A 143589-nucleotide genomic window follows, 5' to 3' on the forward strand; every position below is an offset into this window, starting at 1 on the left:
TTCAAATGGCTCTGAGCACTATGGGACCCAACTGCTGTGGTCATCAGTCCCCTAGAACTTAGAACTACTTAAACCTAACTAACCTAAGGACATCACATACACCCATGCCCGAGGCAAGATTCGAACCTGCGACCGTAGCAACAGCGCGGCTCCGGACTGGAGCGCCTAGAACCGCACGGCCACCGCGGCTGGCGAGTAAGGAGCATAATTGGTGAAAGATCCAAGCATGTAATTTACTGTGTGAAAGAGAGAAAGTGGCCCTCTGCGTTAATTTTTTAGCGAAAAGTTATGAGGCTGAGAAATGTAAGTGCTTCGGCATTTTCTTAAACACAGCAAAGCATTGTTTTATGTATGGGCACAGCTAGGATAGTATGTAAGTGGCATCTTCTGTTCAGGTTATGAGCAGGTGACAAGGAGTTGATATGTTATGCGAGATGTGCACTGAGATATTTGTAAGCAGACCAAGCGCAAGGTATCCTGCGGAATTAACTGAGCCTAGAAGCAGTGGTATGGTCAAACAGCTGAATGTTACAGATATACGTGGGTCACTGCAAAGGAAATGCACACTACTTTTGTTAAAATACAGTTTTCATTCTGCATGTGTGAAAGTTTTACAGTGTGTAGATACATCCTTCCGTGGTGAGAGGTAAATACCTGTAGTATTCTCAGCACACTCTCGAGACAGTGGATCTCGGAGTATTGAATTTCCTAACGATTGAAACTTCCTGACAGATTAAAACTGTGTGCCAGACCGAGACTCGAACTCGGTACCTTCGCCTTTTGTGGGCAAGTGCTCTACCACTGAGCTACCCAAGCACGACTCACGCCCCTTCTCACAGCTTTACTTCTGCTAGTATCTCGTCTCCTACCTTCTAAACTTTACAGAAACTCTCCTGCGAAACTTCTTTCAGGAGTGCTAGTTGTGCAAGTTTCGCAAGAGAGCTTCTATACAGTTTGGAAGGTAGGAGACGTGATACTAGCAGAAGTAAAGCAGTGAGGAGGGGGCGTGAGTCGTGCTTGGGTAGCTCAGTGGTAGAGCACTTGCCCGGGAAAGGCAAAGGTCCCCAGTTCGAGTCTCGGTCCGGCACACAGTTTTAAGCTGCCAGGAAGTTTCACTAAGTAAATTGTTTATTACCTCAAAAAATAGGTAAACTGTTGATACATTTATCTTAATATGACAGTCAGACTGTCAAAGCCTTAATGGAAAAGGTTTTGGGGTTGCCAACAATACCATGACTGTACTAAAGGCTTTACCTGAAGCCAATCGACGACCACGAATGTCCTTCTTCAGAGCTCCAAAATTATGGAAATCGCATGGGTAGAGATCGGGACTGTATGGAGGATGTGGAAGGGATTCCCAGAGTAACAACGTAGTCGATAAAGTTTTGGCAACAACTGGGCAGCCATTATCCTGCATCAGAATGATCCCGTCCGTCAGTATTGCTGGACATTTAGACTCGATTGCGCATTTTATTTTTTACCAAATATCGACTTTTCGCTGGGCGTTAATTGTGGCGTCGTGTTCCAAAACTTCAATAAGCAGCAGGTTGTCGGCCGTGAGTCATGCTCGGATAGCCAAATGGTAAGGTGACCGACCGCTATAAGCAGAAAATCCGGGTTCGAATGCCGATCCGGTATATATTTTCCACTGTCGTCATTCCATTCTACAGTTGATGGTTGTCCATATTCAAAATTGATTCAAATGGCTCTGAGCACTATGGGTCATAACATCTGAGGTCGTCAGCCCCCCCCCCCCCCTCCAAAAAAATCTTAGAACTACTTAAACCTAACTAACCTAAGGGCATCACACACATCCGTGTCCGAGGCAGGATGTCCATATTCATTCCGAATACATTAAGTGTGTTTCATAAGAGCTGTAGTCGCCGCAGTGCCTTGTACCGTAATTCAGAGTAACACAGACACTGCAGTATCGGATATACGGACGAACATGAAGCAGTCAGTCAGGGAACGATGCGACTGTCAACTGATCATCCTGTTCAGCGAGTGAATCAAGTGGGTCAAGAAAACTGTCTACGAAGAGCACTTCAAAACAAGCGAAGAGGAATGTTGTCATCAGGCTCTGTCCTTCTTCATGATAATGCTCGGTCGCACACTAAAGCTTCGGAAAAGGTGCTCCTGCAGAGTTACACATAGGAAGTTTTTCATCATCCACAGACCTGAACTGGATTCCCCTGACTTTCATCTCTTTGCTCACATGAACCGCTGGCTATGAAGACAGAATTTTGGCACAGACAACGGGTTACAGACCAGTGTGCAGAACTGGCGGAAGGTAGAGGCGGCTGCCTTATAAGGGTACCGGAACATTGGTACATGCTTTCACATATGTCTAAAGTTGGAGCGGCGACAATGTGGGGAAGTCACTGTAGGATTTAGCTAAATGTTAAAAAAAAGATCGTTCTTGATGTTCACCGTGGTTTTCATTTCGTAACCGATCCGACCTTCTGAACAGCACGTTGCAAGGCAACCCAGATATGCTCAATAGTGTTCATGTTTGGGTAGTTTGGTGGCCAGCGGAAGTGATTAAACTCTAGTCGCGTGTTTGAACAGTGACCCAATACTGTCAAATGTTTTTCATTCCAGTCTTTGATCACAATATCAGTTCTTTTGACGATGTCCGGTTTCAGTCAGTCAGTCAGATCTGAGGACAGTCATTACTGACTGAAACCGGTCATCGTCAAAAGAATTGATATTGTGATCAAAGACTGAAATAAAAAACATTTGTCAGAACAGTATTCCTGGAGCCACTTTGTAGGAATTCTAGAATTCTAGCCGTGTGGGGCGTCGCATTGTCCTAATACAATTGCCCAAGTCTTTCGGAATGCACGATGAACATGAATGTATGCAGGTGATCAGACAGGATGCTTACGTAGGTGTCCCCTGTCACAACCATATCTAGATGCGTCAGGGGTCCCATATCACTCCAACTGCACACGTCCCATACCATTTCAGATCCTCCTCCAGCTTGTACAGACCCCTGCTGACATCCAGAGTCCATGGATTTATGAAGTTGTCTCCATACCCGTACGTGTCCATCCCAGCAACATGTCTCCAGTCATCAACAGTCCAATGTCACTGTTGACGGGCTCAGATGAGGCGTAAAACTTTGTGTCATGCAGTCAGCAAGGGTACATGAGTGGGCTTCTGCTCAGAAAGCCCATATCGATGATGTTTCGTTGAATGGTTCGCACGCTGACACTTGTTGGTGGCCCAGCGTTGAAATCTGCAGCCATTTGCCGAAGGGTCGCACTTCTGTCACGTTGGACGATTCTCTTCAGTCGTCGTTGGTCCCCTTCTTGCAGGATCTTTTCCCGTCCGCAGCAATGCTGGAGATTTGAAACTTTACCGGATTCACGATGAAAAATGAAAATGATCGTAGGGCATTGTTGGTCGGGAGGCCCCATGCGGGGGAGTTCGGCCGCCGTATTGCAAGTCCTTTTTAGGTGACGCCACATCGGCGACTTGCTAGTCAATGACGATGAAAATGATGACGAAGGACACACAACACCCAGTCCCCTGCCGGGAATCCAACCCGGGCCCCCTGCGTGGTAACGTTAACGCTACGCTACGGAGGTGGACACCGGATTCCCGATATTCACTATACACTCGTGAAAATTATCGTACGGGAAAATCCCCACTTCATCGCTACCTCGGAAATGCTGTGTCCTGTCGCTCGTGCGCCGACTATGACACCACGTTCAAACTCACTTAAATCTTGATACACTGCCATTGTAACAGCAATAACCAAACTAACAACTGCGCCAGATACTTGTTATCTTACATAGGCGTTGCCGACCGCAGCGCCGTATTCTACAAAATTGGTTCAAATGGCTCTGAGCACTATGGGACTTAACAGCTGAGGTCATCAGTCCCCTAGAACTTAGAACTACTTAAAGCTAACTAACCTAAGGACATCACACACATCCATGCCCGAAGTAGGATTCGAACCTGCGTCCGTAGCGGTTGCGCGGTTACAGACTGAACCGCCTAGAACCGCTCGGCCACAGCGCGCTGTATTCTGCCTGTTTATATATCTCTGTATTTGAATACACATGCCTATATCAGTTCCTTTTCTATAAACATTACACACATGGTGAGTATAGGAACTTCAAAATGAGCTACAGATGGTGATTATGCTGGTGAATCTGATAACTAATGATGCACTGTATCAGACTGTGGAGAGAATGATTGTAGAAGAGACTAACGGTTGACCACAGCTGGCAGGCCCAAAATTAAGCTAAACAGAAGAGTCCCTTGAAGAACTGTTTCTAAATAGTCTTAAGATTGACGATTACAACAACAGCATGCCGTTTTACCACATAACAGTGCCATTCCGAACCTACTTCCGATTGGGCTACATCACTGGCTGAGGTAACTCTGTGAGAATAAAGCTGTAAGGTGTCAGGCAAATCCAACACCTTCCATGAAAACCCTGACATGATAAGTAAATCCGGCAGTATGTCACATAGCTCCGAATAAATTCTAACATTAAATTAACCAGAGTAATACGATCAACGAGTGAGCAAATGGAACAGCACAGACTAACATAAGAACGCCTAAATGCACGTCATACCTTCCCACCGTGAAACAGACGCAGTTCCGAGGGAAGAAACGAGAACAGAAGCTGAGAGCAAAACCGTGTTAAGCTAGAAGGCCCTACGATAAGGGACGGACACCCACGTCGCCAGCCGACTGCCAAGATCACCCCCAGCCCATGTTAAAAGGTAGAGCCCTCCAGAAGAACAGTATAGATCTTACGATAACACTAAAAGGGCCACACCAGCTGCAAGACTTTTTCGCGTCTCTGTTACGTTGCAAACTTTAAAAACATTGCCCCACCACGAAAAGTATAACGTTTCTCATTGGATAGAAAGAATTTTTGTAAGCAGAGCTTAAGGTTAACATTGAGACCCTGATTGGTCAGTTGGAAACACAGCCAGATACCTTTCTTTTTAACACCAACTTCGGTAAATTGTAGTAAGGAGAAGCTAGGAGAGAGTTGCTTCCGAGACGGCGAGGTGCGTGGAGCTGTGCCGCCCGCCGCCCCCTGACGCTGCCTAACCACCGACAAGGTAATGAACGCGCGCGATACCGCATTTTTGAGCGCATAAGGCTTCACTCAGAACTGCAGAAGTCTCATCTGTTACATCCCCTTCTTACTTAATACTAGTGTCGATCGTCAATTAAATCTCATGGTGTTCACATTTGCTACTTGAAGTAAAAATCTGAAACCCGATGATTTTTCTGTTATATAATTATTGAGAAGCCACATCAGCCACTGTAATTCGTGACAAGTTAGATAGGTAATTAAAGATAATTGAGGGTCACTGTAGACCATTTTGATAGTTTTCTCTTTTATGAAACTTAAATCTAGATTATAGATTTGATATGGCATAGGTCATCCTTCGATCCATTGTAGAACTTGGAAACCCATTCAGGGAATATTCGTTCACATTTTTGTTGAACGCAATTGGTTTTTATCATCCTGTATTAAAATATTTCCTTTTATCAATAGTGCAATTTATAAACAATGTTTTGTGAGTAGAATAAAATTTCCAATGGTAAACTTAACTGCTTTTTCGACGTTATTTTACCAGCTAACTAAAAATAGGAAAGCCTTGAATCCCTTCCACTAAATTTAGTTAGTATTAAGATTCTTTTACAGGGAGTGCAGTGGAGCTGACGCTGAATTCATTAAGTATTTGGTTATATCATCGCTAGTCTCACTGAACTCTTCTGAACTCTACATGTCATGTGTGGTCTGGCGTCTCCTTACCAGCAACAGGTCCCAGGTTCAAACTAGTCAATTTCCTAAATGCCACGCTCAGAGTGTCGTTGCGCGAAAGTGGTAGGGAGAAACGATATAGAACAAACAGACACCACGCAGAATGTTAGAAAGCGAGCTGCCGAGTGACGGAATAGATAAAAAAATTAAAAAGACCTGTGTTATTTCTCAAATAGTGGATTGTATTCAGAGAAGAAGAGAAAATTGTTAAGGCTTTCGTGGCCACTTGACAAAATGCCTTGCCTTATATCTCGGGTTCTTCGACCAACGTTGGCTTGATGATTTTTTCTCACGCTTTACCAGCACGAGTGGCTGGCATTGTCAACGTTTCACCTTCCATTGCTGATGGTGCACTGTCCGGTCCACGCCGGCCGCTGTGGCCGAGAGGTTGTAGGCGCTTCAGTCCAGAACCGCGCCACTGCTACGGTCGCAGGTTCGTATCCTGCCTCTGGCATGGATGTGTGTGATGTCCCTAGGTTAGTTAGGTTTAAGAAGTTCTAAGTCTAGGGGACTGATGACCTCAGATGTTATGTCCCATAGTGCTCAGAGCCATTTGAACCATTTGACTGTCCGGTCAGCCACCAGCAATGGAGGGTGACGAACGTCGGGCGAGAAACCCGAGACAGAAACCAACATGCAGTTTTTCAAGAAGGAAAACGTTTGTATCTGAATCAGAGCCGAAGCGGTCGTCTGCCGGAAGGTTGTTGTGGTCCTCAAGGCACGCACTGAAGTAATTTAGTCGGCTTGTAGCCTCACACACGATCACAGTGACACAACTTACCGACTGCGCATCTTGAGCTGATTCGGCGTTCCCCATTCTGGATGCGGCCGTTCTCGTCTGCTACTGACGTGAAACGTTCAAAGCGATGGCTACCGGTGATCGCCTACGTACGAGGAATAGGACAAACGTTATCAGCTGACCGCTGATAAGACAACAGGTACCGTCGCGTATCACTCGAGTCTTTTGCTACGCTGTTTGTGTTACATGTCTTTGGATCTGAGCAGCTGCTGTCTGTGAATTCTGGGAGCACTAGAATCCGTTCGATCGCCATAATGCGAAGTAGGGACATTATGAATGAAGAACACACGACACTTGTGTAATGTCCTAAAGTATTTATAAAGTAACTAACAGGCTTTGGTTCAAATGGCTCTGAGCACTACGTGACTTAACATCTGACGTCATCAGTCCCCTAGAACTTAGAACTACTTAAACCTAACTAACCTAAGGAGATCACACACATCCATGCCCGAGGCAGGATTCGAACCTGCGACCGTAGTGGTCGCGCGGTTCTCGACTGAGGCGCCTAGAACCGCTCGGCCACGACGGCCGGCTAACAGGCTTTGAGTTATGTAAATATAAATACGTGTGACAGCATATTTTCTGGAAAGAAAGATTTTAAACTAGGATCATCCAAAGAAACTCTCAATTGGCTGTCGAAAATGATACTTATTAATTTTCGTTACAAGTCTGTAACGAGAAGAACTGTATCGATAAAAATGTGAAGTAAAATCCGTTCAACTTAGATCAAATACATATTCTTTATTCATGGCTACCTTATTAGTCCCATATTGTTTTATGAAAATAACTGTTACAGTGCCTACTTTCATGTAATGAGAAAATCGTGCTCTAGGTTTTCCAAAGAACTCTATTTCCCTTCTGTTTGTTTTGATTCCTCTTTTTATTTCCCCAAATTCTAATTGTAATTTAACGTTGATTATATGGATGTTCGTGACTGTAAAGAACTATGTTCACAGAATCTTTTAAATTTTGACTACCTATGGGTTTGGTTTTATAGTTATGACTCCATTGTGGGTCCATGATGTAACCTATATTTCCGTAGACCGGACGTTTTGTACGCCTGTTTTATGGAATACTCAACAATGGAATACTCGACAAACAAGTGTTTTTGTTGTTGTTGTGGTCTTCAGTCCTGAGACTGGTTTGATGCAGCTCTCCATGCTACTCTATCCTGTGCAAGCTTCTTCATCTCCCAGTATCTACTGCAACCTACATCCTTCCGAATCCGTTTAGTGTCTTCATCTCTTGGTCTCCCTCTACGATTTTTACCCTCTTCGCTGCCCTCCAATACTAAATTGGTGATCCCTTGATACCTCAGAACATGTCCTACCAACCGATTTCTTCTCGCAGTCAAGTTGTGCCACAAACTCCTCTTCTCCCCAATTCTATTCAAGACCTCCTCATTAATAATGTGATCTACCCATCTCATCTTCAGCATTCTACTGTAGCACCACATTTCGAAATCTTCTATTCTCTTCATGTCCAAACTATTTATCTTCCATGTTTCACTTTCGTACATGCCAACACTTCATTCAAATACTTTCAGAAACGAATTCCTGGCACTTGAATCCATACTCGATGTTAACAAATTTCTCTTCTTCAGAAACGCTTTCCTTGCCATTGCCAGTCTACATTTTATATTCATTCTACTTCGACCATCATCAGTTATTTTGCTCCCCAAATAGCAAAACGCCTTTACTACTTTACGTGTCCCATTTCCTAATCTAACTCCATCAGCATCACCCGACTCAATACGACTACATTCCGTTATCCTCGTCTTGCTTTTGTTGATGTTCAACTTATATTCTCCTTTAAAGACACTGTCCATTCCGTTCAACTGCTCTTCCAAGTCATTTGCTGTCTCTGACAGAATTACAATGTCATCGGCGAACCTGTAAGTTTTTATTTCTTCTCCATGGATTTTAATACCTACTCCGAATCTTTCTTTTGTTTCCTTTAGTGCTTTCTCAATATGCAGATTGAATAACATCGTGGATAGGCTACAACCCTGTCTCACTCCCTTCCCAACCACTGTTTCCCTCTTATGTCACTCGACTCTTATAAACAACTAAGTTCTTTAAATTTTGATTCTGTGTGGTTTTGGTTTTTTTTTCAGTACCTTCGTGGGTCCACGATATTTTGTGTCGTAATGGTCCTTTCATGTTACCTAAATTTCCATCGGATATTAGGTACGCTAGTTTTAATTGTTATCAGTTGGTTACTCGTTTGCTACCGTCTAGGGGATCTGAAATACATTGCTGCAACTGTCATCCTTGCATGCCAGTATTCTGTAATAGCTAGACACTGTCGTATATTGAAATCGTCTTCCGTTGTAACGTGCAAGTCGACACCTCCGCGCCACTTCCAGGGTAAATAACAAAGTCACTCAAGCAGTATTTTCACTGGTATTACGATATAGGAGCAGTCCGCAATACCTCACATGCATTTCTAGATACCAGTCTACTTTGCTAGTTGCGTCACATCTCGGGATAGCCGCGCGGTCTCAGGTGCCTTGTCACGGTCCGTGCGGCTGCCCCCATCGGAGGTTCGAGTCCTCCCTCTGGCACGGGTGTGTGTGTGTGTGTGTGGTCCTTAGTGTAAGTTAGTTTAAGTTAGATTAAGTAGCGCGTAAGCTTGGGGACCGATGACCTCAGCAGTTTGGTCCCATGAGACCTTACCACAAATTTTTGCGTCGCATCTCGTAAGTCCTCTTGAGATGGATGGCGCATATCAATACGTCAACGTCGTCGTCAAGGGAACCATTGGAATACAATCTACGAATTTTCGACAAATCCCCACAGATGGCTATCGGTGTACTCACAACCGATTATTATTGGTTATCTCTCTTGTATGCCAACGGCCTTGCCGCAGTGCTAACGTCGGTTCCCGTGGATCACCGAAGTTAATCACAGTCAGGCTTCGCTACCATTTCGATGGACTGTGCTCATATACAGGGTGGTCCATTGATCGTGACCGGGCCAAATATCGCATTAAATAAGCGTCAAACCAAAAAACTACAAAAAACTAAACTTGTCTAGCTTCAAGGGGGAAGGCAGATGGCGCTATGGTTGGCCCGCTAGATGGTGCTGCCATAGGTCAAACGGATATCAACTGCGTTTCTTTAAATAGGAACCCCAATTTTTATTACATATTCGTGTAGTACGTAAACAAATATGAATGTTTTAGTTGGACCACTTTTTTCGCTTTCTGATACATGGCGCTGTAATAGTCACAAACATATGGCTCACAATTTTAGACGAACAGTTGGTAACAGGTAGGTTTTTTAAATTAAAGTACAGAGAGTAGGTACGTTCGAGCATTTTATTTCGGTTGTTCCTATGTGATACATGCACCTTTGTGAACTTATCATTTCTGAGAACGCATGCTTTTACAGCGTGATTACCTGTAAATACCACATTAAAGCAATAAATGCTCAAAATGATGTCCGTCAACCTCAATGCATTTGGCAATACGTGTAACGACATTCCTCTCAACAGCGAGTAGTTCCTCTTCCGTAATGTTCGCACATGCATTGACAACGCGCTGCCGCATGTCGTCAGGAGATGTCGGTGGATCACGATAGCAAATATCCTTCAACTTTCCCCACAGAAAGAAATCCGGGGACGTCAGATCCGGTGAACGTGCGGGCCATGGTATCGTGCTTTGACGACCAATCCACCTGTCATGAAATATGCTATTCAATATCGCTTCAACCGCACGCGAGCTATGTGCCGGACATCCATCATGTTGGAAGTACACCGCCATTCTGTCATGCAGTGAAACAACTTGTAGTATCATCGGTAGAACTTTACGTAGGAAATCATCATACATTGGACCATTTAGATTGCCATCGATACAATGAGGGCCAATTATCCTTCCTCCCATAACGCCGCACCATACATTAGCCCGCCAAGATCGCTGATGTTCCACTTGTCGCAGGCATCGTGGATTTTCCGTTGCCCAACAGTGCGTTTACGCCGGTTTATGTTACCGCAGTTGGTGAATGACCCTTCGTCGCTAAATAGAACGCGTGCAAAAAATCTGTCATCGTCCCGTAATTTCTCTTGTGCCCAGTGGCAGAACTGTACACGGCGTTCAAAGTCGTTGCCATACAATTCCTGGTGCACAGAAATATGGTACGGGTGCAATCGATGTTGATGTAGCATTCTCAACTCCGACGTGTTTGAGATTCACGATTCTCGCGCAATTTGCCTGCTACTGATTTGCGGATTAGCCACGACAGCAGCTAAAACACCTACTTGGGCATCATCATTTGTTGCTGGTCGTGGTTGACGTTTCACATGTGGCTGAACACTTCCTGTTTCCTTAAATAACGTAACAACCGGCGAACGGTCCGGACACTTGATGTCGTCCAGGATACCGAGCAGCATACATAGCACACGCCCGTTGGGCATTTTGATCATAATAGCCATATATCAACACGATATCGACCTTTCCAGCAATTGATGAACGGTCCATTTTAACACAGGTAAAGCAAATACCGTCCGCACTGGCGGAATGTTACGTGATACCACGTACTTATACGTTTGTGACTATTACAGCACCATCTATCACAAAGCGAAAAAAGTGGTCCAACTAAAACATTCATATTTCTTTACGTACTACACGAATATGTAATAAAAAAATGGGGGTTCCTATTTTTAAAAAAGCAATTGATATCCGTTTGACCTATGGCAGAGGGGCAACCATAGCGCCATCTGGTTTCCCGCTTCAAGCTAGACGAGTTTCGTTCTTTGTAGCTTTTTCGTTTGATGCTTATTTCGTGAGATATTTGGCCAGGACCACCCTGTGTATTTCGATGGCTCACCTATATTGTAGTGGATAACAGTCCGTCGTAGTAGATAAATTTTTAGTTTCGGAAAACTTCATTTCATGATTTCCTGACTGAAGAGCATGCTCTACTACAAAAGATTTTTCTGTTTTCCCTGTTCGGCAGAGACTTTTAGTTTTTTTTTTTTTTCAGTCTTACTCGCGTCTTCACGCTTCTCCTGGCAGTTCCCATGTAGACGTTTCCACAAGTACACGAAATCTTAAAAGGCGCGTGTCCACTTGCAAGTAACTTCTGCAAGTACTTGCTGAGGGGCTTACACTACTGGCCATTAAAATTAATACACCACCAAGGTGACGTGCTACAGACGCGAAATTTAACCGACAGGAAGAAGATGCTGTGATATGCACATGATTAGCCATTCAGAGCATTCATGCAAGGTTGGCCCCGGTAGCGACACCTACTACTTGCTGACATGAGGAAAGTTTCCAACCGATTTCTCATACACAAACACCAGTTCACCGGCGTTGCCTGGTGAAACGTTGCTGTGATGCCTCGCGTAAGGAGAAGAAATTCGTACCATCACGTTTCCGACTTCGACAAAGGCCGGATTGTAGCTTACTGCCATTGCGGTTTATCGTATCGCGACACTGCTGCTGGCGTTGGTCGAGATCCAATGACTGTTAGCAGAATATGGAATCGATGCTTCCAGGAGGGTAATACGGAAGGCCGTGCTGGATCCCAACGGCCTCTTATCACTAGCAGTCGAGATGGCAGGCATCTTATCCGCATGGCTATAACGGATCATGCAGCCACGTCTCGATCCCTGAGTCAACAGATGGGGACGTTTGCAAGACAACAACCATCTGCACGAACAGTTCGACGACGTTTGCAGCAGCATGGACTATCAGCTCGGAGACTATGGCTGCGGTTACCCTTGACGCTGCATCACGACGGAAGCGCCTATGATGGTGTACTCAACGACGAACCTGGGTGCACGAATGGCAGAGCGTCATTTTTGCGGATGACTCCAGGTTCTGTTTACAGCACCATGATGGTCGCATACGTGTTTGGCGACATCGCAGTGAACGCACATTGGAAGCGTGTATTCGTCGTCGCCATACTGGCGTATCACCCGGCGTGATGGTATGTGGTGCCATTGGTTACACGTCTCGGTCACTTATTGTTCGCATTGACGGCACTATGAACAGTGGACGTTACATTTCAGGTGTGTTACGACCCGTGGCTCTACCCTTCATTCGATCCCTGCGAAACCCTACATTTCAGCAGGATCATGCACGACCGCATGTTGCAGGTCCTGTACGGGCCTTTCTGGACACAGAAAATGTTCGACTGCTGCCCTGGGCAGCACATTCTCCAGATCTCTCACCAATTGAAAACGTCTGGTCAATGGTGGCCGAGCAACTGGCTCGTCACAATAGGCCAGTCACTACTCTTGATGAACTGTGGTATCGCGTTGAAGCTGCATGGGCAGCTGTACCTGTAAACGCCATCCAAGCTCTGACTCAATGCCCAGGCGTATCAAGGCCGTTATTACGTCCAGAGTTGGTTGTTCTGGGTACTGATTTCTCAGGATCTGTGCACCCGAATTGCGTGAAAATGTAATGACATGCCAGTTCTAGTATAATATATTTGTCCAATGAATACCCGTTTATCATCTGCATTTCTTCTTGGTGTAGGAATTTTAATGGCCAGTAGTGTAACTAACTCCGTCCGAACAGGCCTTGGAAGACCCAACGGTACCGACCGCTCGCTTCTGTTCCTGAGCCCACAGGCGTGACTGGGTGTGGAGGGGCACATGGTCAGCACACCTCTCTCCCGGCCGTCGTCTGTTTCCGTGACCGGAGCCGCTACTTCTGAGTCAGAGCTGCTCCCCAATTGGCATCACCGATAACTATTGCAAATAAATACTTTACTGCAGTCCAGCCATTTCTAAAGTATTTTAGCCAGACTGATGTTCTTCTCTGTGAGAAAGATCCTCAAAAATTATAAATGTATGACGCACTGAGTTACCATTAATGACGTGCTTGACAAGTTATACCACTGGGTCAGAGAAGACACGTTTCAAGTTATGACTGAGCGAGGTAAAGTTGTCTTAAACAAGTACTTGAGAGACACATGATGAGACGAAATAGGGAAGTGCAAACAGTCTAATTTTGCTGCGCTACTTCCACCCCTTCTCTGCCTTTTGCGGCCTGGCGCCCTCCTGTCCGATCCCATCAAGGCAGAGGAGAGTGCTACCGCCAGAAGTCCCTGTACAGGTGCGATCCACCGAGTGCTGTTTCCCAGAATCACTTCACACAGCCAGGTCGCTGCACTCAGGATTTATAGCCCCCAAACCATCTCTCTCTCCCTGTCCTTTGCAGCCTCCACTACGGGCTCTGGGGTAGAAGTTCCCTACAGGTTACACATGCAGTTAAAAGAACATTCTGCCTACAATTTCCTCATGTAAAAAAGTCATAAACTAGACATACCACACCGTGATCATGACCTAAAATAAGAATTGATTGGCGACTCCATAGTGTCCTGTGCACTACGACCAGATAATGGGTATACTTGAAAAGAGCGACAGCATTGGTCGTATGTGATTGCCGTAAGCTTATTGACACCAGTGCTTACAAATTTAAGTTATATAATACAGCACTGAAGATGGTCACTCAGTGACAGAAAATCGATTTTGCGATAATAAAAATATACGACCAATGCTGTCTCTCTTTTCAAGTATAAAATAAGAATGTTAATCTGACTGATAACTTTGTTATAAAAATATAGGGCATATAAGAAGCAGGGGTTATTGAAGACATTGGCTGTGAATGGTGATAAGGAACAAGTTGGTCGTTTTGAGAAATTCTGCAGTAAAGTTTCAATTAATTCTCATAAATATGATATTTCAAGTAGGTGCATTGTGATTTTATATACAGGTAAGATGTCATTTTAAAATATCCCTAGAGTAACGACATATTTTTAAAATCACAAATTCTATCCAAAATATTGTTCTTAAAAGTGTCATTGAGTACTTTACATTGTTTACATGCAAACAGAGTTCAGTTAACATCGCTTAGCATTGACTTGCCATCGTTTACCTGCTGGACGAGTTAACGAACCCTTACTGAGAAAAGAAACTATTCTGTTCGTGACATTTCCTTCACAGCTGCGCTGGACGTCTTCAGAGGCGCTCATGGCGATTCTGAATCTTGCTGACTGACGAGTCGGACGTGGCAGAGCGACATAAATACTGTGTAGGTGGGCGTGGTCAAGTTTACTCGTGATCAGCAGAGATGTTTTGGTTATGAGACAGGATGATGGACGATTGGAACATAAGGTTTATCGGAAAGTCACACATACATATTTGCATAAGAACTCTATCATCCGCAACAACACACAGGTCTTGTTGACAGAGCCAAATCGAATATACATGCTGGAACACATGGACGCTACTCTCTATGCGCCATAGGGTGATTGAGTTTCTTGTTCCGCTGAATAGGTTAGGAGTTTACTATACGCAGGAGGCGGCTACACGGGTAGCAGGGGCTGTGTGGCGTGGACTGGGCGGTTTTTTTTAGGTTAGAGGGTCTCAGGGAAACGCAAGAAGGGCATCAGTCTAAAATGGTGCAGGCTGAACGCAGGAAGAACGTAGATCCAGGAACCATCGGTATAACAGTTGTAAACTGTAGCCACTCTGTTGGAACAGTACCAGAGCTCCAAGCGCTAAGAGAAAGCACTGATCCTCAAATCATTATAGGCACTGAAAGCCGGCTAAAGCCGGAGATAAATTCAGCCGAGATTTTTTGCCAAGAACATAACGGTGTTCAATAAGGACAGGCTAAACACAGTTGGCGGTAGCGTGCTTGTTGCTGTTAGAAGTAGCTTATTTTGTAGCAGATATGAAGTAGATAGTTCCTTTGAGCCAGTATAGGCATAGGTCATTTGTGGCAACCGAATAAAATAATAATTGCATCCTTGAACCGATCTCCCAACTCAGATGATACAATAGCTGAAAGAATCACAGAAAATTTGAGTTTAATTTCAAACACCGGACTCACACAATTATAGTTAGTTGCTGGTGACTTTAATTTGCCCTCAATTTGTTGGGGGAAATACATGATTAAATCCAGAGGTACGCATAAAACATCATCCGAAATAGCGCTAAACGTATTCTCTGAAAATTATTTAGAGTTGTTAGTTCATGAGCGCAAGCGAATAGTAAACGATTGTGAAAACACGCTTGATCTCTTAGCAACAAATAATACTGAGCTAATAACGAACATCAAAACGTGTACAGGGATTAGTGAACGCAGGGTTGTGGTAGCGAGACTGAATATTGTAATCCCAAAATCCTCCAAAAATAAACAAAAAATATATCTGTTCAGAAAAGCAGACAAAAATTCACTTGACGCCTTCCTGAGAGACAATCTCCATTCCTTGCAAATTAACAATGTACACGTAGACCAGACGTGGCTTGAACTCAAAGAAATAATATCGACAGCAATTGAGAGAATTATAGCAAATAATTTAACGAACGACGGAGCTGATTCCTCTTGGTACACCAAACGGGTCAGAACACTGATGCAGAAACAACGAAAAACCATTGCAAATATAAACGAACGCAAGATTTTCTAGAATGGCGATTTATTACAGAAGCTCGAAATTTAGCGCAGACTTCAATGCGAGATACTTATAATAGATACTTATAATAGTTTCCACAACGAAACTTTGTTTCGAAATCTGACAGAAAACCCAAAGAGATTGTGGCCGTATGAAAAGTATGCTAGCGACTAGAGTCTTGCCACGAGACACAACCAGTGCCTTCTCTGTGCAATAGCAGCGTAAATACTGTCGACGACAGTGCTGCCAAAGCAGAGTTACTAAACACAGCCTTTTGAAATTTCTTTACGAAAGAAGACGAAGTAAATTTTCCAGAATTCGAATCAAGAACAGTTGCCAACATGAGTAATTTAGAAGTAGATATCCTCGGAGTAGTGAACTTAAATTACTTAATAATTCAAGTCTTCCGGTCCAGATTGTTACCAATTAAGTTCCTTTCAGAGCATGCTGATGCAATAGCTCTGTACTTAACAATCATACACAATTGCTCGCTCGATGAAAGATCCTTGCCCAAAGAGTGGAAAGTTGCACAGGCCACACCAATATCCACGAAAGGTAGTATGAGTAATCCACGAAATTACACGCCCATATCATTAACGTCGATATGCAGCAGGATTTTGGCACATGTATCGTGTTCGAACATCATGAATCACCTCGAAGAGAGCGGTCTATTGACACACACTCGACACAGATTTAGAAAACGTCGTTCTTGTGAAACACAACTGGTTCTTTACTCAAACGAAGTTTTGAGTGTTGTTCATAAGGGATTTCAAATTGATTTAGTATTCCTGGATTACCGGATGGCTTTTGGCACTGTACCACACAAGCGGATTGTAGTGAAATTATGTGTTTATGGAATGTCGTCTCACTTATGTGACTGGATTCTTGATTTTCTGCCAGAGAGAGCACTGTTCGTAGTCACTGACGGAAAGTCATCGAGTGAAACAGAAGTGATTTCTGGCGCTCCCCAATGTCGTGTTATAGACCCTTTGCTGTCCCTTATGCATATAAACGACTTACGGCACAATCTGAGCAGCCGTCTTAAGTCGTTTGCAGACGATGCTGTCGTTTATCGCCTAGCAAAATCATCAGAAGATAAAGACCAATTGCAAAACGTTTTAGAAAAGATATCTGTATGGTGCGAAAACTGGCAATTGACACTAAATAATGAAAAGTGTGAAGTCATCCACATGAGTGGTAAAAGGAAACCGTTACTTAGGTTACCAATAAATCAGTCAAATCTAATTCAACTAAATTCCTAAGAATCACAATTACGAACAACTTAAAATGGAGTGAACACATAGAAAACGTTGTGGGGAATGCAAACCAAAGACTGCGTTTTATTGGCAGAACACTCAGAAAATGTACTAAAGAGATGAACTAAGGACACTAGGTACGAGGCGAGTGTTACTATGTTTCTCATGATCTTCCTATCCAAAATGTATGTGTGTAGATCATCAGGAAGAGGGATAATCTTAGGGTTTTTTTAGTAGACTGGTGTATAGGACACGCAAATATCCTCGTATAAAATCAAACTACGCATGGGTATGCCAGCAGTATGACTATACACATACGGAAAACTATCGAAGAAATATGAAAAATACATAAAATCGGTAGAAATTGAGAATAACTGGTTTAATTACACAAATTGATGGGAAATTCGTAAAGCTGAGGCAAATACGACGAAATGTGTAAAATGGCGTAAAAAAACTTGCAAAATTACGTAAACTGACTGAGAATACATAAAATTAGGGAAAAATTACCATGAAATGTGGGTAACTGAGGTGAGTTCGGGGTACCCAGACACTCAAGACCGAGAAAAGCTTAAAAGTTATGCTCTGTCTGCAGTCAGTTTTAACCCTCCCCCTCCATCTGTAAACTAAGTGCGTTTTCGTAATACGTACTTCAACAGAGGCGATATAAGTATTACACAGATGCACGATATTAAAGAAAGCAAAACATATGTATCCCAATCCAAAATTGTGTTCTCACACACGCAATCGGATACAGCTATTACCGAATTATAATTGGTTCTCACAAGCAGTGTTATTCCTTACGTATTAAGGAGAAGAATCAATGTCTTTCCAGAATGAGATTTTCACTCTGCAGCGGAGTGTGCGCTGATATGAAACTTCCTGGTACATTAAAACTGTGTGCCCGACCGAGACTCGAACTCGGGACCTTTGCCTTTCGCGGGCAAGTGCTCTACCATCTGAGCTACCGAAGCACGACTCACGCCCAGTCCTCACAGCTTTACTTCTGCCAGTATCCCGTCTCCTACCTTCCAAACTTTACAGAAGCTCTCCTGCGAACCTTGCAGAACTAGCACTCTTGAAAGAAAGGATACTGCGGAGACATGGCTTAGCCACAGCCTGGGGGATGTTTCCAGAATGAGATTTTCACTCTGCAGCGGAGTGTACGCTGATATGAAACTTCCTGGCAGATTAAAACTGTGTGCCCGACCGAGACTCGAACTCGGGACCTTTGCTTCGGTAGCTCAGATGGTAGAGCACTTGCCCGCGAAAGGCAAAGGTCCCGAGTTCGAGTCTCGGTCGGGCACACAGTTTTAATCTGCCAGGAAGTTTCAATCAATGTCTTTATCAAGCCATTCTGTAGGAGAGTGAACTGATTCCACATATATACTTCAGAGATGTGGTGTTGGGAATTGTTTATTACCCTGCTCATGAGCAGAACTACCTAACATCAGACCAGGACTTCTGTTTGCTAGAGGAATGTTACCAGAGCTGTGGTGATGCTACTGTAAACAGCAATAAGACTGGTAAATCTCCTTTGGCTACTAATTGTGTTGCTTACTCCCTCGTAAGAAGTTGCTGCTTTTCGTGTGCGTTTTCGAGTAGCACGGCGTGGGTGGTATCTCAATGTATCAGCTATCGAAAATATTCACGTCGTGTTTTCCTCGCCCTGTTTTCTAGTGAGACATAGCCGCATCTGTCAAAACCGTTACTACTACTAATACTAAACATGACTGACGCGTGAAGTATGATGAGCGTACGTACTTCCCAACTCAAAAAGACCCATAAAATCCATTAATTTTCTAAGACACAGAACATCAGTCACCTGACTTCATTCTAATTGATTTATAAGCAGCTCTAGTGGTGGATATAAACTAAAGATGCCTTAGTAGGACACCAGAATAGTGTATCACTGTAATGATTTGGATAGGAAACTTGCAGAGTGGTTGTATGTCTGGTGTTGTATAAATATATCCTGTATTAGCGTATTAAGAGCGTCACATTCCACATGACTAATGCTGAAGAAACCATGTAACTTTAATGATATAACATTTTTAAGTGCAGAACCATGTAGCAATAGGAATGTGTGTTTATTGTCTACAATCATTTCTCTCGTGCTGGTGCCTTCTTGGTACTGACTCCAGACACTTGAATAATAATTCAGAAATGATAGCACAGATGACTTACGTGAAATGTTCAGACTACATCTACATCTACATCTACATCCATACTCCGCAAGCTACCTGACGGTGTGTGGCGGAGGGTACCCTGAGTATCTCTATCGGTTCTCCCTTCTATTCCAGTCTCGTATTGTTCGTGGAAAGATGGATTGTCTGTATGCTTCTGTGTGGGCTCTAATCTCTCTGATAGCAATATACTGCTTGACTCTTCGGTGAAGGTATGTTCTCGAAACTTCAACAAAAGCCAGTACCGAGCTACTGAGCGTCTCTCCTGAAGAGTCTTCCACTGGAGTTTAGCTATCATCTTCGTAACGCTTTCGCGATTACTAAATGATCCTGTAACGAAGCGCGCTGCTCTCCGTTGGATCTTCTCTATCTCTTCTATCAACCCTATCTGGTACGGATTCCACACCGCTGAGCAGTATTCAAGCAGTGGGCGAACAAGCGTACTGTAACCTACTTCCTTTGTTTTCGGATTGCATTTCCTTAGGATTCCTCCAATGAATCTCAGTCTGGCATCTGCTTTACCGACGATCAACTTTATATGATCATTTCACTCCTAATGCGTACTCCCAGATAATTTATGGAATTAACTGCTTCTAGTTGCTGACCTGCTATTTTGTAGCTAAATGATAAAGGATCTAGCTTTCTATGTATTCGTAGCACATTACACTTGTCTACATTGAGATTCAATTGCCATTCCCTCCACCATGCGTCAATTCGCTGCAGATCCTCCTGCATTTCAGTACAATTTTCCACTGTTACAACCTCTCGATACACCACAGCATCATCTGCAAAAAGCCTCAGTGAACTTCCGACGTCATCTACGAGGTCATTTACGTATATTGTGAACAGCAACGGTCCCATGACACTCCCCTGTGGCACACCTGAAATCACTCTTACTTCGGAAGACTTCTCTCCATTGAGAATGACATGCTGCGTTCTGTTATCTAGGAACTCCTCAATCCAATCACACAATTGGTCTGATAGTCCATATGCTCTTACTTTGTTCATTAAACGACTGTGGGGAACTGTATCGAACGCCTTGCGGAAGTCAAGAAACACGGCATCTACCTGTGAACCCGTGTCTATGGCCCTCTGAGTCTCGTGGACGAATAGCGCGAGCTGGGTTTCACACGACCGTCTTTTTCGAAACCCATGCTGATTCCCACAGAGTAGATTTCTAGTCTCCAGGAAAGTCATTATACTCGAACATAATACGTGTTCCAAAATTCGACAACCAGTAGACGTTAGAGATATAGGTCTATAGTTCTGCACATCTGTTCGACGTCCCTTCTTGAAAACGGGGATGACCTGTGCCCTTTTCCAATCCTTTGGAACGCTACGCTCTTCTAGAGACCTACGGTACACCGCTGCAAGAAGGGGGGCAAGTTCCTTCGCGTACTCTGTGTAAAATAGAACTGGTATCCCATCAGGTCCAGCGGCCTTTCCTCTTTTGAGAGATTTTAATTGTTTCTCTATCCATCTGTCGTCTATTTCAATATCTACCATTTTGTCACCTGTGCGACAATCTAGAGAAGAAACTACAGTGCAGTCTTCCTCTGTGAAACAGCTTTGGAAAAAGACATTTAGTATTTTGGTCTTTAGTCTGTCATCCTCTGTTTCAGTACCATTTTGGTCCACATCCATGTGGAGCTCCATCATGTATAAATCACACATTTCCTGTTAACCATCTGTTATATCATCGCAACACTCTACTGTACACTGATAAGGGGTCCTACCCTCATAGACATGCACGCATCGGGAGAAGTCTTGTGCACTTGGATGGGTGTCGTGGGTAAGACTGGTGCAGAACAGTCTTCGCGGAACAGTAGATACAGATACAGATCGCCCTGTTCCTTCACAAGATACGGAATGTAGTGGGTGTAGGACCCTCATACTTCTGGTCAGTTGAATATTAAACTGGCGACCGTGTTGCAGATAGGACTGGTCAAGGATAATGTGGGAGGGATCTGTCAATCTCCAACTTCATCCTATGAATGCAAGAATACTCTGTGACCATCATCCTCACAGAGAAAAATGACTAGCGATAGTCTTAAATTCTGCACTATGGTCGATGTGATAGAAATACGTAGATATCCCTACTGCTTTGGTATAGAGGCAAGGGCCTTGCCACAGTGGATACACCGGTTCCAGTGAGATCACCGAAGTTAAGAGCTGTCGGGCGTGGTCAGCACTTGGATGGGTGACCATCCAGGTTGCCATGCGCTGTTGACATTTTTCGGGATGCACTCAGCCTTGTGATGCCAATTGAGGAGCTACTCGACCGAACAGTAGCGGCTTCGGTCAAGAATACCATCATAACGACCGGAAGAGCGGTGTGCTGACCCCACGCCCCTGCTATCCGCAACCTCCACTGAGGATGACACGGCGGTCGGATTGTCCAGATGGGTCACTTGTGGCCTGTACACGGAGTGGTGGGGTGGCTTCGGCATAGGACGGTGTCTGGTATACTTTGGTGTATATGACTAAATGGACGTACTGCACGGTCATCTCTCTGCATTCGCAGTCTAGTGTATGGTACTTGCAAAGTAGTGGAGCGGTGATTTAGCGGTGATACAGAAACTGCAACGCATTCTGCTGTGTCATTGGCTGGTGTTGATATTACAGAACAACTGGTAAAATTGCTAAGAATTAATTGCACTGTCTACTGCAGTGGGTATTACAGTGCATTATCCCATATTGACGGAGTCTTTCCCATCCCATCCATCCACAGGTACACTCTTGATTACAACACAATGATTTACTTCAACACTTGCTGATGGAAAGAGCCTTGGTGGGATGCTGAATATATGCCGCTTGTCACTGTGGAGCACAGGTGTAAATGTAGAGATCATCAGCTTCAGACAGTTCTTTGAAAGTGTTCCTCATTGTTGCAAACTCGTCTTATTTCCGTATGCTGCGATGCCGTCCACATTCACTTTTTTCGCCAATAAGATAACAGTACCTCTTTTACCTCTACCACCTTGTGAACAGCACCTTCCAGTTATGGTCAACACCGGGGCATAACTGTAAAATGAGGAAACAATGCTCTTTGAAACGGAACACTGATACATCTGCTACCCCGTCACTGTGGAAGATGAGGTTAACTGTAGAGATCATCACTTTGGATAGCTGTTTGGGAATGCTCTACAATGCCACAAACTCTTCCAGTTCCTGCATGTTGCGATGTCTTCAACATTTTTGTCATTGAGAATCATCACCTCTATGTTTTATTTCAACCGTCCTATGTGTTGTGGGAGCTGCATAGTTTACATCACGCGATGTTCAGCTTTCTGTAAGAGCCAGTGCATCGAAATGTGTGTGACACAGACCTCTAAGTCATGGTAGAAAAACAAATTGTATGGCGTTGTACAAAGCTGTAGTCATGTACTGCTTGCATGTGTTACAGCTGAAAAACGTTGTATTAAATTCCAGAATGACATTTTCACTCTGCAGCGGAGTCTGCACTGACATGAAACTTCCTAGCAGATTAAACTTGTGTGCCGCACCGAGGCTGAAACTCTGGACCTTTGCCATTCACGGGCAAGTGCTCTACGAACTGAGCTACCGAAGCACGACTCACGACCCGTCCTCACAGTTTCAGTTCTGCCAGTACCTATTCTCCTACATTCCAAACTTCACAGAAGCTCTTCTGCGAACCTTGCAGAACTAGCACTCCTGGAAGAAAGGATATTGCGGAGACATGGCTTAGCCACAACCTGGAGGATGTTCCCAGAATGAGATTTTCACTCTGCAGTGGAGTGTGCGCTGCTGCGAAACTTCCTGGCAGATTAATACTGTGTGCCCGACCGAGACTCGAACTCGGAACCTTTGCCTTTCGCGGGCAAGTGCTCTACCGTCTGAGCTACCCAAGCACGACTCACGACTCGTCCTCAAAGCTTCAGTTCTGCCAGTACCTCGTCTCCTACCTACTGGTAGAGCACTTGCCCGCGAAAGGCGAAGGTCCCGAGTTCGAGTCTTGGTGTGGCACACAGTTTTCATCTGCCAGGAAGTTGTATTAAACTGCTAATGAAAGAACAACGCAGGAACCCTCTCTTGTGGTTGATAGGCTGTTGGATATGGTCTTCCACCAGTACAGGCGACAAACCTTTACACAGACCTGTGAAAGTGACTGACCACTGGCCACATGCTCCAATGAGGCGATACGTGTCTATGTAATGTACTCAATGTTAACACACAGATGGTGTTTATTTTTCATGTATATATAGGAGGTTCTTGAGCCGCGACTTCCTGCAATGCTCTAAGCAGGATAGTTTCTCTGTCGAAGATACGCACTTTGCGGCATTCTGGTTGGCTAGCACCCTCTATTTCGGATGGCCACAGTTTGCGAGGAGAGACTCGGTCAGGGCAGTGACGGAGACTCGGTTGGGGCAGTGACGGTGACTTGGTCAGAGCAGTGACAGGGGCTCGGTCAGGGCAGTGACGGGGACTCGGTCAGGGCAGTGATGGAGATTCGGTTCCGGCAGTGTCGGAGACTTGGTTGGGGCAGTGACAGACTCAGTGGGTTCAGTGACAGAGACTCGGGTGGGTCAGTGATGGAGACTCGGTCGGGTCAGTGATTGAGATTCGGTCATGGCAGTGACGGAGACTCGGTTGGGTCAGTGACGGAGACTCGGTTGGGTCAGTGACGGAGACTCGGTTGGGTCAGTGACAGAGACTCGGTTGGGTCAGTGACGGAGAGTCGGTTGGGTCAGTGACGGAGACTCGGTTGGGTCAGTGATGGAGACCCGGTTGGGTCAGTGATGGAGACTCGGTTGGGTCAGTGATGGAGACTCGGTCAGGTCAGTGATGGAGACTCGGTCAGGGCAGTGATGAAGATTTGGTCGGGGAAGTGATAGAGACTTGGTTGGGGCAGTGACAGAGACTTGGTCGGGGCAGTGACAGAGACTTGGTCGGGGCAGTGACAGAGACTCGGTCGGGGCAGTGACAGAGACTCGGTCGGGGCAGTGACGGAGATTCAGTTGGGGCAGTGATGAAGACTCGGTGGGGTCAGTGATGGAGACTTGGTTGGAGCAGTGATGGAGACCTAGTTGGGGCAGTGACAGAGACTCGATTGGGTCAGTGATGGAGACTTGGTTGGGTCAGTGACGGGGACTCAGTTGGGTCAGTGACAGAGACTCGGTCAGGGCAGTGATGGAGACTCAGTCAGGGCAGTGATGGAGACTTAGTCGGGGCAGTGACAGAGACTAGGTCGGCGGCAGTGACAGAGACTCAGTCGGCGGCAGTGACAGAGGGAAGACAGCGCACAGAGCATCGCGAGTTATCAGTCAGCGCTTGCTGTACTGCGAGGATGCACAGTGCTGACATTCCGGCGCCTGGATCTGACAGTGAGGGGAACTGTTAGTATGTTAAGTGGTCAGTTTTATTAATCAAAGTTTATTCTCTTTATAAAACTTCAGCCGCCAATTTAAATTGGAATTGCCAACTTCCTTTTTGTTGGCAACTACAATAGCAACAATTCTGCGCCATCAAACTGTGCTTTGCTATTTATGGTTGTGTGCGGATTGTCTGATCATTATCACCTTAAACTAGTTGTGGTCTATAAATTTATCAAGTGAAATTTCACGTCATTGGAGATTGTGCAATGACCTATTGCTTTAATAGTAACTCGGTTGTCACACTATGATGTTTAACATCTCTTCCTGCAATTGATGCTACCCAGTATTTGGCTGTTGGTTTTAGTGTTTTGGTGAACTGTGTATTAAACTGGGTGTGTGTGTTCTAGAAGCCGTTACTGGTGTGCGCAGGCTCTCCTGCCTATTGTTGTCACTTGAGCTCTAGAGCACGGAATTTCTGAAGCGTGATTGATGTGAACACCAAACGTCGAGAATGTGTTGACTGCTGTGTAGATCCTTCAGGTTATCATAACATCATATTGCCGAATGTTTTCCATAATAGCAATTCAAGTATTTATGAGATCTTGCTATCTGTTTTTTTTTTAGTCTAATAGGTTTCACAATTTGTTATTTTTCATATTCACAAGGTCTGATAATTAACTAGTGAGTTCAGAGCTGTAGTCATGTTAAGATTATATTTGTGTAAAATATTTTTTTTATGAATTTGAAGTTGGGGCCATAAGGCAGTTTTTTTTTAAAAAAATTTAAATTATTTTCGTTGCTTTTATACAATTGAATAATCGGCGTATATCACCTCAATTTGCGATTACTAATTAATCAATGTGTTTTAACCAGTGCTCTGTTTTAATTAACATGTTGAAAATAAATTTTTTGGGATCAGCATTCCACTCCAACAGCCCATGTGCCTTGCTTACCAATCCTGTACGTTACCAGTTTTGTTACAAGGAGTGGTATGACTGGTTAAAGTTTGGATGCAGATACTTTTTACCTACTCTGGATGTTACAAAATAACGATGAACAGAGCTCTCGAACATGGCTGTATAGATGCTGATGTGTATCTGTATTTCATACATCTGAAATGAATTTAAGCTTAGTGCATGACAATTTATAATTTGAACATGCGTAATGCTCTCAAACTACACCGATTTTGCTTATAAAATTATTAGAAGTCGACTGTATCTGTTCTCCTGGACTCATGGCGGTTTTTATTATTATCACCACTATTCCATGTGTTATTTCATAACCTACCACTTGAATTACAGCTCGTTGTGGGACCTAGAAATGATAGTGCTGTTCCCGACATGTGAGGATGTTGCATGAAACAGGCTGTTCTGTTATGATCAAATTGCTTATGAAAGTAGAACACAAGATCTGCTGTTAATGCAAATGATTGTCTGCTGGATGGTAGGAACTTTTCACGTATGTCGCTACAGGGGAGTTATAGAGCAAAAATGTCAAATGTAAGCATGGATACGGTACTTGTTTTCGATTATTGGAGAGATCTTACAGGGTTCTCTACTAGGTGACTTTAGGAGGTTCTGTTACAAGAGATGCTATCACGTTTTGTTTCATAAACGCCAGTGCAATATAGCACCACACTGGTAAAACAGGACCTACCATAGTGTACAAAACAACGTCTTCTTGAATTATGGCTTGATGCTGACGAATATAAAATGATTGTGTTTTATCCGACATGAAGGGTTATATTCTGTTTGTAATACAAACGTGCATGACAGTTTATTTACAGACACTGATTTGAATATCAGAGAGCTCCCACGAGCTGTGTAGTTTTACCATCAAACTGAAAGAAGTCACTCTGATCTCTGCAGTTTGGCCATCTGTAATTGGAAGTAGTGCTCTAGTTTTTTTTTCACTTCGTTTATCGTCACAAAATAACGGCGGGGGGGGGGGGGGGCATACGATATGTATAAAAACTGTATCGAATTTGTTCATAAAACTAAAAGAAAATGGACTGCGCCCAGATGGCATTTGTTATCGTCGTCATTGTGTGTACTTTTTTTTTATATAGCTGCTCGGTTATAGGATATGCGTTGACATTAAATACAGGTGTTTTCCATCACAGAAAGGCTTTTGGTTGTGGGCAGGGGGTGGGTCCATTGTGTGTGTGTGCTCACCATGATCAGCCGTGCTCCAGCCAGGGCGCAGTTACATTTTACACTACTGACCATTAAAATTGCTACACCACGAAGATGACGTGCTACAGACGCGAAATTTAACCGACAGGAATAATATGCTGTGATATGCAAAAGATTAGCTTTTCAGAGCATTCACACAAGGTTGGCGCCGATGGCGACACCTACAACGTGCTGACATGAGGAAAGTTTCTACTGTGTCCAGACTAAGCGCCTGCAACTCTCGCTTCCCGCGAAGCAGACCGGTACAGCGGGCCCCGGAACGAGCAGGGGTCAGCCTGGCCGGTCGTCCCGGAAACACAGACGCTTCCCAGAGACCACCAGGAGGCGTCCACGGCGCCGCAAAAGGTCGCTACAGCCGCGGACCTCTTTCCTTCCGCTCGACACGTGACTGCAAATAGAGCCAGCCATATACATGTGCCAAGCAGTATTTAGGCTGGCGCAGGAGCCTGGAGAGGCTCCCCACCCCCAGACAATCCAAGCCAAGGCACACTCCCGACTCCGTCTCCTCAAGCTCCTTTCCCGCCGTACGCGGGATCTGGACCCCTCCACCATCCTCCACACCTATAAATCCCTCATCCGCCCTATCCTTTGTTACGCCCATCTGGCTTGGATCTCCGCCCCCCCCCCCCCTACCTTTTATAACTCCCTCCAAATCCTTGAACGCCATGCTCTCCGCATCGCCTATCGCATTCGTCTCCCCTCCCCCACGCGGATCCTGTACGATCTCATCCTCTTCCCCTACCTCCTCCTCTTCCTTGAAAGGATACGGATCCTGTACACCTCCCGCAAACTCGATCCTCCTCACCTGCTAGTCTCCCCGATCGTCTCCCACCCCCGCCCGCTGCCGCGCCTGTATACCCACGTCCACCCGGTCTTCATCTCTCCACCCTCCTTACCCTCTCCCAAGGTGGCTTCCGCCAGCTCCCTCTCCCTGATGATGCCCTTTTCCCCTCCATTTACCCCTTCTACCAACTTTGATCCTCCCACCCTCCTCCTGTGTTTGCTCCTCTGGGCATCCTCCCTCCCTTCTCTCCCTCTTCCCTCCCTCCTCCATTTCTCCCCACTCCTCCCCCGGGCTTCCCCTCCCCTGTCCCTCTCCTCCTGCCCCCATCTCCTCAGCCATTGGCATCCTTGTTCTCCCCTCTCCCCCACCTCACCCTTGTTCTCCTCTTGGCAGGTCCCCGGACTCGCACACGCTCAGTGGACATTCGCGCGCCGGAGATCATCGCCATCAGTGTCTCGTGTGTGCCGTCGTGTTTAGTGTTGAGTGTTCACCGTCACACTCCATCGTTCACCAGTGCCATCGTCATCTTCAGTGTTTGTGCTTCGTGTCAACGGTTTGTAGTGTGGATTCTCATCGAGTGTGAACGGCTTCATGTTTTTTTATGTTCATGTGTCTCCTGTTTTTTCCCGCCGTTTTTCCAAGTGATGTATCTTCTCTGTTTATATCTTTGTACTATCTTCGGCTGAAGAGCGGCGTATTGTGCTGTTGCCAGCCTACCTGTTCCACAGGTTTTAAAATCACAATAAAGAAAAGAAAAAAAACCTGGAGAGGCAGTTCACGCCGAGCGAGCCCACTGGTGTCATCGTAGCCGCCGCGTCATCGTCCACCGTAGCCAGCGTACCGAAGCCATCCCCGCAGGGCCTCTACTCGTCCTCGGACTCCGGTGACGGCAACGTGGACTCCGCACCGCTCTCCACGAGACGCCCGGGCTTGGTTTGGTGAAGTTGTATGGTTACTACAGACAGTTTATGTTTGGAAGAATCTCTGATTTAGTTATTGGTAGGCTTGGAGGATCAGCCCTACCTCAAGAATATTGTTTTGTAAATTTTTAAGAAAGACTTTAGTTTAAATAAAAACGCTATAACTCACACTCTGAGATTTTCCTATCCGTGGACGGCGGATATATTAGTTTCCAACCAATTTCTCATACACAAACAGTAGTTGACTGACGTTGCCTGGTGAAACGTTGTTGTGATGCCTGGTGTAAGGAGGAGAAATGCCTACCATCACGTTTCCGACTTTGATAAAGGTCGGATTATAGCCTATCGCGATTTCGGTTTATCGTATCGCGACATTGCTGCTCGCGTTGGTCGAGATCCAATGACTGTTAGGAAAATATGGAATCGGTGGGTTCACGAGGGTAATACGGAACGCTGTGCTGAATCCCAACGGACTCGTATCACTAGCAGTCGAGATGACACGCATCTTATCCGCACGGCTGTAACGGATCGAGCAGCCACGTCTCGATCCCTTAGTCAACAGATGGGGACGATTGCAAGAGAAAAACCATCTGCACGAACAGTTCGACGAATTTTGCAGCAGCATGGACTATCAGCTCGGAGGCCATAGCTGCGGTTACCCTTGACGCTGCATCACAGACAGGAGCGGCTGCGATGGTGTACTCAACGACGAACCTCGGTGCACGAATGGCAAAACGTCATTTTTTCGGATGAATCCAGGTTCTGTTTACAGCATCATGATATCGCATCCGTGTTTGGCGACATCGCGGTGAACACACATTGGAAGCGTGTATTCGTCATCGCCATACTGGCGTATCACCCAGCGTGATGGTATGGCGTGCCATTGGTTACACGTCTCGGTCACCTCTTGTTCGCATTGACGGTACCTTGAACAGTGGACGTTACATTTCAGATGTGTTACGACCCGTGGCTCTAAACTTCATTCGACCCCTACGAAACCCTACATTTCAGCAGGATAATGCACGGCCGCGTGTTGCAGGTCCTGTACGGGCCTTTCTGGAAACAGAAAATGTTCGACTGCTGCCCTGGTCAGCACATTCTCCAGATCTCTCACCAATTGACAACATCTGGTCAATGGTAGCCGAGCAACTGGCTCGTCATAATAAGCCAGTCACTACTCTTGATTAACTGTGGTATCGTGTTGAAGCTGCATGGGCAGCTGTACCTGTACGCGCCATCCAAGCTCTGTTTGACTCAATGCCCAGGCGTATCGAGGTCGCTATTACGGCCAGAGGTGGTTGTTCTGGGTACTGATTTCTCAGAATCTATGCACCCAAATTGCGTGAAAAAGTAATCACATGTCAGATCTAGTATAATACATTTGTCCAATGAATACCCATTTATCATCTGCATTTCTTCTTGGTGTATCAATTTTAATGGCCAGTAGTGTAGATGAACAAGCTACTTGTACTCAAGTTGCCGGTAGTTTATCTCACTTTGTGTAGGAGGTGTTACAACCTTTTGTGTTAGTGTAAGAGCCACTGCATAGACGATGCAACCCCGTAGCCCCAAGGCAAGTCACAGTGGGTGGCAGGGCAAGGTGCAGCCTGTGAGCGGCTGCTCGTCTGCCGGCAGGAGGCTGTCGTCAGCACAGGCGCTGTGTAGAAGCGGTAGGACCTGGCTGTTTGAAAAAGCCTCTAGCGCTTCTATGGTGAGGAGAGGGAGGTAACAGCGGCTTTAATTTCCTAGTTCATGATTATACATCGAGGAGAATGCATATTCAACTGGTGCCCCTCCCTCCTGTTACAATCTTCGGGAATGATGATTTTTCCTAGTCCCCAGTGCATGTGTTGTGTTACAAGTACTGTTTTTTTCTCAACAATTTCAATATGTAATTAGATTACACATCAATTAATCAATTTAATTAATTTGCATATCAATTTGGTATCAAAATTGCGCCAACACCGCCCTTATCCCACTACTTGTGTTTATAGCCAATGTCTTCAGACTTGTGAGATAGTAGGAAAGCAGCTCAGCACACTAAAGGAAGAACATAATGTCCAAGTGGGCAGTACGAGCGAGCAGATTATCAAAGTGAAGGCATCTGAGTTTAAAGAATGGAGTGAACCTGTGGTACAAGAAACCACCACAGTCAAACACGATACAAATAAAATAACACGTTAAGTGAATCTGATAGTTCATCTGAAAATAATGACAGAAACGATACATCCATTCTAAATGACGCACTGGAGTCAACATATAACCAAAACGCCATCTTAATGGCCAACAATAAAATACTGTATCTAATAGGAACTACCCCGTTGAATTCGAATACTGTCATGGAAGAAATTATTATATGGTACCATCATGTTGGTGTACTTACACTAAACAAAAAGATTTTCCTTTTGATGGTATTATACGAGGAATTGGAAAGCTAGTTCCTGGCAACAATCCGGTCTACAGGAGCGACAGGTCTAGGAAGGGATTGAAATCTTTTCATTCATTGGTATCTTTCTATCACCTACTCATTGCAAATCGGTTGATAAACAGTGAAGTTTTGTCACAGCTGCTACGAATCATGCACATTGGCACTGATCCACGGAATGGCAACAAGCTTTTGAGAAGATCAGGCAAGTGCTTTGAAATGAAAAATTACTGTACCATCCAGACATGAATCACCATTGTCGCTTCTCAGCAGATGCATCAGCTAATTGTGTCAGGGTGTGTCTCATTCAGGTGTGTCCAGTGAATGACAAACGAACAGTTTGCATGATCGCGTTCTCAAGAAGGATTCTCACACTACCTCACTTCTGAATTTGAAGCTTTAGCTGTAATATGGGCCTTAAAATGTTCCCGCTATTCCTATATGGCCACCATACAATGTGAGAACCAGGTTCTTAATTTTCCTTTAAATTGCAAATTATTGTATGCAAGACTAACAAGGTGGTTGCTAGTCTCGTGCGAATATGTCAGCATCACAGATGCCAATGGGTGAGATAACATAGCGGCAGATGCCTTGTTGAGGCTGCGTGAAGGATTAGAGAACATACCATTTCGAACGATCAGAAATGTGACATTAATGGGTATCTAATAAAAGACGAGGCTAACAGGAAGTACTTGTCGAATCTACGCAGAAATACGGCAAGGATGCAAGATATTTATCTAACTAGCCAAAAGTCAAACATCAGTTGCAAAATAATCCACCTGACAAATTGTTGATGTTCATGTACAGATGCTTCTCTTTTGTCCAAAGACATCTTAAATTGTCACATAGGCAGTTATAGCATTGCCTCCGATAAAAAATAGGAGAAATACATTGCAAAGACTTAACTATCGAGAAGCGTTATCTGCGCTATCAAAATTACAAACGTTATTATCTGTGTTCTTTTGTAGAGGAATAATGAGTGTTTTTTGTTTCATTGTCTTATCGATTCTGCTGTTCTCGCTGACGGACGTTATTTGTTCACGTTCCTAACTGATACAATTATTTGTAGTATAAATACAATTGTGCTGAATTTATATATGAGATTAATAATTGTAGTGCGTGTTTTTGTCAGTAGCGAGTACCTATCCTGTATATAATTCAGTCCGTAATAATTAAATGTTGCCGTAACCATTTTTGTGTAGGCTCATTATTGTAGCAGCGCCAATAATGACAAAAATTATACAAGGTTCTTCTAGCAGTCATATAATACTAAAAGTATAAAAAGAATAATCTTAAAAATCTGAGAACGGCATCTTGTAATATTTTTAAATTCAGATTAGGCCAGAGGTACAGTTTTTTTTATTAATAACGATATCAATGAATGCTTACGCTGCCAATGCGCATAGGCAGCTATCTTGGAGCATCCAGCACCACAGAAAAAATAACTAAGCATTGTTTAAATGTACTATTGCGTAATGTTAAAAAAGGATCTTTAATCATCGTGGGTAGGACGTATGTCTTCACGTTGGTGATAGCGCCCTGGGAAAAATTAGCTGTGACTTTCAACAAACATAAAAGAGAAAAGATTCATTAATTATGTTTTTCGAAACCATTTCATAGAATAAGAATAACGGCACAGTTATCGTTGTATGAAGTATTCAAGTAACAATTTAATTATTCATTACGCCATACAGTTAATCTTAGTTTCTAGACGCCCGTCTCCCCTTTCTCCTGCTTCATTCGCAGAATTTTTATACAGGGTGAAAATTAATAAAACTGACACTGCAGGCACGGATTCCTGTCTGTAAATGAATGAAAAAAGTAAAATGAACATGTGTCTCGAAATGCATCGTTGCCACGGTAGAAGACGCTGACAAATGAAAGTTCCACTGACCACTCGCCGAGTGTTCCTTGTGTGTTGCAGGCTGTGTGATTGACACACAGCACTGTAAGCAGCAGAATGGTCCTGTGTTCACGTCGGGAACAAGCCGAGATGGTGCACTGCCAAGGAGATGGGAACGGTCGAGATGTTGTGAGGTAGTTAGTGTCTGTGAGCGTAGCTACTTGTTTTGGTATAGCCGGTAGAGAGACGGAAGCCGGTCCTCCTGATCCGGTGTACTTACAGTCCTCCGTTTCCCTGCACGTTCGTCTGTCTGAAAGGACCATTGTCACGAAAATGCCAAAAAGGGCTTGAAACGTTGTGTGATGTGGTTGGTCTCTGTGAGGGTCCTTGTTTTGCTATAACCGTGCTGCCTCTCGACCGTTTCCAACCGTCTGGCTGTACAGGTGGATACCTGACCATTCTACTGCTTACAGTACACTGTGTCAATCACACAGTCTGCAACACACAAGGAACATATGGCACGTGGTCAGAGGAACTTTCATTTGTTAGCACCATCTACTGTGAGAACAAAGCACTTCTGGACACATGTTCATAGGACCTTCTTTCCTCCATTTCCAGTCAGGAATTCGCCCCTGCAGTTTGTTGGTTTAATTAATTATGTTCTCCTTTCATTAATTAAATTCAACGTCTCCTGTGACATCCAGAGATTTCCACTGGGTCTACGTGTTGCGTATGTCATGTAAATGTAGAGAAAAATCTTATATAAGTACCATAAACCCCACTCCTGTTCTACTTCTAAGAAGTGGTCCACAGATTTCAGTATCCACTGTCTGTAACACTTTTGTAGCTAGAACAGAATGCAAGTCACCTATACATGGTGGTCCATTGATCGTGACCGGGCCAAATATCTCACGAAATAAGCGTCAAACAGAAAAACTACAAAGAACGAAACTTGTCTAGCTTGAAGGGGGAAACCAGATGGTTGGCCCGCTAGATGGCGCTGACATAGGTCAAACGGATATCAACAGCGTTTTTTTTTTTTTAAAATAGGAACCATATTTTTTATTACATATTTGTGTAGTACGTAAAGAAATATGAATGTTTTACTTGGACCACTTTTTTCGCTTTGTGATAGATGGCACTGTAATAGTCACAAACATATGGCACACAATTTTAGACGAACAGTTGGTAACAGGTAGGTTTTCTTTTAAATTAAAATACAGAACGAAGGTACGTTTGAACATTTTATTTCGGTTGTTCCTATGTGATACATGTACCTTTGTGAACTTATCATTTCAGAGAACGCATGCTGTTACAGCGTGATTACCTGTAAATACCACATTAATGCAATAAATGCTCAAAATGATGTCCGTCAACCTCAATGCATTTGGAAATACGTGTAACGACATTCCTGTCAACATCGAGTAGTTCGCCTCCGTAATGTTCGCAACTGCATTGACAATGCGCTGACGCATGTTGTCAGGCATTGTCGGTGGACCACGATAGCAAATATCCTTCAACTTTCCCCACAGAGAAAAACTGGGGTACGTCAGATCCGGTGAACGTGCGGGCCACGGTACGGTGCTTCGACGACCAATCCACCTGTCATGAAATATGCTATTCAGTACCGCTTCAACCGCACGCGAGCTATGTGCCGGACATCCACCATGTTGGAAGTACATCGCCATTCTGTCATGCAGTGAAACATCTTGTAGTAACATCGGTAGAACATTACGTTGGAAATGAGAATAGATTGCACCATTTAGATTGCCATCGATAAAATGGGGGCCAGTTATCCTTCCTCCCATAATGCCGCACCATACATTAACCCGCCAAGGTCTCTGATGTTCCACCTGTCGCAGCCATCGTGGATTTTCCGTTGCCCAACAGTGCATATTATGCCGGTTTACGTTACCGATGTTGGTGAATCACGCTTAGTCGCTAAATAGAACGCGTACAAGAAATCTGTCATCGTCCCGTAATTTCTCTTGTGCCCAGTGGCAGAACTGTACACGGCGTTCAAAGCCGTCGCCATGCAATTTCTGGTGCATAGAAATATGGTATGGGTGGAATCGATGTTGATGTAGCATTCTCAACACCGACGTTTTTAAGATTTCCGATTCTCGCGCAATTTGCCTGCTACTGATGTGCGGATTAGCCACGACAGCAGCTAAAACACCTACTTGGGCATCATCATTTGTTGCAGGTCGTGGTTGACGTTCCACATGTGGCTGAACACTTCCTGTTTCCTTAAATAACGTAACTTCCGGCGAACGGTCTGGACACTTGGATGATGTCGTCCAGGATACCGAGCAGCCCGTTGGGCATTTTGATCACAATAGCCATCAACACGATATCGACCTTTTCCGCAATTGGTAAACAGTCCATTTTAACACGAGTAATGTATCACGAAGCAAATACCACTTATACGTTTGTGACTATTACAGCGCCATCTATCACAAAGCGAAAAAGTGGTCCAACTAAAAGATTCACATTTCTTTACGTACTACACGAATATGTAATAAAAAATGGGGGTTCCTATTTAAAAGAACGACGTTGATATCCGTTGACCTATGGCATCGCCATAGCGGGCTAACCAAAGCGCCATCTGTTTTACCCCTTCAAGCTAGACGAGTTTCGTTCTTTGCAGTTTTTTCGTTTGATGCTATCAATGGGCCACGCTGTATATACTTGAAAGTTTTGTCTCTTGTCAAAATAGATTTTTATAACTGCTTTATATTTTTCCTCAATTTATTGAAATAACAGTATTCACCAATCTTCCTGGCACACTTAGCTACTCCAGGGCCATTCCTACTTCATTCCATATCAAACGAGCTCATTTCTTGGCTCAGCAGGTATACAAAACCAACAACCACCAAACTCAGATTGTGTTCTATAGAATAACTCTCGAATGTCGATTTTATAGTGAGAGAGTGAATTTTCAGGTGGATTATTTTGCAATAGCTGATTACTATCCTGATTCTGAGCTTTGTCTTTCATTAGATACTCTTCAGTGTCACATATCTGATCATTCGAAAAAGGTATGTTTTCCAACCGTTCAGGCAGCCTCAATAGTGCATCTGCCATAACATTATTTTGAACCCTGCCATCTGTGTTCTTGCAAGGCTAGCAATCATCTTGCTGATCTTGCTATTTAGTAGAAAACTGAGGACCCGGTGCTCATAACACAGTTTTTAGTGGCGACAATATTGGTGATAGTGGAATCTTTTGAATTCCCACACTACAGCTAACGCTTCAAATCCACTGGTGGAGTAGGACCTATCGCAACCGGTGAGAATATAGCTCGTGAACTCAATAACGCACGTTGTTAGTTTACCATTGATTGGATACACCTGAAACAGATACACCCCAATGTCAACATCTGATACATCAGTTGAGAGGAAAAACCCTCATTCACGTCTGGATAGTACAGTAATCGCTCACTGCAAAGGGATACCATGATCTTTTCGTAAGCTTGTTGGCATTGCCTGATACTGTACCAATGTGCATGTTTCTTAGCAGCTGTGTCAAAACTTCACTGACGACAAAATTGTAAACTGGTAGCTTGTAAAATCAAAAACGAAAGCAGTATTTTTGCGTGACCCTTTGGCAAGAGGGATCTTCCACTATATGTTTCTCATTTCAGTACATGACAGATAATTCATCACATAAGAAATTTTAAAGTTCGATGTCGTGCAGTATGCATTTGTTCTACGTCTACATCTACGTGATTCCTCTGCTATTCACAATTAAGTACCTGGCAGAGGATTCAATGAACCACCTCAGTGAAACCAGCCTACTTTAGATGTCGCAAGTTTAATTATTTTGGTCATCAAGGTAATGTGCACACAGAGTTATTTATTCAGGAATTTATGTATTTTTATCACAATAGGAAGAAATTTCTTTTGCAGTGGGAAATGTCGCACTACATGAGGGGCTGCAGCTCGCTAGATGAATGAAATTTCAAATGGTTGTGAAAATTTGAAAGAGGTTCATCATAAAACCCTGTAGGAGTATTAGTTTAGAAATTCAGAGGGGTTGTTGATTAATTTCTGGAGTGGAAATAGATGCCCGCCAGACCACGGAGTAATGAAAGACTTTTGCGGGTGCTGGTGGCAGCCCTTCAAGTACGAGGCGTATTTTTTAAGTAAGTACCGTTTTGACATTAAAAAGAGACGTGCTAAGATATCTCAATAATTTTATTTTTACATGAAAGCCTGTACGTTAATCTACTTTTCTACATAATTTCCGTCAATATTGAGACACTTGTCATAACGTTGTACCAGTTTTTGAATACCCTCCTCATAGAAGTCTGCCGCGTGACTTGTTAACCACTGCATCACCACTGTTTTGACTTCGTCATCGTCTTGAAGACACTTACCGCCCAGGTGTTTCTTCAAGTGCAGGAATAGATTATAGTCACTGGGCGCAAGATCGGGGCTGTACGGAGGATGATCTAGAGTTTCCCACCGACAAGAAGTGATGAGAACTTTGGTCTGATTCGCCACATACGGACGGGCATTGTCTTGCAGTAAAACGATGCCCTTGCTCAACTTCCATGGACTGTTGCTTTGATTCTGGTGTGACGGAGGCAACCCATGTTTCATCGCCCGTAACAATTTGGCTTAAGAAATCATCACCGTAGTTGTGGTACCGCTCAAGGAAAGTCAGTGCACTGTCTGTTTGGTTTTGCACACATCCGTCATTTTCGGTACCCAACTTGCGCACAATTTTCGGTAATGCAAGTGCTCGGTCACAATGGCGTTAAAACACTACGAGAAACATTAGGAAAGTCATCCCGCAAGGAGGAAATCGTAAAGCGTCTGTTTTCTCTCACCTTATTGTCCACTTCCTGCACCAAACTTTCATAAACGACCGAAGGACGCCCACTTCGCTGTTCATCATGCACGTTTGTGCGGCCATCTTTAAATGCTTTCTTACCATTACATCACTCACAATGTTTTCTCCGTAAACTGCACAGATCTCACGATGAATATCGATCCCTTTTAGGGCTTTAGCACTAAGAAATCTTATAACAGCCCGTACTTCACAGTCGGCGGGACTCACAATTATCGGAGGCATTTTAAACACTCAGTACACAACGTAAACAAGGAAGAATCAAACTGTAATGGCGTCAGTGCGTAGATTAAGGTACAGGCTTTCATGAAAAAAGATATCTTAGCACGTCTTTTTAAATTTCAAAACGGTACTTACTTAAAAAACACGCCTCGTATACTGACACGTGCGTGGCTATATAATTGTTTGCCACGGGTACTGAGTGCATATGGCTGATCTACTTTCGTAGGGAGTTGATTGCCACGCTGAGAGACAAGCACGCAATTTACATCATATTCTTGGAAAGTCTGGTATGGTTACAAGACCAAAATGGTGCAAACAAGCGCTCACAACCTTGGCAAGACGGTGTGTTATGCTGCGTCACGGTTGCAGGCAAAATTCACTGAGCAACACAATGGAAACAACTGTGAAAAGACAGGATACAGCAAACAAAAGTATTCCACGTGACCCATTAAACAAGAGCGTCTCGTTGTAGGATCGAGCAGAGACAAGAAGGATACCGACTTGGAAACTACCGGTCTGTGAAGAAACAAAGTGCAGAATAGCGTCGCCATCGATTGATTGTCTCCCATCTGTCTCGTTTTCATTTGATTGCCGCCTGTGGAATAGATGAACAGAGCTTTATGTCGCGTCATTTCGTAAAGTCTCGCCTTGCTGATGCTCGCCGAATGGTACTTACTATATGGTTGAACAGTTGCTCATAGCTCTTAAGGTAGGGATTCTAGAGTACATGTTTACTGGAAATTTTTTTCTTGTGTTAGTGCATACCACCTCTTTCCAAAATACGGAAAGCAAAGAGCTTGTAGTAGAGGAGATGTGTTTCATACTATCGAACATGAACAATTCCTCATAGCTCTTAAGATATGTATGTTAGAGCCTATATTTACTAGCCATTTTTTCTTGTACCATTTTAAGGAACCAGCCCCAAAGTTTGTAAAAATGTTTTTGAAACACCCTGTTCAGAGAGGAGCTTTAAGCTCTTTTTATTCTGTCGCAGGGTTCCACTGCTATTTGTCTCCTGCTGGTATTTATCGTATATTATCTGGTTTTCCTCTTTTGCTACAGGGGATATGTATTCTCGGGACGACATTGTGGCATGAAACTTCCTCCAGTTTCTTCCGCCACTAGATGTTAGTACAGACTCAAACTTTAGGCTACTTTCTCCTTTGGCAAGCATACAAAAAACCATCACAGTGCCAGTTCTGACTGTCAGCTCTTGACGATCAAGACGGTGGAACTCATCGAAATCTCCAATTCTCAGTCATATCTGAAACATGTGGCAATGTACGTGCATGATTAATATTGGTAAACATGTTATTCAGATAGTTAAAGGAGACGAAAATTTCATTATGACTTGGGACTGTAACTCGATAGTAAGAAAAGGAAGAGAAGGAAAATGATTAGGAGAACATGGACTAGAGCAAAGGAATGGATGGTAAATCTACCTCAAAGAATTTTGCACAGACTGTGCTTTAATTATTACTAACATTTGCTTGAAGAATCATAAAAGAACGGTGTATACATGGAGGAGAAATGGAGGCACCATAATGAGTATAGCATGGAGAGATAGAGATTTCGAAACCAGATTTTAAAGTGCAAAACTTTTCCACGTGTAGGTGTGCACTTGGTCATAATTTATTGATAAGAATGGCAGATTAAAACTCAAAAAAATTCAGAAACTTACAAAATTACCAAAGCGAGTATCAGGCAACGACTGACTGTAATGTAACAGAGAATGGTAATACAATAGAACTTGAATGGCTAATTTTTTAACGCTAAATAGTGAAAGCAGCAGAGAACCAAAGAGCCAAAACGATAAGAGGCAGTAGAAATGGTGGGATAATACACGAGATACTGGGTTTAATTGACGAATGAATAAAGTACAGTACAAAAGTGCATAAAATGAAGCCAACCAAACGAAATACAGGCGTCTGAAAAATGAACTTGACAGAAAGTGCAGAATGTCTAATGGGTAGAGGAAAAATGCAAGGCTGTACAAACATGCATGAAGAGCGGACTGATAGATGTCGCCGATAGGGTAATTAATGACACTTTCAGATAAAAGAGATGGAGCACTATGAATATCAAGAGCGCAGATTGCAAGCCAACCCTGAGCGAAGAACGGATGTATAGTAGGTGCAAGGAATATATTGAACTGCTGTACAAGGAAAAGCAACTTAAAGGGAATATTACAGAAAAATACGGGAAGAGTTAAAGATGGAAGATATGACGTTGTTAGAAGAGTTTGACAGAGCACTGGAAGGCTCTGGGGTAGAGGACATTCCCTCAGGATTATTCAGTTCCCTATGAAAGCCAGCTTCAATTGAAGTGTTCCACCTGGCATGCAAAATATATGAGCCAAGCGAAATACGCTGAGACTTCAGGAAGAATGTAATAATTCCAATTTCAAAGAAATCAGGTGCTGTCATGTGTGAATGCTTCCTCCGATTTCTCAGTTTAATAACACATCGTTGCAAAATACTGGCTCCAATTATCTATAGGAGTAGGGAAAAATAGTAAAAGTGGCCTCAACGTAGATCAGTTTGGGTTATGGAGAAATGTAGGAACACGGAAGGCAGTACTGGCCATATGACGTATGCAGGGTGTTACAAAAAGGTACGGCCAAACTTTCAGGAAACATTCCTCACACACAAAGAAAGAAAATATGTTATGTGGACATGTGTCCGGAAACGCTTACTTTCCATGTTAGAGCTCATTTTATTACTTCTCTTCAAACCACATTAATCATGGAATGGAAACACACAGCAACAGAACGTACCAGCGTAACTTCAAACACTTTGTTACAGGAAATGTTCAAAATGTCCTCCGTTAGCGAGGATACATGCATCCACCCTCTGTCGCATGGAATCCCTGAAGCGCTGATGCAGCCCTGGAGAATGGCGTATTGTATCACAGCCGTCCGCAATACGAGCACGAAGAGTACATTTGGTACCGTGGCTGCGTAGACAAGAGCTTTCAAATGGCCCCATAAATGAAAGTCAAGAGGGTTGAGGTCAGGAGAGCGTGGAGGCCATGGAATTGGTCCGCCTCTACCAATCCATCGGTCACCGAATCTATTGTTGAAAAGCGTACGAACACTTCGACTGAAATGTGCAGGAGCTCATCGTGCATGAACCACATGTTGTGTCGTACTTGTAAAGGCACATGTTCTAGCAGCACAGGTAGAGTATCCCGTATGAAATCATGATAACGTGCTCCATTGAGCGTAGGTGGAAGAAACTAAAATGAGCTCTAACATGGAAATTAAGCGTTTTCGGACACATGTCCACATAACATCTTTTCTTTATTTGTGTGTGAGGAATGTTTCCTGAAAGTTTGGCGGTACCTTTTTGTAACACCCTGTATAGGTTAATTTATTTATCAGTTTGGAGGAAGCTTTCGATAATGTTGAGTAAAAAATACGTTTAAAATTTTTTAGCTTAGCATGGATAAAATACAGAGAGGTATAGGCTATCTACAAGTTGTACAGAAATCAGAGTCCAGTTATAAGGGTCGAAATACGTGAAAGAGAGATAGTAGCTGAGGAAGGGATGAACCAACGATGTAGGCCATCCCTGATGTTGTTCAGTATGTGTATTAAGCAATGAGTCAGGGAAACCAAGAAGCAATTTGGAAAGAGCATAAAGATTCAGAGACAATAAATGAGCACCTTGAGATGAACTGACAACCTAAATGTGCTACTGAGCTGAACGCCACATCACTTACATGAAACTGTAAAGAGTCCTGTGTGTGTGAAAACCGATCTTATTCATAAGCAAATAAATAAGCAAGACAATAATTTCACGTTCGGTAAGCTTGGCCAGTGCCAACTGCTTGAGAAAAACGTAACTGCATAAAAAAACTGTAATATCGACCTGTATAAGAACGTAACCTTAAACACACGAAAATTTCTGCACTGATATATGACCTTGGTAAAATTAAGCAACTGACAGAACCTACTTTGCGCAAAAGAAACGAAACAATCACCTATTATAAATATCACCCGTAAAATGAAGTAGTGGCAGAAATGGCAACGCAGCAAGACTCCGCTACAGAAAAAAAAAAAAATACTGCTAGAAGCTAAGTACTGTTGGTCCAGGGAACAGCTAAAAAATCTGCTAAAAACTAACTAAAGTTGGTACAGGGAAATTGGGTTCATAATCCTGACACAGAATGCCAATGAAACGCATGACTCAACCTTTAAGTTCTGAATTTCCATTAGGAAGGAACTTATTAAAAGAAATTATAGACTTTGATATGAAAAATTTATTTAATCTAATAACTTCCATGGTACAGCAAATTAACTCAGAAGATCAATGAACAGAATAATTATCAGAAAGTACTCGATTGTGACGAGTGTGAAGTGGACCAACAATACAAGTCTACAAAAATAAAAATAAATTTTTTACCCTATCAGACAATACCTTGTTCATTTGACAACCTTTTTTTCTGTCCGTGCGCTATTCAGCCATTGTTCTGAGTCATCATTCCTCCTCGTAATAAATCTTCAACTCACATTGTTCCAAAAGTGCGTCCATGCATTGCACTGTACACTCAATGGATCCCTCCTGTTGCACACCGCAGCTTTCCACAACTGACTCTCAAAGATTCTACCTCTCCATAGTGCTGCCATCACAGACACAGATACTGTTGCCTAACGACTGTTTCTCTGACCACAATTCATCAAATATATTATTTTGCTTTACGAATATTAACAGAATCAATAGCATCAAAAATAGCCATCTTACAGACTTAGAATCAAATAAGCCAGAACGGATAGATAACATTGCACTAGAATTTTTAAAATCGTTGGGGGAAGCGGCAACAAAATGAGTATTCATGTTGGTGTGTAGAATGTATGAGTCTGGCAACATACCATCTAACTTTCGAAAATATATCATCCATGCAATTCTGAAAGCTGAAAGAACTGACAACTGCGGGAATTATCGCACAATCAGCTTACCAGCTCATGCATCGAAGTTGCTGACAAGAATAACATACAGAGGAATGGAAAAGCAAATTGAGGATGTGTTAGATGGCGATCAGTTTGGCTTTAGGAAAGGTAAAGGCACTAGAGAGAGAATTCTGACGTTGCGGTTGATATTGGAAGCTAGACTAAGCTACAGTGAGGTAAGCTATTGTTGGGGGCGGCTGATATACAATATGTACAAGAGCCAAGACCGAACAATAATAGTAGACGACTAAGAACGAAGTGCTCGGATTAAAAAAAGGTGTAAGACAAGAATGTGGACTTTCGACCCTACTTTTCAATCTGTACATCGAAGAAGCAATGATGGAAATAAAAGAAAGGTTCAGGAGTAGAATTAAAATTCAAGGTGAAAGGATATCAATGATACGATTCGCTGGAGTATAGAATATGGTTTGAGAGTAACTCGAAGAAAGACCAAAGTAATTAGAATTAGCAGAAATCAGAACAGTGAGAAACTTAACATCAGAATTGATGGTCACGACGTGGATGAAGTTAAGGAATTCTGCTACCTAGACAGCAAAATAACCAATTACAGAGAAAGCAAGGAGGACATCAAAAGCGGACTAGCAATGGCATAAAGGGCATTCCTGGCCAAGAGTCTACTGGTATTAGACATAGGCGTTAATCTGAGGAAGAAAATTCTGAGAATGTACGTCTGGAGTACAGCATTGTATGGTAGTGAAACATGGGCTGTGGGAAAACCGGAACAGAAGAGAATCGAAGCATTTGAGATGTGGTGCTGCAGACGATTGGTGAAAATTATGTGCACTGATAAGGTAAGGAATGAAGACGTTTTGCGCAGAATCGGAGAGGAAAGGAATATGTGGAAAACACTGACCAGGGGAAGGGACAAAATGATATGACGTCTGTTAAGACATCAGGGAAGGACTTCCACAGTACTACAGGGAGGTGTAGAGGGTAAAAACTGTAGAGGAAGACAGAGATTGGAATACATCCAGCAGATAATTGAGGACGTAGGTTGCAACTGCTACTCTGAGATGAAGAGGTTAGCACAGGAAAGGAATTCGTGGCAGGCCGCATCAAACCAGTCAGAAGATTGACGACTCAAAAGAAATTGTACGTTAAGCTGTGGACTCATGGGATTAATTCGTGGAAACTATTCCCACAAAACATGTTGTGTCACTGCGACGAAGAGGTGCTTCTAACTTCCACTAAATGTTAGTAATACTGAGGAAGACTTCTAAACGCGAAACCGTATGTGAAAACTTGAACTGCATGTAGAGAGCTGATTAAGCAAATGCGTATAGAAGGATCTGTACGGAAAGAGATGAATAACTTCACGCAACAACTAGTTGCAAATGTCTGTTACGTCATATCAGAAGTAACTTATTAAGTGCAAGTTTAGATTACGGTGAACAAAGAGCGTTCCTTCTAAAGCAATCGGTTAGCTATTGATCGAAATCGATCAGTGATTTGGAATAAGAGCGGAGAATCGGACGGACTTATACCACAAGTCTGAGCTGCCGGTCGTCAGCTGATGACGCGACCTTTGCTGTGCCCGTTATAAAATGCAGTTGAGTCAGGTACACGTGTCGTAGTTATCTTATCACCTCATATTACATGCCAGGCAGGTGAAAAGCGACGGCTCACACTGAAAGGTGGTCTAGTCATCCAGCTGATCGCTTACCAGGTAAGCAGCGAAGTCACATTACTCATTTTGTCCCAAGCAGCTGTCTGTGTTGTGCACGGGTGCCCTGCAGTAGCCCGTGAAATTCCACGTATCGATCACAAGAAAAAATATAAGAACAGGGAGGGAGAGGGCTAATGTTATATTTAGGCCGTATAAAAATTCGAAAATATGTACTAATACGTAAGGGGAAAACGAGGGGAAAAGTTGTTTTCAAAAATCTAGAAAAATTCTTGACTGATGTGCTTCAATAGTGAAACAAACATTAGGACGGATAAATATCGCTCACGCAAGGTATAAAAGGACGGTGCAATGGCGCAACTGAATCGTTAGGGAATTCAATATCGTAAGATCCATAGTGTCATGAGTGTGCCGAGAATTCCAAATTTCAGGCCTTACCTCTCATCACGGACAACGCAATGGCCCACAGCCTTCACTCAGCTACCGAGAGCAGCGGCGTTTGTGTACAGTTGTCGGTGCTGATAGACAAGCAACACGGAAAATGCTATACATACTTTCACTAAGTAAATATTAAATGCTCTGAGTAACCGGAAGTCACCCGTTGGGATTTTTTGTGATCTCTCAAAGGCTTTTGATTGTGTAAATCATGGAATATTCTAGATAAGCTAAAGTACTGTGGTATGAATGGGACAGCACTCAAATGGTTTAAATCATACCTGACTGGAAAGTGCAGAAAGTTGAAATAAGCAGTTCACACAATATGCAAATAACTGGTGATTTCTCAAACTGGGGAAAAATCAAGAATGGGGTGCCGCAAGGTTCGGTCTTGGGTCCTCTGCTGTTCTTAATATATATTAATGACTTGCCATTCTATATTCAAGAAGATGCAAAGGTGGTACTTTTTGCCAATGATACAAGTATAGCTATCACACCCAACAGACAAGAAATTGTAAATGATGTTTTTCAGAAAATCATTAAGTGGTTCTCGGCAAATGGGCTCTCATTAAATTTAGCCAAAACACAATACATACAGTTCCACACAGTAACTGGAATGACACCATTAATAAATATAGTCATCGATCAGAAATCGGTAGCTAAGATAGAATATTCAAAATTTCTATGTGTATGCATTGATGAGGGTTTGAACTGGAAAAAACACACTGAAGATCTGCTGAAACGTTTGAGTTCAGCTACTTATGCTATTATGGTCATTGCAAATTTTGGCGATATACATCTCAGTAAATTTGCTTACCACGCCTATTTTCATTCTCTGCTTTCGTATGGCATCATATTCTGGGGTAACTCATCATTGAATAAAAGAGTGTTCATTGCCCAAAAGCGTGTAATGAGAATAATTGCTGGAGCTCATCCAAGATGATCCTGCAGACACTTATTTAAAGAGCTAAAGATCTTCACTTATGAAATTTGTTGTTAATAATCCGAACGAATTCAAAAGTAATAGCAGTGTACATGGCTACAACACTAGGAGAAAGGATGATCTTCACTACTCAAGGTTAAATCTAACTTTGGCTCAGAAGGATGTAAATTATGCTGCCACAAAAGTCTTTGGTCACTTACCTAATAGCATCAAAAGTCTGACAGATAGCAATATAGCATTTAAAAGGAAATTAAAAGAATTTCTTAATGGCAACTCGTTCTACTCATTAGATGAATTTTTGGATATAGTAAGTGGGTAATTTCCCGACCCCCACCCAAAAAATTAAAAATATTGTCATGTAATATTTTGTGTAATGTAATATCTTGTATACTTTCTTTTGAGCAGTGAATATTTTTTTGTCTAAATGTTGAGTTACCCCAAAATATTATTCTGTAGGACATCAGAGAGTGAAAGTATGCAAAGTATGTTAGCTGATTGCAAAAGTTGCTGAACCTAGTCGCTTTAGAAGATCAAAAATATCATTTTTCCAATTGAGATTCTCACCCATATGTACACCCAAAAACTTAGTATGCTCTACCCTGTCTACTGACTTCTGATGATGTGTTATATTTATTGAAGGATCTGTACTTTTTGCAGCAGAAAATTGGATGTACTGTGTTTTTTTCAAAATTTAGAGCAAGCCCATTTGCAGAAAACCAGTTAATGACTTTTCCAAAAACCTTATTTTTATCATTTTCAAGAGTTTCTTTTTCTAGATTAATAATGATGCTTGTATTATCAGCTAACAGTGTCAGTACAGCTTCCTGTTTCAGATAGGAAGGGAGGTTTTTGACATGTATCAAGAACAGAAGGGGACCTATGATTCAACCCTGTGGAACACCTAATGGGCCGGCCAGAGTGGCCGAGCGGTTCTAGGCGCTACAGTCTGGAACCGCGCGACCGCTACGTCGCAGGTTCGAATCGTGCCTCAGGCATGGATGTGTGTGATGTCCTTAGGTTAGTTAGGTTTAAGTAGTTCTAAGTTCTAGGGGACTGATGACCACAGTAGTCCCATAGTGCTCAGAGCCAACACCTAATGTAATTGCACCCCAGTTAGATGAAGTGGCCAACTTATTTAAATCACTTGACCCATATAAGGAAACTTTTTTCTTCCTATTCTGTACGTATGACTTACACCACTGATCTGATATTCCATTTATACCATAGAAATGTAATTTCTGTAACACAATGTCATGGTTCACACAGTCAAATGCTTTGGACAAGTCACAGAAAATTCCTATTGGAGACATTTTACTATTTAAAGAATCTATTATGTGGACAGTGAAATTGTATATTGCTGTCTCAGTGGAACAGTATTTTTGAAATCCGAACTGTGATTTACTAAGTACCCCATTACCGTTGAGATGGCTAACCACTCTTGAGTACATTACTTTCTCGAAGATTTTTGAAAATTCTGTAAGCAAGGATATTGGCCGATAATTATTGACATCTTTGTACAGTGTACTGTGAATGCTGCAGTGGAATTTTCTTCAGAACTTCAGTTTTCATATGACACCGTCAGCGCGCAGTGTGCGTAATTCAGAGGTTTCATACTCTGCAAAGGGTCATTTTCGTCCGATACTGCTTTCGTCAACACTTGGAGTGCAGCTGTTGCCATCAGATCGTCGCCTTCTTCACTTATTCTTTTATTGTTTTTTAACTTTTCTTCAGAGTCTGCTCTTCAACAACGTCATTGCATGTTGTCACATCCTCAGTAGTCTCTTCCGAATCGTCTGTGCTTTCGACTTCCAGTAATATTCCATGTAGTAAACTTGTCTCCGACTGAAATTGATCATCAGTACTATGGATGAACAAGACGCATTAAACAGTGGTCAAAATAAATGTTGCATATTGCTTCATTCTCAATACTGGACACAGCAGAAAACAAAACTGAGATTTCTCAATCAGGAACAGTCATAAGAAAACAAAGATATGGAAGATAAAGACATTTTTACTTGATGGACACCAAAAAAGCTTACAAAAGATTCCACGCCAAACACTAAAGTTTCTTCTCACTGTCATCTTTGCATAATACATTGTTTATCAACCAGTTGGCCCTCTTGATAATTGGAGATACTTTTGAATGCGGCTAGGTATACTGCTTATCACACTGCTTAGACAAGCCTGTAGTATATTGTCCCATTCCTCCACAGCGGCGTCTAAGATCCGCTACAAGGTCTCTTATGGGACAGGACGATTGCAAACCGCTCCTTTTTTGTATGGTCCACTCATTCTCAATGCAACTGAGATCTGGAGAATGTGGAGGCATAGCATATGACCGATTCTATCTTCTACTAGGAAGATGTTTACAAGATTGAGGCGATGGAGGCGTGCATTGTCATTTTTGTCATCCTCCAGAGTGAATTCCACCCGAATGTGTTCACCAAATGGAGTCACAAGGCGGGCAAGGACGCGTCCCGGTATTTCTTGTATTGACACAAGGGATGTACTGCGACGATACATGTATCTACCCAAAAACATGACTGAACCGCCTTGATAAGGATAGGGGACTACTATACAGTTAGGGTGCAAACATTACTCTCGTTACCTCCACACACGAATATCAGAATTGTCGTTTAGAGGATGAGCCTTATGAAGTATTCTAGCACGTAATGCCTGCTCACGGAGCCTATTTCCTGTCAGTTGTGTTCACATCTGCACTCCTGTAGCTGTCTGGAACTGCCGCTGTAGACGTGTAGCATTGTGCTGAGGGTTTGTGCTTGCTGTTATACGCATAAATCGGCCCTGCGTACCTGTCCTTTTCCTTCCGCAGCCACTTCTGTGACGATCTTCAGATGATCCTGTCGCCCGGTTCTAGAGACATCACTTTGAGTCACAGCGACATTCGTTGCGGCGTCCACTGCGCAATACCTATTTATTTTTTCTCTCATTATGAATGTTTTCTTTTCGTCATTAGTAATAAGAAAATGGCACATCACCGCAGAAGACGCCAAATTTAGACTTTTAAAACTATCTTTGTAACAAAAGAACAATGTCCGGAGAATATTCAATTTTTTTAACAACTTTTGTTTCAATCTCACTTGAGAGTACTTATCTTTTGGACCTCACACAAAAAGGACATGTAATTTTACTGGTGCGTCAACAATATGTGTCGTACATGATATGTGTAACAACATATGCAAATATATATATATATATATATATATATATATATATATATATATATATATATATATATACACTCCTGGAAATGGAAAAAAGAACACATTGACACCGGTGTGTCAGACCCACCATACTTGCTCCGGACACTGCGAGAGGGCTGTACAAGCAATGATCACACGCACGGCACAGCGGACACACCAGGAACCGCGGTGTTGGCCGTCGAATGGCGCTAGCTGCGCAGCATTTGTGCACCGCCGCCGTCAGTGTCAGCCAGTTTGCCGTGGCATACGGAGCTCCATCGCAGTCTTTAACACTGGTAGCATGCCGCGACAGCGTGGACGTGAACCGTATGTGCAGTTGACGGACTTTGAGCGAGGGCGTATAGTGGGCATGCGGGAGGCCGGGTGGACGTACCGCCGAATTGCTCAACACGTGGGGCGTGAGGTCTCCACAGTACATCGATGTTGTCGCCAGTGGTCGGCGGAAGGTGCACGTGCCCGTCGACCTGGGACCGGACCGCAGCGACGCACGGATGCACGCCAAGACCGTAGGATCCTACGCAGTGCCGTAGGGGACCGCACCGCCACTTCCCAGCAAATTAGGGACACTGTTGCTCCTGGGGTATCGGCTAGGACCATTCGCAACCGTCTCCATGAAGCTGGGCTACGGTCCCGCACACCGTTAGGCCGCCTTCCGCTCACGCCCCAACATCGTGCAGCCCGCCTCCAGTGGTGTCGCGACAGGCGTGAATGGAGGGATGAATGGAGACGTGTCGTCTTCAGCGATGAGAGTCGCTTCTGCCTTGGTGCCAGTGATGGTCGTATGCGTGTTTGGCGCCGTGCAGGTGAGCGCCACAATCAGGACTGCATACGACCGAGGCACACAGGGCCAACACCCGGCATCATGGTGTGGGGAGCGATCTCCTACACTGGCCGTACACCACTGGTGATCGTCGAGGGGACACTGAATAGTGCACGGTACATCCAAACCGTCATCGAACCCATCGTTCTACCATTCCTAGACTGGCAAGGGAACTTGCTGTTCCAACAGGACAATGCACGTCCGCATGTATCCCGTGCCACCCAACGTGCTCTAGAAGGTGTAAGTCAACTACCCTGGCCAGCAAGATCTCCGGATCTGTCACCCATTGAGCATGTTTGGGACTGGATGAAGCGTCGTCTCACGCGGTCTGCACGTCCAGCACGAACGCTGGTCCAACTGAGGCGCCAGGTGGAAATGGCATGGCAAGCCGTTCCACAGGACTACATCCAGCATCTCTACGATCGTCTCCATGGGAGAATAGCAGCCTGCATTGCTGCGAAAGGTGGATATACACTGTACTAGTGCCGACATTGTGCATGCTCTGTTGCCTGTGTCTATGTGCCTGTGGTTCTGTCAGTGTGATCATGTGATGTATCTGACCCCAGGAATGTGTCAATAAAGTTTCCCCTTCCTGGGACAATGAATTCACGGTGTTCTTATTTCAATTTCCAGGAGTGTATATATATATATATATATATATATATATATATATATATATATATATATATATATATATATATATATATATATATATAAGAGTTATCATAGACGCAAGAATATTAGAATATTTTTTACGCAAAAGCATGACTTCCACCTGCAATAATAGGTACAGGCAGTAATTTCTTCCATTCTGCAAGACATCTTAAAATATATATATATATATATGTGCTAATGATCAAGATTTAATGTATGGACTGTATGATCGGCAAACACAGGAAATTTAGAGGTAAAACAATATCAATGTAATTTAATAGTGACTTCTACTAAAAATATATATACAGGGTGATTCACGAAGATATGCAAATATTTTAATATGTTATTCTACAAGTAAAACTAAAGAAAAATGTTCACATAAACATAGGTCTGCAAATGTTTAGTTACGGAGTTACGGCTAATAAAAGATATTGCCAGAAATTTAGCAACTTAGCTAATATGAAGCCATCGCAAAACTATACGAAGTAAAGCACGATTTCCATTTATTTTGTTGTTATTGGTCTGGTGAATCTAATAAAACATGTCCCAGACGTGTATCTGTAGTAGTTTACCACAATATCCAGAGAAGCAAAGATTATTACACAAGTAAACTTGTTTACTTTCCATTCAGAATGTAGAAACGATTATGTCATTGTTGGCAACCGTTAGTGAGTTGTTTCAGGCGTTTCCTAACCTTGAAACGAGTTAGTTTTCTGTATTGTTCAGTGAAAAAACATAACAACAACACTGTATTTAAGTGAAACCACATAGTAACTGTTCTAGTTTGTAGATTATTTATGAAATAGGGATGCCTTTCAAATTAACGACAGAAGCTATACGCCGATATGGTGTTTATTTATGGCAAATATGATGGTAATGCTACGGCTGCAGTTAACGAATATCATATACGATATCCAACTCGGAGGATTCCGAATGCACGAACCATTAGTGGAGTATTTCGAATAAAGTACAATAACCTGTATCCTTACCATAAACAAAAGTGCATGGAGTTGTGCAACTGGTTAAATACTAATCGGCAGCTACACAAATACATTTTGTTTACTGATGAGGCACAGTTTACTGGAGATGGTATAAACAATTTACATAACGGGCGTGTATGGCCTGAAGTAAACCCACATGCTCACAGTGCGACGCGATTACCAGCAGCAATTTAGCATAAATGTGTGGTATGGTATAATCAACACACACTTTATTGGATCACTCATTTTCCCAGGACGTATAACTGGAGAGACTTACTTACAATTCTTTCAAGAAGATATGCCGCGCTTGCTCGAAGATGTTCCACTTGCTACGCGATTGCAAATGTATTTTCAACATGACGGTACGCCTCCACATTTCACCAACGCCGTTCGTACACATTTAAATTAACATTTTCCCCTGAAATGGATTGCTTGTGGTGCTACAAGTCTGTGGCCACCCAGATCGTCCAATTTAACACCAATGGATTTTTGTGTATGGGGATGGATGAAAGACGAAGTTTATGTGGACAAAGTCATTACACGTGAAGCATTAATTGCTCGCATTATGAATGCAATAGACGAAATTAAGAACAACCCTGTGAAATTGAAACGAGCAACAAAATCTGTTCATACATATGCAGCTAAATGCATTGAACTCGGTGGAGACATTTTTGAACATTTATTGTGAATGTTTTGTGAAACTGTATGTACACTGTACAAATTCCTTAACACTGAGCTTTGTTTTTTTCGATTTAACATGAATTGACGTCTGCTATGGTATTAATAAAAGCAGATTATCTAACACTTTCATACAGTTTCAGTTCGTGTTACTACCATCATTTTTCCAAAATTAAATTCTCTACAACTTCTGTTGAAAACTTTATGCAGTTGTCTGGAATTAAAAAAAAAAAAAAACAAAAAAAAAAAAACAAAAAAAATTGGGCCAAGTAATTCATAAATTAAAATTTTTACGAAATTACGTCTTTGCTTCTGTGGATGTTCTGGAAAACTACTGTAGATACACGTCTGGCATATGTTTTAGTAGATTCACCAGATCAATAACAACAAAATAAATGGAAATGTGCTTTACTTTAACCTCGTATAGTTTTGCGGTGGCTTCATATTAGCTAAGTTGCTAAATTTCAGGCAAAATTTTTAATTACCCGTAACTCTATAACTAACACTTGCGGACCTACGTTTATATGGACTTTTTTCTTTAGTTTTACTTGTAGAATAACATATTAGAATATTTGCATATCTTCGTGAATCATTCCGTATATGTGTAATAGTCGGAGAACTGTATAGGTGCCCGCCAATGTGGCCGAGCGGTTCTAGGCGCTTCAGTCTGGAAGCGCGCGACTGTTACAGTCGCAGGTTCGAATCCTGCCTCGGGCATGGATGTGTGTGGTGTCCTTAGGTTAGTTATGTTTAAGTAGTTCTAAGTTCTAGGAGACTGATGACCTCAGATGTTGAGTCCCATAGTACTCGGAGACATTTGAACCAACTGTATAGGTTGACTCTTCCACAGAAGATTACATCAACCAGCCACTTTTTACAATGCTATTTATTTAAACAGAGCTGTTACCGGCTTCGAACCGACAGGTTCATCTACAGACGGCTAGTTCACGTTTTACTAATGTAAACTACTAATGTACGAATGTAAAACGTGAACTAGCCGTCTGAAGATGAACCTGTCGATTTGAGACCGGTAAGGGCGCCGTTTAAATAAGTAAATAGCACTGTAAAAAGGATTTTATTCCTACTCTTGATCTGAGCAGTATTAAAATGATGACGAGCGTTACCTGCAGGCAGAATGATAGGCAGATGCCAGATGCTGGTTACTCACCTAAGGCTTGCCAAAATAACAACGTGCGATTCAAATGGCTCAAATGTCTTCAAGCACTATGGGACTTAACATCCGAGGAAATCAGTCCCCTAGAACTTAGAACTACTTAAACCTAACTAACCTAAGAATATCACATACATCCATGCCCGAGGTAGGATCCGAACCTGCGACTGTAGCAGCAGCGCAGTTCCAGACTGAATCGCCCAGAACCGCTGTGCCACAGCCGCCGGCTGATGTGTGATTCGCGAATAAAATAGTTTTTATTGGGAAAAATTAACAATTGATCTGTTGCACAACACAACAGGAATGCGGAAGCTAGCCATGAGTGCCTTGTGAATGGGAGTTCACGTCGTTCAGAAAACATTGTCATGAAAGTAGATCGGCCTTTGTCAGTAATACATTTCAACAAATTAAATATATCTCATTACCATACTCTTTCAGAATACTCATACTTTCGTAATAATACCGACCATTTTTTTTCATTTATGTAGCCTGTTGTATAATTAGTTTATTGAAGCTGATAATGTGTATGCGACCATTGAAATGCCATTTTTAATCGCGGCGAGCCAATTAAAAGATTTTTATTTGTGAGGGCTTTTCGACTGTTTCTAGCTTGCATTGGGAATGTGATGTCCACATGTACATAGTATGATGTCTCTTATTACATCCATATCCAAGAAACAATAGTGAAACTTGTAATGGTACTTGAATTACGTAAACATTACGGCACCTCACCTCAACCTCTCGATACCAGCAATATTCTACTGTGTTTCTGTAAAATAATTAACATATTTCTGTGACAACATTCGGGCGGATTTGATTTCATTAATGTAGAGGGACTTCAATACATCGATATGTATATACTGCAATGATATTGTTCTTACGTGTATTCTTTCTTTTGTCATTATGATCATTGATGTACTTGTAGCTGATTTTTGGGCGCGTAAGTGGTTATTAGAGAGTCAAGCTTTGGTCATGTTAAAAAGACGCAAATTGTAGTCAGTTTATGAAATGTGAACTTTAACAGTGAGGAAGATATTTTCAAGTATGTTTGATGTTGTGAGGTGATGTTTTGGAACGAGTTACGTGATATTGCAACAAAAGTAATAAAAAAGAAGTGTAACTTAAATTCGGAGTGCTGATTATTTTTTTACATCTCCATTGTCCTAACTTGTAAAAGTTTAGCCTTCAAATGGTTCAAATGGCTCTGAGCACTATGGGACTTAACTGCTGAGGTCATCAGTCGTTTAATCTTCAAGAATGGTTTATGAAACACATCTATAAAACTTTTGAATATCGCAGAATAACACCTAGGCCTCTTTGCATCCGAGCTTGGAATTATCACTACCAAGATTTTCGACGAATGAGCCATGAGTTCACAACGAGAGCAGCGTGGGAAACACGAAAAGATGAGTGCCTAGTTTATCCATTATTTCAAGAAATGACTTTATTAACTGTGCTCTAATGACACCTGTAACATTATATAATTTTGTTGTTGCCCGAAAATGCAATATTTAGCAGCGTGAGCAACACTACAATCATAATTAATTTTTGACTCTTGTTGTGGTAGGGTTGTTAGAAACTTGTGCACTTCATATGTTGGACGCTTTTTATGAGAAGCACAAAGGGATCATATATCATATCTCTGGAAATTACGCCTGTTCGACTATTTGCAAAAGATCGTAGAGATACGTCAGCATACAAGGCAGCAAGGAGATAACCTCTTTTTACTTTCATGCCTTGCTTATAGATGGCGTGATTTTATAATATTCCTTACTTCCTTATTCACGACCCTCGCGATGAATCGTCTCTCTCTTCTTACGATCTGAAAACATTGTGGAAGCAGAAGATATACAGGGTGTTACAAAAAGGTACGGCCAAACTTTCAGGAAACATTCCTCACACAAAGAAAGAAAATAGGTTATGTGGACATGTGTCCGGAAACGCTTACTTTCCATGTTAGAGCTCATTTTATTACTTCAAATCACATTAATAATGGAATGGAAAAACAGCAACAGAACGTACCAGCGTGACTTCAAACACTTTGTTACAGGAAATGTTCAAAATGTCCTCCGTTAGCGAGGATACATGCATCCACCCTCTGTCGCATGGAATCCCTGAAGCGCTGATGCAGCCCTGGAGAATGGCGTATTGTATCACAGCCGTCCACAATACGAGCACGAAGAGTCTCTACATTTGGTACCGGGGTTGCGCAGACAAGAGCTTTCAAATGCCCCCATAAATGAAAGTCAAGAGGGTTGAGGTCAGGAGAGCGTGGAGGCCATGGAATTGGTCCGCCTCTACCAATCCACCGGTCACCGAATCTGTTGTTGAGAAGCATACGAACACTTCGACTGAAATGTGCAGGAGCTCCATCGTGCATGAACCACATGTTGTGTCGTACTTGTAAAGGCACATGTTCTAGCAGCACAGGTAGAGTATCTCATAAGAAATCATGATAACGTGCTCCATTGAGCGTAGGTGGAAGAACATGGGGCCCAATCAAGACATCACCAACAATGCCTGGCCAAACGTTCACAGAAAATCTGTGTTGATGACGTGATTGCACAATTGCGTGCAGATTCTCGTCAGCCCACACATGCTGATTGTGAAAATTTATAATTTGATCACGTTGGAATGAAGCCTCATCCGTAAAGAGAACATTTGCACTGAAATGAGGATTGACACATTGTTGGATGAACTATTTGCAGAAGTGTACCCGTGGAGGCCAATCAGCTGCTGATAGTGCCTGCACACGCTGTACATGGTACAGAAACAACTGGTTCTCCCGTAGCACTCTCGATACAGTGACGTGGCCAACGTTACCTTGTTCAGCAGCAACTTCTCTGACGCTGACATTAGGGTTATCGTCAACTGCACGAAGAATTGCCTCGTCCATTGCAGGTGTCCTCGTCGTTCTTGGTCTTCCCCAGTCGCGAGTCATAGGCTGGAATGTTCCGTGCTCCCTAAGACGCCGATCACTTGCTTCGAACGTCTTACTGTCGGGACACATTCCTTCTGGAAATCTGTCTCGATACAAACGTACCGCGCCACGGCTATTGCCCTGTACTAATCCATGCATCAAATGAGCATCTGCCAATTCCGCATTTGTAAACATTGCACTGACTGCAAAACCACGTTCGTGATGAACACTAACCTGTTGATGCTAAGTAATGATGTGCTTGATGCTAGTACTGTAGAGCAAGGGGCCACATGTCAACACAAGCACCGAAGTCAACACTACTTTCCTTCAGTTGGGCCACCTGGCAGTGAATCGAGAAAGTACAGTACATACTGACGAAACTAAAATGAGCTCTAACATGGAAATTAAGAGTTTCCAGACACATGTCCACATAACATCTTCTCTTTATTTGTGTGTGAGGAATGTTTCCCGAAAGTTTGACCATACCTTTTTGTAACACCCTGTATAATGACTCACCAGTTATTGAACTGTACATTTTTCTTGACAAAAGAATAAACAAAACAAAAGAACTGTACAGATGTATGTAACTGGAAACTATTATGTACTAACGAAAGAGATGGCGCGCTTAAATGGCGAAAATCGAAACGCTATTCAGTTATAATAAAATTAAACATAAAGTAAGGCCGTATTTTTCGGATGGGCAATAGTTTCACTGACAACATGCGCCAAGGCGAAGTGAGCATCGGCAGGACTGCCTTCCTGCTCGCCGCCTCACCCTACCAGTAGAACTCGCGCGACGCGAGAAACTGTGCCGCAACCACAACGCCGCGCGACCTGGCGCAGGAGCAGGTGTCGTGACCCCCGCAGCGTCGCGTCCCACTTTGCGCGATCCCATTTGAACCTGTGAAGCTACAAAAATGCGTCCTGCGCTATGCCCCGCCACACGCGCTATACACGTCTCAATTTGCGCCTAGCGTCAGGCCCCTGTCACTTGCGAGTTTTTCCCGAGAAGCCCTCTCGAGAGCAACTCGCCAAGCTTCACTCTCAACTGAACACGAAACCTACTCCAGTAGTCAACGCACGGTTTGTACCTCGCAGTTGGGGGATTTGTATTGTATATCTTATTCCATCTGTAGACGGTGTGCGAGGAACAAAGACTTGAGGTTCGTCGCAATATCAATACGAATTTCCCTATACTTAACGCCCTGAGCTATTACAAGACAGACATCTACATCTACATCTACATTTATGCTCCGCAAGCCACCAAACGGTGTGTGGCGGAGGGCACTTAACGTGCCACTGCCATTACCTCCCTTTCCTGTTCCAGTCACGTATGGTTCGCGGGAAGAACGACTGCCGGAAAGCCTCCGTGCGCGCTCGAATCTCTCTGATTTTACACTCGTGATCTCCTCGGGAGGTATAAGTAGGGGGAAGGAATATATTCGATACCTCATCCAAAAACGCACCCTCTCGAAACCTGGCGAGCAAGCTACACCGCGATGCAGAGCGCCTCTCTTGCAGAGTCTGCCACTTGAGTTTGCTAAACATCTCCATATCGCTATCACGCTTACCAAATAACCCTGTGACGAAACGAGCCGCTCTTCTTTGGATCTTCTCTATCTCTTCCGTCAACCCGACCTGGCACAGGTGCCACACTGATGAGCAGTACTCAAGTATAGGTCGAACGAGTGTTTTGTAAGCCACCTCCCTTGTTGATGGACTACATTTTCTAAGGACTCTCCCAACGAATCTCAATCTGGTACCCGCCTTACCAACAATTAATTTTATATGATCATTCCACTTCAAATCGTTCTGCACGCATACTCCCAGATATTTTACAGAAGTAACTGCTACCAGTGTTTGTTCCACTATCATATAATCATACAATAAAGGAACCTTCTTTCTATGTATTCGCAATACATTACATTTGTCTATGTTGTGGGTCAGTTGCCACTACCTGCACCAAGTGCCTATCCGCTGCAGATCTTCCTGCATTTCGCTGCAATTTTCTAATGCTGCAACTTCTCTGTATACTACAGCATCATCTGCGAAAAGCTGAATTGGAACTTCTGACACTATCTACTAGGTCATTTATATATATTGTGAAAAGCAATGGTCCCATAACACTCCCCTGTGGCACGCCAGAGGTTACTTTAACGTCTGTAGACGTCTCTCCATTGAGAACAACATGCTGTGTTCTGTTTGCTAAAAACTCTTCAATCCAGCCACAGAGCTGGTCTGATATTCCGTAGGCTCTTACTTTGTTTATCAGACGACAGTGCGGAACTGTATCGAACGCCTTCCGGAAGTCAAGGAAAATGGCATCTACCTGGGCGCCTGTATCTAATATTTTCTGGGTGACAGTGATATATTTCTTGATTCGTTTTATAAAGGCAGACATGGGGAATTTTGAAACTTCCTCGCAGATTAAAACTGCGTGCCGGACCGAGACTCGAACTCGGGACCTTGACCTTTCGCGCGCAAGTGCTCTACCATCTGAGCTACCCAAGCACGACTGACTCCCCGTCCTCACAGCTTTACTTCTGCCAGTACCTCGTCTCCTACCTTCCAAACTTCACAGAAGCTCTCCTGCGAACCTTGCAGAACTAGCACTCCTGGAAGAAAGGATATTGCGGAGACATGGCTTAGCCACAGCCTGGGGGATGTTTCTAGAATGAATGGGGAATTTTTTGATAAAGGCTCACGTGAAGCATAACGTCCCTCTCTTGTTGTTCCTGCCTTTGTAGTTTGTTTTACATTTCTGACAAGGTCTCACTCTTACGAAGAGTGTAACATTTTTCTTATCACCTCTATCTGTTATGTAAATAGACTTGGTATGTGTCACAGACCGAGCGAATTGGCGCAGCGGTTAGACACTGGACTCGCATTCGGGAGGACGACGGTTGAATCCCGCGTCCGGCCATCCTGATTTAGGTTTTCCGTGTGTTGTGTACATAGTTGCGCGTAGTCAGCGCGTACACAACTTTCCCACTAGAGCGCGCCCCGCTAAGCACAACAGCGCAGGCGCAGCGCTCGTCCGTCTCCGCAGTACGAGATGGCGCTGTCTTAGAGACGGATCAAATTCTTCTTCCGCCGATCCGCGTATTAATATGTAACGCAGCCAATGAGATTGCTGCTAATGTAGAACCTTTTCTCCTCGCGGATCACACTCGCACAGTGATACCTGAATACGCGAGGTATTATAACGAGTGTACAGACCTCTGTACCAGTCTGCACCAGTCTGTACCAGTCTGCATTAGTCTGTACCAGTCTATAGTCAAGTTTCAGTCTGCGCCTAATAAGATTACCATATTCCTGTACATAGCCATGAAGATAAATGTATAGACACTTTGTCAAGTATCAGAGATATGTGAGAATAACATTAACGTACCAAGACCAAAGGAACTACAGATTGTCAATTGTAAATAGCATCCAGAATGAAGTTATTTCTATGCTTTTTATTATTTTAATAAATGTGTGTGAAACTTAATCAAGTTCTGTTTAAAGATGGTCACCGTCAATCTGCTACTCTAAGGGCGCAAGTGACATTTGTATCGTCTGTCCTAACGGCAGAAGATAAACACGCCACAATAAGACCACGAGACATATTGCTGATGCTCGCCTACTTCGTTAGAGCGACAAGACAAATAATCTGATAGTATGTGTACCGAAGGTCTTACAGTACGCACACCACACCGTGATTTCCCTAAATCGTTCCAGGCAAGTGTTGGGATGGTTCCTTTGAAAGGGCACGGCCGACTTCCGTCCCCGTCCCTCCCTCCTTAATCCGATGACCTCGCTGTCTGGTCTCCTTCCCCAAACAACCCAATATGTGTCACACACTATTGAGCAACGGAACTGATAAAAATGAGGCTTTTTGCGATGTGTCAGTAGTACAGGTGGCTAACAAAAACGGCCACACATCTACAAAAAGAAGAAAAATTAGTAATTTTATTTACCGTATGTATACTTCATAACTGAGATATGCGTAACTCTTTATAGCTGTAGATTCGTGATGCTCAGTGATACACAATGACAGTAATGTTCTTGATAGGAGCAAATACTCTTGTATGGTGCTACACTTACAAGGAACCCCTTGGGTGCGAGGTCACAAAAGGTCAATCATGTTTACGGCATTCGATCCCGACATATTGTCTACCACGCAGCCGCAATATTGGCTATTAATGGTAACAGGAGCATGACTGGAGGTATCCAATAGTGAGCACTGCATTAGGCTGCGAAGCGTAGTTGAACTGCTTACTCGACGAGTAACACACAACAGGGCTACAGTACTAATGGTGTTGATACAAAGCAGAGCAATGGCGGTGATAAACAAAGCAAATATTGCATTATATACACAACAAAAGTTGCAGAAGTTGACATTTCGTCCGAAAGCAATCCAAGGAATTTCGCAGCGTCAGAAAGAGGTGGCAGACGAAATATTAGCGTTTCTGCAAGATGAGTCAGTGGAATGTGTGGCGATGTATACGCTCGACTGTGTGGACAATGTACATGAAGAGTACAATGATGACGATACGTGCTTAACGAAAGAGATATTGAAACAGGGGTCGAGCCGTGTAGTTCATCATCCTTGTCGGACAGGGAGCCATAAATCACGTCTCCAGTGAAATATAGTAAAGGACAACAACTGTCCAAGGAGCAGGTACTGAACATAATTATGTACGTAGAAGAGCAACCGTAACATAGTAAAAAAAAGAAAGAATTATGAACAGATTTCGAATAAGTCCGCAGCAATACGATCGTGTACTGCATCAGAAAAACTGTAGTTTTTAAGGGAGAAACAGGCACACTTGTTACAAAAAGTAGTTTTGCGCGTTTCAAGACGGTTCGGTACAATTTACAGGACGTGCATGATAGTGGATGGATGGATATGGTGTTATGGGCGCTCAACAGTGTAGTCTTTAGCCCCCGTGCATGATAGTGACCTACTATGTGACACTCTTGAAATTGCGCACAACATAGATTACAGTGATTTCAAGGGATGCAATGGATAGTTACGCAGCTTCAAACAGTGCTACATAAAGACGTAAGATAACGAAATTGCAAACAAAGCGTCAACTTGACGATGCATAGCAAACTGCGAAAATCACCCCTTAAATTTGTAGATGGTATAAACAACTCCAAGCATTCGGAGTTTGAAGAGGAAACGCATATGAAAGAAACCATGGAAATTAAAAGTGCCAAGAGAGTTGTAGTGAAATCAGCTAACATCAATACCTTAACGCATTCGTATGCAATTATACGGACTGTTAATCTGGATCGTAAATTGGCTGGAAAGTTATTTATTGTGCTGCGAGAAGTTGTAGGTGTTGTATCCCCTACGATTCTTTCTCGTGTGCGTGATATTTAAAGGGCAGTAGGGAATAATTCCGTCACAGCAAACAAGAGTGGGAAAATGGGCGTAAGGGACAGCGATATGATTCTATATGCCTTCTGTAAGAGTGGATGCCTAGCTGAACATCCTGTCTGAAACGCCTGGCCAGAGCGGATTAGGTTGTGGAAAGGGGCCAAAAAATGGTTACTGTCAGTTGCACTCAACATAAAAACTTTATTCACCAACACACAGTATTACAACAAGGATGCAAAACACTCAAAACTTTAATCCACCTCCTTTGGTTAGCTTTAGATCGGCTGAAGGTCACACTTAAAATCCAAGACGCAAGGCCTAAGTAAGAAATTGACATTCTTCTGGAAGTGTCACCCAAAATATTTTCTAAATCTTCAATCTAAACAGGCTGAAGGCCTTAGCACTTTAATTTTAATGGGACTCGGCTGGAGGTCGCATATTTAGCAATAAGTGTTTCAATCCGACGGGAGAAGGCCTAGTCTTAAAACAATTGGAACAAATTCGGCTGAAGGTCCGATATCAAAACATCACAACCGTATGCCTTAAGGGCAAGACAAGAACATCAATTTAAGAGATATTATAACTCGGCTGAAGGCCACACATCAACACAATAATTTAACGGCTTAAGGCTTTAAAAGATTTGATGTAAAATTCAGCTGAAGGCCGCTATAAGAAAAACGATATCATGCCTTAAGGGCAAGAGAAGGACATTAATTTAAGAGGCATTAAAACTCGGCTGAAGGCCACACATCAAGCAAATAACTAAAATCCAAACACGGAAATTACTACATAACACACAAGGTACGGCGCTCAGAAGTTTCCAAAAGTCGGCCTGGGACTGTAATACTAACGCCCGTTTAGGTGAGACTGGCAGCCTGACGAACAATCTCTTAATTGGAAGGCAACCCAACCGACACACAGGCGATCGACCAATCATCCAAATCAGTTCCGCTGGACACATCCAACAAAACGACCACAAGGTTTCAATACAACGACACACAGAAACAAACGAAGACATGTAAACAGTTGAGGCTCAATAGTAAGTTAAGCTAAGACTCAACTTTCATGTCCAAGATCGGTGGGCAACGAACTTCGTAGCACTCACAAGCGGCACCTCACACTCCAACCGCGCGTGCACGCCGCCAGTTGCTCCAACCCAACTCCACGCCAACCGACACACCCAACTGCTGGTCCGTCCGCGACTGGTGCTCCATCGCGACTGCATTGCTGGTGCGTGTCCTACTCACTGACTTCCTTCGCACGGACGACGTCCGAGAGACACTGGCTCGGACCATGCAGAGGAATACAACCGACATATCTGCACAGGAAGAAACAGACCCAAATACACGTCGTCGATGAGTCGACCAACCGAACGACCAACCACCGGTCGTTCCCGCTGGTACTGGCTGTGTGGACCTCGCTGGGGCTCCATCCCCGACTGCATTGCTGGTGCGTCCCAACTGCACTGCTGGTACCACTCAAACTGAAATGCCAAACACACAACGACCCAGAAATACTATTGTTCGCTCCAGAGATGGTACGACAGTGCACTTATCGATACGCGTTGCTGCTGCCACTCTCAGGCAAGTAAGGCAGGAAGTTAGTGACGCCCGTAAATGGAATAAGAAAACGAGGCGACAGTACCGTAACAGAAGATGACAAACAATAAATGGCATGAACACGAGCCATGCATTGCTCACTGTGCTTTTTGTAAATCCCAATTTTGTAACGCACCATTTTTCAAAGGTTCAAATGGCTCTGAGCACTGTGGGACTTAACATGTGAGGTCATCAGTCCCCTAGAACATAGAACTACTTAAACCTAACTAACCTAAGGACATCACACAGCCGGCCGGAGTGGCCGAGCGGTTCTAGGCGCTTCAGTCTGGAACCGTGCGACCGCTACGGTCGCAGGTTCGAATCCTGCCTCGGGCATGGATGTGTGTGATATTCTCAGGTTAGTTAGGATTAAGTAGTTCTAAGTTCTGGGGGACTGATGACCTCAGAAAAGTCCCATAGTACTCAGGGCCATTTTTGACATCACACACATCCATGCCCGAGGCAGGATTCGAACCTGCGACCGTAGTGGTTGCGCGGTTCCAGACTGTAGCGCCTAGAACCGCTCGGCCACACTGGCCGGCCACCATTTTTCATGCGATGTTCACGGTGCAAGTTAATGGTTCGTTTTGGACATTTCTTGAATGTCGACGATGTCCATTTTGTGGAGTGTAATACATACATTTCACAGAAGATTGATCTCTGCATTTCCCGAACATTCGTTTCCTGTCGCCCTCCTGATGCAGATGGTGAGTCATTAACAGCTAATATTTTTCTGTCATGAGTTGATGGTGTCCCACTGTTTCAGGATGTGGAAGACCACAGTCTGGGCATCAGCCATACTGGCGCTGTGGCTGGTGGGCCTCTGTGAGTCGGCCAAGATCCTCTGTCTGATGACCAGCGTCACTCGCAGCCACCACATCTTCAACCGCCGCTTCACCCTCGAGCTCGCCAAACGCGGTCACCAGGTGACTGTGTTCGCTCCAGACCAGGAGAAGAAACCGTCTCCTAACCGTCGGGAAATCCTGATAGAAGGAGCCTACGAGGCCATACAAGAAGCGTTCGACTACGAGAGCTTCGCAGAAATGGATAAGATGACCATGGTTGCAGAAGTTTTCAGCTGGGGACTAGTCACATGCCGTCACACGTTAAACTCGGAAGGTGCTCGACAGCTGCTAGAATTGGCGAAAAACGAGACGTTCGATCTGATCATCACAGAATTCGTCGTGCAGGAATGCGTGCTGGGTTTCGTCAGCAAATTCGGCAACCCTCCAGTAATCGGTATCACAGGCTACCCAGGTCCTCCGTGGGCATACGACCTGATGGGAAACTTCCAGAACCCGTCCTATGTGAACACTTACATTCTGCCTCTGACCGACCACATGACATTCACGCAGAGGATGCAAAACTTTCTGCTCGACACGTACGTGTGGCTCTACCGCAGGTTTTTGTACATGCCGCAGCAGGATGAGCTCAGCAGGAAGTTCTTTGGCGACTCTACGCCGCTGCCCAGCGAGACCGAGAAGAACGTCAGCTTCGTAATGGTCAACACCCACTTCAGCACGGACTACCCCAAGCCGCTGGTGCCGGCCATCATTGAGATCGGAGGGCTGCAAGCGAAACCTCCACAGCCGCTACCCAAGGTGAGTTGAACCTAGTCACATTTTACTCTTCCAAGTTCAGATTTTAAAATTTGTTGCACATCGTGAAAAGAGTGTACTGCAGAGTAACGCAACATGCCATGATGTGTGGACTCTAGACAAATAGAAACGACCCTGAACTCTTATGTGCGTTAACAATTGCTACTTCTTAATTGACCATGTCAGTGTCTCAAACGTTCAGTTTGATGTTTGTTCAAAAATGTTCAAATGTGTGTGAAATGTTATGGGACTTAACTGCTAAGGTCATCAGTCCCTAAGCTTACATACTATTTAACCTAAATTAGCCTAAGGACAAACACACACACCCATGCCGGAGGGAGGACTCGAACCTCCGGCCGGGATCAGCCGCACAGTCTATGACTGCCGCGCCTTAGATTGATTTTTGTGCTCAGACAAATTACATGACTAACGTGCGTTGTTATCTACTTCATTGACTCCTAAGTAGACCTGGTACCTCACACATCGCACCAGAAATTAAATACCTGTCATCTCAACATAAACACAACTCGATGTCTAACATATCTGATAATCTAACTGTGATCCTCCATATAATAAATATTAGGAAAATCGTTGTTGATAATTCTTCCGGGTTATATGGCCGTGGTCCATGGAATTCTTCTATTCCTAACGTTTCGTCCAAGGTAAAATTTAAATAACCGATTTATTTATTATAGAGGCTCGCAAATATGATCAGATAAGCATCGTCAAAACCATACATATTAATTATTACTGAGGTACTGCTGCTTCAGTATTTGTGCAATGCTAATCACGCATCTTGTTGGCCCCTTTGAGACCGACAAACTCAGTAGGCTATCGACCACCTACTCCCACTGCCAGGAAATTTCAGACAGTTGATTGTTGTCTATTGTTTCAGGACGTCGAAGACTGCAATTCGAACCTCGGCCGAGCAAGTTTTATGTTTTACGACAAAATCATATTCACGTTCCGAGGAAGCTACACTTTTTTTTTGGCCATCAGTCTACTGATTGGTTTGATGCGGCCCGCCACGAATTCCTTTCCTGTGCTAACCTCTTCATCTCAGAGTAGCACTTGCAACCTACGTCCTCAATTATTTGCTTGACGTATTCCAATCTCTGTCTTCCTCTAGAGTTTTTGCCCACTACAGCTCCCTCTAGTACCATGGAAGTCATTCCCCCATGTCTTAGCAGATGTCCTATCATCCTGTCCCTTCTCCTTATCAGTGTTTTCCATATATTCTTTTCCTCTCCGTTTCTGCGTAGAACCTCCTCATTCCTTACCTTATCAGTCCACCTAATTTTCAACATTCGTCTATAGCACCACGTCTCAAATGCTTCGATTCTCTCCTGTTCCGGTTTTCCCACAGTCCATGTTTCACTACCATACAATGCTGTACTCCAGACGTACATCCTCAGAAATTTCTTCCTCAAATTAAGGCCGGTATTTGATATTAGTAGACTTCTCTTGGCCAGAAATACTTTTTTGCCATAGCAAGTCTACTTTTGATGTCCTCCTTGCTCCGTCCGTCATTGGTTATTTTACTGTCTAGGTAGCAGAATTCCTAAACTTCATTGACTTCGTGACCATCAATCCTGATGTTAAGTTTCTCGCTGTTCTTATTTCTACTACTTCTCATTACCTTCGTCTTTCTCCGATTTACTCTCAAACCATACTGTGTACTCATTAGACTGTCCATTCCGTTCAGCAGATCATTTAATTCTTCTTCACTTTCACTCAGGATAGCAATGTCATCAGCGAATCGTACCATTGCTATCCTTTCACCTTGTATTTTAATTCCACTCCTGAACCTTTCTTTTATTTCCATCATTGCTTCCTCGATGTACAGACTGAAGAGTAGGAGCGAAAGGCTACAGCCTTGTCTTACACCCTTCTTAATACGAGCACTTCGTTCTTGATCGTCCACTCTTATTATTCCCTCTTGGTTGTTGTACATATTGATATGACCCGTCTCTCCCTATAGCTTACCCCTACTTTTTTCAGAATCTCGAACAGCTTGTACCATTTTATATTGTCGAACGCTTTTTCCAGGTCGACAAATCCCATGAAAGTGTCTTGATTTTTCTTTAGCCTTGCTTCCATTATTACCGTAACGTCAGCATTGCCTCTCTCGTCCCTTTACTTTTCCTAAAGCCAAACTGATCGTCACCTAGCGCATTCTCAATTTTCTTTTCCATTCTTCTGTATATTATTCTTGTAAGTAGCTTCGATGCGTGAGCTGTTAAGCTGATTGTGCGATAATTCTCCCACTTGTCAGCTCTTACCGTCTTCGGAATTGTGTGGATGATGCTTTTCCGAAAGTCAGATGGTATATCGCCAGACTCATATATTCTACACACCAACGTGAATAGTCGTTTTGTTGCCACTTCCCCCAATGATTTTAGAAATTCTGATGGAATGTTATCTATCCCTTCTGCCTTATTTGACCGTAAGTCCTCCAAAGCTCTTTTAAATTCCGATTCTAATACTGGATCCCATATCTCTTCTAGATCGACTCCTGTTTCTTCTTCTATCACATCAGACAAATCTTCACCCTCATAGAGCCTTTCAATGTACTCTTTCCACCTATCTGCTCTCTCCTCTGCATTTAACAGTGGAATTCCCGTTGCACTCTTAATGTTACCACCGTTGCTTTTAATGTCACCAAAGGTTGTTTTGACTTTCCTGTATGCTGAGTCTGTCCTTCCGACAATCATATCTTTTTCGATGTCTTCACATTTTTCCTGCAGCCATTTCGTCTTAGCTTCCCTGCACTTCCTATTTATTTCATTCCTCAGCGACTTGTATTTCTGTATTCCTGATTTTCCTGGAACATGTTTGTACTTCCTCCTTTCATCAATCAACTGAAGTATTTCTTCTGTTACCCATGGTTTCTTCACAGCTACCTTCTTTGTACCTATGTTTTCGTTCCCAACTTCTGTGATGGCCCTTTTTAGAGATGTCCATTCCTCTTCAATTGTACTGCCTACTGCGCTACTCCTTATTGCTGTATCTATAGCGTTAGAGAACTTCAAACGTATCTCGTCATTCCTTAGTACTTCCGTATCCCACTTCTTTGCGTATTGATTCTTCCTGACTAATGTCTTGAACTTCAGCCTACTCTTCATCACTACTATATTGTGATCTGAGTCTATATCTGCTCCTGGGTACGCCTTACAATCCAGTATCTGATTTCGGAATCTCTGTCTGACCATGATGCAATCTAATTGAAATCTTCCCGTATCTCCCGACCTTTTCCAAGTATACTTCCTCCTCTTGTGATTCGTGAACAGGGTATTCGCTATTACTAGCTGAAACTTGTTACAGAACTCAATTAGTCTTTCTCCTCTTTCATTCCTTGTCCCAAGCCCATATTCTCCTATAACCTTTTCTTCTACTCCTTCCCCTACAACTGCATTCCAGCCGCCCATGACTATTAGATTTTCGTCCCCCTTTACATACTGCATTACCCTTTCAATATCCTCATACACTTTCTCTATCTGTTCATCTCCAGCTTGCGACGTCGGCATGTATACCTGATCTATCGTTGTCGGTGTTGGTCTGCTGTCGATTCTGATTAGAACAACCCGGTCACTGAACTGTTCACAGTAACACACCCTCTGCCCTACCTTCCTATTTATAACGAATCCTACACCTGTTATACCATTTTATGCTGCTGTTGATATTACCCGGTAATCATCTGACCAGAAATCTTTGTCTTCCTTCCACTTCACTTCACTGTATCTAGATTGAGCCTTTGCATTTCCCTTTTCAGATTTTCTAGTTTCCCTACCACGTTCAAGCTACTGTCATTCCACGCCCCGACTCGTAGAACGTTATCCTTTCGTTGATTATCAATCTTTTTCTCATAGTAACCTCCCCCTTGGCAGTCCCCTCCCGGAGATCCGAATGGGGGACTATTCCGGAATCTTTTGCCAATGGAGAGATCATCATGACACTTCTTCAAATACAGGCCACATGTCCTGTGGATACACGTTACGTGTCTTTAATGCAGTGGTTTCCATTGCCTTCTGCATCCTCATGTCGTTGATCATTGCTGATTCTTCCGCCTTTAGGGGCAATTTCCCACCCCTGGGACAAGAGAGTGCCCTGAACCTCTATCCGCTCCTCCGCCCTCTTTGACAAGGCCGTTGGCAGAATGAGGCTGACTTCTTATGCCGGAAGTCTTCGGCCGCCAATGCTGATTATTTATCAAAGTTTAGGCAGTGGCGGGGATCGAACCCGAGACCGAAGACGTTTTGATTACGAATGAAAGACGCTACCCCTCGACCACGGGTACTTCACTAAGCTACATTACTGGCCATTAAAATTGCTCTGCTGTACGAAGCTCATGTTTGCCACTTTCAATGCGTATGCCAAACGCCATACGTTATATACTACAAACAGTCCAGAATTATTATATTGCTCCTTTTTTGCCATGCTATATGCAATTTCCGCTTCATTTCGATATGCTATCATTACGTAGTCTGGAAAAAAATTCTCTATTATTGCTGACACTCGCCCTTTGTTTGACCAAGAGCGTATTTCGTCTCAGCTTTCGCTATTTTCTTTCATCCACTATTTGCGTTAGTAATTTTGTTTTATATATTTTTTAACGTAATAGAATATCCTGCTTGCTGTATCCATTTTCTGCTCCTTCATACTTAATAACCCCTAGTTCTCTTCCAAATTTCCTACTCTGCGTGGAAGTCTGAGGAGCTGCGTGGCTCAATCTCTCCTCCAGTAGAGTGTGAGAGTGTGTTTATTTCTGAAAACGCCAATGGTGGGCTTTCCTGCCTCCCTTTTGACGGCCAAATCTAAAAAGTTAAAGGCCCCAATCATTTCCAGCTATAACTTGGATCGCATTTTCAGGTGCTGCTAGGTTAACATTTTTCCTTCCATAAGTACCTCAGATCACTTCCATCTAACAAGAGTGACCAGTTATGATCACATTGTGTACGTTTCTTTCATTGTCCTCGGCGACCGGTGACAGAATTTCAAATAAAAACTGGTTCTAAGTGATACACCCGCTAAACCCGCTGAGCAGAACAGGTAATTAGGATTGTGGAAAGGGCCAAATAGGTTGGGGTCAGTTTCATCTTCTAATTGTAATTTAATAACACTTTTACAACCAAAGCGGCACATAGTCTGACCTTTACTGAATGCAATTCTTTCACGGCTGAAGGCCTCCAAACAAGAAATCTTAACAAATCAATAAGATAGAAATCCAATTAAGATAGCAATAAAACAATTTAAAAAAAAAAACATCACCGCAAAGTAGATAGAACAAACATATGCAAGGTGCAACACAAATGGATGAGGGCCACAATTAAGTTTCAAAATTTTAAAATATATTACCATAATCTTTAAAGGCAGAAGACCCCAATGTTAAAGCTCGAAAGATAAATTTAGGAATTAATTTGCAAAATTTGTAAGAAAAAAAGGAAAATTACTACAAGCCTTAAATTTTAAGCAGCTGAAAACAGATAATTAAACACCGGTGGCACTCAGAAGCCTACAGGAAGGTCGGTCTGCCCTCGTTCACTTAGGCGAGACAGGTGGTGAGCCCAACTACACTTGATCGGTTGGAACCTAACTAGGGGACAGTCGAGGACCGATCGACACAACGACTTGCTACCCATCAGTCAGTACATGAGACCTCAAACAGTAAGGGTTAAAAACGTGATAATCCACAATGGAGTATGTACTAGCTGTCAAAATAACACACACCATGTTGAACAGCGAAAACAGGTGAGGGAAGGACACTGCCTGAACTTACGTCAGTACCCAGGGCAGGTAACCAGAACACTAACGGTCACAAGGCAGAAAATTGCACTGGTGCACTCGAATAGTAGTCAACCAAAATAGTTAATTGCACCGCATGGCGGCTAAATTCCAGCCGTAGAAACACTCGGTGTTGCTCACAGGAAAACCTCCCAACAGCGAACCACCGAACCGAACCACCACAACATGAATGGACGTGGCCTGGGTAGTTGAAACCACTACTCCACTTTGACGTCCTGGGTCGATGAACCACGAAGCTCGTAGCGATCGGACAGCTCCACACACGCTCCGACATCTTCCCTCGTTCGCAACAACCGACCGACCGACTGCCAGTACGCCAACAACATTTAAAACAAGTTGTAAGTGAAAATGACACCAACTACACACACATTTTTACAATCACCTGGACGAAGACTTAAACGACACTCAGCAGTAACTAAACACGCACGAAGGCAAATTGGGAGTCGATGCACAGATACACAGCTGACTCATGATGGATCGGCGAGCCAAAATGCGTCGTCCGGTAGGACGACCGATCGACGATCCACCAAGACCGGCTCAAGTGATGCGTGGTGGCAATGGTCGGGCGGGCCACGTCAAAGCAGACCTCACTGCTGCTCCAACCCGACTGCACTAGTGCGGCATTGCAACTCCCCGACTGGCAGGTGCGCACTGCGCTCCAGACGCGTTCCAACTGACTGGCAGACCCTGACTCGCGATGCGAACTCCCTATCCGAACTCGCTTACGACAGACAACCACCGGGAAGTAATAGCAGTCAAGCAAAGATACTACGAGAGGGGATATATCGATAAGCGCTGTTAACGCCGTTCACGGCCAGGCAAAACAGCAAATCAGTGACAGTAGTAACTTAAATCAACGTAGTGGGGTGGAAGTACGTTGAAAACAGGGTGTAAAATACATGATGGCGGGAACACGAGCCACGCACGGCTCACTATGGACAATACTGTCTACCTCCAAACATGTAGAACCATCATCATAGAATGATTATCTCTTTTTATTGTAGGACCTGAAGGAGTTCCTGGACTCGGCAAAAGACGGGGCCATCTTCATGAGCCTGGGCACAAACATCCGGAGCGACAAGCTGGACGAAGCCAGCAGGCGCGCCTTCCTGGAGGCCTTTGCCACGCTGCCCCACAAGGTGATCTGGAAGTGGGAGTCCGACTCCCTGCCTGGTCAGCCGCCCAACGTCAAGATCATCAAGTGGGCGCCCCAGAACGACATCCTGGGTACGTGCACTTCACACTCCACTTTCTATAGTTCTGTCATTATATCAGGGCAAGTCATTTACCCTGGGTGCCCAAAAGTCATAGGACGGTTGCCGGCCGCTGAAGCCTATGAGGTGCATTTGTCTCGCACAGCCGGCCGGTGTGGCCGAGCGGTTCTAGGCGCAACAGTCTGTAACCGCGCGACCGCTACGGTCGCAGGTTCGAATCCTGCCTCGGGCATGGCTGTGTGTGATGTCTTTAGGTTAGTTAGTTTTAAGTAGTTCTAAGTTCTAGGGGACTGATGACCATAGATGTTAAGTCCCATAGTGCTCAGAGCCATCTGAACCATTTTGTTGTCCTGTTTCAAAATGTGTCGAGTGTGATGCTCTAATCTAGCTGCTATACGTGGAATACGAAAACTGTTACATACAGACCGTGTAGTGGACATGACAGCATGCCACGAGTTAACCGACTTCGAACTTTGGGCAATGATCGGTGCAAGACGCTTGGTTCGCAGCATGTTAATTAGACAAGAAGAAGAATTTTAGCACTGTTTCCAGTGCCGGAGTCAGGTCGCAGTCTGGAATTGGAGCCATAACATATTTGTGATCCACAGGGTGTCCAGGAGAAATGATCAATATTCAGAGATACGATCGGAACGATCATTCGAAGCAAAAATTCTAGTGAACATCGGATCTAAAATCCATACCTTAAGAGTTATGAGCACTTCTTCATCTTCGATACTGTGAAACAAATTTTTTCCACTGCAAGTTTTTTGAGGAACATTTTGAGAGGCGCTAATAAGGACGAAAACAGAAAACTGTCCAGTATACATGGGATCTATAGGGCATACCTTAACCCTAGCAATACCAAGACGTTTACCATAATGTGCGCATTACCAAGGATGGGAGAGGGGAGTAAGAAGAAGCAGTACTTTACCCCCACCCCCAAAAAAATTGGAGAACAGAATTAATTGTTGTTGAATTATATTAACAACATGCTTTTTAAAGAGGTACTGATGTGTAAGCAGGGTCCACAAATTGAAAATAGATTTCAACACACTCTTAGCAATATCAATGCACGTTCAGTAATGCGTGTTACCTACCTTATGACCACCAAAAAGAATTAATAACGCAAATTTCGTTCGTTGTTGGTAACTTTTACTCTCAACACACTGTTTAAAGAAATATTGATGTGTAAGTAAGGCCCTGAACCTCGAAACATTGAATACGGCGTTCACTGGGGAAAGTAATATATGCTGCAGTCTTAAATTTTTGGGTTAAGTTTAAAAGAAAAATTTTAAATATGTATAGAATCTACTAAAATAACTATATTAGTTGAAAGTGAATAAGGATTTAAAGATATATTAGGTGAAATGGAGAAGGTTGTGAGAAAGTATTGTTGCCTTCAGTCCAAAGAGAGGTACGCTACTGCTCCCCACAATAGCTTACCCTGGGCAAACTTCTTCATCTTTGTGTGGCTACTGCGACTTACACCCATTTGAAACCGCCTACTCTAGTCAGGCTTGTCAACCCTCTGCAGTATCAACACCCACGTTTCCTGATTTCGTAATTCTTTGATGTCTCAGGCATGTTCTACCAATCAATACCTTCACTTACTCAATTTGTGCCATAGATTTCATTTCTCTCCTACTTGATTCAGTACCTCCATATTAATTATTCGATCTACCCATCCAATCTTCAGCATTCCTTCGTAGCATTACATATAACAAAACTTCCATTTTTTTCTTGTCTGAACTGTTTATTGCCCACGTTGCACTTGAGAATAATGCTATCATGCAAATACCTTCAGAAAACTTCCTAACATTTAAATTTATGTTAAATATTAAGAAATGCTTTTCTTGCCATTGCCAGTCTGCATTTTATATCCTCTACACTTCGGTCACTATCAGTTATTTTGCTGACAAAACAGAATTTTTTTTTTAGCTTCTCATTTATTAATCTAAATTCCCTCAGCATCGCCTGAGTTAATTCGATTACGTTCTATTGGTCTTGTTTTACTTTTGTTGAAATATATCTTATAACCACTTTTTAAGACTCTAACCATTCCGTTAAACCGCTCTTGCAAGTCTTTCGCTAGTCAGACTTACAATGTCGTCGGCAAACGGTGAAGTTTTTATTTCTTCTCGCTGAACATTAGTGCCCTTCCCAAATTTCTCCTTGGTTTCCTTCACAAATTGCTCAATGTACAAATTTGACAATATTGGGGATAGCCTACAACCTTGTCTTATTCACTTCTCAACAAAACACTATGACACGGATGTAAAGGAGTCTAAAACAGCGGTAATGGTGTGCCAGAGGAGGATAAGCCAAGTCCAGAGTGCATGACTGGCAACTGCAAGCTGACTCACATACTTTCCTCGGGAGCGATATCGCACAAGAGGGAAACAGCAGCACTGCGCACACAAAAAGTGCCTTCTATAAACAAAAGAAGATGATAACCTAAAAAAGTAACAGTCTACATCTCGAGAAAGCAGTTGCTGGATTGCGGCATCGTGTATGGCTGTCAGTCTTGGGCTCTGGATCGGAGGCAAGGAAAGCTGGAATTCTTTTGAGATTTGCTTGTACGGGCGCGTACTGAAACTTAAACGGACTGATGTGATCATGAATGTTCAAGTCCTTAAAAGAGTGGAACAGAGAAGGAGTTTATGGAACACTATCGTTCACTTGTTGAGACATAAGGGTCCACTAAAGCCAAGAACTTAATTATATTCTAACGCAGAAGGAAACGGAATGAGACTGCAATTGAAGTAGTAATTGACGGAAAGTCATCAAGTAAAGCATAAGTGATTTCTGGCGTTCCCCAAGGTAGTGTTATAGGCCCTTTGCTGTTCCTTATCTATATAAGCGATTTGGGAGACAATCTGAGCAGCCGTCCTCGGTTGTTTGCAAATGACGCTGTCGTCATCAGAAGACCAAAGCAAATTGCATACCGATTTAGAAAAGATGTCTGTACGGTGCGAAAATTGGCATTGTGACGTCATCCACATGGGTGCTAAAAGGAATCCGTTGAACTTCGGTTACACGATAAATCAGTCAAACCTAAAGGCCGTAAATTCAACTAAATACCCAAGAATCACAATTAAATTAGAATTAACACGTAGAAAATGTTGTAGGGAAGGCTAACCAAAGACTGCGTTTTGTTGGCAGGACACTTAGAAAATGCAACAGATCTACTAAGGAAACTGCCTACCCTTGCCCGTCCTCTGTTGGAATACTGCTGCACGGTGTGGGATCCTTACCAGATAGGACTGACGGAGTACATCGAAAAAGTTCAAAGAAGGGCAGCGTGATTTGCAGTATCGCGAAATAGGGGAAAGAGTGTCACTGAAATGATACACGATTTGGGATGGACGTCATTAAAACAAAGGAGTTTTTCGTTGCAGAGGAATCTTCTAACGAAATTTCAATCACGAACTTCCATTTCCAAATGCCAAAATACTTTGTTGACGCCGAACTACATAGGAATAAACGATCACCATGATAGAATAAGGGAAATCAGAGCTCGTACGGTCAGATATAGGTGTTAGTTCTCTCTGCGCTGTATACTAGGTTCGAATAATAAGAGAATTGTGAAGGTGGTTCGATGAACCCTCTGCCTAGCACTTAAATGTGATTTGCAGAGTATCCATGTAGATGTAGGAGTACATACAGCAAATCCATGTTAATACTGTATGTGCGAGCTTAGCCCTTTGCGCTTTCACGACTAAACCACTAAACCGATTTTGATGAAATTTGGTATTCAGATAGCTTGAACGCTGAGGAAGAACACAGGCTAGTTCAGAAAGTGTGTAATACAACATACTTATTGATGTGAAGAATATAACCCGAAATATGGAACAATAATTGCTCCTTGGAAGAGCAGTTTACTCTGTGGAGGCTTTCTAGTATGCCCGAACTATAGAATAATACGCAGATGTTCAGAATAACTTTTATTACTTTCACACTCGAAAACACAACGTTAAACATAAACAACTCTAAGTCACTATGCCAACAGCGGCAAAGATTATGCTCTAATACGTCAGCGATACGATCGCGCTAACCTCACGTGGCAAAGAATGTCAAAGTGTTGCCACATCAGCCCCTCCATTTTTTTTTAAACCGGGTGCTTCCGGTATGTCAGGGAATTTACACTTCACTTGTCTACCTGCTCTTGTAACCACTGTTGGAACCCGATCCTGTTCTTCCTGTTACTCTGTATGAGTATCTGGGTTATCGTCCGTGTTCTCTGGCGTCATCACGGTGGGTTCCTCGCTGGGTGAACTTGACACCATGGGTTGAGTGCTGGGAGTGACCACGTCGATGTACACGGGTTTGAGGTGCTCAATGGACACTGTTTCTCGATTGCCGTTCTTCTCGATTCTGAACCAGTGTTCACCTCTATTATTCGGTAGGGACCACAGTATGGAGAAACTGGTGGGCGTACTGCATCGTCTCTGAGCCACACTTGAGACGCTTGCGTCAAGTCTTTATGCACGAACACCTTTCGTTCCCCACGCCTGATAGGGTTGGTAGGCTCCAGTTTTCACATTCTGCTGCTAAGTTGTTGTACAAACTGCGTGTAAAGCTCTGAAGTGGCCAATCGAGAGGATTGTGGCGCGAATAATTCCCTTGGAACTCTCAACTCTTCGCCATAAACTGCACTACTGGCCATTAAAATTGCTACACCACGAAGATGACGTGCTACAGACGCGAAATTTAACCGACAGGAAGAAGATGCTGTGATATGCAATTGATTACCTTTTCAAAGCATTCACACAAGGTTGGCGCCGGTGGTGACACCTACAACGTACTGACATGACGAAAGTTTCCAACCGATTTCTCATACACAAACAGCAATTGACGGGCGTTGCCTGGTGAAACGTTGTTGTGATGCCTCGTGTAAGGAGGAGAAATGCGTACCATCTCGTTTCCGACTTTGATAAAGGTCGGATTGTAGCTGATCGCGATTGCGGTTTATTGTATCGCGACATTGCTGCTCGCGTTGGTCGAGATCCAACGACTGTTAGCAGAATATGGAATCGGCGGTGGGTTCAGGAAGGTAATACGGAACGCCGTGCTGGATCCCAACGGTCTCGTATCACTAGCAGTCGAGATGACAGGCAGCTTATCTGCATGGCTGTCACGGATCGTGCAGCCACGTCTCGATCCCTGAGTCAACAGATGGGGATGTTTGCAAGACAACAACCATCTGCACGAACAGTTCCCACGACGTTTGCAGCAGCATGAACAATCAGTTCGGAGACCATGGCTGCGGTTACCCTTGACGCTGCATCACAGACAGGAGCGCTTGCGATGGTGTACTCAACGACCAACGTGGGTGCACGTATAGCAAAACGTCATTTTTTGTGATGAATCCAGGTCCTGTTTGCAGCATCATGATGGTCGCATCCGTGTTTGGCGACATCGCGGTGAACGCACATTGGAAGCGTGTATTCGTCATCGCCATACTGGCGTATCACCCGGCATGATGGTATGGGGTTTCCTGTAGTATTTTTTCCTATGAGTACAGCCAAGAGTGGTTCTTGGGCTGTCATTAGGTGTGAGGTAAATGGTGGCGGTAGCAGTTGAGCTTACCGAGGAATCGGTGAAGTCCTTTGTATGTTATTGGGAGGGGCATCACGTCGGGGTCACCATTGTGGAGACTTTCTAGTATGCCCGACCTATAGAATGATACGCAGTTGTTCAGAATAATTTTTATTACTTTCACACTCGAAAACACAACGTTAAACATAAACAACTGTAAGCCACTATGCCAACAGAGGCAAAGATTATGCTCTAATACGTCAGCGATATGATCGCGCTAAACTCAAGTGGTAAAGAATGTTAAAGTGTTGCCACAACTCTTTGACACGCTGTTCCAGACTGAAGCGCCTAGAACCGCACGGCCACACCGACCGGCCAGAACTTTATCGTGTTTGTCAAAAAGCATTTCTTGTTTTATAAGTTCCGCAAAATATGATTCATCATAGTGAATAAAATGCTTATACAATACTCTCCGCGTTTAATCCATACTTCCATACTCATATCAGTGACGAGCCCGTCGCATTTTAGCCTCTCGCTCCTGTTATAGCCTCACTCCAACCTACACACATAAACAGGCCGTTAATCTTTGGTTTGCAAAGATAATAGCACTGTTTTCCGAGCTCTCTAGAAGATATTGACAAATATAGATTATTTATTAACAGTTCGGCTCTAAATTCTCTTCTATGACGTGAAACACGTCTCGGCAAGGCAGCTGACGACAGATAAGTTCCGCGTGGTTGCAACAGCCTTGCTGAGCGGCCGTTTGTACAGAGAACGGCGGCTGCCTTTGCTCTCCACCCGGGGCTTCGTGGTGGCATCGAGCGTTCTTAGTGGGTCTGGTGTAAATCTTCCAGGCTTGTTAATATTGAAACTTGCTAACCCAGCTTCCTTTGTGTTCGTCGAAGAAGCGGATTTTCCGCTTCCCACACGTTCACCATGTCTTCTGAATCTCCCAGGAAAAATAGATGTAGGCGCCCCGGTGGTCCCGGTCGCCTATGGTGGACTGGATGGCCGAGCGGTGACCTCTCCAGTTGTCAGGATGCTAGGAAATGGCTGTAGAAGCGTCAGAAACGCCAAAGAAACATCATTAATTCATAACAACTTTATTCCTGCCGAGTACAATGTGGCTTGGTGATATCAACGACCTTCCCCGAGTCCTCGCTGACTCGTAGCGATGACACCAGATCCGGGCCGCACAGTCTTGCTAGCGCAGCGCCGCGTGCTGTGACGTAGCGGAGGAATGTCCTTACTTCAGCCGCGCGTCGCTGGCGGCGCCCGGCTGGGCGGCGGCTCGGCTGCGGACAGCAAGCTGCTGCGCGTAGGTGGGTCCGGGTTGGAGTACCGACGCTGTCGGCACGAGAGGCGTTCTCGTAGTGTGGAGTGTACTCTATCCCACTCCGTCTTCTTCGCTGCTCCTCCTGGTGGTTCGTCCGCGGTGGACGGGCGGAACGGGCTGCAGTCTCCCAGCGTCGTCGGCTCACCCGGTTGTGACGGCGGATGCACAGGGCCTAGGCCCCGCACGATCTCGACGACGGCTCAATGATGTCGTCAGCATTGGCGGCGAGCGAGTCTGCCGCGATGTCTGCTAATCCTGGGTTGATGATTGACAGCGGCAATCATCAACCCAGAGAGGACCAGAGCTGGTACTGTCCCCTCACGTCTGCTGCTGGATGGGCTGCCCTTACTGCCACATCTCCTTGATAAAGTTTAACATGCCGATCACCGAGCTGAGCGCTACGCAGCGACCCAGTACACATCTAACTGCAAGTCTAACTGCGAGTGCCTTGTTGCTATCAAAGCTGGCGTATTTAAAGGAAGCACGAGGGACGTCCTAACGTCATGCTCGTTTGTAATGACCGCATTCGTTCTACTTATACTGCTGACTTGTCTGTCGTACTCGCCCCTTAGGTGTTCTTGCAACAGAGTTAGGTGTTGTTGCGGCAGACTTACGCGAAGTTGTTAAATGCAGTACAGCTGACGCTATACCTCTGTCTTGCACTCTACGAAAGTCTCCATCTAACACAAACCCGCGTGCTAAGCAATTCTCTCTCGTCTGTTGTGCGTAACCAGGCCATTGCTCCTGCATGACGACACATTCCGATACATGTGCAAACCTCTTACATCTCGGCTAACCTCCTGCCTCTGGCTCTCGGCATAGACAACGAAACTTTGTCAATATTCCACGTTTCCAACTCTTCACTATTCCGGGACACTACATAGATAAAGGTTCTTACTTGCAAGAATGCTCTTTATCTTCAGCGTACTTCCTTGGAAATCCATGATCGGTTATGTGATAACTTTGGTAAAATTGTATAATGCTGTTTTGCTAGAAAAAAGATTTTAATGAAAACTGAGGGACAGTTTGAATTTCGCCGTTGTCATCATTCTATTAGCATGGTCGACATGTGTAATGCAAACAGTGAACTGAAAACAGTTAGACTTTTAAATCACCCACCAGAACTGGGAGCCGGCCGCTGTGGCCGAGCGGTTCTAGGCGCTTCAGTCCGGAACCACGCGGCTGCTGCGGTCGCAGGTTCGAATCCTGCCTCGGGTATGGATGTGTGTGATATCCTTAGGTTAGCTCCAAGTCTAGGGGACTGATGACCTCAGATGTTAAGTCCCATAGTGCTTAGAGTCATTTGAACCATTTTGAACCAGAACTAGGAAACAATGATTTAGTGCAGGTTCTTTCAAAATACGGCCAGATTAAAAAATGAATTAGCAAGATGGTCCAGCAGGCACACGATTCAGTGTTATAATGGCATAAGATCAGTTCAGATGTTTATAGAACTTAACGTTCCCTCCCGTAGTACTGTATCTGAATCTAAGGCACATCTTGTCTTCTCAGGACAGAACTCTACATCTCACTTGCGTAATGAAGCAGGGGACCTTCGCGAATTTGTCCGCGGTAGGTGTTTTTTTTTTTTTTTTGTGGAATAATCTTCGTGCCAGACATTAACTACACACATCAAAAAGTTTTGGATCAAACGCATTCCCAGAACTCCTGAAGATGGACGTTGACTGTGGATGTTATATCACAGACACAGTCCCTCTGACTGTTCAGATATATAAACAACCATGCATGAGCAGCGCCTATTAGACGGAGGGGTTCGACAGCCTATCAGTTCCAATCATTCCACCGGGGAGGAGGTACACGGCTCGTGTTGTCTGTAGTTCAACCACGCCTAGACGGTCAATACCACGGTTCAATTGCGTCTGCATTGTTACTTTGCGCCAGGAAGGGCTCTTAACAAGGGAAGTGTCATGCCGTCTCGGAGTGAACCAAAGCGATGTTGTTCGGAAATGGTGGAGATACAGAGAGACAGGAACTATCGATGATATGCCTCGCTCAGGCCGCCCAATGGCTACTACAGCAATGGATGACTGCTACCTACGGATTATGGCTTGGAGGAACTGTGATAGCAGCGCCACCATGTTGAATAATGGTTTTCGTGCAGCCACAGGACGTCGTGTTACGGCTCCAACTGTGCATGATGCGCAACTTCACTCCCAACGTCCATGGCGAGGTCCATCTTTGCAACCACGACACCATGCAGTGCGGTACAGAGGGACCCAATAACATCCCAAATTGACCGCTCAGGATTGGCATCACGTTCTCTTCACCGATGACTGTCGCATATGTCTTCAATAGGACAATCTTCGGAGACGTGTTTGAAGGCAACCCTGTCAGGTTGAACGCCTTAGACACAGTGTCCAGCGAGTGCAGCAAGGTGGAGGTTCCCTGCTGTTTTGGGGTGGCATTATGTGGGGCCGACGTACGCCGCTGTTGATTATGCAAAGCGCCGTAACGGCTGTACGATACGTGAATGCCACCCTCCGACCGATAGTTCAACCATATCGGCAGCAAATTGGCGAGGTATTTGTTTTCATGGACGACAATTCGCGCCCCCATTGTGCACATCTTGTGAATGACTTCCTTCAGGATAACGACATCGCTCGACTAGAGTGGCCAGCATATTCTCCAGACATGAACCTTATCGAACATGCCCGGGATAGATTGTTTCCGGCGACCAGGCTATTTCGTTTCTCGATGTGTTAGTCATGAGACAGACCGATGGCCGTCTAAAACATAAAGTGTTTCGGAAGAGCACACATACTGATAGAAACTTACATAAGAACTTAAATCATCACCCACAACAAAAAAGAGGGGTAATCAAAAGATTAGTGGAAGGGAAAAACGGATTAGTAGGCCGGAACATCTGGATACGGATCATCTGAAACAGGCCTTCGAAAAGAATGGGTACTCAAACAAAGAAATTAATAGAGTTTTAAGACCTAATTACAGCAGGCCAAAGGACAAGGATGGTACACAGCAATGGAAGAACACGGTGTCTTTACCTTTCATTAGTAAGGTTACAGATCGAATGGGCGTCTCGCGGTTCTAGGCGCTCAGTCCGGAACCGCGCGACTGCTACGGTCGCAGGTTCGAATCCTGCCTCGGGCATGGATGTGTGTGATGTCCTTAGGTTAGTTAGGTTTAAGTAGTTCTAAGTTCTAGGGGACTAATGACCACAGATGTTAAGTCCCATAGTGCTCAGAACCATTTTGATCGAATGGGCAAAATTTTGCTGAAACATAAAGTGAAACCGGTATTCAAACCTACCGGAAAAATAGGACAAGAACTTCGTTCTGTTAAAGATAGAAGGCCACCATTATCATCTAGCGGTGTCTATAAAATTCCGTGTAGTTGTGGCAAGGTCTATATTGGTACTACGAAAAGATGTGTGAATACGAGGGTAAAGGAGCGAAAAGTCTTTGCCGACTGGGTAAAATAGATAAATCGGCCGTTGCGGAACATGCACTTCAGTCAGGTGACCGTGTAGTTAAGTTTTCTGAAACTACAGTTTTAAGTGCTACCACGAGCTATTATCCACGACTGTATAGGGAGGCTATTGAAATTTATAAACATCAAGATAATTTTAATAAAAAAGAAGAGGCCTTGAAATTAAGCGAGATATGGACAGTGGCGTTACAGAATCGATAAGTGATTTTTATCTATGACGGACTATTATCGATAGTTACATTTTATCCTTGACTACTTTTCTCTCTGCTATTACGTGCAAGCTAGACCACGCCCACTTTCCTCAGTATTTAGGCCGCTCTCCGACGCCCGACTCGTCAGTCGGCAGGACTCAGCAGGACCAGCCATACCTCTGAAGATGTCCAACGTAGTATTGGACGAAACGTTAGGAATAGAAGAATTCCATGGACCACGGCCACATAACCCGGAAGAATTATCAACAACAGTACCATCCGGTCGTGAAAGCCTTCATTGTATTATTAGTGCCTTGATGAACTTGTGGTTAGTATGCCATGACGAATACAGGCATGCATCAATGCAAGAGGACGTGCTACTGGGTATTACAGGTACCGGTGTGTACAGCAATCTGGACCACCACCTCTGAAGCTCTCGCGGTATGGTGGTACAACATGCGATGTGTGTTTTCCATGAGCAATAAAAAGGGCGGAAATGATGTTTATGTTGATCTCTATTCCAATTTTCGGTACATGTTCCGTTACTCTCGAAACCGAGGTGACGCAAAACATTTTTGGATGTGTGTATAAGATGTGAGACCTGCTGTTAACGTACAGGATAATAGTGAAGCCACCCCAATGGAATGTACAGAACAAGAGCTGATCTCATTTGAGGACTACCTTACTTTGATTAAAGAAACAAGGAAACCATCATTCAATGAACAGCGAAGCAGGCGGGAGGAGTACTTAATTTCAAGCTGCAACTACTACGCAAGGGAACAGCACAGAAGTTGTTCACCTGGAGTTTATCGAAAAGGTAGTATCCCCGAAACGATAGTGGAGGATCATTTCACTACAAACGAACCTCAGAAGAACAAAAAGCGGCCACTCGAAAAGGAAAGTTCGAACTCAGAACAAGATAGTGGGAAACAATTACACACACCAAGAAAGCAAAATTCCGGCAAAGCAATGAACCTATTGACCGAATTTAACACGGAAGCGGAAAATGAAGTGCCAGCTGTGGGACATCAGACACATCACCCATGTATAACAGAACACCAGAGCCTAACCCCACAAGGAAGTAAACAATATTTGATAGACGAACGAACGCAACAGACTACTGTGCACCAACGGTTGACTGAGACTTCGACAGTTGTAAATGAAAATGAAAACATCAAGCAAGGAAGCAAAACGAAACACACTTTGAAATATACTGTCCCTGCCACTGACCAACTAGCTGAGCGCACTGCTAACGACACAGAGAAAATCATGGGGGATCATAAGCCGCTCAAACACAAAAGGGGAGCAAAATAGAGATGAAGGTCAAACCAAACCTAACAGTGGTACGTCATAAAATGAAGGAGGAGCAGGAAGAACAACACAAAAACACAGAAAGGTTGATAGCGAACAAACAGAAGCTACGCTAACAAATAAATAACACACATGAAGTGGTTAGAAAATATTAACTATTAGCTGTGTGGAAAGTAGAAGGGTGTTTACGTTTGTAACGTGAAATATTTGCGGGATTAGAAACGAAAAAAATATGAACATTTTGGGAAAATTTCTTTGATAAAATCATACTGATATTGCCTTCTTGCAAGAAGTCGTCTGCACAGAGGCAAATTTCTTTCATACATATACAATGGTTAGCCAGAAGATTATGACCACCGCCCGACTATCGGTATAAATCCGTCCAGGTGATAGCAGCGTAACCTGGGGATGAATGACTGCTCGTCAGACACATGCACGGTGCATGAACACTACTGGCCATTACAACTGCTACACCACGAAGATGACGTGCTACAGGCGCGAAATTTGACCGACGGGAAGAAGATGCTGTGATATGCAAATGATTAGCTTTTCAGACCATTCACACAAGGTTGGCGCAGGTGGCGACACCTACAACATGCTGACATGAGGAAAGTTTCCAACAGATTTCTCATACACAAACAGCAGTTGACCGGCGCTACCTGGTGAAACGTTGTTGTGATGCCTCGTGTAAGGAGGACAAATGCGTACCATCACGCTTCCGACATTGATAAAGATCGGATTGTAGCCTATCGCGATTGGGGTTTATCGTATCGTGACATTGCTGCTCGCGTCGGTCGAGATACAATGACTGTTAGCAGAATATGGAATCGGTGGATTCAGGATGGATCCCAACGGCCTCGTAACACTAGCAGTCGAGATGACAGGCATCTTATCCGCTTGACTGTAACGGACCGTGCAGCCACGTCTCGATCCCTGAGTCAACAGATGGGGACGTTTGCAAGACAGCAACCATCTGCACGAACAGTTCGACGACGTTTATAGTAGCATGGACTATCAGCTCGGAGACCATGGCTGCGGTTACCCTTGACGCTGCATCACAGACAGGAGCGCCTGCGATGGTGTACTCGACGACGAACCTGAGTGCGCGAATGGCAAAACGTCATTTTTTCGGATGAATCCAGGTTCTGTTTACAGCATCATGATGATCGCATCCGTGTTTGGCGACATCGCGGGGAACGCACATTGGAAGCGTGTATTCGTCATCACCATACTGGCGTATCACGCGGCGTGATGGTATGGGGTGCCATTGGTTACACGTCTCGGTCACCTCTTGTTCGCATTGATGGCACTGTCAACAGTGGACGTTACATTTCAGATGTGTTACGATCCATTCGATCCCTGCGAAACCCTACATTTCAGCAGGATAATGCACGACCCCCGTTGCAGGTCCTGTACGGGCCTTTCTGGATGCAGAAAATGTTCGACTGTTGCCATGGCCAGCGCATTCTCCAGATCTCTCACCAATTGAAAACGTCTGGTGAATGGTGGCCGAGCAGCTGGCTCGTCACAATACGCCTGTCACTACTCTTGACGAACTGTGGTATCGTGTTGAAAGTGCATGGGCGTCTCTACCTGTACACGCCATCCAAGCTCTGTTTGACTCAATGCCCAAGCATATCATGGCCGCTATTACGGCCAGAGGTGGTTGTTCTGGATACTGATTTCTCAGGATCTATGCACCCAAATTGCGTGAAAATGTAATCACATGTCTGTTCTAGTATAATATATTTGTACAATGAATACCCGTTTATAGTCTGCATTTCTTCTTGGTGTAGCAATTTTAGTGGCCAGTAGTGTAGTATCAGTGTTTGTGCTGTCCATGTGTAGAATGGGAAGGCGTGCGATCTATCTGAGTTTGACCGAGGGCAGATTGTGATGACCCGGAGGGTCGGCACGAGCACTTCGGAAACTGCACGGCTTGGGTATTCGAGGAGCGCTGTGGTGAGTGTGGTGGAACCAGAAACCACGTTCAGACGTAGTGGGGTCGGGCGCCCACCCCTCATTACAGATGGCGGACGTCGTAGGCCGGGCAGACTGGTCAAACAACACAGGTACGGACTGTGGTGGGACGAACGTCAGACTTTAATGCTGGGCCGAGTGCAAGTGTGTGTGAACACACAGTGCACCGAACACTCCTAACGATGGGCCTCCGCAGCCGTCTCTTCTTTGGAAGAGACTGTGGTCCAGAATCTTCTCCCGCAGGCACCTAGACCAGCTACTGCCTATGCCCTACGGAAGATCGACAAGATCGAGACTCCATTCCGCATCATCGTATCCACCACTGGTTCTCCAACATACAAGCTGGCGAAGTACTTGGGCAGTCTGCTAGTTGCACATGTGGAACACTGCGAGCATCACATGAAAACTCCAGCAGATCTTATCAACCGAATTAACCGCCATCGACTTAGTCAGGAAGACATTATGTGTTAGTTTTGATGTGGTGGCGCTGTTTACGAATGTGCCTATCAAAGACCGTTTGGATCTATAGTCCTAGTTCTTTCTCAGTGAAGTGGTCGAGCTATTGAGGCGCCCTCTGACCTCTTCTTATTTTCTGTGTAACTGCCAGTATTGCGATGAGACGGACGGCGTTGCAATAGGTAGCCCGTTAGCTCCAGCTGATGCAAACCCATTCGTGGAGAATTTTGAGGATATTTCCTTAGACACGGCACCATTAAAGCCTTCATCTACATCATACTTCGCTAGCCACTAAAGGTGTGTGGCGGAGGGTACTAACACTACCACTAACTGACCCTCCAACCCTGTTCGACTCGCGAATAGCGCATGATCGTCGGTAAAGCTCTGCATTGGCTCTAATTTCTCGAATTTTCTCCTCATGATCATCACGTGAGACGTGGGGGTAGGGGAGGGGGGGGCGAGAAGTAATATTCTGTCCCACTCTTCCCGGAAATCGCTTTCTCGAAATTTTGATAGTAAATCTCCCCGTGATGCACAACGCCTCTCTTGTAACGTCTGCCAATGGAGTTGTTGAGCATCTCCGTAACTCTTTGTCGAGAGCCCAGTTGTTTCTTTCGGTACGTTGACGACACGTCCGTCATTTGGCCCCACGGACCACGGACGTGAGATACTTGACGAGTTCTTAGAACACCTCAACGGCATTAACAGTAGCATCCAGTTTACCACGGAGGCAGAAAAAGACGAGGCATTGCCCTTTCTCGACGTTCTCTTCCGGCGCAAATGAAATAAATGCCTTCGCCTCAGCGTCTGTAGAAAGCCCACCCACAGCGATCTGTACTTGCACGCCATCAGCCATCTTCAGCCGGCACAGAAGCGCACTGTGTTACAATATGTCCACCATTTCGTTTCCAAACTCCTTCAAAGGAACACTGGTGCATCGTGCAAGGATGATATCAGACGCTGATAACCTTTCCCAAGACGGAAGCCACCTATTCAAGGTCTTCACCAACAACGGCTATAACGTCCTTCAAATAAATGAAGTAACTTGCAACAAGACCACCGACGAAGGACAGGAAAGGAAACTTGTGTTCCAGAATGAGATTTTCACTCTGCAGCGGAGTGTGCGGTGATATGAAACTTCCTGGCAGATTAAAACTGTGTGCCGGACCGAGAATCAAACTCGGGACGTTTGCCTTTCGCGTGTAAGTGCTCTACCATCTGAGCTACCCAACCACGACTCACGCTCCCTCGCCACAGCTTTACTTCCATCAGGACCTCCCGAGTTCGAGTCTCGGTCTGGCACACAGTTTTAATCTGCCAAGAAGTTTCGAAACTTGTGTTTTTTACCGTTCTGTGTCTCCGTGGCTGGCAAGATGATCCGCCTGCTGAAATCACAGATCAAATCGATCTTCAGGCCTCCGCCAAAAATCCTTCAATTACTGAGACCAGTTAAAGTCGCAGCAGGTTTGTGAACACCTGGGGTCAACGTGACATTTTGCGAGTGTGGCCAGTGTTACGTCAGACAAACTGTGGAACAAGGCAGGGAGTGGCATGAGAGGTTTTATCGCCTACGCTACCCCGAGAAATGAAATTGCTTTTAACAAATGGGAATTTTATTCCTAAAAGCCTTTTTTTAGGAAACAGATTTAAAATTTTAAGCAGAAAGCACCCTCTAAATTTCAAGTTACAATTTATTCAGAGGCAGAAAGAAACAAATGTTTGAGTGTATGAGGTTTCGGGCTGAGAACCTTGCCGCTCCCCTTTGACACGGCCGTAGTCACGACCGCCTACAACAACCTCTGAAAGACTACACAGGTGCAAATCTGCACCACACCAGATTACCTTAAAGTAAAAGTTTTAACAATTCACACAAGCACACAAACTATGCACCCCATAGGAGGGATGGAAAAGGTACAAAACACTAAAATTTAAAGATTAACTTGCCACCGAAGGAGCAACTTGATTTTAACTTCTAAGAAAAGTCTTATGGTGGAAGGGTGGTAACTTTATATACTAAAATGACCATTTAAATAAAAGCCCATGAAATGCAATCTTACATAAAAATATACAAGGTTGGCCAAACATGCTCTACAGTACACATATACCTCCTCTCAAGATGATAGGCAAGATAAAAACATATTTCAGGAATTAGGCCGTTACACTTCAAGCAATAAATTCGTTAACACACCGAATCCGACAAACACGACAGAGGCAGCTATTAACGTACGGCAGATTGATAGGGAGATTACCTAACAACCCGAACCGCAGGTTGCTCTAACCCGCCCCTACTCCACAAGGGAAAAACGGTCCACCCAACTCATAAATAACCACCATCCTGCGGGTGGGCAAACGGAGAAGAATGGTGGGACGACCCCAAAACAAAGCGGCTGGTGACCTCACCAAGAAAACAAGTAGAATTTAACCAGTAAATGAAACAACATATCACCAATCACTTAACTTCTAATAAACTGGGATTTATGGCGAAGACCTGGCGCAGCACCCCCAAAACGCTCTCCCGAACAGTACGCTGCCAACGGACGCATGAAGGCGCGCCGATCTCCCGCCTCACGGCGTCGCAGCTCGCGCCGGCCAGACCGATGTCGTGGGTTGACTCCTGTTGCTCTCGCGTCGACTGCGAAGCCTCTACCCCTCGCTATACGGCGCGGCCCACTGGACTCACGTGGCGACCTCACATGCGCCGACGCTCAAGACGGACAAGTCATCTTGTGTCTCAGTGCGCGACCGACCAACCGATCGATCCAACCGCCAATGACCGTCGCCTGAGCAACTCGAGCAGACTGGCGGCCTAACGCGCAGACTCAGATGCAGGAACTAAGCCCCCACCGGGCGACAACTCGTTGAGCTCTCTCTCTGAGCCACATATTCGGACGTGAGACAGACTAGCAGGCTGGGGACGAGAGACTGACCCCAGACTGACTCCAGACTCACCCAGACTGACCAACTGGCGAGCTCATAGCGCCCCTTAAATGCACGTAAACAGGCAATCTTTCCCCTTTCCCATCAGAGGGGGACAAAACAGTAATTTTTACCATAATGTAGTTGTGGCTTCTAAGTCAGTGGAAGCCGCAAAAAAAAAGCAGCGTAGAGTTTTCTTGTTTGGGAAAGTAAATAAAACTATGAATATCTTCATAGTCAGCTCCAAGTATTCACCGCCAGACACAAAGATGTTGAGCATCTTTGGTCGGAATGTAAAGGTATTGTCCATCATGTGCTAGAGAAGTATGTGCCTAGCAAAAGCATAGGGGAGGGAAAGGATCCACCTTGGTACAACAAACATATTAGGAAGCTGCTGAGAAAGCAGAGAATTTTGCACAGTCGTTTCAAACGTAGTCACTGCCCCGCTGACAAACAGAAATTATGCGAAATGAAAGCAACTGTCAAAAGGTCAATGAGAGATTCTTTTAACGAATTTGAAAGCAATATTTTATCTGCAGATTCTAAAAATAACCCCAAAAAATTTTGGTCGTACGTAAAATCTATGAACGCTACAAATAATTCAATACCTTCTCTTGCTGACAGTGTGGGTAATGTAACTGATGATGATAAACAGAAGGCCGAAATTCTGAACCTAGCTTTCAAAAACTCGTTTACGGTAGAGGACTGCAGCACCATTCCCCCTTTCAATTATGGAACAAACGCAAGGTTGGCTGACATAGTGTTTAGTGTATCTGGGATTGTAAAACAGTTAAGATCCTACACGGTATCTCCGTAAGATTTTATGTTGACTATACTACAAATATAGCACCATTCTTATCCATCATCTATCGGAGGTCATTGGAAAAGCAGATAGTTCCACGAGACTGGAAGAAGGCCCAGGTCATAGCAAGGGTAGAAAATCGAATGCACGTAATTATCGGCCAATTTTACTGACATCGATTTGTTGTAGAATCATGGAACATATTTTGTGTTCAGACATAACGACCTTTCTAGAGCCGGCCGCGGTGGTCTAGCGGTTCTGGCGCTGCAGTCCGGAACCGCGGGACTGCTACGGTCGCAGGTTCGAATCCTGCCTCGGGCATGGGTGTGTGTGATGTCCTTAGGTTAGTTAGGTTTAAGTAGTTCTAAGTTCTAGGGGACTTATGACCTAAGATGTTGAGTCCCATAGTGCTCAGAGCCATTTGAACCAGCCACCTTTCTAGACCCTGAGAAGCTCATCTGCAGAAACCAGTACGGTTTTAGGAAACAGCGGTAATGCGAGACACAGCTGGCCCTCTTTGTGCATGATATACAACAGGCTCTAGATACCGGCTCCCAGATTGACGTCAAATTCCTCGCCTTTCGAAACGCGTTCGACTCAGTTCCGCACTGTCACTTGCTCTAAAAAGCGCGCGCTTACGGCCTATCCGATGACATATGCGGTTCGATAAATAGTTTTCTAACAGACAGGGAACAGTATGTCGTCCTGAACGGCGTGACTTCAACAGAAACAACCGTACCTTCAGGTGTGCTCCAGGGCAGCGTAATAGGTCCGCTGCTTCTTACGATTTACATAAACGATCTGATTGATGGTATTGACAGCGGCATTAGACTGTTAGCCTATGACGCTGCAGTCTACAGGAAAGTAGTATCATACGAAAGTTGTGAACAAATCAATGAGGATTTGCAGAAAATAAATGCGTGATGTAATGACTGGAAGTTATCTCTTAATATTAGCAAGTGTAACCTACTGCGTATAATAAGGCGAAAATCCCCGTTAATGTACGAGCACAAAATAAATGCCCAGTCTTTGGAAGCGGTAACATCCGTCAAGTATCTGGGTATGCCTATTCGAAATGATCTCAAATGGAATGATCAGGTTACACAAGTACCGGGCAAGGCGAACTCTAGATTGCGGTTTATTGATAGAATCCTGAAGCGATGCAGTCCTTCAAGAAGGAAAATAGCTTACAATACGTTACTTCGTCCAGCCTTAGAGTATTATTCGTCTGTATGGTACCCTTACCAGTTGGGTCTGATTCAAGGGGTTTAGAAGGTCCAAAGAAGAGCGGCAAGATGTGTGACTGGTACATTTAGCCACCGCGAGAGCCTTACAAATCTCATAGAAAGTTTGAAGTGGGACACACTTGCAGATAGACGATACGCTAAACAATCTTCACCGAGGATGTAGAGCATATATTATTACCACCAACTTTCAAATCGCGTAATGATCATCATTCAAAGATAAGGGAAATAAGAGCTCGTACTGAGGCGTTCAGACAGTCGTTTTTGCTCACGCGATCCGCGAGTGGAACAGACGGGGGGAAATATGACTTTAGCGCGAATTATGCCCTCCGCCAGACAACACTAGTTAGCTAGCGGAATATACTACAATGAAGAGCCGTCCATGGAGATTTGTTCTAACTCAGCACATGCTCAATATGTCCACCATTTCGTTTCCTAACTTCCTTCAAAGGAACACTGAAGTTAGTGATTTCCCTACGGCACATGTCTTCCGTAATTTCACTGCAAGCTTGAAGAATAAGTCTTCTGAGCTCCATTAAATTACGTGGACGTTTCGGGAAAATTTTTTCCTTTAGGTAACCCCAAAGAAAAAAATCACATGGTATGAGGTCTGGACTATTGGGGGGCCACTTTTGTCCATCATTGAAGCGACCTGGAAACCGGAGTGAAATGATCCGCATGTCTAAATGCTCGTGTAAAAACTCCAACACAGTGTTTGCAGTATGTGGCCTTACTCCATCTTGCATGAACCACTGCGTTTTGAAGGGCAAGGCAGTAGCAAGACGTTGTGGAATGAAGCTATTGCGAAGCATGCTCAAATAACGCTCGCTGTTCACAGTTTCTTCAAAGAAAAAGGGTCCAATAAGTCCGTAACTAGAAATTGCTGCCCACGCTGTAATCCTAGGAGCATAATGTTGTCGTTTATGAAGCACTTGTGGGTTTTCAGTGGCCCAAAAGCGTACATTTTGTTTGTTAACCACACCGTCTAAATGAAAATGCGTCTCGTCTGAAAACCAAACGTTGTTGAGAGTTTCTTCCCTATCCTCTGCCCACTGAGCAAACAGTAGTCTCTGCTGCTTGTGTTCTTCAGTGAGCTTCTGTGCTCAGGTCACCTTGTATGGGTACATATGGAGGTCACTTTTAAGAATGCGTTGAACGTAGCGTCTGGATATTCCCAGTTGCACTGATGCCTTTCTGCACGATTTCCCGGGACAGCAACTCGTACCGCTTCAATATTCTCCGGCGAACAAACAGGCTTAGGCCGAGGTCGCTTTGCTTCCAATACTGTTGCTTCCTGTACAAATTTATCGTACAACCTGTGGACGGTCTTCTTCCAAGGGACCCATCGTGTGTTAAAATGTTGTCGGAAACGCCTCTGAGTCACAACAAGGCTTTCCGTTTCATGAAAAAGTAACACAACTGCCGATCGTTGCTGTGTCGTCAGTCTTCCATTGTCAGTCATTGGTGCTTTCTGGTCTCCTGGCGGCAGTATCGAATTATACGTCATTTCGTAACTCATTTGTTTTTCCAAGCTCTGCTGGTACTGCTGTAGAGATCCCAGCGGGAGATCTAATGTGCGTCGTAAGTTGTGAAAGAAACAATTAGTAACACATTTCGTGCTCCACCCTGTAATATTGAGGAACTCAATTCTTTCGCAATCCGGACCATTTCTTGGGTATTTTTTCGTCCTCTAAATCCATATAAGTCGGGTAGCATTTATCTGTTCTATTGCGCATTCTCGCTGTGACCGTCAGTCAGGCCGCTCAGCATGCTGGTCTGCCCTGCGCTAGCCTCTCCTTGCTGTGTTAACACCGTACTCTGCACTTTGAACCTACTTACAGTACTGAAATCCTTGCGTCCGTCAATAAATTTAAGCCTCCACGCTTCTGCCTACTCCCAGATTAACCATTCCTAGACGCCTCAGGACGCACATCCTTTCTTTTCTGCAAATTATTTGTGCCATAAAGCCTTTTCCTCCCGTTTAAATTCAGTATCTCTTCATTCATTGCGTACTCTACCTATCTAATTGCCAATACTCTTCTGCTTCACCAGAATTCCATGGCTCGCAGTCTCGTCCCGTCTCGAGCTTTATGGCCTTCCTTTAATGTTCCAGTGAGTTTCTTTAACAAAAGATTTCCTAGCACTTAAATTTATTTTCGATGTTAAAATACACTCTAAGACAAAAAAAGAAAAGAAAGACACACCACGAAAGAATTACGCAAACTTGACACAAACTGATGTTCATAGAGGTGTCGAAATAAAATTGTAAACTTTGGCAGGCTGTGGATGAAATATGACTTTGCAGCGCAGTTTCAGTACTTACTTAGCAAGGATAGAAACAGGGGATAAGTCGATATCTTGATACCACGGCATAAAGTCATTGCGAATTTCATTCTGTCTAAGTCAATATGACAGTAACTGTGTCTCACACACAGAGCGGTGAACACTATATGCAGAAGAAACTTTCTGACAGATTGAAACTGTGTGCCGGACCGAGACTCGAACTCGGGACCTTTGCCATTCGCGGGCAAGTGCTCTACCAACTGAGCTACCCAAGCACGACTCACGCCCCGTCCTCACAGCTTTACTTCTGCCAGTACCTCGTCTCCTACCTTCCAAACTTTACAGAAGCTCTCCTGCGAACCTTGCAGAACTAGCACTCCTGGAAGAAAAGATATTGCGGAGAATTGGCTTAGCCACAGCTTGGGGGATGTTTCCAGCTGTGACGATGGGGCGTGAGTTGTGCTTGGGTAGCTCAGTTGACCGAGCACTTGCCCGCGAAAGGCAAAGGTACCGAGTTCGACTCTCGGTCCGGCACACAGTTTTAATCAGCCAGAAAGTTTCATATCAGCGCACACTCCGCTCCAGAGTGAATGCAGATGTCTGCGTTTTAATGAGGACGCGTAGTTGGGCCCGAAGAAGCCAGCTGGAGTAATCGGCGATTCGCTCGACATTTCGATGGGGGAGCTGTCACCATTCGACGATTCGGCAGGAATAGGTAAACCGCGGCCGAACACAGCGTCGAAAAGTAAGCGGTCGACCCCGAGACACGACAGAACTTGCGGACTGAGCAAACGCCGGAGAGGCGCTCGGTGGTCTGGGTTCGTGATTACAGTCGATTCGATGTGGAGTTGGTGCTTCGCCAAGCACCATTAACAGGCGGCTCACAGAAAGGGGGATCAGCTGACGGCGTCTCTTGCACTGACTCTGTACACTGACAAGCCTGTTGAAACGTCCCCTTAGAAAAATTAATGAATTACTGTGCTGATAAACCTCTTACATTATTTGCTTTTCAAACAGCTGAGCAAAACTGAACGTACTCAGACATTACTCTCTTTACTTATTCTGATCAACACTAAACTGACACACAATATTTTTAGCGCAACGCAATCTGACTTTCAAAAATCCCTACAAAATAATGGCCCTGACTAACAATAACCTATACCTTTCATGAATCTCTTACCTCACAAAAATCTTCGTTACTCAAACTACTGCAATACAGCGAGCGCCAATACTGCCAGATGAATAAAAGATTCTAACTGCTGATTGAAAGATTTTGATAAAGAACAAACAATGTATTTACCTTATTAGTGTTCAAAAGTCATTATATATATATATCAGTTCATGACATCCAGTCTTACAAATTTACTGTCCCTGATGGACACACCTCCACATCATCCGCCCTCAAAACTCCGCCATCTCTCTCCCAACATCCACCACTGCTGGCGGCTCACCTCCAACTGCGCAACGCTACGCGCTGTTAACAGCCAACTGCCCAACACTACAATAGCAAATTTCAACAATGCCACACAGCCACAGGCTGCACACAGCACAGCCAGTGATTTTCATACAGGGCGCTACGTGGCGTTACCAATATAAAAACCTAAACAGCCTACTTACACTGTTTGCAGTGCTGTCGCACACTTTCGGACTGCAATCTAATTGACTCGAATAGCTTTGCCTTTAATGATGAGTCCTGCTTCGAGTCCTGATAACCAGTGAAAACATGTCTGAAAACTCCCTGGACAGTGGTGGGATGCCAAATTGTTGCCCGCCATATGAGCCGACAGCCAAGAGTGGTGGTCTGCAGCGTCATTTTATTTCATTGCAGAATATCTTCAGCAGTCATTCGCGGCATCCTTACAGCACAGCGGTACGTCGACGATTTTTTATGCTATGTTTTGAAGCTCCTGATAGCAAGAAATGGAAATGAGCATATGGCATCGTTGGCCGGGAGGCCCCGTTCGGGGAAGTTCTGCCGCCAAGTGCAAGTCTTATTTCGGTCGACACCACATTGGGCGACTTGCGCGCCGGCGATGAGGATGAAATGATGATGACAACACAACACACAGTGCCTGAGCTAAGTAAATTTCCAGCCCGGCCGGGAATCGAACCCGGGCCCGCTTGCATGGGAGGCTGGCACGTTACCACCCAGCTAAGCAAGCGGACTCTTGATCCCAAGCTATCCTGTGATTACATTTCAGCAAAATAATGCCTACCCGCACACGCCGAGAGTTTCTATTGCTTCTCTTCGTGGTTGCCAAGTTCTGCCTTAGGCAGGAAGGTCGCCAGATCCCTCCACAATTGAGAATGTTTGGAGTATATCGTCAGGGCCTTCCAACAAGCTCGAGATTTTGACGATGTAACGCGCCAATTGGACAGAATTTGGCACGGTATCCCTCAAGAGGACAGCCAATAACTCATTGGCCAAGCCGAATAAACTGTTTGTATAAGGGTCAGAGGTGGATCAACGCAATTTTGACGTGCTCAAGCTGTAGAGCTCTTTTTCTCGGGTAAATTATCCATTTTTTTTATAATCAGTTGTTTGTCTGTACATGTACGTCACATTTACCGATTTCCGTCCCATACTGATAATTTCTTCGCTGTGAGTCTTTTTTGTTTAGAGTCTATTATTACCGTTATCACGTAATTAAATGGCATGGATTACTTATTTTAAAGGCATTGTAAACCAACTGCAAGTAAAATAAGTCGTCTCTATATACTGATGACGTAATAATGGCAACAGAAATGGATATCAGGTGATTGTAGTTGGATAGTAAACATAACCTGATGAAGAAAACATGACATCACTTAGTGCGAAAAAACTGCTATGGAGATTTAGTTGTCACTTGACTGTCACTAATGTGCCACGGATGCTTTTGTAATAGACACATCATGTCACAGCTGTAACAGATGCTTATGTGCGAGCCTGAGAAATCATGTTGCAGAGCTAAAGTAGTCGACTGCCCACATAACTCTCTCTCAAAGTGATTTCATGCTTGCCGGCCGGAGTGGCCGAGCGGTTAAAGGCGCTACAGTCTGGAACCGCACGACTGCTACGGTCGCAGATTCGAATCCTGCCTCGGGCATGGCTGTGTGTGATGTCCTTAGGTTAGTTAGGTTTAAGTAGTTCTAAGTTCTAGGGGACTTATGACCACAGCAGTTGAGTCCCATAGTGCTCAGAGCCATTTGAACCATTTTTTTATTTCATGCGAGCATCAACTTAAAAGAAGCCAGATGCTGAAAATATATGCATTATTATGTGAAATTAAATCATTAACGGCATAGGCATGTAACAAGGCAGTAAATCGAAGAAAAGGTACTAAAGTCACACGATAGAATAAAAACATTTCTTATTGGGTCATATTGACTCCAACATTACATTCGTAACAATTACAAAATTATTTAAACAACAGATACTACTTAGGGTCATAAGAGGCTGCGGTGATTATAAAGGAACTCAGTGAGTTTCAAAAGAACGTATTCCATTTTATAAACAAATAATTAAAAAACAGTAGTGCTTTCGGCTATACACTGAAGCGCCAAAGAAACTGGTATGGTCATGCGTATTCAAATGCAGAGACATGTAAACAGTCAGAATACGGCGCTATGGTCGGTAATGCCTATATAAGACAACAAGTTGTAAGTAGGCTGTTTAGGTTTTCTTATTGGTAACGCCACGTAGCGCTCTGTATGAAAATCACTGGGTGTGCTGTGTGCAGTCTGTGGCTAGTTTGCATTGTTGTCTGCCATTGTAGTGTTGGGCAGCTGGATGTGAACAGCGCGTAGCCGCCAGCAATGGTGGATGTGGGGAGAGAGATGGCGGAGTTTTGAAATTTGTAATACTGGATATCATGAAATGCTATATACATTATGATTTTTCAACACTATTAAGGTAAATACATTTTTTGTTCTCTACTAAAATCTTTCATTTGGTAACTATCCCTATCAGTAGTTAGTGCCTTCCGTAGTTTGAAACTTTTATTTAACTGGCAGTAGTGGCGCTCGCTGTATTGCAGTAGTTCGAGTAACGAAGATTTTTGTGAGGTAAGTGATTTGTGAAAGGTATAGGTTAATGTTAGTCAGGGCCATTCTTTTGTAGGGATTTTTGAAAGTCAGATTGCGTTGCGCTAAAAATATTGTGTGTCACTTTAGTGAATGTTTGAGTACGTTCAGTTTTGCTCAGCTGTTTGAAAAGCAAAGTAAATAATGTAAGAGGTTTATCAGCACAGTAATCCAGAAATTGTTCTAAGGGGACGTTTCATAAAGTGTCTGGCACACTTGTTAGATCGGTTACTGCTGCTACAATGGCAGGTTATCAACATTTAAGTGAGTTTGAACGTGGTGTTATAGTCGGCACACGAGCGATGGGACACGGAATCTTCGAGGTAGCGATGAAGTGAGGATTTTCCCCTACGATCATTTCACGAGTGTACCGTGAACGTCAGGAATCCGGTAAAACATCAGATCACCGACATCGAAGCGGCCGGAAAAAGATCCAGCAAAACGGGACCAGGGACGATTGAGGAGAATCTTTCAGCATGAGAGAAGTGCAACCTTTCTGTAAATTGCTGCGGATTTCAATGGTGGGACGCCGAAAAATGCCAGCCTGCGTACCATTCAACGAAACATAATCGATAGGGGCTTTCGGAGCCGAATGCCCACTCGTGTACCCTTGATGACTGCACGAAACAAGCTTTACGCCTCACCTGGGCACGTCAACATCCACATTGGACTGTCGATGACTGGCAACATGTTGGTTGGTCTGACGAGTCTCCTTTCAAATTGTATCGAGTGGATGGACGTATACGTGTATGGAGACAACCTCATGAATCCATGGACCCTGCATGTCAGCAGGGTACTGCCCAAGCTGATGGAAACTCCGTAATGGAGTGGGGAGTTGGAGTAATATGGGACCCCTGATATGTCTAGATACGACTCTGACAGGTGACACGTACATAGGCATCCTGTCTGATCACCTGCATCCATTCATGTCCATTGTGCATTGTGATGGACTTGGGAAATTCAGCTGAACAATGCGTCGCCGCACACGTCCAGAATTGCTATAGAGTGGCTCGAGGAACACTCTTCTGAATTTAAACACCTACATAGGTCACCAAACACTTCAGACATGAACATTATTGAGCATATCTGGGATGCCTTGCAACGTGCTGTTCAGAAGAGATCTCCACCCTCTCGTACTCTTACCGGTTTATGGACAGCCCTGCAGGATTCAAGGTGACATTTCGTCCAGCACTACTTCAGACATTAGTCAAGTCCACACCACGTCGTGTTGCGGCACTTCTGAGTACTCGCCGGGGCTCTACACGATATTAGGCAGGTGTACCAGTTTCTTTGGCTCTTCAGTGTATAACACAGAATAGACAGACGGGATGAAACCGACTCTGGTGTTGGGTCGCACCAAAAAGTTGAGAAGCCTCTATCGCCTATTTTGTGGAAATGAACGGAGAAGCTTTCGTTTTGGAAATGCAGCCTTATCTTCGACGTCAGATAGAGAACGTCGCACACCCAGTCGATGGTATTATGCGAGTAATAGAGTGCATATTATTACATAGGCGGTCAGTCTGCCATGGTGTTTCTTCGCAGCTGTTCTTTTCATGGGTTATATTACCTCCCTTTAAGAATAGTGGTGTGACTGGATGCCTTGAAATTGGAGATAAGAAATTGCCGGTTTCGCATTGACTCCATTGAGAGGAGATATTCCTAAACGTTTTGTTGAAGATATTAGTGTTATGAAATAGGGAAAACTTTCAACAGAGTTCCCTTCTAAACCACTGAAGTTCAACCGCAGTCGGCATTGTGCGAGTAACGCGAAGGTAGTGTTGGGGAGAAGATAGCCTATAGTACACTTCACAATGCAGGTATGATCAAGTCAAAGTGACTTGACAAAATGGCTACTTCCCTTTCGATAAACTTCAACATATTCTGGAGGAGGGATTAAGATATTTCTGTTTCGAGCTCGGAATAAATTAACGAAGCACTTAACACAGGACCTGCCATCTCTTTCATATTTCAATCGTATCTGGAAACTACCTTTCCACTGCTGTTCTGAATGTGTCACTAACGTTTGACGTATAAATTGTGGGAGCAGAAGTATATTATGCAAACCCAAAGCTACTGCTGAGTCTCTAGTTCCTATTGATTATCTAAATAAGCATTTCTCCTTGCCGACGTCTTTACCTGACCAAAGCACAAAGGCGCTAACTATCGATTCCCAGACAGATTTAACGATTGGTTCCAAAGGAAACACTTTTTCCTTTAGCCTATAGCCTTTAATACTGTCAGAGAATCAATTGCACGAATTGGTTACGTAGCAGCAGTAGAGTGCAGATTACGAAATTGCCTACCCACCACTGCCCGAAATAACTGTATGACTCCCAGCGTCTTCCCAGCAGCCAGAAAGCACCTACTTCTAAAAGGTATCTTCCAAAGATCCCTCCGACTAAAGGTCCATTTACATTCCCCGTGTCAGCTGCTAACACTCTCTTTGCAGTCTCCTCCTCTGTCATCATATCTTGGAATCCGATGATATTAAACGTTTGCTCAAAAGTGTTACACTAATTAGTACTGCAGTCATAATATAGGCTAATTTCATCACAATTTTATTCTTTAGTATCGTTATGGTCTAGTATTATTATTTCTGTTGACAGACAAAATACAGGGAGTGAAGGTCACCTGGAAACTGTACACAAACCAGACAACGGTTATAAGAATCGAAAGTCATTAAAGGAAAGCTGTAGTCGAGAAGGCAGTGATACAGAATTGCAGCATATCCCTGATATTATTCACGTTATACATTGAGCAAGCAAAAGAAAATCGAGGAAAAATTGGGAAAGGAATAAAGTACAGGGAAAAGAAGTAAAAAACTTACGGTCTGGTGATGACATTATAAATCTCTCTGGCGGTGGAGATCAGTTGAATAGGATAGCATCTTGAAAATATGCTATAAGATAAGCGTTGACAAAGTTAAAACAAGAGTAACGCATTGTAGTCCTATTACATAATTACATACGGCGATACTCAGTGAACTGGATCAGGAAACGACATACTAAACGTGGTAGATGGGTTTTGCTATTTGGGCAGCAATACAAATGATGATGACCAAAGTAGAGAGAATCGTAATGAAGGCTAACAATAGTAAAGAAGAATCTGAAAATTTGTTACATCAAATATAAATATAACTTCCAGGAAACGTTTTCTGAGAATATTTGTCTAGAGTGAAACATTGTACAGAAGTGAAACATGTATGGTAAACAATTCAGACGAAAACAGTTCTTAAGGCTGGTGTTACAGAAGATTGCAGAAGATTAGATTGGTAGATCGAATACATGATGAGGGATACTGAACCGAATTGGGAGAAACAGAAATTGATGACACAACTTGACTAAGAGTGGAGATCGGTTGACTGAACATACGCTGTGACGTCATGAAATCGTCACCTCAGAATCAGAGGGAGAGCGTTGGGGCGGGGAGGGGTGGAGAAGGGGAGGGCGGAAGTAATTGTAGAGGAAGGCCTTGGTTTCAGTAAGGTGAGCAGGTTGAAGAGGATGTAGATTGCATAAATTAAGCAGTGATGGAGAGGCTTGCACAGGGTAGACAATCCGCATCAAATCTGTCTTCATACAGAATACAACAGCTACAGTGATTATTATCCTGTAACTAATATCTCTGAAGTATATAAATGAAATGCGAGTCGTAAATATTGAAAATGTATTGTACACTACTGACCATTAAAATTTCTACACCAAGCAGAAATGCAAATGATAAACGGCTATTCATTGGACAAATATATTATACTAGAACTGACATGTGATTACATTTTCACGCAATTTGGGTGAGAAATCAGTACCCAGAACAAGCAACTCTGGCCGTAATAACGGCCATGATACTCCTGGCCATTGAGTCAAACAGAGCTTGGATGGCGTGTAAAGGGTACAGCTGCCCATGCAGCCTCAACGCGATACCACAGTTCATCAAGAGTAATGAATGGCGTATTGTGACGAGCGAGCTGCTCGGCCACCATTGACCAGACGTTTTCAATTGGAGAATCTGGAGAATGAGCTGGCCAGGGCCGCAGTCGAACATTTTCTGTATCCAGGAAAGCCCGTACAGGACCTGCAACATGCGGTCGTGCTTTATCCCGCTGAAATGTAGGGTTTCACAGGGACTGAATGAAGGGTGGAGCCACGGGTCGTAACACATCTGAAATGTAACGTCCACTGTTCAAAGTTCCGTCAATGCGAACAAGAGGTGACCGAGACGTGTAACCAATGGCACACCATACCATCACGCCGAGTAATACGCCAGAGTGGCGATGACGAGTACACGCTTCCAATGTGCGTTCACCGCGATGTCGCCAGACACGCATACAATCATCGTGATGCTGTAAACAAAACCTGGATTCATCCTAAAAAATGACGTTTTGCCATTCGTGCACCCAGGTTCGTCGTTGAGTGCACCATCACAGGCGCTCCTGTCTGTGATGCAGCGTCAAGGGTAACCGCAGCCACGGTCTCCGAGCTGATAGTCCATGCTGCTGCAACTGTTCGTGCAGAGGGTTGTTGTCTTGCAAACGTCCCCATCTGTTGACTCAGGTATCGAGACGTGGCTGCACGATCCGTTACAGCCATGCGGATAAGATGCCTGTCATCTCGACTACTAGTGATTCGAGGTCGTTGGGATCCAGCACGGCGTTCCGTATTACCCTCCTGAACCCACCGATTCCATATTCTGCTAACAGTCATTGGATCTCGACCAACGCGAACAGCAATGTCGCGATACGATAAACCCCAATCGCGATAGGCTACAATCCGACCTTTTTCAAAGTCGGAAACGTGATGGTACGCATTTCTCCTCCTTACACGAGGCATCACAACGATTCACCAGGCAACGCCGGACAACTGCTGTTTGTGTATGAGAAATCGGTTGGGAACTTTCCTCATGTCAGCACGTTGTAGGTGTCGCCACCGGCGCCAGCCTTGTGTGAACGCTGTGAAAAGCTAATCATTTGCATATCACAGCATCTTCTTCTTGTCCGTTAAATTTCGCGTCTGTAGCAATTTTAACGGCCAGCAGTGTAATATTTTTTGGTATTTTTTGTTCCTGGTCCAATGTAACAGAGGGACTGAAGGCCTTAATAGTCAGGGGAGATAAAACTATAGACAAAAACAAATTAATATTTAAATTACTTGTTCATTTTCTGCGAATGTGTCTTGCTCTATGCCGAACGGTTCCTCGTTTCCAGCGCACCCGAACGTGAAGGTGTTCATCAGCCACGGGGGGATGCTTAGCACCACAGAGGCGGTGTACCACGGCGTCCCCGTGGTGGGGGTGCCCTTCCTACTGGACCAGTACGCCAACCTGCGCAAGAACGTGGCCAAGGAAGCGGCCGTCGAGCTGGACACGCTCAGACTCACCAAGGAGTCGGTCCTCGAGGCGATCAACAAGATACTCAAAAACCCCAGGTAAGCGTTTGAAAATTTACTACAACATGTGCAGAGCCTACGCTTCTGTCATTTCTCCCTGCAATTGCTTTAGACTGTAATATTATTATTGGATCGGAGCAATATGTGCCTGTCCCTAGTACATTCAACAGGCACTGAGGTAATAACCATGGCACAGTGGGATGGCTTTAGAAACTGATGTGGACTGACAATGCAGCCAGTCCACAGTGACGGGTAGCCGAAAGAAAGTCACGCGTACACACACGCCGACTGGCGTGAAGTCTGGAACAGGATAAGTATTGATTCTAATAAGAAAAGTATGCAGCTCCTCGAATACTTAACTTTATTCTTTGTTGGTTTACAACGTTCTTGATGAGACATTTCATACGATAACTCTCAAACTATGTAAAGCTAATGGCGCCTTGCTAGGTCGTAGTCATGGACTTAGCTGAAGGCTATTCTGTCTCTCGGCAAATGAGAGCAAAGGCTTCGTCCGTATAGTCGCTAGCAATGTCGTCGTACAACTGGGGCGAGTGCTCGTCCGTATCTCGAGACCTGCCTTGTGGTGGCGCTCGGTCTGCGATCACACAGTGGCGACACGCGGGTCCGACATGTACTAAATGGACCGCGGCCTGCCTTGTGGTGGCGCTCGGTCTGCGATCACACAGTGGCGACACGCGGGTCCGACATGTACTAAATGGACCGCGGCCGATTTAAGCTACCACCTAGCAAGTGTGGTGTCTGGCGGTGACACCACAGAAACAATCGGAGTTGCTGTGATCAGGTGCTAGCGCTTGCAGCAGGGGTACAATCTATATTTCAGACGGTCACAAATCGTCTGCATCTTTTGCAGTTCCGCTGGGAGCTTACATACAACATGGAGAGACGGCCCGAAAAAATGGTTCAAATGGCTCTGAGCACTATGGGACTTAACATCTGAGGTCATCAGTCTCCTAGAACTTAGAACTACTGAAACCTAACTAACCTAAGGACATCACACACACCTATGCCCGAGGCAGGATTCGAACCAGCGATCGTAGCGGTCGCGCGGTTCCAGGCTGAAGCAGCTAGTACCACTCGGCCACACTGGGCAGCAGAAGGCCTGATGTTGACATTTGTTGATGTGATTGCTTGCCTGAAGTTAGCAAATTTACTCGACACCATCTTCTTGTATTGACGGTTTTTCTGCTTTTCTCTTAATAGAAAAGCTAACAACAAACATCACAGTCCTGCCTCAAGGATCAGTACTTGGTCCTATTCTAATTAATTTGTATGTGTCATGTCAGCTTCAAGTTAAAAAAAAAAAGACAAAAACATGTATGCAGATGATACGACGGCTGTCTGAACTAAAAGATCAAGCTTACGATAGTAGCCCCTCTACGTGTTACGCAGTGCTGCAGTTTCTCTTGTGTGCTCAGCTGCTGAGTGTTGCATCCCCGCACGAGCAGAGAGTGCACACACAACTAAGACCGACGTACATCTGAGTGACGTCACGAAGACCATTACTGTCGCTGTCAGAACAGCTCCTATTACAGTGGTTGCCCGTTCTGTCCAATACCGATTCTCCAGAACCCAGAAACGAAGCTCTCAGTAAGAACTCAGTTGTAAATAACACTTCCCTCGATTCACCAGCTATACTCTTGTAGATCCGCTGGCCTCCATGGTTCGACCACTACACGTTTCGAATGATACCAAAAATTTCAAAAAACATCGGATGGAAAGTGGACAGCAGACAACCCACATAATTCAAAACCTGATGACGAAGGCCCTATCGCAAATGGTCGTCACTCGATTGCCTCTGCATGAGAGATCGAGCGAGGTGGCGCAGTGGTTAGCACACTGGACTCGCATTCGGGAGACGGCGGTTCAATCCCGCGTCCGGCCATCCTGATTTAGGTTTTCCGTGATTTCCCTAAATCACTCCAGGCAAATGCCGGGATGGTTCCTATGAAAGGGCACGGCCGACTTCCTACCCCTTCCTTGCCTAATCCAATGAGACCGATGACCTCGCTGTCTGGTCTCCTTCCCCAAACAACCCAACCCTCTGCATGAGACAATGACAACATGGCCACATCCTGCAGAAGTGGGGTTATTGCAGCATTATTGCGTGTGATTGTGGTGCGTAGTGGCAGAGAATAAAACATACTGTGGGCAGCTGCCCATACAAAGCATTTCAAAAAGAGCTTTAAGATTTGCATAAGTGGCAGTGAGTACACCAATCTGTTCGTCAGATTTAATTATTTACCTAGAAATTTATTGTGTATGTATATGTCCCGCAGTGTCACATGATAGTAATATCTGGTATTATTCTAATCTCATCCAACATGGACAGTCAGGGTGGTTCAGAAGCCGACTACTTGTTACCGGTAAGTGCGAACAAACACAAATATTATGGAAATGTGTCAGAAACTCAAATGAGAATGTCTGAAGGGAAGACGACGTTATTTTTGAGGAACACTACTGAGAATATTTAGAGAACCAGCATTTGAAGTTGGCTGTAGAACGTATATTTATTGTAAGGACCACGAAGGTAAGTTAGGAGAATTTAGGACTTGTACGGAAGGATTCACACAGTCGCTGTTCTCGTTATACACTACTGGCCATTAAAATTGCTAAACCAAGAAGAAATGCAGATGATAAACAGGTATTCATTGAACAAATATATTATACTAGAACTTACATGTGATTACATTTTCACGCAATTTGGGTGCATTGATCCTGAGAAACCAGTACTCAGAACAACCACCTCTGGCCGTAATAATGGCCATGATACGCCTGGGCATTGAGTCAAACAGAGCTTGGATAGCGTGTACAGGTACAGCTGCCCATGCAGCCTCAACACGATCATCAAGAGTAGTGACTGGCGTATTGTGACGAGCCAGTTGCTCGGCCACCATTGACCAGACGTTTTCAATTAGTCAGAGATCTGGAGAATGTGCTGGCCAGGGCAGAAGTCGAACATTTTCTGTATCCAGAAACGCCCGTACAGGACCTGCATCATGCGGCCGTGCATTATCCTGCCGAAATGTAGGGTTTCACAGGGATCGAATGAAGGGTAGAGCCACGGGTCGTAACACATCTTAAATGTACGTCCACTGTTCAGAGTGCCGTAAGTGCGAACAAGAGGTGACCGAGCCGTGTAACGAATGGCACCCCATACCATCACGCCGGGTGATACGCCAGCATGGCGATGACTGATACACGCTTCCAATGTGCGTTCACTGCGATGTCGCCAAACGCGGATGCTACCATCCTGATGCTGTAAACAGAACCGTTTTGCCATTCGTGCACCCAAGTTCGTCGTTGAGTACACCATCGCAGGCGCTCCTGTCTGTTATGCAGCGTCAAGGGTAACAGCAGACATGGTCTCCGAGCTGATAGTCCTTGCTGCTGCAAAAGTCGTCTAACTGTTCGTGCATATGGTTGTTGTCTTGCAAAAGTCCCCATCTGTTGACTCAGGGATCGAGACGTGGCTGCACGATGCGTTACAGCCATGCGGATAAAATGCTTGTCATCTCGACTGCTAGTGATACGAGGTTGTTGGGATCCAGCACGGCGTTCCGTATTACCCTCCTGAACCCACCGATTCCATATTCCGCTAACAGTCATTGGATCTCGACCAACGCGAGCAGTAATGTCACGAGACGATAAACCGCAATTTCGATGGGCTACAATCCGACCTTTATCAAAGTCGGAAACGTGATGGTACGCATTTCTCCTCCTTACACGAGGCAACACAACAACGTTTCACCAGGCAACGCCGGTCAACTGCTATTTGTGTATGAGAAATCGGTTGGAAACTTTCCTCATGTCAGCACGTTGTGGGTGTCGCCACCTGCGCCAACCTTGTGTGAATGCTCTGAAAAGCTAATCATTTGCATATCACAGCATCTTCTTCCTGTCGGTTAAATTTCGCGTCTGTAGCACGTCATCTTCGTGGTGTAGCAGTTTTAATGGCCAGTAGTGTATTTTGGAGTGGGACAGGAAAGGAAGCTACTAGTGATGGTAAAGGGTACCCTCCATCACGCTTCGTGCTGTTCTTCGTGGAGTATGTTTGGAGATATATAGGTAGGTTGTGTGTGTAAATACGTAATCAGTGTGTGAAGTAGTTGGACACTAAGAGAGGCATGTTAAGTGATGGAAGCTTATCACCCAACCGTCCAGAAAAACATTTCTTATATGAAAGTTATCAATAGAATACACTTGGTCGCAACACATGTAAAAAAGGAGTGCCTAAAACATATAGATTTCACCTACCGAAGATCTGCAATAGAGTATTAGCGAGACAATGCGAAATTTAAATTTAAAAAATAGATTTGTGTTGTCTAATCTGAGCAAAACTCTAGAGCAATGTCATGTGTTCTTTGATCTAAAGAATAAGTGGCAACAAACAACAATATAAAACATACTGGGGTAGCACCTATATTGCTTTGACATGATCATGCTATTTGAATTAAAGGGACCTTATACCTAACTTTGGATCATTATGACCCCGGAAAGGAATTTGTTTTTGCATGAATTTTTTGTACTTGTATTTAAATGCTAGTGCTCGAAATTTGATAATGTTGCTTTACTGTACGTCGTACATAGCTCATGCCGCAAAAGAAAAAAAATAGTTCTCTCTCTTCCGTTTAAATTGTTACACTTGTGTCCCTTGGATCTATATCCTTAGAAATTCACAACATGCACAAACATTGGTAGCAAATGACAACTTAGCAACCATAAGAGTTCTATGACAAGAGTGACTGGAAATAATTTCAAAAATGTATAACTCTGAAACAAATGTAATAAAATATGAGCATCTGGGTGCCTTCTGCAGATGTTGTCCATTGAAACAATACATACAGAGAAAACCCTCAAATTACGGTATAAAAATATGATATCCTGCGGTAGTGATACTTCTCATGTTTTGAATATACGAATCTGCACTGGAACGTTACTTGCCTTAAACAAGCTCGAAAAATCAGGGCATCCAGTTTGTCATGGATATGGCACATGAGCCAAAAAGACGAAATGGCACATCCTATGCAATGGGTCAAGGACTTCTTAATGAACTGCGAAAACCCTTAGTTACTCTTTGTATCGAAGCAAGGGGAAAGGTGCCACGAAGTGAATAATCAGCAGCCATTGTTACAAGAATACAAACTGGAAATTCATCAACACCAAGCACCAGTGGTAGAAACTAAAATCTCAAACAAGCTGTATTCAAATTCTGGTCAACTTGTCACAACAAAACCCCTATGCAAAGCTCAAATTATAATACTCAAGTCTGTGAAGTTCGCATTGCATACCACTGCCTAAATTATGGAATGTAATAAGTTGTCTCCACTGGTTTGTAGCTGAAGCAGCTAAGCATACAGAAAGTATAGCAACTTCAGTTTTCCCTGTCATCAGCGATTTCTAATAATTGCACGAACATTCATTTTTACGTCATTGATATGTTTGTTAGCTTTCAATTCTGCGATTTTTGTTTTATGACACATAATGTCATAACAATTTTTGGTACCAAAAGTTGAAAATTTGCAATTTAATGTTATTTTAATTTTTAATGCAAGTTTGTTGACATTTTCTATCTTATTCATTTTGGGCTAACAAGGGAACAATCGCCGGTGTAAATAAACGATCTTGATGAAATTTAGCAGGAATGCGGAGGTGTCAGCATAATGCAAAACGTATATTTTCGTATTCAGCCAATTTTAGCAGGTAAAACAAATTCCAAAACATGATTTGGCGTATGAAGGTTAGAGGGAATATCTTCGAAACCATAATACACAAAAAATTTTTCTATGAAAGTTGAAATGTAACGAACGTTCTTGAAAACTGTACAATCAACATTTGTAATACTTTGAAATTTTGCGAAATACCCCGTCACCATTAATTAATGTTGAAGAAGGAAAGCATCTGTTACAACTTAAATTAAAGAAGCTTTCACGCCACATCCAACCATGTGTAAGAAATCAGGTTCTAAAGCACCGTTTTTGAAAAGTGCTGTTGGAGCATTTCAACGTACCCAATTACACTAGCTAAACGTTCATCATTATTCCACTTATTTATTTCACTTATTTTTATTTTATACTTTGAATATTTATTTTATCTATTAAATCCATGTTTTCTTGTTGTTTAGTTAACCCTCTCACATATGTTTATTTTGTTAATTTAAAATAATAAGTAACTCATTATTACGACACGAAATAACGATAATCTGTAAAGAAATGATAAAAACATAACATTTCTTCATACAATGTGCACAAAATGAATGAATTTTTTTCATATAAAGCACACGACGAGCAACACAATATCAAACATAATTTAGCAGTATTTCAATGAGTGGCGTGGGTGATCCACTAAATATTCTGATTCGTACCACGCATATTTCAGTACACTGGAAAAGTTGGCGAAAGGAATTTTTATGTACTACCTTAGTAGCTGCACCTTGATTAAATTATTTTTGAAGTGGAGATTGATGAAAATGTTCCTTGTCCTCAGGTACGGCGCTCAAAATGGCTTTTCTACAATGACCAGCCCCATTTCACAGTTTTAAAGAAACTAATGGAGAGATTGGATCGAGAACTCCAGAATCTGTTTTGAAGCTTCAAATGTTCTTGTGGTGGCACCGAAATCGGCTAAACTGACGTCTCACCATGTTAAAAGATATTTAACAGAAGTTGTCTTTCACAGTGTGGGACAAAACACTGTATTATTGTTAATTCTTGAGGATATTCAGTGAGAAAGAACCGTTTTGGGCATCATACCCGACGACAATGAATTTGTTCTTCTGATGATCCCAAAGGGATCGACGATGGAAGATATTTGTGAGAAGATTTCTCAGACCTAGTTCTGCTGAAACATTATGATGTTAGTCTCAGTTTGAGAATCAATATAATCAAGCTGCAGTTATTAGTACATAATCAACTGTCTTTGTCAACGTTTTCTGATGTACTGAAATATGGCTGGTACAAATCAGTAAATTTAGAGGATCAATTCGAAAACCGTTTAATTTTGTTTTATATTGTGTTGTCCGGCGTGTGTATTACATGTAGAAATTTCGTTCATTTTATGTGCCTGGTGTAAAGAAGAGTTATGTTTTAACCAATTCTTCACAGGTTATTACTATTTTAATGAGTTTGTATGTGCTACGATACCGTGGCTTAGAAACACCGAAGAAGACCTCCAGATGCTACATATCAAACCCGAAGATGCTTTTGGCAGAGTTCTTTTCCGAAAGAAGATAGTGACAAACGGAATAACCCGAGACGAGGAACCGAAAAGAAGACACGGTGTTCTTTGGGCAGAAGAGCGCAAGCAGCGCCACTCATGACGAAAGAGGGAAATATGGGCTCAGATAAAAGCCAGACACAGTCCTACATGGCCCCAAGGAATAAATAAAGAAATAGTGAGTTATTTATTACTGTCAATTAACAAAGTGCTCATATGTGATATGGCAAATTAAAAAACAAAACAAAACACATATGTAAAACTTAAAACAACAATTTAAAGCATAAAACAGAAATAAGTCATATAAATTAGTGGAACACTAATGAACGTTTATATGTTATAATTCAGTATGTTGAAAATAGTCCAACAGCACATTGTGTATGGCTATTCTCCAAAACCGGTATTTCGGAAACCAGCTTTATTACACATTTTTGGATATGGCATGAAAGCTTCTTTAATTTACGTTGTAACACAAAAGTTTTCATTTTTCCAAAACAATTAATGCTAGTGGGTCATTTTGCAAAGTTTCATATTATTACAAATGCTGATTATCTACATCTACATGATAACTCTGCACTTCACAACTAAGCGCCTGCCACAGGGTTTATCTAACAGCCTGTAAGCTACTTCTCTACCGTTTCACTCTCGAACAGTGTGCAGGGAAAACGAACACTTAAATGTTTCCGTGCAGGCTCTGATTTATCTTATTTTATTACGATGATAATTTCTCGCTAAGTGAGTGGGACCCAAGAAAATATTTTCATACTCTGAGGAAAAAGTTGGTGACTGAAATTTCACGAGAAGGTCCGCCGTCAGCGAAAAACGCCTTTGTTCGTCTTCATTTGATTTGATCTGATCTGCGCAGGGAGACAAAAACAACAGTGGACTTCGCCTACTGCCTGCACCAAAACTGAGGTTATTCTGCGGTGTCTTTCTCTGAAATTGTAATAAAGCCAGCCGGTACCTTCAAAGAGTAGGAAGAGGCCGTCTACTTGTTCATTATTAGATATCATTTTTCGGGGATTGAGGACCCTAATACTCTGCGTCTTTTGGCCTCTAACGCTTCTCATTGGAAGATTAAATGTGGTGTGGTTTCATCCAGCTCACCATATAGTCTACATTTAAAGGCATCTCTCTCTACACCTATCGTGTATAGGAAATCCTTTAAGTTCCCATGGGCGGTCATTAGTCCTGCCATGAGTTTAATCAGTGTCCTGTTCAAGTCCAAGATTGCAGAACTTGTCTGTAAACATGGCTTTGGCATTAATAGCTTATTGTTTTTGTACCATAGTCCAATATCTTAGAAAGTAGATTAAGGAAAGGCAAACCTACGTTTCTAGCATCGGTAGACTTAGAAAAAGCTTTTGCCAATGTTGACTGGAATACTCTCTTTCAAATTCTGAAGATGGCAGGAGTAAAATACAGGGAGAGAAAGGCTATTTACAATTTGGACAGAAACCAGATGGCAGTTGTAAGAGTCGAGCGGCATGAAAGGGAATCAGTGGTTGGGAAGGGAGTGAGACAGAGGTGTAGCCTATCCCCGATGTTATTCAATCTGTATATTGAGCAAGCAGTAAAGGAAACAAAAGAAAAATTCGGATAGGAATTAAAATCCATGGAGAAGAAATAAAAACTTTGAGGTTCGCCGAGACAGCAAAGGACCTGGAAGAGCAGTTGAACGGAATGGACAGTGTCTTGAAAGGAGGATATAAGATGAACATCAACAAAAGCAAAACGAGGATAATGGAATGTAGTCGAATTAAATCAGGTGATGCTGCAGGAATTAGATTAGGAAATGAGACGCTGAAAGTAGTGAATGAGTTTTGCTATTTGGGGAGCAAAATAACTGATGGTGGTCGTCGAAGTAGAGAGGATATAAACTGTAGACTGGCAATGGCAAGGAAAGCGTTTCTGAAGAAAAGAAATTTGTTAACACTGAGTATAGATTTAAGTGTCAGGAAGCCGTTTCTGAAAGTATTTGTATGGAGTGTAGCCATGTACGGAAGTAAAACATGGACGATAAATAGTTTGGACAAGAAGAGAATAGAAGCTTTCGAAATGTGGTGCTACAGAAGAATGCTGAAGATTAGATGGGTAGATCACATAACTAAAGAGGAGGTATTGAATAGAATTGGAGAGAAGAGGAGTTTGTGGCACAACTTGACTGTAAGAAGGGATCGGTTGGTAGGACATGTTCCGAGGCATCAAGGCATCACCAATTTGGTATTGGAGGGCAGCGTGGAGGGTAAAAATCGTAGAGGGAGACCAAAAGATGAATACACTAAACAGATTCAGAAGGATGTAGGTTGCAGTAGGTAGTGGGAGATGAAGAAGCTTGCTCAGGATAGAGCAGCATGGAGAACTGAATCAAACCAGTCTCTGGACTGAAGACCACAACAACAACAGTCCAATATTGTACGTGCTACATATTGATTCCGCTGCGCAGTTTTGATTTTATCACCGCCTTGGTGATTGTCAGGACAGGTTCGTCCAATAAATGAAGTCGTCGCACCTAACCCAGCCAGTTTATCAGCTTGTTCATTGCCATTAATTCCTGGGTGACCAGGGACCCAGAGGAGGTTTACCCTGTTGCTTTTCCCTAGCCTCACAAGGGCATCATGGCATTCTGCTACGATCTTCGATCTCGTTACAGGGGCTAGTTTTGTCTTCCTTCAGTCTGTCTTCTATGATAAACCGTAGGATCGATATTGCCTCACATGTTCCTTCCCAAATGTCGGCTTCTACCAATTTTTGTATTCTCCTGTAAATAATCCGTGTCGGTATTTTGTAATCATGAATGTCATACTGATAGTTTGAGTAATATTCACACCATAAAAGTAGAAGGAACACCAGAAATATTTTCAGATCTAAAGTGTTAAATTTAGAAGGTTTCCAAACCAAAGGCAGTAGGAGTGTATATGGGAAGTACTCTGAAGTAAGAAAACAGACGAAGTTGGAATGGAAGGCAACACGCAGAGTATTAGATTAAGATCTAAAACCAGAGAATGATAAGCTAACGTTAACGAAGCCAAGTTTCGAGAGAAGTTCTGTAATCCTGGGCTTGGACAGGAGACAGATTAAATTAATGATAGGACTGATTACTGGTCACGAGAATCTTATGAAACACCTACACTCGATGGATATAAAGGAAGAAGCCTCTGAGTGTAGACTATGTGGTAGGGTGGATGAAACCATACCACATTTCCAATGCGAAGCTTTTGGGCCAAAACGCACAGAATACTGGGGTCATCAGTTTCTTGAAAAAATTAATCTAATAGTGAACTAGTAAAAGAGTCTCCTACTGATCTTTAAAGGTACCAGCTGGCTTTACTAGAATTTCACGGAGAGAAACCGCATAACGAATAAAATTTCGGTGCAGGTAACAGTAAATTAAGACCACTGTTGTCTTGTCTCCTGCATAAATCAGTCATGAAATGAGAAAGAGGAGAAAATATGAAAGAATACTAGAGAAAAAGAAAGGAGAAAATGAGAACGAACTGCAATCGTCAAAAACGAAAGGCAAAAATCGGCCAGATGTGATTAGGATTCGCGCCTTGAGGGTTCCGTGCAAACTCAATTATTTATGCAGACAGTTCAGCCATCCCGCGAATCGAAAATCTCGACTATTTTTGCCTATTATCAGCATTGATGCTGCCAAAATATCTATCCCTAGAATTCCAAGACTTTCGAGAATGTAAGTTTGAAAAGAAACATTTTTTTCGTGTGGTATAAGTACAAATTGGCGATTTTCGGATTTTTTCCTTTATTTGGACTGTGAAACCTTGCTTCGCGCTAATTTCATGGTTCTAGGTCAACGTGAAGGACACTATGGTTTTTATAAGTGAGTTTGCGACTGACAAATTACGAGTATGTGACAGTTAGGGCCGTATCTTTTGATTGAAGTGACTTAGAATTACAGCGCTGAGGGATTACAGACCTTAATACATGACATAAAATTCGACTTGATGCGTGTACTCGTTACTGCAAAAAAAAAAAAATAAAATAAAGAGAGGGTTAACATATGACAAAAACTTTTTTCGTGTGATATAATAACAAATTCACACTTTTTGAATTTTTCCTTTATCTGTACTGTGAAACCTTGCTTCTTGTCAGATTTTACGGTTGTAGGGGAACGAGAAGTACCCTAGAAGTTTTGATGAGTAAGTTCGCAAATATAAAAATATCTAATATAAATGGTCGCATCTTTCGACTGCATTGACTTGGAAGTTGGAATTTTCTTCACTGTCAAGGGACCGTAGACTTTAGTATATAACATAAGTATCAACTTGACACGTGTAACACTTCATGCGAAAAAAGGGTTTTTAACAGACAGACAGACAGGCAGTCTTTATTTTTGTCATTACCGTTATTTCATTCCCCTCACCTCATACGGGTGGCGAGGGAGGGTGCTGTCAGCAGATAAAATTTACCGCTCTTCAGCCTCATGAAAGTAAAAATTTTAAGAACATAGTACAAAAACTGGACACGGTGGCTGACAAAAATAGCAGATCGTCAGTTCCATAAGTTGAGATATGAAAGACCGATTTTTTGATTAATTAAAGTATAGATACAGATGAAGCGAAAATGAATGTTGCATACGAATGAATAAAAATAGATAGACGAATTTATTTTATTTAATCTTATGGCTAGGGCCTCCCGTCGGGCAGGCCATTCGCCGGATGCCGGTCTTTCAATTTCACGTCACTTCGGCGACCTGCAGTCGATGAGGATGATAGAATGATGATGAGGACAGCACAACACCCAGTCCCTGGACGGAGAAAATTCCCCGACCCAGCCGGGAATCGAACCCGGTCCCCAGAGGATTGACAATCCGTCACGCTGACCATTCATCTACCGGGGGAGGACAACATTTGCAGAAGGTAAAACGTAAAAGATCGATGTGCTGTTTGATTAACGTAAATAGATGGGTGAAGTGATAAGTGGATGTAGACTGCTAGGGATAACGGTATTACGAGGACGTAGCATTTAAAGGAAGTACGTCGGCGGGTGTTTGTGTGGGCGGATGTTTGGATGAGTGATGGGGGAAGAATGAAAAGGGATGCGGTTCCGAACCACGACGTAGAAAGTGGGTGGAGGGGAGTGGAGGGGAGGGAAGTTCTGACAAGAGGAGGGTGGTAGGGATCTTCTTGATCTGGGGGGAAGAGTGTATATCGCAGGGGATTTCATTATCGGGTAAGGGAAGGCAGTTAGTTTCGTTGTGAGATGACGTGAACGTGTGGAGCTGACGTGTTGGGGAAATGTGGTGGTTGAGGCACGGCAGAGTACCAGGATCAGTGAGCAGGGGATAAACTAGGGGGCGGGAAATGTCGAGGTTATAGATAACATAGGATATTTACATCTACATTTATACTGCGCAAGCCACCCAACGGTGTGTGGCGGAGGGCACTTTACGTGCCACTGTCATTACCTCCCAGTCGCGTATGGTTCGCGGGAAGAACGACTGCCAGAAAGCCTCCGTGCGCGTTCGAATCTAATTTTACATTCGTGGTCTCCTCGGGAGGTATAAGGAGGGGGAAACAATATATTCGATGCCTCATCCAGAAACGCCCCCCTCTCGAACCTGGACAGCAAGCTACACCGCGATGCAGATCCCCTCTCTTGCAGAGTATGCCACTTGAGTTTGCTAAACATCTCCGTAACGCTATCTCGTTTACCAAATAACCCTGTGACAAAACGCGCCTCTCTTCTTTCGATCTTCTCTATCTCCTCTGTCAACCCGACCTGGTATGGATCCCACACTGATGAGCAATACACAGGTATAGGCCGAACGAGTGTTTTGTAAGCCACCTCCTTTGTTGATCGACTACATTTTCTAAGGACTCTCCCGATGAATCTCAACCTGGCACCCACCTTACCAACAATTAATTTTATATGATCATTCCACTTCAAATCGTTCCGTACGCATACTCCCAGATGTTTTACAGAAGTAACTGCTACCAGTGTTTGTTCCGCTATCATATAATCATACAATAAAGGAACCTTCTTTGTACGTATTCGCAATACATTACATTTGTCTATGTTAAGGGTCAGTTGCCAACCCCTGCACCAAGTGCCTATCCGCCGCAGATCTTCCTGCATTTCGCTACAATTATCTAATGCTGCAACTTCTCTGTATACTACAGCACCATCCGCGAAAAGCCGCATGGAACTTCCGACACCATCTACCAAGTCATTTATATATATTGTGAAAAGCAATGGTCCCATAACACTCCCCTGTGGCACGCCAGAGGTTACTTTAACGTCTGTAGACGTCACTCCATTGAGAACAACATGCTGTGTTCTGTTTGCTAAAAACTCTTCAATCCAGTCACACAGCTGGTCTGATATTCCGTAGGCTCTTAATTTGTTTATCAGGCGACAGTGCGGAACTGTATTGAACGCCTTCCGGAAGTCAAGGAAAATGGCATCTACCTGGGAGCTTGTATCTAATATTTTCTGGGTCTCATGAACAAATAAGGCGAGTCGGGTCTCACACGATCGCTGTTTCTGGCATCCATGCTGATTCCTACAGAGCATATTCTGGGTTGCAAGCTTCTTCATCTCCCAGTACTTACTGCAACCTACATCCTTCTGAACCTGCTTATTCATCTCTTGGTGTCCCTCTACGATTTTTCCCCTTCACGCTGCCCCCCAATCCTAAATTTGTGATCCCTTGATGCCTCAGAACATGTCCTACCATCCGATCCCTTCTTCTGGTCAAGTGCCGGCCGCGGTGGTCTAGCGGTTCAGGCGCTCAGGCCGGAACCGCGCGACTGCTACGGTCGCAGGTTCGAATCCTGCCTCGGGCATGGATGTTTGTGATGTCCTTAGGTTAGTTAGGTTTAAGTAGTTCTAAGTTCTAGGGGACTGATGACCACAGAAGTTAAGTCCCATAGTGCTCAGAGCCATTTGAACCATTTTTTCTGGTCAAGTTGTGCCACAAACTCCTTCTCCCCAATTCTATTCAATACCTCATCATTAGTTGTGTGATCTACCCATATAATCTTCAGCATTCTTCTGTAGCACCACAGTTTGAAAGCTTCTATTCTCTTCTTGTCCAAACTATTTATCGCCCATGTTTCACTTCCGTGCATGGCTACACTCCATATAAATACTTTCAGAAACGACTTCCTGGCACTTAAATCAATACTCGATGTTAACAAATTTCTCTTCTTCAGAAAGGCTTTCTTTGCCATTGCCAGTCTACATTTTATATCCTCTCTACTTCGACCATCATCAGTTATTTTACTCCCCAAATAGCAAAACTCCTTTACAACTTTAAGTGTCTCATTTCCTAATCTAATTCCCTCAGCATCACCCGACATAATTCGACTACATTCCATTATCCTCGTTTTACTTTTGTTGATGTTCATCGTATATTCTCCTTTCAAGTCACTGTCCATTCCGTTCAACTGCACTTCCAAGACCTTTGTTGTCTCTGACAGAATTTCAATGTCATCAGCAAACCTCAAAGTTTTTATTTCTTCTCCATGGATTTTAATACCTACTCCGAACTTTTCTTTTGTCTCCTTTACTGCTTGCTCAATATACAAATTGAATAACAACGCGGAGACGCTACAACCCTGTCTCACTCCCTTCCCAACCACTGCTTCCCTTTCATGCCCCTCGACTCTTACAACTGCCATCTGGTTTCTGTCCAAATTGTAAATAGCCTTTCTCTCCCTGTATTTTACTCCTGCCATCTTCAGAATTTGAAAGAGAGTATTCCAGTCAACATTGTCAAAAGCTTTCTCTAAGTCTACAAATTCTAGAAACGTAGGTTTGTCTTTCCTTAATCTATTTTCTAAGATAAGTCGTAGGGTCAGTATTGCCTCACGTGTTCCAACACTTCCACGGAATCCAAACTGATCTTCCTCGAGGTCGGCTTCTATCAGTTTTTCCATTCGTCTGTAAAGAATTCGCGTTAGTATTTTGCAGCTGTGACTCATTAAACCGATAGTTCGGTAATTTTCACATCCGTCAACACCTGCTTTCTTTGGGATTGGAATTATTATATTCTTCTTGAAGTCTGAGGGTATTTCGCCTGTCTCATTCATCTTGCTCACCAGATGGTACAGTTTTGTCAGGACTGGCTCTCCCAAGGCCGTCAGTAGTTCTAATGGAATGTTGTCTACTCCCGGGGCCTTGTTTCGACTCAGGTCTTTCAGTGCTCTGTCAAACTCTTCACGCAGTATCGTGTCTTCCATTTCATCTTCATCTACATCCTCTTCCATTTTCGTAATATGCGGGTGGGGAAAGGTAAATGGATACGAAAGGCTAGAGGTAGTGCATGGCATCCGGGATCTTTAGGGAGTGATGAAACGAGGGAGGAGTGGAGGTCCATCCCATATTTCCATACCAGAGCATGGTGACAGATAACGAAGTGATCCGATAAGAGTTCAATTTTCATCGACTGAGGTACGAACCCTAAAAAGGAATCAAAATAACATTTCAATACCAGCAAGCGAGCTGTAACGTGACAACCTGGGTCTGCAGCCTACTCTGATTCTATGTTTTTAAATAACTACTGCCGATAACACGGTTGTGAACCAGAACTAGAGAGCCTGTATACAGAGAGAGTGGCCATAGGTGAAGTTGTCCGTGGTTGGTTGATTAGCTTTGGCGCCATTTTTCTGCCAAACGTCTCTCGCGCTCGCTATGTTCGCTGTGCTTTCGAGTTCAGAGGACTTTTGAAAACGATTAAAAGGTATCTGAATTATTGAGAGACTTGTTATGCGTTGTGCATGCATGTTCGATTTAGATGTATATTGTTTTTAGTACGTAATTAGCGTTTGCGATCTTAAATACGAGTTGAAATAATGAAGCGTTTTGTGATGAAGTCGCTAGGCCTACATGTTTGAAGTAATCACGTTAGTAATTGCAGACGTTAGTAATTGTACAGTATTGTTTTTGACATCTGTAATTCGTTCTGCAGACGTTCGTAAACGACGCCGGGTTGTGCTGCATTTGGTTGTTACAATAGAGGGGAAGGTGGATTTCGCATGTTAGGATTTCCACGCAATGAAGAAAGACGAAAGCAGAGGGCAGTTTTTTAAAATACTTTTAGTCACGCAAAACAGGTAGGCCTATTACAGTTTACTGCATTTTTAAGCTCTTATTTCTTTAACAGTTCGTGCATACTGGTAGCATCACAAGCTTTTCTGAAGCCAATATCTGACAGTCCTTGATGGAAACAGAAAGTTCCTGTAATTGTTGTGCCATGCTCATTCGACTTTATAGCGTCAAACTTTATTTCGTTCCGAATCAGAACACTAGGCATCATTTTGCTTTCAGTATTATTGCCTAACTGTTGACGCTGGCAAGTTGTAAGGACGTTTTCCGCAGTTGTCGTGGTTGCTCAAACATTAATCGTAGTAAATAATTGTAGGTACTCTTGAAGACAGTTTTTAATAGGCCTACTTACTGTGGGGTGGAAGGGATAGGGTAGTTTTCTTGTTATATTTGGTCGTTATTACAGTAGCCTACATTTAACATTACCTGATTTTTGTATTCTTTTGTGTTTGTTATCTACGAGAGGCGAGAGGTATTAACTATATATATATATATATATATATATATATATATATATATATATATATATATATATGAAAGAAAGTCGTAAGCAATTGTTTACTTGTGACATGCAAAAAGTTTGAAGACGAGAGTGTGGTGTGCGTACTGTAAGACCTTCGGTACACACACCATCAGATTATTTGACTTGTCGCTCTAACGAAGTAGGCGAGTGTCAGCAATATGTCTCGTGGTCTTACCGTGGCGTGCTTATCTTCTGCCATTAGGTCAGACGATAGAAATGCCACTTGCATGCTTAGAGTAGCAGATTGATGGTGACCAACTTTAAACAGAACTTGATTAATTTTCACACACATTTATTAAAATAATAACAAGCATATAAACATTACATAACTTGATTCTGGATGCTGTTTACAATTGACAATCTGAAGTTCCTTTGATCATGGTATGTTAATCTTATTCTCACATATCTCTGATACTTGACAAAGTGTCTATACATTTATCCTCATGGCTATGTACAAGAGTATGAAAATCTTCTTAGGCGCAGACTGAAACTTTACTATAGACTGGTACAGACCAATGCAGACTGGTACAGACTGGTGCAGACAAATGCAGACTGGCTAAGCGGAGGTCTGTACACTCGTTATAATACCTCGCGCGTTCAGGTATCACTGTGCAAGTGTGATCTGCGAGGAGAAAAGGTTCTACGTTAGCAGCAATCTCATTGGCTGCGTTACATATTAATATGTGGGTCAGCGGAAGCAGAATTTGGTCCGTCTCTAAGACAGCGCCATCTTGTAGTGCGGGGACAGACGAGCGCTGCGCCTGCGCTGTTGTGCTTAGCGGGGCGCGCTCTAGTGGGAAAGTTGTGTACGCGCTGACTACGCGCAACTATGTACACAACAACGAGACAAGAAGTACTAATACGTCTCACACTTTTTGCATGTCACAAGTAAACAACTGCTTACGACTTTCGTTCATCTGACGTCATATAGGTACGTTAAATCTTTAGCGTTATGCACTTCCGATACAAAACAAATGCTATACACTACTTTATTTTATTTACGTTACTTTCATTGCAATATGTCGAGTAAACGAACTGTAAAGGAGATAAATGCAAGTAACGAATAATTTTTACAGCTACTGTATCAAATTATCCTGTGCTGTACGTAGTAGGCTACTATGAGTACATTATAGCTGTGAAGAAAGGCATTTAACGAATGATTTCGCCATATTGTCTTGTGCTTTAGATTCGGTGAGTGTGTACTTCACTACTCCACTACTGGCCATTCAAAAGTCCCGCCCGCAGTTTGGCAGAAAAATGGCCGCCGTATCGTCCGGTTGGTCACTCTCTCTCTATACAGGCTCTCTAACTAGAACCTGTTTGTGCCGCCAGCTACGAGCAGCGCATGAAGCGGCTGTCGGCCATCTACCGGGACCGGCCGCAGACAGCCCTGGAGACGGCCGTGTGGTGGACGGAGTACGCGCTGAGGCACCAGGGGGCGCCCCACCTGCGCTGCGCCTCGCTGGACCTCCACTGGTTCCAGCGCTGGCTGCTCGACGTCATCGCCTTCCTCCTGCTGGCCGCCGCTGCCGCGTCCTCAGCTCTGTACCTCCTCACCAGGAAGGTCCTCTCGGCGCTGTTCCAGGAGGGCGGCAAGCTCAAGAGGTCGTGACGCGGCAGTCCAGCTATCGCTGCTGGCGACCCTGACAGGACAAACAAACCTCTTCCACTCTTCCACAGTCTACACTCTCATTCCACTCTTGTGAAAATCTTCGTTGTTTTGTACCTCTGTTATCACCAATGAGTTGCAAAACCAAATCACTCTTTATTTGTTGCTGTTGCGGAAATAAAAGACGATACTGTTCGTAACACTGCAGTGGAGTTGCTTCTTAATTTCTTCACTTCAAGTGATGAGTCTTGGCATATACCACAATCCCCTATGTTTCGCTCCTGTATGTATCTTGAGGATCGGACTCTACAGCGTGCACACAGGCGATTAAGCAATTAGTCTCCTGCGTTCCATTCGCGAATGGAACGCAATGATGTCCTAATAACTCAAGTAACTTACCATTACATAGCTGAAAATGTCTATATATGTGGTGACTGACCACGTGAATAAATTATACACCGTAATTTACACTCATTCTTATGTCTACTTTGATTTGACGTCCATATTGCAATTATAGTAAACTGCCACTGTCTAATTCATAGTGATTACATGACATATAGTAATTATATATATATATAAGAAATGTGCTCTACTGGCCATTGAAATTGCTAGACCACGAAGATGACGTGCTACAAGCGCGAAATTTAATTCACAGGAAGAAGATGCTGTGATATGCAAATGACTAGCTTTTCAGAGCATTCACACAAGGTTGGCGCCGGTGGCGACACCTGCAGTGTGCTGACATGAGGAAAGTTTCCAACCGATTTCTCATACACAAACAGCAGTTGACCGGCGTTGCCTGGTGAAACGTTGTTGTTATGTCTCGTGTAAGGAGGAGAAATGCGTACCATCACGCTTCCGACTGCATCACAGACAGGAGCGCCTGCGATGGTGTACTCAACGACGAACCTTGGTGCACGAAAGGCAAACAGTCATTTTTTGTTTACAGAATCATGATGGTCGCATCCGTGTTTGGCGACATCGCGGTGAACGCACATTGGAAGCGTGTGTTTGTCGTCCTCATACTGGCGTATAACCCGTCGTGATGGTGCCATTGGTTACACGTCTCCGTCACCTTTTGTTCGCAAGACGGAACTTTGGACAGTTGACGTTACATTTCAGATGTGTTACGACCCGTGGCTCTACCTGGCCGCCGGTTCTAGGCGCTTCAGTCCGGAACCGCGAGACTGCTATGGTCGCAAGTTCGAATCCTGCCTCGGGCATGGATGTGTGTGATGTCCTTAGGTTAGTTAGGTTTAAGTAGTTCTAAGTTCTAGGGGACTGTTGGCCTCAGATGTTAAGTCCCATAGTGCTCAGAGACATTTTTTTTACCTGGCCCTACCCTTTATTAGATCCCTGCGAAACCCTACATTTCAGCAGAATAATGCACGACCGCATGTTCCAGGTCCTGTACGAGCCTTTCTGGATACAGAAAATGTTCGGCTGCTGCCATGGCCAGCGCATTCTCCAGATCTCTCACCAAATGAAAACGTCTGGTCAATGGTGGCCGAGCAACTGGCTCGTCACAATACGCCAGTCACTATTCTTGATGAACTGTGGTATCGTGTTGAAGCTGCATCGGCAGCTGTACCTGCACACGCCATCCAAGCTCTGTTTGACTCAATGCCCAGGCGTATCAAGGCCATTATTACGGCCAGAGGTGGTTTTTCTGGGTACTGATTTCTCAGGATGTATGCACCCAAATTGAGTGGAAATGTAATTACATGTCAGTTCTAGTATAATATATTTGTCCATCGAATATCCGTTTATCATGCATTTCTTCTTGGTGTAGTAATTTTAATGGCCAGTAGTGTATTTCGATAAGCATTTGACGGTTCATTGACTATAAAGTAGGATTTGACATTTATTTGACAGTTCCTTTATTAAGATTCCAACGGCTTTGCCGCAGTGATAACACCGGTTCCCGTCAGATCGCCAAAGCTAAGCGCCATCGGGCTTGTCTAGCACTTGGATGCGTGACCATCCGGTCTGCCGAGCGCTGTTGACAAGCGGGGTGCACTCAGCCCTTGTGAGGCAAACTGAGGAGCTACTTGACTGAGAAGTAACGACTCCGATCTCGGAAACTGACATTCGGCGGGGAGACCGGTGTGCTGATCACATGCCCCTCCATATTCGAATCCAGTGACTCCTATGGACTGGGGATCACACGGCGACCGGTCGGTACCGTTGGGCCTTCATGGCCTGTTCGGGAGGGGTTTAGTTTAGTTTTACTAAGATGCTCTAAGATCATGAAGTGCAACTCGTTAAACAAGCATAATGTTATATTTAACTAACAGGATTTTGGTATGAATTATATCTTTGGCCTGAGTATGTGTTGTTTCCAGTGATCTCTATACTCAGCGCCGGTTTTAGGGTGGGGCGACAAGGCGGTCGCCCAGGGCGCCGGGGCCCAAGGGGCGCCACGTACTAAACGCATGTAAAAAAAAAATTACAATTTACAATCACCCATTTCGCGAAACTAAAATATTATTCAGTCTCTTTCAACATACGTCGCTAATCTCACGAATGCGCGATGAATTCGGGGTAGCAGAAGAGAAATCATGCTGAATGCAATCGTCGTATTGTCTGCAACCATCCATGTTTGACGTGGGCTAGCACGGGCTCTACCAAAGCGCCTCTCTTATTTGTTTCAAGAACTGCAACAAGGAAGAGCCTATGCAGCCGCACCATCTCTCGTTTACAACAGAAACTACCGGTCGCTCCAAATAAAAGAAAATACAGACTGTGAAATATACATTACATTATGATTTAATTAATACGAATGTATTTATATCGAATATTTGTGACTTAATGACTCATGTACATTAATTAATAGATCATGCAATGCGTGCACTGCATTCATAGAGAATTCTCCCCTAACTTACTGAAATAATACAGCGCCACACAATGTTTGTTAGACTGCATATGTTGGCAGCGCTACGATTTGCACCCGCATGTCAGTAATTGTCAGTAAGAGTCGGTGGCAGCGGTCATGTTTTCGTGGCTGAATAATTGTGAGTGAAACGAGTGTCGTGACTGTGTCAACATTTTAATTTTCTGATAGGTGCGAAAAACATTTTTATCTTTCAGTTCAGGTTTTTTTCTAGTTATGTCTACTGATAGGTGAATTTCTTTATTTGTTATAGATCGAATATTGTGGTCGCGAAATAGAGCAGTGTCCAAGCAATAATTTGTCAAATTATTAAATCATGCCAGAAGAGAAGGAGATTATTAAAAAAAAGCTTTCTGGTTCAGAAAATCGGAAAAGAAAAGCTGAAAAAGAAAAAGTTCTTGAAGAAACTAAAAAGCACATGAATATTTATAAGTACCTTAAAGGAAATTCTAAGGCAAATACTTCAGATATTGAATCAAAAGTCCATGTATCAGCAAATATTTCTTCAGACTGTGAACAATTATACACAAAAAATATACAATGATCTATTGAAGGTGATCAAATTGACCAGCGCAGTACATGTTTGCATGAATCCTCTGATATTTCTCCAAGTCAAAATCAACACATGACATCTGTGGTCGATGAAAGTATCAACGTTCTTGCAATAAAAGAATACAATGTTTCTGATGTAGGTACGTGGCCAAAAGTACTTAATGCTAGAGATATAGATCGCATTATAATATGTGGACCCTCCCAAGTATGTCTAAATAACTTTCCAAAAGATGAAAATGGGCGTCATTTCTCTTCAACTCATTACACAAGAAAACTATCAAACGAAGAAACTATCAGACGACGGTGCCTAGTTTATTCTGTATCAAACGACAGTGTCTTTTGCTTTTGTTGTCGACTGTTTGGTTTAAAGTCAACTACTAATTTGACTACCACTGTGGGTTCCAGAAATTGGAAACATTTAAGTGAAGCTCTGAAACTGCATGAAAATAGTCCTAACCACGAAAAAGCATTTACTCAATGGACTGAAGCTGAAATCAGGTTTAAAGCTGGATTAACTATTGACAAGGAAGAACGAAAGCTAATTTCTAAAGAAAGTTTACGATGGAGCAATGTGCTTCAAAGATTGATGCACATTACTTTGTATTTGGCTGAAAATAATATGGCATTCAGAGGGTTATCAGATAAATTATTTACCCCAAATAATGGAAAATTCTTAGGTCTTGTACAGTTATTGGCAAAGTTTGATCCAATCATGGAAGAGCACGTCAGACTGGCATTGAATGGTGATTTGGCTGACCATTATTGCGGCAAAGATATACAAAATGAATTAATAGAACTCATGGCATCACACGTTATGTCTACAATCGTATCCCGCATAAAGGGTTCAAAGTATTATGCAATCATAGCTGACTGTACTCCAGATATAAGCCACAAAGAACAACTTTCGATAACTTTAAGATGCGCCGACATAACAGAGGATGGCGTAAGTGTAAAAGAACATTTCATCTCATTTCTGCAAATAGATGATACAACCGGTGAAGGCCTCACAGAAAGCATTTTAAAAACATTGAGTGATCTAGACCTTAACATTAATGACTGCAGAGGACAGGGCTACGATAACGGCGCGAACATGAAGGGGAAAAATAAAGGCGTCCAGAACAGTTAAATCCACTAGCTTTTTTTGTGCCATGTGGATGCCATAGTTATAATTTGGTATTGTGTGATGCGGCAAAATCATCAGTAAAATCCGTGACACTGTTCGGAATGTTACAAAAAATGTTTAATCTATTTGCTGGATCGGTAAATAGATGGAAAATTTTGATCGACCATTTGAAGATATACACCCTGAAAAATGTAAGTGACACACGCTGGGAAGCTTGAATTGATAGCGTCAAAGCGGTTCGTTATCAATTATGCGAAATGCATGACGCTTTGGTTTCCTTGGCCGATGCTACTGAACAAAGCGATGCTGCGGTGTCATACGAAGCGACAACACTAGGAGGACAATTAAAAGACTTCAGCTTCATTGTTTCTCTCGTGACATGGTATGATGTTCTGTTTCAAATTAACGTTGTGAGTAAAGCAAGTCAGTCACCCACAATCAACTTTGTCGAGTTTATGGGAATCCTTGACAAATGTTGCTCTTATTTGGAAACATATAGACAAACAGGTTTCGAACAAGCTATTGTAACAGCAACTGAACTGGCTTCGGATCTTGATACGCAGCCATTATTTAAACCACAAATGCGATTAAGACGTATTAAACGCAGGCCGGGTGAAGAGGCTGTTGATGATCAAATAACTGACCCAAAAAAGAAGTTTAAAGTAGAGTTTTTCAATGCACTGTTGGACACCGTGCACATATCCATGAAAGAAAGATTTGAACAGATGCAAGAATTTTCTGCGACGTGGAGTTTCTTGTTTGGCATTAAAAAAAATCAAAATAAAGAAGAACTAACACAATGCTCTTCTAAATTACAAGAAAAGTTAACTGTCAACATGAAGTCAGATATTGATGGAAATTTGCTGTGCGACGAAATTTTAGGCCTGAAACACTATCTCGAAGACAGCCAGGCAACGCCTATTGAAGCCTTAAACTTCATAAAAAAGCATAATCTTCAAGAGTTATATCCCAACATCTGGATAACGTTACGTACTTTGCTAACAATACCAGTGACTGTCGCAAGCGGCGAACGCAGTTTTTCCAAACTGAAGTTGATAAAAACGTACTTGCGGTCTACAATGACTCAAACAAGACTAACCAGTTTGGCCTCACTGTCCATTGAAAATGAAGTTGCAGAAAACCTGGACTTTGCTAATCTGATCAGAGACTTTGCCGACAGAAAAGCGAGAAAAGTAAAATTTTAGTCGTTTATAATTGTTTTTCATTAGGCGTAATATGTTTTGCGTTAAGATGACTGACAGAAAATATAGGTTTATGGCTTACAGTTATATTAAATTCAATAAAAATATGGTACCCAATTCAAAATTAGTTTTTTTTTCGTTATACATATTACCTCCTATATATAAAAATCGATTGTGGTGTGTTAGTCTCACCAAAACAAAGAAATGGCTTGACCAATTTGAATAATTTTTGTTTTGTTTTGTTCGCTTTAGTACAGGGGTGCTTCAGAAAAGAAAAGAAATATTTGGGATATACGTGCCTGTTTCAACCACATTTTACGCATCTTTTCTTTGTTTGGAACACGCAAAAACAATTTTCTGGAGTTGTTGTAGATGTACAGTGCAGTACTACGCAATATTTTTAGACAATTTCCCAAAACGTGAATGCCCAAACAATATATCACTGCTAAACTGACTGTTACGGCAGCGACAGCAGCACGTTGGACTGACGTCACAGGCTACACAAGACTCAGATGGAGCGTCTTAGCGGGCTTTCAGATTATTTGGATTTCATTTCCATTTAAAAAAATAAAATACTCAAATTTACGATGGAAAAAACCATGTTATGATCATAAGATGATGCCATTAACCACTTAAGACGATTTCTAGAAAACAGTCAAATACCGTGTTGCAAAGCACTGCCAGGTTCGCTATTTATACAATAAAGGGCGCCAACTGGACGACTCGCCCGGGGCACCTGGATGGCTAAGGCCGGCCCTGTCTATACTGTCTGTATGTCGAACTGCAGCTGTCTGAACGTGCAGGCCAAAGATGATGGTATTTCGTTTCTTGCCTAATTAGAACATAGCTCCTACGAAATGTCACGACAACTCAAAATGAACATACCTTTCGAGTCTGCTTCAACATCAGTCGATTACATCGCGTATTGGTATAAAATTCAAAACCAGAAACAAGTAACGTATTCTTTACTTCGAGCACACCAGTGGAAATCTTTTAGCCTAAATACGACATGGCGGACTATGCACAGGTCAGTAACCTGCTGGCACGCCGAAATTTCATTCTGTGGAATCAGAGATCTACAGCCAGGTAGTAGAAAGACGACTACTTGTTTATATGTAACACCTACTCAGACCAAAGATATAATGTTTGCAAACAACACGTAACTTAGATCAGAGATACAATTCACACTAAAATTCAGTCACTTAACTATAGCAATATTCTTGTTTAATAATTTATCCTTCGTAAACACAGAGCATCTTAGTGAACTAACTGTCAAGTAAATGTCAAATCTTACTTCATAGTTAACGAACTGTCGAATAAGTCTCGAAACGTATTCCATGCGTTTATAATTACTATATGTCACTTAATCACTACGAATTAGACAGTGGCAATTTAGTATAGATGCAATATGGGCGTCAAATCAAACTAGAGGCAATTACAATGTATAATTATTCGCATGGACAACCATCACATATGTAGATAGCCTCACCTATGTTGTAATCGAAGGTTACTTGGGGACAGCGACAAAGCCGAAGCAGCTGTAATCAAGAATAGTAACTTAATGCAGCTACGAACTTTCAGCATGCTGGAATAATTACAGATCAGCAACTTATATTAATCAGTACAACGAAAAACGAGCCAAACTTGTAAATTTCACTTTCTTTGTTTACTCGATGACTAGTTTCGGGCGGGGACCCGTTTTCAAATCATCGTTACAGACATTTTGACGATGTGTTACGAGGATTTTAAAATAGGTCTCGGCCCGAAACTAGTCGTCTAGTAAACAAAGAAAATGAAATTTACAAGTTTAGCTCGTTTTTTGTTGTACTTATTGTAGTTAGTCTGTATCTAGCATATTCAAAATGCCCTAACGACTGCTACACTGGGAAGTACCCCCTTCCATGCTCTTCACAGTGATCTGCAGAGTGTGAAAGTAGATGCAGAAGACGCGGTAATAAGGTTCATGGGTGGTGAAAGCCGAATTTGCGCTGATGTGTGATTCCGTGGCGCGATGGAGAAGAGTTGCCAATGATTTTTCTCTGAAGAGTAAGCTGCTCACATTTTTTTAACACAGAGGTTTACATTAAGTAAATTAGTTTTCGAAGATGAAATTTGTTTGTTTTTCTTTCGAAGAAAAACTTTTTTTTCTTACATGAAGAAGATATTTGTTTTTCATCGAGAAGACCCTCGTCTCATACCATGATGAGATTTTGGTTTTTGGAAGAGTTACGTAAGCACTCAAGCAGTCTGGTAGACGCTGCAGGATAAGTTCCGGCAGTAAAATATCATCACAAGCAAGAAGATTGAGCTTATTGAAGCTTTTTTTTGTGGAAAGTCTAATGCGGAGCTACAGGGTGGAAGAGAACTCTTCAAAACCTTTTTTCAAGACTATTATTCCGAAAGTCTTGGGTAAGATACTCTGTCGTCCAGGGATTTTAATACTCGCTTTTCAAGTCTTTCACCTTTCATAAAATTTGTTACTGTGCGAAGTGGTGAACTGAACAGTGGTTTTGCTTCGAAATTAAACCGCAGATGAACATGATAGATACAACACTCTACATAAGCAACACTACAAACTGACACAGAAATATCGATACAGATACAAAAATAGGTCGAAAATAGATTGTTTTATTTAATTACTTTATGTGTATCGTTTATTGATAATAGATACATGAAATATAGCTGATATGAAAGTAAACTGTATACAAAATTAGTATAAATCCTGCCATGTGTAATTTACGAGCTTATTTGTGGGCTGAAAATGAAATCCATGTTTAGTGCCAAAAATGAAAAAGCTCTGTTTAATGTCAAAATGCGGTCTACGTGCCTAACACTACTCTGTTGAAACCTGGCATGCTTAGTGCCAAAAATGAAAAAGCTCAGTTTGATACGTTTGAAAATTGTATTATTTATTTTTAGTTTACATAATATATCTCCGTTGCGTTCGCAAGGGCTAGGTCGTTGGCTGCGGGTATAGCTGGCCACGCAGAATAGAAATGGATCTTTTGTGACTGCCAAGCGTCGTGCTGTCTTTAATCGATGGGCTTCACCGTCGCGTTAGAGTTGGTGGACTCCAGGGGCGTTGACTGCTAGGGTGTATTTGTGTACCGTGGCATGAATGAAGTTATGAAGCTACCTGGACCGTGTTCACTGCTCGCCCTAGATTGGTGGGTCACGCCGCCCATAAACAGCCCTTTTCAGTCTATCCCAGGCATGTTCGATAGGGTTCATGTCTGGAGAACATGCTGGCCACTTTAGTAGCGCGATCTCGTTATCCTGGAGGAAGTTATTCACAAGATGTGCACGATGCAGCGCGAAACGTTGTCCATAAAGATAAATGCCTCGTCAATATGCTGCCGATATGTTTGCATTATCGGCCGGAGAATGGTATTCACATATCGTACAGCCGTTACGGCGCCTTCCATGACCATCAGCGGCGTACGTCGGCCCCCATTATGCCACCCCAAAACATCAGGGAACCTCCATCTTGCTGCACTCGCTGGACAGTGTGTCTAAGGCCTGACCGGGTTGCCTCCAAACACGTCTCCGATGATTGGTTGAAAGCATATGCGAAACTCATCGGTGAAGAGAACGCGATGCTAATTCTGAGCGATCCATTCGGCATGTTGTTGGCCCCATCTGTACCGCGCTGCATAGTGTCGTGGTTGCACAATGGACCTCACCATGGGCATCAGGAGCGAAGTTGCGCATCATGCAGCCTATTGAGCACAGTTTGGGTCGTCACACGACGTCCTGTGGCTGCACGAAAAGCATTACTCAACACGGTGGCGTTGCTGTCAGGATTCCTCCGAGTCAAAATCCGTAGGCAGCGGTCATCCACTGCAGTAGTAGCCCTTGGGCGGCCTGAGCGAGATATGTCATCGACAGTTCCTATCTCTCTGTATCTCCTCCATGTCCAAACAACATCGCTTTGATTCACTCCGAGACGCCTGGTCACTTTCCTTTTTGAGAGCCCTTCCTGGCGCAACAAACAATGCGCTCGCTAGCCGTTTACCTACTTCCTGGTGGAATGACTGGAGCTGATCGGCTGTCGGACCCCCTTCGTCTAATAGGCGCTGCACATGCATGCTTGTTTACATCTTTAGGGACATCCCTGAACAGCCAAAGGGACTGTGTTGGTTTGGTTGTTTGGGGAAGGACACCAGACAGCGAGGTCATCGGTCTCTTCGGATCAGGGAAGGATGGGGAAGGAAGTCGGCCGTGCCCTTTCAAAGGAACCATTCCGGCATTTGCCTGTAGCGATTTAGGGTAATCACGAAAAACCTAAATCAGGATGGCCGGACGCGGGATTGAACCGTCGTCCTCCCAAAGCGACTGTGTCTGTGATACAATATCCACAGTTAATGTCTATCTTCAGGAGTTCTGGGGACCGGAATAATGCAAACTTTTCTTGGTGTGTGTATTTATTTACATTTATTTAGGATGTACATGTAGATTAGGCACACATACATACACGATTACTGATGTTCGTACAGATTGTGCACATATTCAGACATATTCATACAAAATTAATGTTTCAGTTACATTTCTCCACAGTATATACCTACTGACAGAAAACAAACTATACTTCAAATTTTTTTGAAAAATCAAGATCGTCGCAATAAAGAAAATGTTACTCCTCCGTCAATTTTAAACATTTTTGGCTCAGACTTTTTTTGGAATACAACGAACAACTCCACGTAAGAATTTGAAAAAAAAATATTATTATTTTCAAAACTCAAAAATAAAAAAGTACGAAAAAAAATTTATTTAGCAAATAGGACTTACCCACTGAATTCAGCATGCTATGATATGTTATGAAACAATTGTTCAGCCTGCTGCAATTTTTTTGAGACCGCGTCGAAATTTCGTCGCTATCTACCTTTAAACGAGGGCAAATGGCCGCCTTGTCTGCCACAACGACGTGAAGTCTGGCTTTAAATACACCTGTTTCAGACATTTCGTCCTCAGGGTCTGATCATTCCATCTGCAGCAAATGGTTGAAATGGCTCTGAGCACTATGGGAGGTCATCAGTCCCCTAGAACTTAGAGCTACTTGAACCTAACTAACCTAAGAACATCACACACATCCATACCAAAGGCAGGATTCGAACCTGCGACCGAAGCGGTCTCGCGGTTCCAGACTGTAGTGCCTAGAACCGCTCAGCCACACCGGCCGGCCATCTGCAGCACTTATCCCGACAGAATGACAGTTTCTCTAGTTACAGGTTAACTCTGGTGTCAAACCGTGATGTGCTGCTTGCTGCCTCTTTTAAGACTTCAACTACGTGACTGCAGCCTGTCGGCTGTGGCTGCATTTCATAGCTCCACGCTGCCGCTGCCGCTGTCGCTGCCGACTGGCCATAGCCGTGGCCGACAGAAGATGGGACCTATTGGGCCATCCCCTGGTGAAGCGTCCAGCCGATTAGCTGCAAGCTGCCACCTTCTGCTTGCCGGGTGGACATCCGAGTGCGTCCTCCCAGGCTGGGCTTGTAACTGGGGCTGCCGGTAAATTACACATAACCTTTTATACCTATATTTCTCCAAAAAATATCGGTATACAGGGTGGAGAAAAATCTTAACCCTGGATAGCTGATGCCAGTAGGAACCAAAATTACTAACGTTGCGTAGGTCGACAACGCACAGTTTTTAAACTTCGGAAACTTGGCGCCACGAGATCCGATTTCCGCGGGATCTCCCTGTTGCCGGATGCTCTGGACAACGCATGAGCGGGAATTTTTTGCCTGCCAGAGATCGCGATATATCCAAGGCGGCTCGCACGCTCAGTGATAGCGCGCCAACATTCCAGTCTGGGGGCCTGGGGGCGAATCCGCTGGGGTCCCGACACATCACATTGTAGTTCCATCATAAGACGTACCGGGATCAAACCCGTCAACAGCTGTTAGTTCGTGTACAGAAAGTCTTTTATAAATTGTGTCGGTCCTGAAATGGGCCTTTTTTGTAGCTAGGACAGGTGCTCGAACTGGCGATTCTCTGACGCGACATAAGCTTGGTAACGTCGAATAGTGTTTTGCCGAACTCTTTCAAAGATTCCTGGCATTGTCCTGATGTGATTGGCGGAATGTTGAATGCGATCCTTTAATTCCTCTCCGTTTCTAGGTGGTTCGCGTCCGGGTGGGTGCACGCGAACCTTGAAGAATCCCCACAGGAAAAAGGTCCAGTGGCGTGAAGTCTCGTGATCGTGGCGGCTATGTCTTACGAGCACCTCTGCCAATAACCCGGCCGTAGAGGGTTCATTTAAATATACAGCTGTTATGTGTGGGCATCTCATCATGCTGCAACCACATTCGTAGCCATACGTCCAGCGGAAAATCTTGCAGCAGGTGGGGTAGAGTTTCTTGAAAAAAGGTGAAGGTAATTTGCCCTGATAAGTCGAGGGGGAAGACGGACCGCCCAATCAGATGGTCACCCATAATGCCTGCCCAAATGTTGAGCGAACATCGTTCCTGGTGTCCGTGGACGTACGTGACGTCAGGATTTCCCCTTGCCCAGTAATGAACGTTTCGAGTGTTGTAAAGGCCATCCCGATGGAACGTACATTCGTCGGTAAACAATACAATGATGGGGAAGTCTGAATCTCGTGCAACACGTTGCAGAAACCACCGGCAAAACCCTAGCCTGTGCTTATAGTCCGCCACAGGATTTATGTCAGAATGGTAACTAAATGGATACTGGCCGTCATCCCTCAAAACCTTCCATACTAACCGATAAGTGACCCCCCATGTCGTGTCCAACCGCTCGAGTACTTGTCTTGGGGGCTTCCTCGAAGCGCTCCGGAACAGTCTCTTCAAATGCAACATCCTGTCGTGTTCGAGGTCTTCCAGCATCACCATAATGTCTCGCTAACGAGTCTGTTTCGCCAAGTCGCCGGTGAACTACTGTAAAAGTTTGCGGGTGTGGGTGGCCTCTTGCTGGGTACCGTTCCCCATACAACCGTCGAGCTCCATGCGCATTACCGTCGGCTATTCTGTAATCAAAAGCCATATCTCCTTCTTCTTCAAAAGGATACTGTGCCACCATGACTAAATGGCAGGTGACGTGTACGTGCTCCGAAGCGAGGCTTACGCGTGAATGTCTCTGAGGTGAGGTGGAGACAAACAGCAAGACCTATTCGTTGGAACAGTAACGGGGCGAGAGACTTTGGTATGTGTGAACCGACAACCATAGCACTGCCTGTCAACCGACGAACGGTAACAGGGCAATCCCACGGCCAATCGGAGCGCGTGGCGCCAAGTTTCCGTAGTTTAAAAATGCTGCGTTGTCGATCTACACAACACTAGTAATTTTCATTCCTACTGGCATCAGCTAACCGGGGTTAAAATTTCGTGACACAATTTTTCTTCACCCTGTATATCTGCTACATATTTTCCACCGATAACGATATATCGATAGCAAAATGGCAAAATCGAGTGCCGATTTTTGTTTCAAATTACATTTTTTCACTATTTTCGGTAAATATTTGAAACTTTTTTATCCGCCCATTGTGGTCTCGCGGTAGCGTTCTCGCTTCCCGAGCACGTGGTCCCGGGTTCGATTCCCGGCGGGGTCAGGGATTTTTCCTGCCTCAAGATGACTGGGTGTTGTTTTGTCGTCTTCATCATCATCATTCATCCCCATTACGGTCGGAGGAAGGCAACGGCAAACCACCTCCACTAGAACCTTGCCTAGTAAGGCGGTGCGGGTCTCCCGCATCGTTCCCCTACGCTCTGTAAAGAAGCACGGGACTTCATTTCCATTTTCAATTCAAACTTTAGTAGAACAGAACTTTACTTTCACTGTGTGAAGGAGTCTTACAACTTTTTGAGCTTTCATCATGTCTAGTCTTTCTCTTTGACTGTGTGAAGCATGTATATAAGGCAGAAAGAACTCCTATTTCACTGGGGGATGGCGGTGTGAATGGAATAACATGCTTTCCAGTGTGAAGAAATAGCGCACCAGATGCGTCAAAAAACATCATAATTCTTCACAGACAGTTGCTGAAACTGATGAACAAAATTGCCTCGGTCGAATTAAAGGCAGACATTGATGCAATGTGCAGGGGTCTTGCTGGACGTGTTACCAGCAGGTTCGATCAAGAGGCTAGAATACAAAAACCCTCCGTGAGAGCAAACGAAAATCCTTGAGTGGATAAAGACGTTCTTTTCGCGAACCACTATTAAGACGGTTTCTAGAACAGACATTTGCGATCGACTGCAGTATGATACTACTGACACCAATGTATGTCTCGCATAAGCACCGTGAAGCCACGATAGGAGAAATTAGAATGCGACGGTTCGCCTATATTGACCACCAGTACAAAATTTTTTTATCCGTGTGTATAATGTTAAGATATTTTTCATATAATATTGCTGAGCAACCAGGCGGAACTAGAAGGGTGGAATGTACCTCTTCTAGCGTCAGTAAGAATGTGTTGCAGTGGATTAAGCGTTTGTAATGAGCCACAGAGTGTTGGAATGTGCTGGTGGAGATGAAAGTAGCTGATGCTGTGCTGTCTGGGCAACGACAGCAGTGCGGAAATCCACCCGATGTCAGAAAATGTCCGGGTGCCGTCGCTACTCCTCACGAAACACAGTTTCAAATAATATGTAGTCAGTCTTGTGTTTCCATTCTTAATTTGTTGAGTTTGTATTTCGTACTCGATCGACGTATTCACCAGCTGTCAGTAAATGTCCGGGCGCCGTCGCTATTCCTCATGAAACAGAGTTTAAAATAATACACTCCTGGAAATTGAAATAAGAACACCGTGAATTCATTGTCCCAGGAAGGGGAAACTTTGTTGACACATTCCTGGGATCAGATACATCACATGATCACACTGACAGAACCACAGGCACATAGACACAGGCAACAGAGCATGCACAATGTCGGCACTAGTACAGTGTATATCCACCTTTCGCAGCAACGCAGGCTGCTATTCTCCCATGGAGACGATCGTAGAGATGCTGGATGTAGTCCTGTGGAACGGCTTGCCATGCCATTTCCACCTGGCGCCTCAGTTGGACCAGCGTTCGTGCTGGACGTGCAGACCGCGTGAGACGACGCTTCATCCAGTCCCAAACATGCTCAATGGGGGACAGATCCGGAGATCTTGCTGGCCAGGGTAGTTGGCTTACACCTTCTAGAGCACGTTGGGTGGCACGGGATACATGCGGACGTGCATTGTCCTGTTGGAACAGCAAGTTCCCTTGCCGGTCTAGGAATGGTAGAACGATGGGTTCGATGACGGTCTGGATGTACCGTGCACTATTCGGTGTCCCCTCGACGATCACCAGTGGTGTACGGCCAGTGTAGGAGATCGCTCCCCACACCATGATGCCGGGTGTTGGCCCTGTGTGCCTCGGTCGTATGCAGTCCTGATTGTGGCGCTCACCTGCACGGCGCCAAACACGCATACGACCATCATTGGCACCAAGGCAGAAGCGACTCTCATCGCTGAAGACGACACGTCTCCATTCGTCCCTCCATTCACGCCTGTCGCGACACCACTGGAGGCGGGCTGCACGATGTTGGGGCGTGAGCGGAAGACGGCCTAACGGTGTGCGGGACCGTAGCCCAGCTTCATGGAGACGGTTGCGAATGGTCCTCGCCGATACCCCAGGAGCAACAGTGTCGCTAATTTGCTGGGAAGTGGCGGTGCGGTCCCCTACGGCACTGCGTAGGATCCTACGGTCTTGGCGTGCATCCGTGCGTCGCTGCGGTCCGGTCCCTGGTCGACGGGCACGTGCACCTTCCGCCGACCACTGGCGACAACATCGATGTACTGTGGAGACCTCACGCCCCACGTGTTGAGCAATTCGGCGGTACGTCCACCCGGCCTCCCGCATGCCCACTATACGCCCTCGCTCAAAGTCCGTCAACTGCACATACGGTTCACGTCCACGCTGTCGCGGCATGCTACCAGTGTTAAAGACTGCGATGGAGCTCCGTATGCCACGGCAAACTGGCTGACACTGACGGCGGCGGTGCACAAATGCTGCGCAGCTAGCGCCATTCGACGGCCAACACCGCGGTTCCTGTTGTGTCCGCTGTGCCGTGCGTGTGATCATTGCTTGTACAGCCCTCTCGCAGTGTCCGGAGCAAGTATGGTGGGTCTGACACACCGGTGTCAATGTGTTCTTTTTTCCATTTCCAGGAGTGTATGTAACCAGTCTTGTGTTTCTAGTCTTAATTTGTTGTGTTTGGATTTCGTACTCGACCAACGTATTATTTCTATGCATCAGACCAAGGCTTTTGTTAATTATTGAATATCGTATACACCGAAGCGCCAAAGAAACTGGTACAGGTATGCGTATTCAAATACAGGGATATGTAAAGAGGCAGAATACGGCGCTGCTATATAAGACATCAAGTATCTGGTGCAGTTGTTCGATCAGCCACTGCTGCTACAATGGCAGGTTATCAGGATTTAAGTGAGTCTGGATGTGGTGTTATAGTAGGCGCACGAGCGATGGGACACAGCATCTCCGAGGTACCGATGAAGTGGGGGTTTTACCATACGACCATTTCACGAGTGTACCATGATGATCAGGAATCCGGTAAAACATCAAATCTCCGACATCGCTATGGTCGGAAAAAGATCCTGCAAAAACGGGAACAACGATGACTGAAGAGAATCGCTCAGCGTTACAGAAGTGAAACCATTCCGCAGATTGCTGCAGATTTCAATGCTAGTCCATCAACAAGTGTCGGCGCCCGAACCATTCAACGAAACGTCATCGATATGGGCTTTCAGAGCCGAAGGACCACTCGTGTACCCTTGATGACTGCACGACACAAAGCTTTAAGCCTTGCCTGGGCCCATCAACATCGACATTGAGCTGTTGATGACTGGAAGCATGCTGCCTGTTCGGACGAGTCTCGTTTCAGATTGTATCGAGCGAATGGACGTGTACAGGTACGGAGACAACCTCATGAATCCATGGACCCCGCATGTCATATCAGCAGGAGACTGTTCAAGCTGGTGGAGGCTCCTGATGGTGTGGGGCATGTGCAGTTTGAGTGGTATAGGAGCCCTGATACGTCTAGATACGACCCTGACAAGTGACACGTACACAAGTATCCCCTCTGATCACCTGCACCCATTCATGTCAATTGTGCATTCCGACGGACTCGGGCAATTCCAGCAGGAGAATGGGACACAGCACATGTCCAGAATTCCTACAGAATGACTCTAGGAATACTATTCTGAATTTAAAAACTTACGTTGGCCACTGGACTCCCCAGACATGAACGTTGTCGAGTATATCAGGGATGTCTTGCAAGGTGCTGTTCAGAACAGATCTCTTCCCCTCGTACTCTTACGGATTTATGGACAGCCCTGCAGGATTCATGCTGTCAATTCCCTCCTAGATCAACACTCCTTCAAGCATTAGTCGAGCCCATGCCGCGACGTGTTGCTGTGCTTCTGCGTGTTCGCGGGGTCCTATACGATATTAGGCAGGTGTTCCAGTTTCTTTGGCTCTTCAGTGTATACAAGGTGGTCCAAATATCTCATGAAATAAGCATCAAACGAAAAAACTACAAAGAATGAAACTCGTCTAGCTTGAAGGGGGAAACCAGATGGCGCTACGGTTGGCCCGCAGGATGCCGCTCCCATAGGCTGCGTTTTTTTCAAATAGGAACCCTCATTTTTATTACTTATTCGTGTAGTACGTAAAGAAATATGAATGTTTTAGTTGGACCACTTTTTTCGCTTTGTGATTCATGGCGCTGTAATAGTAACAAACGTATAAGTACGTGGTATCACGTAACATTCCGCCAGTGCGGATGGTATTTGCTTCGTGATACATTACCCGTGTTAAAATGGACCGTTTACCAATTGCGGAAAAGGTGCATATCGTGTTGATGTATGGCTATTGTGATAAAAATGCCCAACGGGCGTGTACTATGTATGCTGCTCGGTATCCTGGACGACATCATCCAAGTGTCCGGACCGTTCGTCGGATGGTTACGTTATTTAAGGAAACAGGAAGTGTCCAGCCACATGTGCAACGTCAACCACGACCTGCAACAAATGATGATGCCCAAGTAGGTGTTTTAGCTGCTGTCGAGGCTAATCCGCACATCAGTAGCAGACGCGCGAGAATCTGGAATCTCAAACACGTCGGTGTTGAGAATGCTACATCAACATCGATTGCACCCGTACTATATTTCTATGCACCAGGAATTGCATGGCGACCACTTTTAACGGCTTTTAACGTCGTGTACAGTTCTGCCACTGGGCACAAGAGACATTACGGGACGATGACAGATTTTTGGCACGCGTTCTATTTAGCGACGAAGCGTCATTCACCAACTGCGGTAACGTAAACCGGCGTAAACGCACTATTGGGCAACGGAAAATCCACGATGCCTGCGACAAGTGGAACATCAGCGATCTTGGCGGGTTAATGTATGGTGCGGCGTTATGGGAGGAAGGATAATTGGCCCTCATTGTATCGATGGCAATCTAAATGGTCCAATGTATGATGATTTCCTACGTAAAGTTCTACCGATGTTACTACAAGTTGTTTCACTGTATGACAGAATGGCGGTGTACTTCCAACTTGATGGATGTCCGGCACATAGCTCGCGTGCGGTTGAAGCGGTACTGAATAGCATATTTCATGACAGGTGGATTGGTCGTCGAAGCACCGTACCGTGGCCCGCACGTTCACCGGATCTGACGTCCCCGAATTTTTCTCTGTGGGGAAAGTTGAAGGATATTTGCTATCGTGATCCACCGACAACGCCTGACAACATGCGTCAGCCGGCTGGAGTGGCCGAGCGGTTCTAGGCGCTACAGTCTGGAACCGCACGAACGCTACGGTCGCAGGTTCGAATCCTGCCTTGGGCATGGATGTGTGTGATGTCCTTAGGTTTAAGTAGTTCTAAGTTTTAGGGGACTGATGACCTCAGAAGTTAAGTACCAGAGCGCTCAGAGCTATTTGAACCATTTGAACAACATGCGTCAACGCATTGTTAATGCATTACACGTATTGCGAAATGCATTGAGGTTGACGGACATCGTTTTGAACATTTATTGCATTAATGTGGTATTTACAGGTAATCACGCTGTAACAGCATGTGTTCTCAGATGTGATAAGTTCACAAAGGTATATGTATCACATTGGAACAACCGCAATAAAATGTTCAAACGTACCTACGTTCTGTATTTTAATATAAAAACCTACCTGTTACCAACTGTTCGTCTAAAATTGTGAGCCATATGTTTGTGACTATTACAGCGCCATCTATTACAAAGCGAAAAAAGTGGTCCAACTAAAACATTCATATTTCTTTACGTACTACACGAATATGTAATAAAAATGGGGGTTCCTATTTTAAAAAATGCAGTTGATATCCGTTTGACCTATGATAGCGCCATCTAGAGGGCCAACCATAGTGCCATCTGGTTTCCCCCTTCAAGCTAAACAAGTTTCGTTCTTTGTAGTTTTTTCGTTTGACGCTTATTTTGTGATATATTTGGCCCGGTCACGATCAGTGGACCACCCTGTATATTACTTCTCAAGTCAACAGCCGTCTTTCTCAACACACATTAGTCATACAGGGATGAATGAGGAATAATTATAACGATTTTTTTTGTCGAATCTGACATTACATACCGATTTTTCGCTAAAATTTCTATTTGTGAAAAATTTTAACATAAAAAAGAATTCTGATTAACGTAGGCAAAAGGGCATGATATATTTTCAGATACATACCTGTATCTTACGGAGCCAACTTATCAATGACGGATAAGAGACTCTCTTTCAGTATTATCTTACTACTAATACCATTTTGCTTGTTTTTCAGTAGTTATTGACTGCATAGTTAGTATACAGCATTGCCATAGATAATAACTGTGAGCACTGCAGTAGTCCATTATCTCTGCCCATTGTACAAGTTGACTTTTCTAAACGAATATGCTTTGTGAAACGACAAACATATTTGTGAAATGATAATTAAATCGACACCCTAGCTGCAAACAGGCGTTGGTACACATCACTGGGGACATGTTGAAAGTGTGCGCCGCGACCGGCACTCGAGCCCGGGATCTCCTGCTTACATGGCAGACGCTGTATCCATCTGAGCCACCGCGGGCACAGAGGATAGTACGGCTGCAGGGACTTATCTCTTACACGCTCCCCGTGAGACCCACATTCCCAACATGTCCACACCACTACATTCGGAGAGCGCCTAAGGGATGTTTGCCCATCACATCCATTACTCGTGGCAGATTAATCTGCCAAGTCCCGTGCGAATTGGGGCATAGCGTGTGTGTTCGCACAAGAAGGTCAGTGGCCGGGTAGCCATATTTTAACTATATATGAAGGTAGTGTCTGTCCCCGAAAGAACAGATACCATTGATGCCCGAGCAGCTTCTCTAGAATGAAATGATAATTAAATCTACACCCTATCTGCACACAGGAGTTGGTATACATCATTGGGGACACGTTTAAATGTGTGCCCCGACCGGGACTCGAACCCAGGCTCTCCTGCTTACATAAAAAAATCTCATTTTGTTCGTTTTCGTTCGTTGCTTCAGCTCGTAGGGGACGTCGTGAGACTAACGTTTCAGTTATTCGTTGATCCATTGACTCAGTTGTTTATTACAGAGGGCAGCTAACCCTCTGACCGAATACGCTGAGTTACCGCGCCGGTATCTGAGCCACCGAGGGCACATGATGTATACCAACGCCTGTTTGCAGCTAGGGTGTCGATTTAATTATCATTTCATTCTAGAGAAGCTGCACGGTCATCAATGGTATATGTTCTTTCGGGAATAGATACTACCTTCATATATAGTTAAACATATTTGTCATCGTCGCCTTGAATTACGATTTATCTTTGGTACTACGTGCATACGTGCTTACTGAAACTGAGAATGTTTGTCGAGTTAAAGTTAGAGGTTCCGTGGTCATATTGACAGTTGCTGATCTCTGCCCCTAGTACGCACAAGCCGGCACAAACATTCGGAATGAAAAACATTTTTTTGGGCACGTGGAAATGTATATACACTCCTGGAAATGGAAAAAAGAACACATTGACACCGGTGTGTCAGACCCACCATACTTGCTCCGGACACTGCGAGAGGGCTGTACAAGCAATGATCACACGCACGGCACAGCGGACACACCAGGAACCGCGGTGTTGGCCGTCGAATGGCGCTAGCTGCGCAGCATTTGTGCACCGCCGCCGTCAGTGTCAGCCAGTTTGCCGTGGCATACGGAGCTCCATCGCAGTCTTTAACACTGGTAGCATGCCGCGACAGCGTGGACGTGAACCGTATGTGCAGTTGACGGACTTTGAGCGAGGGCGTATAGTGGGCATGCGGGAGGCCGGGTGGACGTACCGCCGAATTGCTCAACACGTGGGCCGTGAGGTCTCCACAGTACATCGATGTTGTCGCCAGTGGTCGGCGGAAGGTGCACGTGCCCGTCGACCTGGGACCGGACCGCAGCGACGCACGGATGCACGCCAAGACCGTAGGATCCTACGCAGTGCCGTAGGGGACCGCACCGCCACTTCCCAGCAAATTAGGGACACTGTTGCTCCTGGGGTATCGGCGAGGACCATTCGCAACCGTCTCCATGAAGCTGGGCTACGGTCCCGCACACCGTTAGGCCGTCTTCCGCTCACGCCCCAACATCGTGCAGCCCGCCTCCAGTGGTGTCGCGACAGGCGAGAATGGAGGGACGAATGGAGACGTGTCGTCTTCAGCGATGAGAGTCGCTTCTGCCTTGGTGCCAATGATGGTCGTATGCGTGTTTGGCGCCGTGCAGGTGAGCGCCACAATCAGGACTGCATACGACCGAGGCACACAGGGCCAACACCCGGCATCATGGTGTGGGGAGCGATCTCCTACACCGGCCGTACACCACTGTTGATCGTCGAGGGGACACTGAATAGTGCACGGTACATCCAAACCGTCATCGAACCCATCGTTCTACCATTCCTAGACCGGCAAGGGAACTTGCTGTTCCAACAGGACAATGCACGTCCGCATGTATCCCGTGCCACCCAACGTGCTCTAGAAGGTGTAAGTCAACTACCCTGGCCAGCAAGATCTCCGGATCTGTCCCCCATTGAGCATGTTTGGGACTGGATGAAGCGTCGTCTCACGCGGTCTGCACGTCCAGCACGAACGCTGGTCCAACTGAGGCGCCAGGTGGAAATGGCATGGCAAGCCGTTCCACAGGACTACATCCAGCATCTCTACGATCGTCTCCATGGGAGAATAGCAGCCTGCATTGCTGCGAAAGGTGGATATACACTGTACTAGTGCCGACATTGTGCATGCTGTGTTGCCTGTGTCTATGTGCCTGTGGTTCTGTCAGTGTGATCATGTGATGTATCTGACCCCAGGAATGTG

At 44.0% G+C, this 143589-nt stretch overlaps 1 protein-coding gene across 1 annotated transcript; it reads left to right on the plus strand.

Annotated features, from left to right (window-relative positions):
- The first annotated feature begins 44658 nt into the window (after positions 1 to 44658).
- Positions 44659 to 121450, plus strand: LOC124717351 (UDP-glucosyltransferase 2-like). The gene is made up of 5 exons (XM_047244180.1): positions 44659 to 44676; positions 64192 to 65026; positions 71830 to 72052; positions 102827 to 103046; positions 121168 to 121450. Exons 2-5 carry the CDS (start codon positions 64193 to 64195, stop codon positions 121445 to 121447), a joined length of 1557 nt encoding a protein of 518 aa, XP_047100136.1. The 5' UTR covers positions 44659 to 44676; position 64192; the 3' UTR covers positions 121448 to 121450.
- The last annotated feature ends 22139 nt before the right edge of the window (positions 121451 to 143589 follow it).

This window comes from Schistocerca piceifrons, chromosome 9, assembly GCF_021461385.2.
Source record: "Schistocerca piceifrons isolate TAMUIC-IGC-003096 chromosome 9, iqSchPice1.1, whole genome shotgun sequence".
Lineage (NCBI taxonomy): Eukaryota > Metazoa > Arthropoda > Insecta > Orthoptera > Acrididae > Schistocerca > Schistocerca piceifrons.

Excerpts from the sequence above, each read along its gene's own strand:
- LOC124717351 (XM_047244180.1), top strand. The coding sequence starts at position 64,193 with ATGTGGAAGACCACAGTCTGGGCATCAGCCATACTGGCGCTGTGGCTG. Across the intron at positions 65,027-71,829 it reads CTCCACAGCCGCTACCCAAG|GACCTGAAGGAGTTCCTGGA; the intron begins GTGAGTTGAACC and ends TTTTTATTGTAG. Across the intron at positions 103,047-121,167 it reads AAGATACTCAAAAACCCCAG|CTACGAGCAGCGCATGAAGC; the intron begins GTAAGCGTTTGA and ends TTGTGCCGCCAG.